This window comes from Leptodactylus fuscus, chromosome 11, assembly GCF_031893055.1.
Source record: "Leptodactylus fuscus isolate aLepFus1 chromosome 11, aLepFus1.hap2, whole genome shotgun sequence".
NCBI classification, from domain to species: Eukaryota; Metazoa; Chordata; class Amphibia; order Anura; family Leptodactylidae; genus Leptodactylus; species Leptodactylus fuscus.
In genome coordinates this window covers 44431854-44573358 of record NC_134275.1, presented here as the reverse complement: position 1 = coordinate 44573358, position 141505 = coordinate 44431854, and the positions used below count along the sequence as shown (strand labels likewise).

General features: G+C 44.7%; 10 protein-coding genes and 2 non-coding genes across 14 annotated transcripts; 9 read left to right on the top strand and 3 right to left on the bottom strand.

Moving 5' to 3' along the window:
• Nucleotides 1–9149: 9149 nt before the first annotated feature.
• Nucleotides 9150–20432, bottom strand: LOC142184688 (ficolin-1-like). Its single transcript, XM_075259743.1, has 9 exons — nucleotides 20330–20432; nucleotides 19961–20053; nucleotides 17294–17338; nucleotides 17006–17041; nucleotides 16854–16892; nucleotides 11648–11775; nucleotides 11148–11277; nucleotides 10228–10362; nucleotides 9150–9798 (listed from the first exon to the last, which is right to left on the bottom strand). Exons 1-9 carry the CDS (start codon nucleotides 20397–20399, stop codon nucleotides 9548–9550), a joined length of 927 nt encoding a protein of 308 aa, XP_075115844.1. The 5' UTR covers nucleotides 20400–20432; the 3' UTR covers nucleotides 9150–9547.
• Nucleotides 20433–42287: 21855 nt separating this feature from the next.
• On the top strand, nucleotides 42288–45787 carry LOC142184351 (ficolin-1-B-like). Its single transcript, XM_075259159.1, has 10 exons — nucleotides 42288–42366; nucleotides 42517–42630; nucleotides 42950–42994; nucleotides 43265–43318; nucleotides 43399–43434; nucleotides 43533–43556; nucleotides 44065–44189; nucleotides 44478–44607; nucleotides 45316–45450; nucleotides 45528–45787. The coding sequence occupies exons 1-10, from the start codon at nucleotides 42288–42290 to the stop codon at nucleotides 45785–45787; spliced, it is 1002 nt and encodes a 333-aa protein (XP_075115260.1).
• A 3929-nt stretch (nucleotides 45788–49716) lies between these two features.
• Nucleotides 49717–54625, top strand: LOC142184862 (ficolin-1-B-like). The gene is made up of 10 exons (XM_075259976.1): nucleotides 49717–49801; nucleotides 50635–50748; nucleotides 50923–50967; nucleotides 51040–51093; nucleotides 51625–51660; nucleotides 51890–51934; nucleotides 52435–52562; nucleotides 52864–52993; nucleotides 53382–53516; nucleotides 54363–54625. The coding sequence occupies exons 1-10, from the start codon at nucleotides 49717–49719 to the stop codon at nucleotides 54623–54625; spliced, it is 1035 nt and encodes a 344-aa protein (XP_075116077.1).
• Nucleotides 54626–66639: 12014 nt separating this feature from the next.
• Nucleotides 66640–74524, top strand: LOC142184938 (ficolin-1-B-like). The gene is made up of 8 exons (XM_075260090.1): nucleotides 66640–66721; nucleotides 67744–67857; nucleotides 70097–70150; nucleotides 70776–70820; nucleotides 71511–71638; nucleotides 72388–72517; nucleotides 73255–73389; nucleotides 74262–74524. The coding sequence occupies exons 1-8, from the start codon at nucleotides 66640–66642 to the stop codon at nucleotides 74522–74524; spliced, it is 951 nt and encodes a 316-aa protein (XP_075116191.1).
• A 6848-nt stretch (nucleotides 74525–81372) lies between these two features.
• RPL10 (ribosomal protein L10) lies at nucleotides 81373–86594 on the top strand. Its single transcript, XM_075260260.1, has 6 exons — nucleotides 81373–81524; nucleotides 83602–83660; nucleotides 85074–85181; nucleotides 85766–85904; nucleotides 86116–86278; nucleotides 86370–86594. Exons 1-6 carry the CDS (start codon nucleotides 81502–81504, stop codon nucleotides 86523–86525), a joined length of 648 nt encoding a protein of 215 aa, XP_075116361.1. The 5' UTR covers nucleotides 81373–81501; the 3' UTR covers nucleotides 86526–86594.
• Nucleotides 85565–85698, top strand: LOC142185782 (small nucleolar RNA SNORA70). The gene has a single exon (XR_012711957.1). It is a non-coding gene; the product is annotated as a small nucleolar RNA SNORA70 (small nucleolar RNA).
• Nucleotides 85935–86068, top strand: LOC142185783 (small nucleolar RNA SNORA70). Its single transcript, XR_012711958.1, has one exon. It is a non-coding gene; the product is annotated as a small nucleolar RNA SNORA70 (small nucleolar RNA).
• A 1383-nt stretch (nucleotides 86595–87977) lies between the features above and the next one.
• LOC142185412 (deoxyribonuclease-1-like) lies at nucleotides 87978–90865 on the bottom strand. Its single transcript, XM_075260839.1, has 8 exons — nucleotides 90425–90865; nucleotides 90048–90136; nucleotides 89530–89616; nucleotides 89125–89237; nucleotides 88928–89040; nucleotides 88587–88744; nucleotides 88372–88468; nucleotides 87978–88096 (listed from the first exon to the last, which is right to left on the bottom strand). The coding sequence occupies exons 1-8, from the start codon at nucleotides 90563–90565 to the stop codon at nucleotides 88022–88024; spliced, it is 873 nt and encodes a 290-aa protein (XP_075116940.1). The 5' UTR covers nucleotides 90566–90865; the 3' UTR covers nucleotides 87978–88021.
• A 1421-nt stretch (nucleotides 90866–92286) lies between these two features.
• Nucleotides 92287–99816, bottom strand: DNASE1L1 (deoxyribonuclease 1 like 1). Of its 2 annotated transcripts, none has more exons than XM_075259157.1 (9): nucleotides 99709–99816; nucleotides 97131–97283; nucleotides 96664–96752; nucleotides 96328–96408; nucleotides 95926–96038; nucleotides 95591–95703; nucleotides 94594–94751; nucleotides 93960–94050; nucleotides 92287–93492 (listed from the first exon to the last, which is right to left on the bottom strand). In XM_075259157.1, exons 2-9 carry the CDS (start codon nucleotides 97266–97268, stop codon nucleotides 93352–93354), a joined length of 924 nt encoding a protein of 307 aa, XP_075115258.1. In that variant the 5' UTR covers nucleotides 97269–97283; nucleotides 99709–99816; the 3' UTR covers nucleotides 92287–93351. The 2 variants fall into 2 exon arrangements, with proteins under 2 accessions (XP_075115258.1, XP_075115259.1); XM_075259158.1 differs by lacking the exon at nucleotides 99709–99816 and adding an exon at nucleotides 98564–98593.
• LOC142184358 (mitochondrial carnitine/acylcarnitine carrier protein-like) lies at nucleotides 97719–115737 on the top strand. Its single transcript, XM_075259169.1, has 9 exons — nucleotides 97719–97865; nucleotides 99721–99813; nucleotides 103543–103670; nucleotides 104376–104466; nucleotides 104660–104777; nucleotides 112576–112648; nucleotides 112802–112911; nucleotides 113798–113919; nucleotides 115236–115737. The coding sequence occupies exons 1-9, from the start codon at nucleotides 97755–97757 to the stop codon at nucleotides 115296–115298; spliced, it is 909 nt and encodes a 302-aa protein (XP_075115270.1). The 5' UTR covers nucleotides 97719–97754; the 3' UTR covers nucleotides 115299–115737.
• A 2993-nt stretch (nucleotides 115738–118730) lies between these two features.
• TAFAZZIN (tafazzin, phospholipid-lysophospholipid transacylase) lies at nucleotides 118731–125437 on the top strand. 2 transcript variants are annotated; one of them, XM_075260129.1, is made up of 11 exons: nucleotides 118731–118813; nucleotides 119892–120024; nucleotides 121893–122021; nucleotides 122231–122276; nucleotides 122365–122450; nucleotides 122880–122960; nucleotides 123106–123147; nucleotides 123229–123291; nucleotides 123480–123532; nucleotides 124173–124250; nucleotides 124874–125437. In XM_075260129.1, exons 2-11 carry the CDS (start codon nucleotides 119916–119918, stop codon nucleotides 124973–124975), a joined length of 789 nt encoding a protein of 262 aa, XP_075116230.1. In that variant the 5' UTR covers nucleotides 118731–118813; nucleotides 119892–119915; the 3' UTR covers nucleotides 124976–125437. The 2 variants fall into 2 exon arrangements, with proteins under 2 accessions (XP_075116230.1, XP_075116231.1); XM_075260130.1 differs by lacking the exon at nucleotides 118731–118813 and having other exon boundaries at nucleotides 119858–120024.
• Nucleotides 125438–130316: 4879 nt separating this feature from the next.
• On the top strand, nucleotides 130317–141228 carry ATP6AP1 (ATPase H+ transporting accessory protein 1). Its single transcript, XM_075260035.1, has 10 exons — nucleotides 130317–130452; nucleotides 132541–132667; nucleotides 132775–132849; nucleotides 133618–133811; nucleotides 134428–134468; nucleotides 135195–135280; nucleotides 136027–136268; nucleotides 137820–137855; nucleotides 137980–138223; nucleotides 140192–141228. The coding sequence occupies exons 1-10, from the start codon at nucleotides 130343–130345 to the stop codon at nucleotides 140399–140401; spliced, it is 1365 nt and encodes a 454-aa protein (XP_075116136.1). The 5' UTR covers nucleotides 130317–130342; the 3' UTR covers nucleotides 140402–141228.
• Nucleotides 141229–141505: the final 277 nt, after the last annotated feature.

The following is a 141505-nucleotide window of genomic DNA, read 5'->3' as shown; positions in this document are numbered from 1 at the left end:
AATATATTCTTTGAATTCCCAGTCAGACAATGGCACTGTATACCAGTAGTAAAAATTGTGGGTGCACGTAACCACAATATATTCTTTGAATTACCAGTCAGAAACTGGCACTATATGGCAGTAGCAAGAAATGAGGGTATTTATAACCCCAATATATTCTTTGAATTCCCAGTCAGACAATGGCACTGTATACCAGTAGTAAAAATTGTGGGTGCACGTAACCACAATATATTCTTTGAATTACCAGTCAGAAACTGGCACTATATGGCAGTAGCAAGAAATGAGGGTATTTATAACCCCAATATATTCTTTGAATTCCCAGTCAGACAATGGCACTGTATACCAGTAGTAAAAATTGTGGGTGCACGTAACCACAATATATTCTTTGAATTCCCAGTCAGAAACTGGCACTATATGGCAGTAGCAAGAAATGAGGGTATTTATAACCCCAATATATTCTTTGAATTCCCAGTCAGACAATGGCACTGTATACCAGTAGTAAAAATTGTGGGTGCACGTAACCCCAATATATTCTTTGAATTCCCAGTCAGACACTGGCACTATATGGCAGTAGCAAGAAATGAGGGTATTTGTATTCCCAATATATTCTTTGAATTCCCAGTCAGACAATGGCACTGTATACCAGTAGTAAAAATTGTGGGTGCACGTAACCCCAATATATTCTTTGAATTCCCAGTCAGACACTGGCACTATATGGCAGTAGCAAGAAATGAGGGTATTTGTATTCCCAATATATTCTTTGAATTCCCAGTCAGACAATGGCACTGTATACCAGTAGTAAAAATTGTGGGTGCACGTAACCCCAATATATTCTTTGAATTACCAGTCAGAAACTGGCACTATATGGCAGTAGCAAGAAATGAGGGTATTTGTATTCCCAATATATTCTTTGAATTCCCAGTCAGACAATGGCACTGTATACCAGTAGTAAAAATTGTGGGTGCACGTAACCACAATATATTCTTTGAATTACCAGTCAGAAACTGGCACTATATGGCAGTAGCAAGAAATGAGGGTATTTGTATTCCCAATATATTCTTTGAATTCCCAGTCAGACAATGGCACTGTATACCAGTAGTAAAAATTGTGGGTGCACGTAACCACAATATATTCTTTGAATTACCAGTCAGAAACTGGCACTATATGGCAGTAGCAAGAAATGAGGGTATTTGTATTCCCAATATATTCTTTGAATTCCCAGTCAGACAATGGCACTGTATACCAGTAGTAAAAATTGTGGGTGTATATAGCCCCAATTCTATTGCTAGGGGACTTGCAGGGTATTTCTGGGGTGAAGGTGGGGGGGCACACCGTTGGAACGGGTATCGGGGTATATATCGGGTATACGGGAATACACTGACAGTGTATTCCATTCAGGATCCTGGGAAAGCTGGGTTGCAGCGATTGAGCCCGTTAGTGCCACGTTACACTGACAAGCTTCTCCCTGGAATTTAGCTCTTATAAGAGCTGTTGGTTGTCTTCTCCTTCCTATCTAGCCTGTCCCTGCCTACCCAGAATCTAACTCCTAGCTAACTGGACGGAAACCTCCGTCCCCGGTGAATTGCAAGCTCAGAATGACGCGAAGCTGGGCGGCGCTGTTCTTTTAAATTAGAGGTCACATGTTTTCGGCAGCCAATGGGTTTTGCCTACTTTTTTCAACGTCACCGGTGTCGTAGTTCCTGTCCCACCTACCCTGCGCTGTTATTGGAGCAAAAAAGGCGCCAGGGAAGGTGGGAGGGGAATCGAGTAATGGCGCACTTTACCACGCGGTGTTCGATTCGATTCGAACATGCCGAACAGCCTAATATCCGATCGAACATGAGTTCGATAGAACACTGTTCGCTCATCTCTAGATACTACCTGAAGACATCTCAGTTAATACTACTTGGAGAAGTCTCCTTAGATAAATACACCCGAATAAGCCTTAGTAAATACTATGACCAGCAGAAACATTGATAGATGCTACTTGGGGAACATTCCCAGTATATGTCACTATCTAAATCTGCACTGCCAGGTTTCCGGTACTTATACTACAAAATGTACAATAGTCTTAAATCCTGTGAATTTTTCTACTTTTTTGACCCTCCATGAGAATTATGACTAAATTGACAATCCAGTATTAGACACCCACCTCTTTCTCCTGATAATCCAGGTTCTCCTTTAAATCCTTGGGTACCTGGAGCCCCAGATCACCCTAGAAGTACAGTCACCCGCTCTGTGCCCCCCTGTAAATTGTGAAAATATCTTAGCCCACATGATATATATATATATATATATATATATATATCAACAAATTTTAAAGTGTGATTCTGCATTTCCTGGACAAGTGTCTTCCAGAAGAAGGAGACATACAGGCAGACTGAGTTGCCCCATTGGCCACCCTCTTTCCCCATGTGAATACAGAGTGCTGATGGTTGCTACAGAAGGGATGAGGGATGTCATATAAGTGATCACAGCATTGTATATTCTATTTACCGTAACTAATAAATATGCTAAAATAAACCACAGTAATGGAGGCCACGCTAAATAAATCAAACTATGCAGACTAGGATTACTGTGTACAGAATGACTCATACTATAAAGTTATCACATTATTTAACTCCATTTATGACTTCCCATGAGATGGCCGTCACCAGCAGGGAGTGTGCCGGAGCCAGGGAAAGGTAAGTACCATAAGTATCAGTGTTTTTTTTGTATCCTCCCCGAGACCTGGGTCTCCAATTATTATATTCTGGGGTCTGAAAAGACCCCAGAGTATAATAATTGTTCATGGGGGTGTCCACAATGGCTGGGGCATAATAATACTGTGTGCAAGGGCCACTATGGCCCTTTATACAGTGCCATAATATGGTGCACTTTGCTCAGGGGCCCCTATGGGCAGTGGCGGAACCAGGCTTTGCGGGACCCTGGGCAATTGACTGTGGCGGGGCCCTACTTACAAAAACCCGAAATGTAGGTTTTTTCTGTCCGCTTGAAAAGTTGGACATCTTTAGGACAGGCACGGAGTGTAAAACAATGCACCCGATGTCCATTTAAAGGGGCTCTATCAGCAAAATTATGCTAATAGAGCCCCACACATGCGTGAATAGCCTTTAAAAAGGCTATTCAGGCACCGTAAATGTTATATTAACCCCCGGTCCCTTTTTTAAATAAAAGCATAAAAACATATATGCAAATCTTACCGAACGTGCATCGGGGGCGGTGATGCACGATGCCGCATCATCTTCAGGCACGCCTGCCTCTTCTGTCTTCTTGGAGTGATGCCCTCTGGTCCTGTCTCTTCTGCCAGCTTCCTATTGGTCTTCTTCCGGCTTGAGGTCTTCAAATCTCGCGCCTGCGTAGTAGCGCTTCCCTCCAGATCGCTACTGCGCAGGCTCACTCGCCATTTTACTTAATGGCAGTTCGCAAGCGTGCAGTGCGCTCGTGTAGTTCTACGGGGACTGGCAAGTGAGCCTGCGCAGTAGTGCTCCGGAGGGAAAAGCTACTACGCAGGCGCTGGATTTGAAGACAAGAAGACGGAAGAAGACACGGAACCAGAGGGCGTAACTACAAGAAGACAGAAGAGGCAGGCGTGCCCGAAGATGACGTAGCATCGTGCATCCCCGCCCATGGTGCACGTTTAGGTACGATTAGCATATATGTTTTAATGCTTTTATTTAAAAATGGAACCGGGGTTTAATATAACATTTACGGGGCCTGAATAGCCTTTTTAAAGGCTATTCACGCATATGTGGGGCTCTATTAGCATAATTTTGCTGATAGAGCCCCTTTAAATGAATGCAGAATGTCACGGACACAGCTAGTGTCCGCTGATAATGTCCGTGCAAGATTTTGAACGACATTAGCAGCGGACACTGACGGTAGTGTGAACGCCCCCTAAGATACTCCATGTGCCTCATATTAATAGCAATTAACCCTATCATGTCCTTCACATTAACCCCCTGTGTGCCTCACATAAGAGTTACTGATATGTGAGAGACATGGAGGTAATAATGACGTATCTTCATGATTAGTATCCCATATATCTCACACATCAGTAACCCTTATGGTGAAGTACACAGGGGGTTAATGTGAGGGACATGATGGGGTTAGTTGCTATTAATATGAGGCACATAGAGTTACCAAAACTACATGAATAACTCCAAATGCCTGACAGTAATAGGTATAGTAACCCCCTCCCCCCTCCAGCCTGTACCTGTGTGTTCTTTCTTTACTTTCACTTTGCTGAACCTCTCTCTTCTCCCTCTCATGTGAGCAGGATGCAGGATGGCAGGGTCCATCTTCTGTATAGCGATAAGCTCCGCCTCCTGGGCTCTCCTCACCCTCTCATTGGTTGACAGATGGCAGCCAGAGAAGGTGGGTGAGGAGTAGCTTCCTGAGAGCGCTGAGTGGAGCGTCCTCTATCAGAAGCTGCAGCTCCCTGCGCTGGCTGCTCTCTGTTAGCCGATGCTGCAGGTACACAGTGTGCTTCACACATATACTTCCTAATAGGGAAAGTATATGTCGGAAGCACACTGTGTACCTGCAGCATCGGCTAATAGAGAGCAGCCAGCACAGGGAGCTGCAGCTACTGATAGAGGACCGACAGGGGGCCCCTGCAAGTGCTGGGGCCCTCAGCAATTGCCCTGCTGACCGACCCAACCTGCATTTTGTTACGTCCGGGCTCGCCCGGCCCTGGATCCGCCCCTGCCTATGGGTCATTAATTATGTCCATAGTGGCCCCTGCGCAAACTATTATGCCTCATAGTGGTCACTGAACAAAGTATTATGCAGCATAATACTTTGTGCAGGGGCCACAATGGGGCATAATAGTTTGTGCAGGGGTTACTATGGGGCATAACAGTGTGTGCAGGAATGCGGGGGTGGGGTCGTCGGTCGGTCTGCCAGGGTTTTCAGGGGGGAGATCCGTTATTCCAGAGTTCACCCTAAAATTTTTTCCCAATTTAAGCACTGTATATAATATATGTATATATACTCCTCAACATTCAAATTTCAACACCAAGCAGTAAAAGTCTTGTAATTCTGGAAATCACAGAATGGACATGTTACTGATGCAAATACTAAAACAAAATGAAAGCAAACATTGCCCATGTGCTCTCCAGCCCAGTCTCCGGATATAACTTTGTATGAGACAAAAGCAGGACTTATTACTGAAGAGGACAGACCTCCATTGCCGTCTTGCTGTTCACCATGAGAGACTTTTAGAGTCGTGATGGGAGGTCAATGTAGCACCTGTAGCTGGACCTCTGGCTTGTAGCCCAATGTAGTGTAGATGCCTTCTGATGGTTTGCCGCCCTAGGCTTGGGATGTGACGTCCAATGTGACTTGCAGTACAGAACAGATGGCAACACTCCAGGTCAGAGATCTGTCCATACAGAGGTTCATCTCTGCAGAGCTGTTGCTGTCATTCCAGTTCATTGTTTTCCCAACCACTGAAACACATAACGTAACATAAACAACGCTGCCATCTTGGCCTTGGTGCGTATCGATCTGCCAGAGTGATAAACCAAGGTCTCTTAATTCCACGATTCTGTCCCTCTCAGTTTTTAACAAATAGATAAATCTGGAATGTGCAGGAGACATCGCACAATCATCCCAGACCGCTGAATCTGATTTTTAGGGTTTCATGTAGTTAAAAAAACTTTTGCTTTCAATTTGACCTTTAAGCCCCTCCCACATGCCACATATTAGATCTAGGGGCTTGAAAATCATTGATTCATGCTTGATCATTAGCATATCTTCAGACATGGCCTACTCCTCTAATTTATATAACCTTACATCTCGTCCTCCTTGTGTTGTAATTTCTATATGAGGAGTGTAGCTATCAGTCAATAAACAGTACGGCATTCAGAAACTTCAGAGAACAACCCTCTGACTACTACAGACATCTTACACCCTAAACTACCAGCTACATTGCCCCATATAGGTTAGTCACAGTGTCCCCATACGTGACAGCTACATTGCCCCATATAGGTTAGCCACAGTGTCCATATATATGCCAGCTACATTGCCCCATATAGGTTAGCCACAGTGTCCCTATATGTGCCAGCTACATTGCCCCATATAGGTTAGCCACAGTGTCCCTATATGTGCCAGCTACATTGCCCCATATAGGTTACAGTGTTTACATATGTGCCAGCTACATTGCCCTATATAGGTTAGTTACAGTGTTTACATATGTGCCAGCTACATTGCCCCATATAGGTTAGTTACAGTGTTTACATATGTGCCAGCTACATTGCCCCATATAGGTTAGTCTCAGTGTCACCATATGTGACAGCTACATTGCCCTATATAGGTTAGCCACAGTGTCCTCATATGTGCCAGCTACATTGCCCCATATAGGTTAGTCTCAGTGTCCCCATATGTGACAGCTACATTGCCCTATATAGGTTAGCCACAGTGTCCTCATATGTGCCAGCTACATTGCCCCATATAGGTTAGTCACAGTGTCCCCATATGTGACAGCTACATTGCCCCATATAGGTTAGCCACAGTGTCCCTATATGTGCCAGCCACATTGCCCCATATAGGTTAGTTACAGTGTTTACATATGTGCCAGCTACATTGCCCCATATAGGTTAGTCTCAGTGTCCCCATATGTGCCAGCTACATTGCCCCATATAGGTTAGCCACAGTGTCCCCACATGTGCCAGCTACATCGCCCCATATAGGTTAGTCACAGTGTCCCTATATGTGCCAGCTACATTGCCCCATATAGGTTAGTCTCAGTGTCCCCATATGTGACAGCTACATTGCCCTATATAGGTTAGCCACAGTGTCCTCATATGTGCCAGCTACATTGCCCACATAAGTGACAGCTATTATACATGTTTTTTTTCTGAAAATTTTGATTGTTCTGTGTCCTTCTCTCTTGGCTGCCTTCCCTCTCGTACTGGACTTTGTTCTGTGTCAACTTTAGGCTTCCCGTAAAGCCGGTGATTTCTCTTACATGATGTATATAGGTGAGGGACAGATTTCACAATGGGAATGTGATGTAATATCCAAGCCACTGTCTGGTGTCTATATAATATATACCTATCCACAAGGAAAGGGACTGTATTTGTCTCCTCAGCCTTGTTACTTGCAATGGTCTTGGATGGAATGAAGTATAATTTTGGAGTTTGCTATTTAGACACTTTTCCCTATAGAGACGCGTTCCCTTCAGTCACCTTCATTCATTCTCCACAGAATGTGGCCACTTCTTCTTTCATGATCCCCATATCATCTTATCTGATCTTCTTGTGTTAATAACGGTATCTGTATTCTGACTATCTAATGTGAATAGGAGACTCCTGACCTCCCCAGATCCATGATATTTGGCCGAATGTCCTGATCCTTCCGTTCTCCCTGGAGAAGTCTTACTCTACACTCCCCACTGAAAACACATAAATACTTGGCTGAACCCCGTGTGTGTGTCAGGACTCTCAGGAGTAGTAATGGTGTTCTGCCAGTAGGATAGATATTTCCTTCACATTGATGGTACCATGTCAGCAGGTCCTTTTAGTTGTCGTTTTGTCTTGTGTAGGACTATTTCAGTTTGTCACACGGTCAGACATAGACTGGCTTCGTCCTTCCTTCTGAGAACCATTCTATATTCTTTGTCTATTACGTTGACATGTTCTGAGACACTTTTAACTTGGTATGTGGTCAACATTGTTCTGCCATTTTAGCTGGTCCATCCAACACCAGAACAATACTCTATAAATAGAATCGAATTCTTCTAAATCAAGCATCCCCTGGTAATTGTGCACGCCTATAATTTAGGAAAAAAACTCTCTGCTGCCACCATATTTGATGTGTCGGGGAGAGTATTGCTGTGCTAAGCCTAATGGTAACTGATGCCACCTCCTTCATTTATTGGGGATTGGGGGTTAGGTGCTATCTTATGTCACAAAGCTTAGCCCCATCACTAAGACGGGTGGAGAGGGGGAGTACATATCTGCAGTTTTTTGTGGTGAGAATATAAATACTGTATGTTTTACTGTACTCTTGCTACTGTGTTTCCCCGAAAATAAGACAGTGTCTTATATTAAATTGTTGTCCTAAATATAGGACCTGTCTTATTTTCGGGGGATGTCTTATGACAACTGGCAGTCATGCCGGAACTTCCTTAGCGGAGCTTCAGCATAACTGCCTGTTGTAGTTAGTGTAGGGGAGGGGGGAAGGTATCATACTTACCTTTCCCATCTTCCTAGCAGCGCTGGTGCTGCTGTTCGTCCCGGCAGTGGTGGGCGGGGCTTAGCTAGGCTTGGAGGCGGGGCCTAGCAGCTCTTTCGTGGGCGGGGCTTAGCTATCCCCACTTCACTGACAAAGCAGCCGTGCTTTGTGCTCCGTGTGCACAGCAAAGCCGGCTGCTGCCTCTTCTGTATGCCGGCTGCTGCCTCTTCTGTATGCCGGCTGCTGCCTCTTCTGTATGCCGGCTGCTGCCTCTGGGATCAGCTGGGAGAGCTCATCCTACAGCAGCAGGGACAGTGGACACAACAGCAGAGGCAGCAGCCGGCTTTGCTGTGCACACGATTTTTGGGCATGCCTTATTTTCGGGAAAGGGGGGGGTGCCTTATATTAGGCAATTCAACAGAAACCCCCCGCATGCCTTACAGGGGGTGTCCTACTTTCGGGGAAACACGGTATGTGTTCTTTCTTGTAATAAATTACTGTATTATCCATGCTGCACGATGTAACACACTGAATTTCCCCATGGGATTATTAAATGAATATCTTATCTTATCTTTTATACTAAGAGGGTTCAGGTCAACCTTGTCCCAAAAAAGCGCCCCTTGTTTTCGGGGTCCCACAGTTTTATATGTATGACCTTGATGTCACTCTAAAGAGAATGTGTGTTATGTATACAGTGCTGCACCCCTCTAACATGGCTAATAAAGAGGGATCACATGGGCTAACATGTCATGGTGGAGGTCAGGTGATCTGAGTGTTGTTTGGTATTTCACATATTGCGTGTGCTCCCTCTTTTGCCCTCACAATGAGAGTGAAGTGGTGCAAGTGCTACCGAAGATGCCCTAATGTAATGCGAGCCCTGAGCGGGGCAATAATCCGAGAATAAAGATTTGGGCAATGGAGACATTTTTACTAATTATTATAACAAGAATAAAGCTTTTTGGTGATGAATTTATTTATTTTTTATTTTTTTTTTTTTTTGCAGAGAAAGACAATTGTCTGCGTAAAGAAGTGTCCATGGGTAAATCCATGAGTGTTCGGGTCTATCCCATAGATTGACTATCCAGATTTCTACAATAAAGAGCTTTTCCCTACAATTCACTGTAAATAAGATTTCCTTCCCAGACTCGGAAACTGCAAATTAATGTAAAACCCTTCCCAAAGTGATGTGTAACTAGGCAAATTATGACATTCAGGTTTCTAGAAAAGCTTGGTGACAACCCATGTAATAGCTACAATGATGGCCATAGTGGTTGTCAAGATTTTCTTCAATCAAATGGCTAAGAAAGAGCTTGACAGACATTTTAAGAACTTCACAAGAGGATGATTCGAGTTCTGAGTCTTTCCTTTACTCCAAAGCTCTCATCTTCATCTCAGATCTCCTGTAGGAGTAGTTATAACCCATTCCTGTCTGCCAGTTTATTCCATTGGCAAAGGAATCATGTTTCCCGGGAAGGTACAGTCCATTCAGGTTGGATACATGGCACCGATTATACCACCAGGCTCCTTTGTACGTATCCGCACAATTGCTATTATCAGCATCATTGTCTTGGTCCCGGGTGGAGAACATCATCCCATTATGGCTGGACAGAGAATCTCCTGCACCAGGATACAAGTATATTAAAGTAACCTCCAAGACTCATCTAGGATATAAGAATGTTATAGTGACATCTAAGGCTATTCTAGGATAGAAGTATATAATAGTGACATCCAGGACTAGTCCAAGATACAAGCATGTTATGGTAATGTGCAGGACTAGTCCAGGATACAAGTATATTATAGTGACCTCCAAGACTAGTCTAGGATGCAAGAATATTATAGTAACATCTACGACGAGTCCAGGACACAGGTATATTATATTGACATTAATGACTAGTCTAGGATACAAGAATATTATACTAATGGGCATGACTAGTCTAGGATAGAAGTATGTTATGGTGATGTCCAGGACTAGTCTAGGATACAGGTATATTATAGTGAAGTCCATCACTTGTCCACCACACAGATGTTAATTCCATTGATCCTTACCTGCATTACCACCAGTAAATCCTCCGAGTACCAACTTGTATTTCTCATTCTCTCCCATGATTTTAAAAGAGTCATATTTAGCAAAATAGTTTGCAAAATTGAAGTCCTGAAGGTCAACGCGAAGCTCCCATGTACCTGTGATGGAAGGTGAAATTTTATGATACATTCCTATATGTTTTAGAATTTGCCATACATTTGATACATCACATCTCACCACGTAGTCTGTTTTGGTCTTCAAGGCATAGTAAATTTTTATAACCGTAAATTTAGATTTCCCACCAATGAGGGCTTGTTATTTGTGGGCTGTTTTATATTTTAATTCCACCATTTTAAGGGAAATATATGTAAGGTGTTAGAACTATAATTCCAGAAATTTCTAGATTTTGCTTGTATAGGGCTTGACTCATATAAGTGACATGATAACTTAATTCTGCGTGTCAGAATAAGTAAACCAGAACCAAAGTCTCATAGTATTTTTTGCTTTACTATTTGTGCAGAATGAAAACTTTTTTTGTTGTTTTTTTTTGTTATTGTTTGTGGCTCCATATTCTTGAGCCATAATCTTCCATGTTTTCAGTAGAGCTTTGTGATTTCATAGTTGCCATTTTTGTTACATGTAATGATTTGATTGCAAATCTGATATTTTTTTAAGCATTTATGTAAGTGAAATACTTTTTAGTATTTTATCATCTGACTTGTTATGTCCATACCAGTTACGTGTACTTTGTTGTTTCTTTTTAGTTTTGCATATAATATATTAACTGTAATACAGATAAATGTTTTGATTTTTAACATTTTTTTTCACTTATTTTTTTTTATTAAAATGGAATCTGGCAGTAATTTTGAGCTTACAAAACAGTTGACAGAGCCAGGTAGGAGCTGGGGAGAGCTGGTAAAACATGTATTTGAATGTTGTTTACCTGATGAAGTAATGTTGTGAATATTGTCATTCCCCAGCCAGAACTCAGATAGGCGGTTGCCAAATCCTCTCTTGTAGGATGCCCAGTCACGTAAGAAATCGACTGAACCATCGGAACGTCTTTGGAAAACCTGCCAAGAAACCAATGCTGAAACCTGGACTACTGTATTTTACATTACTGGAAAATTGTAGCAAAGTTTGCCTGGTTTATGGATACCTGAATAATCATATGTGGAAGGCCTATCTTGGATTTGGACCGCCATTTTGTGAGTGGCAGAAACCATGTAAAGAATTATCTTTCTCACAAGAGGATGGTGGTGCAATTGTCAATAATTTGAGGGTCGACCACTGAAAGTTTATACATATAGGATGACTCCATTTAAGTTTCACTTGGAATTTTTAATTTCCACTATCTGTTCCTCTAATAATTCCTTTAAGTAGAAATGGTCAGTTTAACGTGTATGATATCCAAACAGACAAGAAAAGACAAGAAATACGTACAATCCAACCTCCCCCATCAGTGTCCATATCACACAGGACTCTCAGTGGATGCTTTCCATCAGGATATATAATGTACCAGTCAGTGAGGGTAAAACCTTTCTTCAGCAGTGTTTTACAGTCCCGAGCAGCTGTAAGACACAAGAATAAGGAAAAAGAAGCTTTGAAACCATAATATTATCTCCAGTGTGGGTTTTCAATAGACTTTAGGGAGTTTGGGATTTGATTTGGTAGTAGACCCAATGATAACTTCCTTGATACCTACATGTCTTCTCCACCACCTTGTCCATCTGTTCATCTCTACGTTGTCTACTACGGTATTTGGTTCTTCACTAGAGATGAGCGAACACTAAAATGTTCGAGGTTCGAAATTCGATTCGAACAGCCGCTCACTGTTCGAGTGTTCGAATGGGTTTCGAACCCCATTATAGTCTATGGGGAACATAAACTCGTTAAGGGGGAAACCCAAATTCGTGTCTGGAGGGTCACCAAGTCCACTATGACACCCCAGGAAATGATACCAACACCCTGGAATGACACTGGGACAGCAGGGGAAGCATGTCTGGGGGCATAAAAGTCACTTTATTTCATGGAAATCCCTGTCAGTTTGCGATTTTCGCAAGCTAACTTTTCCCCATAGAAATGCATTGGCCAGTGCTGATTGGCCAGAGTACGGAACTCGACCAATCAGCGCTGGCTCTGCTGGAGGAGGCGGAGTCTAAGATAGCTCCACACCAGTCTCCATTCAAGTCCGACCTTAGACTCCGCCTCCTCCGGCAGAGCCAGCGCTGATTGGCCGAAGGCTGGCCAATGCATTCCTATGCGAATGCAGACTTAGCAGTGCTGAGTCAGTTTTGCTCAACTACACATCTGATGCACACTCGGCACTGCTACATCAGATGTAGCAATCTGATGTAGCAGAGCCGAGGGTGCACTAGAACCCCTGTGCAAACTCAGTTCACGCTAATAGAATGCATTGGCCAGCGCTGATTGGCCAATGCATTCTATTAGCCCGATGAAGTAGAGCTGAATGTGTGTGCTAAGCACACACATTCAGCACTGCTTCATCAAGCCAATACAATGCATTAGCCAGTGCTGATTGGCCAGAGTACGGAATTCGGCCAATCAGCGCTGGCTCTGCTGGAGGAGGCGGAGTCTAAGATCGCTCCACACCAGTCTCCATTCAGGTCCGACCTTAGACTCCGCCTCCTCCGGCAGAGCCAGCGCTGATTGGCCGAAGGCTGGCCAATGCATTCCTATGCGAATGCAGACTTAGCAGTGCTGAGTCAGTTTTGCTCAACTACACATCTGATGCACACTCGGCACTGCTACATCAGATGTAGCAATCTGATGTAGCAGAGCCGAGGGTGCACTAGAACCCCTGTGCAAACTCAGTTCACGCTAATAGAATGCATTGGCCAGCGCTGATTGGCCAATGCATTCTATTAGCCCGATGAAGTAGAGCTGAATGTGTGTGCTAAGCACACACATTCAGCACTGCTTCATCAAGCCAATACAATGCATTAGCCAGTGCTGATTGGCCAGAGTACGGAATTCGGCCAATCAGCGCTGGCCAATGCATTCTATTAGCCCGATGAAGTAGAGCTGAATGTGTGTGCTAAGCACACACATTCAGCACTGCTTCATCAAGCCAATACAATGCATTAGCCAGTGCTGATTGGCCAGAGTACGGAATTCGGCCAATCAGCGCTGGCTCTGCTGGAGGAGGCGGAGTCTAAGGTCGGACCTGAATGGAGACTGGTGTGGAGCGATCTTAGACTCCGCCTCCTCCAGCAGAGCCAGCGCTGATTGGCCGAATTCCGTACTCTGGCCAATCAGCACTGGCTAATGCATTGTATTGGCGTGATGAAGCAGTGCTGAATGTGTGTGCTTAGCACACACATTCAGCTCTACTTCATCGGGCTAATAGAATGCATTGGCCAGCGCTGATTGGCCGAATTCCGTACTCTGGCCAATCAGTGCTGGCCAATGCATTCTATTAGCTTGATGAAGCAGAGTGTGCACAAGGGTTCAAGCGCACCCTCGGCTCTGATGTAGCAGAGCCGAGGCTGCACAAGGGTTCAAGCGCACCCTCGGCTCTGATGTAGGAGAGCCGAGGGTGCACTTGAACCCTTGTGCAGCCTCGGCTCTGCTACATCAGAGCCGAGGGTGCGCTTGAACCCTTGTGCACACTCTGCTTCATCAAGCTAATAGAATGCATTGGCCAGCGCTGATTGGCCAATGTATTCTATTAGCCTGATGAAGTAGAGCTGAATGTGTGTGCTAAGCACACACATTCAGCTCTACTTCATCGGGCTAATAGAATGCATTGGCCAGCGCTGATTGGCCAGAGTACGGAACTCGACCAATCAGCGCTGGCTCTGCTGGAGGAGGCGGAGTCTAAGATCGCTCCACACCAGTCTCCATTCAGGTCCGACCTTAGACTCCGCCTCCTCCAGCAGAGCCAGCGCTGATTGGCCGAATTCCGTACTCTGGCCAATCAGCACTGGCTAATGCATTGTATTGGCGTGATGAAGCAGTGCTGAATGTGTGTGCTTAGCACACACATTCAGCTCTACTTCATCGGGCTAATAGAATGCATTGGCCAATCAGCGCTGGCCAATGCATTCTATTAGCGTGAACTGAGTTTGCACAGGGGTTCTAGTGCACCCTCGGCTCTGCTACATCAGATTGCTACATCTGATGTAGCAGTGCCGAGTGTGCATCAGATGTGTAGTTGAGCAAAACTGACTCAGCACTGCTAAGTCTCTGCATTCGCATAGGAATGCATTGGCCAGCCTTCGGCCAATCAGCGCTGGCTCTGCCGGAGGAGGCGGAGTCTAAGGTCGGACCTGAATGGAGACTGGTGTGGAGTGATCTTAGACTCCGCCTCCTCCAGCAGAGCCAGCGCTGATTGGTTGAGTTCCGTACTCTGGCCAATCAGCGCTGGCCAATGCATTCTATTAGCCCGATGAAGTAGAGCTGAATGTGTGTGCTTAGCACACACATTCAGCTCTACTTCATCAGGCTAATAGAATACATTGGCCAATCAGCGCTGGCCAATGCATTCTATTAGCTTGATGAAGCAGAGTGTGCACAAGGGTTCAAGCGCACCCTCGGCTCTGATGTAGCAGAGCTGAGGGTGCACAAGGGTTCAAGTGCACCCTCGGCTCTCCTACATCAGAGCCGAGGGTGCGCTTGAACCCTTGTGCAGCCTCGGCTCTGCTACATCAGAGCCGAGGGTGCGCTTGAACCCTTGTGCACACTCTGCTTTATCAAGCTAATAGAATGCATTGGCCAGCACTGATTGGCCAGAGTACGGAATTCGGCCAATCAGCGCTGGCCAATGCATCCCTATGGGAAAAAGTTTATCTCACAAAAATCACAATTACACACCCGATAGAGCCCCAAAAAGTTATTTTTAATAACATTCCCCCCTAAATAAAGGTTATCCCTAGCTATCCCTGCCTGTACAGCTATCCCTGTCTCATAGTCACAAAGTTCACATTCTCATATGACCCGGATTTGAAATCCACTATTCGTCTAAAATGGAGGTCACCTGATTTCGGCAGCCAATGACTTTTTCCAATTTTTTTCAATGCCCCCAGTGTCGTAGTTCCTGTCCCACCTCCCCTGCGCTGTTATTGGTGCAAAAAAGGCGCCAGGGAAGGTGGGAGGGGAATCGAATTTTGGCGCACTTTACCACGTGGTGTTCGATTCGATTCGAACATGGCGAACACCCTGATATCCGATCGAACATGTGTTCGATAGAACACTGTTCGCTCATCTCTATTCTTCACTAATTTACAGACAGCAGTTTATCTAGAACTTCCAATGTTCACAACTTTCTCTATTTCTAGCACATTCTCACCATTAAAACTTCTTCTCTGCCTTTTCCCTCCCTGGAGATCATACCAAGAAGGAACACTCAGTCACTAGTTATGTCTGAAGGAACACTCATCTACTAAATACTACAATAACAAGTCTTCTCCATAAATATAGGAAAATCCACAAAGACAAGAATAAGAAAACATCACAAAAGTACCAAATTTATCTTTTATCAAAAATCAGTTCAAAACAAAAAAATAAGTCCTTTGCTTCTAGGCAGTGGCGTAACTACCGCAGAGGCAGTGGAGGCAGCTGTCACAGGGCCCGGGCCATTAGGGGGCCCGGTGACAGCCGCTACCGCTGCGGTTTTTTTTCAATAGGCTGTTACGGGCCCTATTCACTTGCCGATCCTGGCTGGGCCGGGATCGGCAAGTGACACCGCGGGCCCCACAAAGGCTATCATTATACTCGGGGGTCTTTGCAGACCCCCGAGTATAATGATCGGCGGACCGGAGAGGTAAGGGAACATAACAAACTGTTACTTACCTCTCCGCGATCCTGCCAGGCCTCCATCCTACTTTGTCTGACGTCTCTGACGTCACATGAACCCGGCATGCTTCCCGGGTCATGTGACATCCGACGTCATTAAAGAAGGACGTGAGCGCGGGCGACAGCATAGGAGCCGGGAGACAGGTAAGCAACAGTGTTTTATTTTAATGTTCTTATTCCCCGGGTCTCCGATTATTATACTCTGGGGTCTGAAAAGACCCCAGAGTATAATAATTGTTTATGGGTGTCCACAGAGGGACATAATACTGTGTGCAGGGGCCACTATTGGGGTTAATACTGTGTGCAGGGGCCACTAAGGGACATAATACTGTGTGCAGGGGCCACTATTGGGGTTAATACTGTGTGCAGGGGCCACTATTGGGGTTAATACTGTGTGCAGGGGCCACTATTGGGGTTAATACTGTGTGCAGGGGCCACTATTGGGGTTAATACTGTGTGCAGGGGCCACTATGGGGGTTAATACTGTGTGCAGGGGTCACTATGGGGGATAATACTGTGTGCAGGGGTCACTATGGGGGATAATACTGTGTGCAGGGGCCAGTAAGGGACATAATACTATGTGCAGGGGCCACTATGGGGGTTAATACTGTGTGCAGGGGTCACTATGGGGGATAATACTGTGTGCAGGGGCCACTAAGGGACATAATACTGTGTGGTGGGCTTACTAAGGGACATAATAGAGTGCGGAGGAGGGGGTCGTTCAAGGTCTTCAGCGTCAGTTGGGATGGGGGGGCCCCATGTCAAAAGTTCGCCACGGGGCCCCGCCATTCCTAGTTACGCCACTGCTTCTAGGTGTAGGAACCTCACTCACCGTACGCCACTTCTGGAGCACCTGGATCTCCCTTATCTCCTGTGTACAAGACAACAGAAAAGATTGTAGAAGTTTCTCATAGTCTGACATTGGTTACATCACACACAGACATCAATGAAATTGGACAAATATATCAGAATCTATCACTTTACCTTTTGGTCCCTGAGGCCCTGGAATACCTGGATCTCCTGCAATGGAACGGAAATAATAAATGACATGGCCTAGGTCTGCACATGATGTAAATAGTATAAGTATGATGAGGTTAATAGTAACAGATGAAGAGGAAAATATACCAGAGGAAACCATCAAAATGGAAATGAGTGAATGAGAACCTAGAACTGAAGTCAATGTCTCTTGTTATAAAAGCCATTATAGTAGTTGGTATGGTGAGGTCCTTCTAGGAGGATGATATGCACTTATCTATTCCTTCTGATACTAACCTTTTATCCCCGGGACCCCTGGCTTTCCAGTAATTCCTGCAGGACCTGAAAAAAATATATTGTAAAAAAAAATATCAGTAGTGATATTTTATTATGAGAGATTGCAAAAGGGTCTTTTCAGTAAGGTCCAATCATAGGCCTCAGAGATACCACCAGGTGCATGAACTGGACCTCCATTTGTTATACTCTGGTGTCTGAGGAGAACCTTGTGAGGTTTTCTCATCTCTGTCAGTAAGTAGTTTGTGGTTTTGAATAATTGATTAAATCTGTACTGACACCGATTGTAGCTGCCAACTAGGGTTGAGTCGATCGTGAGATTTCAGGATCGTTTTTAAAATCCGATTTCCAATCATTTTCCATTCAAACCCGATCTCGATCCCAATTCTGATCCCAATGCAAGTCAATGGGATTTTTTAGACTCCACGCTGTGTAGTGATTAAAAAATCCCCAGCTACTTAAGTCCCCTCTGCTGTCCACTTACTTGCACAGAAGCGCTGCTGCTGCCAATCCACGCTGTTCTCGATCCTCTTCTTTCTACTGCGCATGTCTGCAGAGCACCGTATGTGCCCCCGCCTCCCAACCTAGTGTTACTGATGCTGGGAGTAGGCAGGGCTTTTTGTGGCTTAGGAGAGTGTGGGATGGTACAGTACCCGCCCACACTCTCCTAAGCCACAAGCCTCGCCTTCTTCCTAGGTCTGTAACACTAACCTGGGAGCTAGGGGCGGGCACGGACCAAGAAGAGGCGAGAAGAGAACAGATGGGGAGCGGCAGAGGCAGCGGATCTGTGCAGGTAAGTGGACTTATCTATCGACTCTTCAGCTTCATCCCTGCTTTATCATATACTCAGATGTAGATCTCAGATGTAGCAGAGCTGATGAGTATACGGTAAAGCAGGGACGAAGAAGAAGAGTAGATGGACAAGTCAATGTACAATAATGCAGATATAGTCGAGTCGAGGATACGGCACAGCAGAGAGGAAACAGAAGAGTAGATACCAGCTACTCTTCTGTTTCCTCCCTGCTATGCCGTAGGAATGAATGGACACAGCCAGCGGGCAGGGGGTTAAGCGGCCGGACGCCGGCACAGGTTGCGTGCCGGCGGCATCCATTCATTCCTAGCATTGTTAACTTTTCCCACAATGCTTGTCCAGTAGCAAAGCATTGTGGGAAATAACTTCCAACCTCAATCCTGCCTAAAACGATCCCGATCGCTCAACCCCACTGTCAACTCTTTACATGCTGCAGTTAAATGCAACTGCGCCATCTAAAGTGCGTAGTAGCCATCGGCAACACCATCTTTAACCGACTACCGCCTCCAGAACTTCATCGGCGGTGATGATCGGTTGCTATTTAAGGCTCCCAGGGTTGTCATTACATCAGTTCTATTACATGCTGCCACAGGCAGCATGTAAAAGAAGTCAAGGGATTTTGCTATTCACTACAATACACTGTGAGCAATCAGACCCCCAAGAATTTAAGGTCCCTAGGGGGCCTGATGATAAAAGTAAAAACATAAAAAGTTTTTAAAAATATTTAAAGAAACACACAAAACTTGAAATCTCCCCCTTTCACTGGATCCCATATAAAAGTAAATAAAGAAATGTAAATATAAACACATTAGGTGTCCCTGCGCTCCAAAATGACTGAACTATAAAAATCTAAAAAAAAAAAAAAAATTCATTTTTTTTCCATTTCCACCTCATTCTGATTTTTTTCCAGCTTCACAGTACATTGTATAGGTTATTGAATGGTGCTATTACAAAATACAATTTGTCCTGCAAATAATAAGCCGTCATGTGACTCATAAAGACACCTCAGTAGACAGTCTATGGAGAATTCCTAAATACAACTTGGTGAAGTTTGAGTAAATATTATCTGGAAAATTCTTAACTAATATTACCTGAACATGTCTTGGCAAATACTATTCAGAAAAGTCACTACCTTCTGAGATCTTTACAGTCACCACCTGAAAAGTCTCAGTAGATAACATTACACAGGGATGCTTCAATAGATACTACTTGTAGAAGTTTTTGTAAAGCTACCTGGAAAAAAGTCTCAGAAGTTGCCATTAGAAAAAGTCTCCACACTTACTGTCTGGAGAGACTTTGGAAAATATTAATCTAAAAAAATGTTAGAAGATGCTACTTGGAGAAGTCTCAGTAAAGACTTAGGGAGAGTTCACATGGAGTAACGTGCCGCAAAATAACGCGGCGTATACGATCCAGGCACCCATTGAAATCAATGGGAGCTTTTACGGTGTGCAAAGTCTCACACGCCGTATACGTACCACATCACTCGGCACGTTACTCCGTGTGAATGCACCCTTATACATACTACCCAAAGAAGTCTCAGTGATCTTAGATACTGACCAAGGAAGTCTCAGTGAATACTATCTGGGAGATTCTTCTTCAGATAACACCATCAAGACAGGTCTCAGTAGGTAAATGCTTCCTGATGAAATTTTGGGAAACACTACCAGGAGCAGAAACTCTACTCGATGCTTCCTGGGGTTGATTTCTTGATATATTTCCTGATCTATATCAGCACTGACAACATTCCTGCCCTAGAACTACAACATATACAATAGACGGAACAAATTTTGTAATCTTTGATATTTCTTATCCCTGTTTTAGTACTTGTTAGTCCCCCCAGTATTAAAGGCACTGACCTCTCTCTCCTTGGGGTCCAGGGTCTCCCTTTTCTCCTTTGGCACCTGGAGCCCCAGGACATCCTCGAAGAATGGTCAGCTGGTCAATGCCACCTGAAGAGTACAAAGCATCTTAGTCTGTTGTTTTTTTTAAATATATATTACTATAGACATGGACTTAGACTTTCTTTGCAGTATTATCCTTCATACTGTACATTCCGAGGATATCTAGCAAGAAAGATTCTGTTTCCTATCTGTATAATAAAGTATTTGTGACAAAAGGTTTCCATTAAATACATCCATTAATCTTGACTATCTCTGGAATATACACAGAACAATCCAAAAAGATATTGTATTTTCTGGTCTCTTGACCCAAGAGCTGTGACCTACCTGGACATGTGTCTTCTGCATTGCTAAAAGTTATGATAAAGAAAAAGATTGTGAGTATTGAGGAGACCATCTCCGCTCAATCCTTGAGATCTCTACCTGGCCCTGAATCTGGTCTGTTCATAGGAAGAGTAATTCTCCCTATTTATACACTGATACCATCTTATTTGAATAACATCTTAGGGTGTAATTCTGTATGGTTACCCTCCAAAACTGGAGTCGTCATCTGGCAACTGGAGGAAGAATGTCTACAATGAAGACAAATATTAATGTTCTGAATAAAAGCTGTAGCAATTAAAATGTTATCTGTTCTTCAAATCAACTGTTGGCAGATGGCAAACAGTGAGGAGTGACCACAGTGCTGTACTCAGACCCATGGAGGCTATTAGTGGGTCCAAACAGGGTTGTGGCATGTGCCAACTCTGAGGGCAATAGAGAGGAGTTAAAGGACACCTGGTTGTGTGATGTACACCTGAGAGAACAAAGATTTGGGGAAAAAAATGGATGATTGGAGCCCAATAGAAAGAATTGTACCAGTGTGAAGTAGCATCATTGCTTTTGACATCACCCTTCTTCTATTTGTGGAGTGATGTGTCTCAGGATAAGTCCAAATAGATGGACTACGTGTACGAAATAACTATCGGTCGTCTTTGTGGTGATAATAATGGCCCGTGTGAGTGATAGATGGTTGTTAGTGTGAAAGATGGAGTGTACATGGAGTTGCAGAAGCTTCTTACCAGCCAGAGTGATCATCAGCCTGCAACCGCTATTATGTTTATTGTGCCCTTGTAAAGAGAACTGTAACCATAAAGCTTATGTGTCTCTGTATGTGCAGTCTACAATTCATTCTTAAAGGGGTTGTCCCACAATAACCACTTGTCTCCTTTGCACAGCGTAACATTTACAAGTATAGGGCAGTCTTATTCACTGTTTAAATGGAGCAACAGTCGCAAATGTGCATGGCCGCCCCTTTCAAAGTATTTGGCATTGAGTAACATAGCCTTCCGATAGAGACTAATTCAAACATATACAGTCCTATGAAAAAGTTTGGGCACCCCTATTAATCTTAATCATTTTTAGTTCTAAACATTTTGGTGTTTGCAACAGCCATTTCAGTTTGATATATCTAATAACTGATGAACACAGTAATATTTCAAGATTGAAATGAGGTTTATTGTACTAACAGAAAATGTACAATATGCATTAATCCAAAATTTGACCGGTGCAAAAGTATGGGCACCTCAACAGAAAAGTGACATTAATATTTAGTAGATCCTCCCTTTGCAAAGATAACAGCCTCTAGTCGCTTCCTGTAGCTTTTCATCAGTTCCTGGATCCTGGATGAAGGTATTTTGGACCATTCCTCTTTACAAAACAATTCAAGTTCAGTTAAGTTTGATGGTCGCCGAGCATGGACTGCCTGCTCTCAAATGATCTGAAAATAAAGATTGTTCAACATAGTTGTTCAGGGGAAGGATACAAAAAGTTGTCTCAGAGATTTAACCTGTCAGTTTCCACTGTGAGGAACATAGTAAGGAAATGGAAGACCACAGGGACAGTTCTTGTTAAGCCCAGAAGTGGCAGGCCAAGAAAAATATCAGAAAGGCAGAGAAGAAGAATGGTGAGAACAGTCAAGGACAATCCACAGACCACCTCCAAAGAGCTGCAGCATCATCTTGCTGCAGATGGTGTCACTGTGCATCGGTCAACAATACAGCACACTTTGCACAAGGAGAAGCTGTATTGGAGAGTGATGAGAAAGAAGCCGTTTCTGCAAGTACGCAACAAACAGAGTCACCTGAGGTATGCAAAAGCACATTTGGACAAGCCAGCTTCATTTTGGAAGAAGGTCCTATGGACTGATGAAACAAAGATTGAGTTGTTTGGTCATACAAAAAGGCATTATGCATGGTGTCCAAAAAAAACAGCATTCCAAGAAAAACACTTGCTACTCACTGTAAAATTTGGTGGAGGTTCCATCATGCTTTGGGGTTGTGTGGCCAATGCCGGCACCGGGAATCTTGTTAAAGTTGAGGGTCGCATGGATTCCACTCAGTATCAGCAGATTCTTGAGAATAATGTTCAAAAATCAGTGACGAAGTTGAAGTTACGACGGGGATGGATATTTCAGCAAGACAATGATCCAAAACACCGCTCCAAATCGACTCAGGCATTCATGCAGAGGAACAATTACAATGTTCTGGAATGGCCATCCCAGTCCCCAGACCTGAATATCATTGAACATCTGTGGGATGATTTGAAGCGGGCTGTCCATGCTCGGCGACCATCAAACTTAACTAAACTTGAATTGTTTTGTAAAGAGGAATGGTCCAAAATACCTTCATCCAGGATCCAGGAACTGACTAAAAGCTACAGGAAGCGACTAGAGGCTGTTATCTTTGCAAAAGGAGGATCTACTAAATATTAATGTCACTTTTCTGTTGAGGTGCCCATACTTTTGCACCGGTCAAATTTTGGTTTAATGCATATTGCACATTTTCTGTTAGTACAATAAACCTCATTTCAATCCTGAAATATTACTGTGTCCATCAGTTATTAGATATATCAAACTGAAATGGCTGTTGCAAACACCAAAATATTTAGAACTAAAAATGATTAAGATTAATAGGGGTGCCCAAACTTTTTCATAGGACTGTAAGTACAGCCATAACTTCATTTGAATGGGGGACATAGGGACTATTTTCTCATGGTTGTTGGGGGTCCCAGCAATCATATAACTATCACCTATGCTGTGTGGAGGTAATAAGCTGATATTGTTGGGTAGCCCCTTTAGGCTAGACTGAACTTTGGCTTTGTTTGCTGACAATGGGACAATGGAACTAGTCAGCGTAAGCCTAGCATGATGGATTCTGAATCAGTCACAGAATCCGTGAGAAGGTCTACCAGGATTCTTCAGGGTCCTAGAGACCGGCTGTATTTGAGCCTTTATCGAGACCAAACCAAAATCCCCTTCCCCTCTACTAAACCCCTTGTGTGTGATCTTCACATAAATACGGACCAAGTTACCTTTGAATGGGTGCGGTCGGCCACAGCTTTATTAAATATATATAATCTGACATAAGCAGTAACCCCTGTTCCCCTCCTCCTCAGCGAACGTTGTGGTGCGTGCCCCCCGGTGGGGCACGTCGTTGGTACTCTACATCGCTCAGAAAGGGGGCCAAGGTCCTGCTATTATGCCTGCTGTGACAACAATTTTAATGCAAATATATATTTACAGCATGTCATTTGCTAACAGAAAGAAGAACAAACAAAACTTTTATCTGCACGGTACATAGTTACATAGTCAATGAGGTTGGATAAGGACATTATTCCCTACAAACGCTACAGTGTTGATCCAGAGGAAGGCGAAAAACCCCATGAGGCTCATGCCAATTTGCCCTATTTCAGGGGGAAAATTCCTTCCAGACTCCAAATCTGGCAGTCAGTATGAAAAACCCTGGATCAACGTGTCCTTAAAAATTCTAGAGTCCATAACCTGTTATATTTTACTCTTCAAGAAAGGCATCCAAGGAAAGAGGGGTACAATCATAAATGAAAAGAAAATGACTTAGCGGCTCGGTTTAGGTGTGGGTGGGTGGGGGGTTGCTTTGTCAGCTCTGGCCGGGATTCAAAAGGAAGTTTCCCGCCCAGCGCTGCCCTGGATAATCCTGTGGGCGGCCCCGCCCCCCTCCCCGGGCCACCAATGAATGGGAAAATCCCCCCTTGAGGGGAAGGGCATAGGTCACACGGCCGCTCAATATCCGGCTGGCTTATACAGCCAGCTGGCTTGCATAAAAAGAAATGTCTGTCACTGTCTCCTATTGAAAACAATGGGAAGCAAACATCAGATTCTCCAAATTCTGTTATGTGAACAAACCCTGAATAGAATAAAAACTTGAACTCTATGTGAAATCTATATTAAAAGAGTTATTGGGGGAAAATAGATAACAGCTAAGAGTGTTCTAGAGTAGAAAAGCAGTCTTACTCACCTCTTCCTCTCCCTGTCATTACAGCCCCCCCAGTGCTCTCTACTGGTCTCTGTTTCCATAAATCCTGCACTGACCACTCCATGTGCCATGATAACTGGCCTCGGTGGTCATGTGCAATAGTCAGTAGACCCAGTCTGCAGTGTTGAGGTCACTGACTGACTACAGCATGTGATTGGTTGAGGAAGCCACTTGAAGTGGTCATCGTTGGACATCATCGATGGGGTACCAGAAACAGAGACCAACAGAGAGCACCAGAGCGTTACTGTTAGCTTTTTTTCTGAAAAACTCCTTTAAACTATGAGTTGTCCCCTATCCAGTATTATAGACACTGACCGTCTCCAGTTGGTGGAATTTCTCCTAGAGTAATGGTCAAATGCTGCTGCTCTGTGCCATCTGTAAATTCAGAAACATCTCAGTCTCGATAGATTGATATATTTTGGCTTCATACTGTATATACAGTGTCGGACTGGGGTGTCTAGGGCCCACCAGTGGAATTATTTCTAGGGGCCCACCATCAGGATCCCTGCAAACCAGCGATACCAAGACAGGGCAGTTGAAGGTAATAACATATCAGGAGCCATGCTGCTCACCCGCCATACGATGTGCAACACTGCACTACCTAAACTTATTGCCACATACTGTATGGAAAGTGAACAGCGTGGCTCCTAGAAATGTTACCATTACCTATAGCCGTGCTGTCCTGGAAGAGCTGATCTGCAGAGGTCCAGGCTGTTGTGTCATCACAGATGTAATATTGATGGTCTATCCCAAGGACAGACCATCAATATTACAAAGATGGATAAACCCTTTAAAGATTTGTCCAGGAATTGGAGCAACCCATGTGCTGGGAGGGAGGTGTAAAATAAAAAATAAAATAAAAAGCGCCTTCACCTGTTTCTGTTGCTCCGTTGTCCGCTACCAGTGTCCATTCAGTCTCGCGCCGGTGCCTCCATGCTGGGAGTCCTGCACCTCATGGGACAACTGAAACCAATTAGGTCTCATTTCTGGAAATCCTGTATCTAACAGACACAGGCGGGGACAACGGAGTGCTGGGGACAAAAGCTCAATGAAAAACACTGTGGAAAAAAATATATTGAGATTCACTGCAATTTTTTCCCACAATGTTTTTTTAGCTGCATCTCGCTGTTGCACCTAATCCTTAAAGAAGACCTTTCACCATCTGGGGCACATGAGGTTTAATACACCGCTAGAAAGCCAAGAGTGCCCTGAATTCAGCGCACTATTGGCTTTCACGTTCTGTGCCAGTACCGTAGATCTTCATCGTCAGAAGTGCATTATGACAGTCAGTCAGGAACGCCCTTCCTCACGGTAGCGTCTATAGCGCTGTACTGTGAGAGGGGTCGTTGCTTACCAGCCAGCGATGACGCTGAGCGCCTATAGCGCTCTCACAGTACAGCACTATAGGCGCTGCTGTGAGGAAGGGCGTCCGGACTGACTGTCAGAAACGCCTTTCTGACAGTGAAGAGCTACGGACCGATAGCTCCTCACCAGGGGCATAGAATGGGAAAGCTGAAAGTGCGCTGAAATCATCACACTGTCAGCTCTCTAGCAGTGTATTAAACCGCACCTGCCCCAGGAGGTGAGAGCTCCTCTTTACCATCTCAATATACTGCACACCACACTATAAGGATAAGGCCTAACACAGCGTCCCACAGCAAAAAAACGCTGCGGGAAAACCCCCGGCGCCAACACATCAGTTTTTCCTGCAGCGCTTTTTGCAGAATCTCCACAGAGGTTTCCGTTTCCGCGCTCGTTTTGTACACGACACAGGACTGGGAGCAGAAAGCTTCATCCACTGTATAGTTGTGTGGCAGATTCACTGCAGCTCAGCTCCCACTGACTTCAATAAGTGCCGAGATGCAGAGAAGGTGACGGCTGATATACAGTGGACAGAGCTTTCTGCTCCTGGCCCCGTATTGTGTACAGGACTGGTACCAGAAGTGGCTCCATACAGCTGATCGGTCTGAGGCCTGGGTGTGGGCCCCCTACAGATCAGGCATTTATAGCCTATTCTGACGATAAACCATAGAAAATTATGCCTGGACAACCCCTTTAATTTTCCCCCCAAATGCCCCACACTTTAAAGAGGTTGTCCAGCATAATTTATTTATTTTTGTTTATAATTAGTCCTGGGAGGTGAAAAACAAAGTACACATAAAAAAAACCCCGCACTCATCTGTTCCCAGTGCTCCGGTCCTGCAGTTCTGCTGGTAGTTACATGCCGGACTGGACCGCACTGGGAGACACTGGGACAGGCAGACTTCCCCCTGCACACTCCGATCTGCAGTGTGCTTAAAAAAATAGAAAGTGTTTTTAAGGGCTCGTTCACATCTGCGCCTGGGGTCTCTGCCCTGCAGGCATTTTTCAAACCCATTCAAATGAATGGGTTTGAAAAGTGTGCGTCCGTAAGCTCCTGTGAGCGTTTTGTGCTCACCGCGGCGAAACATTTTTTTTTTTAACCAGACACAGAGTTGGACATGCAGGACTTTGTGTCTGGTTTAAAAAAAAAAAACGGTTTTGCTGCAGAGAACATAAAACACTCACCGGCACTCACGGCCGGACTCGAACCGATAGGTTTCCGTCTTCTACATGCAGAAGATGGAAACCTCAGAATGGAGACCAGACGCTGGTGTGAACCCAGCGTTAACTGTGTTTTGCTCAGTAGGGCCTAATCCTTAGTGGCCCCTGCACACAGTATTATCCCCCATAGTGGCCCCTGCACACAGTATTATGCCCCATAGTGGCCTCTGTACACAGTATTATGCCCCATAGTGGCCCGTGCACACAGTATTATGCCCCATAGTGGCCCCTGCACACAGTATTATGCCCCATAGTGGCCCCTGCACACAGTATTATACCCCATAGTGGCCCCTGCACACAGTATTATGTCCCATAGTGGCCCCTGCACACAGTATTATGCCCCATAGTGGCCCCTGCACACAGTATTATGCCCCATAGTGGCCCCTGCACACAGTATTATACCCCATAGTGGCCCCTGCACACAGTATTATGCCCCATAGTGGCCCCTGCACACAGTATTATGCCCCATAGTGACCCCTGCACACAGTATTATACCCCACAGTGGCCCCTGCACACAGTAGTATTCCCCATAGTGGCCCCTGCACACAGTAGTATTCCCCATAGTGGCCCCTGCACACAGTATTATTCCCCATAGTGGCCCCTGCACACAGTATTATCCCCCATAGTGGCCCCTGCACACAGTATTATCCCCCATAGTGGCCCCTGCACACAGTATTATGCTCCATAGTGGCCCCTGCACACAGTATTATTCCCCATAGTGGCCCCTGCACACAGTATTATGCTCCATAGTGGCCCCTGCACACAGTATTATGCCCCTTAATGGCCCCTGCACACAGTATTATGTCCCATAGTGGCCCCTGCACACAGTATTATGCCCCTTAATGGCCCCTGCACACAGTATTATGCCCCTTAATGGCCCCTGCACACAGTATTATGTCCCATAGTGGCCCCTGCACACAGTATTATGCCCCATAGTGGCCCCTGCACACAGTATTATGCCCCATAGTGGTCCCTGCACACAGTATTATGCCCCATAGTGGCCCCTGCACACAGTATTATGCCCCATAGTGGCCCCTGCATACTGTATTATTCCCCACAGTGGACTTCCCGAAAAGGGAAGATGTGAACCAGGCCTAATACATATAACATACATTTACACACATACATTCATATACATACACACACACCTATCTACAAATATACAGGACTCACACAGTATATCAGACACTTTACACAAATATACACACATTAAATATACATATTTTACCCAAAAAATGTACTTACATTTGGCTGTGTCCTGTCTGTCCTGTCTGGCTGTGGTGAAAGCTCTGTTTACAGCAGCCGGCAGACGTCCCCCTGCACACTACGATCTGTGTGGGGGAGGGGCAGCACAGCTCCTGCTAGTGACGGCAGTGTGCAGTGCAGGGAGCAGAGACACACACTCCCAGCGATTGGTACAGGGGCCCATTTTGGCACGGTCAGGATCCCGATCGGGCCCCTGAAGATTCCGATCGGGCCCCTGACAAGTGCATTTAGATAAAATTAATAGTCAGGCTCGGGGGCCCACCGGGGAATCCCCCGGTGCTCCGGCGGGCCAGTCCGACCCTGTGTATATAGTGATGTGTGGTGCAATATATAACAAAAACATTCTGTAAAATATATGTTACATCATACATTTTCCATGAATTGAAATATCTTAAAAATCTCTGTTTTCATAGACACTCAATAATAACTCACACAGAGGGGATTTTTTGGTCTCTTGACCCCCAGAACAATGACCTACCTGAACATGTTTCTTGAGCATCACTAAAAGTAATGACCAGGAAAAGGACCGTGAATAGTGAGGACACCATCTTAGCTTCAGGCTGGAGATCTCTATCTAGCCCTGGATCTGATCTGTCATAGGACAAGCTCTGTATTTATGTGCTGATATCATCTTATAGAGTAATTCTATATGGTTACCCTTCAAAAATCAAGCCATCTCCTTGCATTGAAGGAGAACGTCTACATCTTAGTGTCTATCAAGCCAAATATCACCTGCCAAGGGAAAGATATCACAATTGCAGCCACCAGGATCTTAGATCAAGACATCCTAAATTGGAATTGAAGCGATAAAAAAATATTATCAGATAATCTGCACTTAACCTTAGAGGCTGGCACTTGTATCATCCAAACCTTCTACTTCTTATTGTGTTATTATCTGAGAAATGTCTCCTTCCCCTATATGGAGGGTGAAATACAGAGGTGGATTCCTTAACCTTCTTTTAATTTGGACATGTTCAGATATGCAAATCCTGGATGGCCAACTTTTCAAAACAATATGGCTTAGTGATACTTTGTTATCAGTGGAGATGAGCAAATCAGTTTGGATGGTGCTAGATTTAACCCAAATTTTCCAAAAGGTCCAGGTTCGAATCAAACCCAAAAATGTAGGGTATCCCGTGAACTGGATGTGAAATTAAATTACTGAGGGAAATTTTCACACAATGGCATAACTAAGGTCTGCAAACTTTTGCCTGGGTTATGGGTTCTGCAATGATATCTCAGATACTTGAAATGACCTAAAGTGTCCAGACCTGGCTCCAGACATTACTTTCTCTTTCATAACCTGAAGAAGTTTTTGAGCAACAATTTCCTGATGATAATGAGCCAAAGAGGTGATATCAGCAAAGACAAGTCTTCTATTCTGAAAAAAAACAACATTTTAATGATAGGATCCCTTTAAGTCCTTCACCTGGTGCCCAGTTTAAACTGGGGGAAACTAGAGGGGGACATTAAACAGTGGGGGTAGTTGGAGGTGGACAATAAATTAATGGCAGCTGGAGCAGGACATTAAACTGGGGGCATCTAGAGGGGGGGCATTAAACGGGCAGCTGGAAGGGGGACACTAAACCATAGGGGTAGCTGGAGGGAGACATTAAACTGGGGACAACTAGAGGCGGACAAGTCCCCCTCCAGCTACTCCGAAGGATTAATGTCTTCCAGTGACCCCCATTATTTATTGTCCCCCTCCAGGTGTCCCCAGTTTAATGTCCCCTTAATATCCCCCCCAGTTTAAGTGCTGCCTTCATTTACCTCGAGTTTAATATCCCCCCTCCATCTCTGCCCTCAGTTTCATATACACCTTCCATTTCTTCCACCAGTTTCATGTTGCCCCTTAATCTGCCACCAGTTTAATGTCCTCCTCAATCTGCTTCCCCCCTTTCATCTGCCCCTAGTTTCATGTTCCCCCTCAATTTGTCCTTAAAGATTAAGATAAAAAACACTGATACTCATTTTTCCTCGTTCCCCTGCCACTCTGTCTGCAGTCTCAGTTACAGAGCTGTAGGCGCGATGTGAGTGACATCATAACATCATGCATACAGCTACAGTGGCCGGAACTCAGCGGTGAAGCAGGAGCTGTCTGCTAACAGTTCCTGCTTCATTGACCAGTGTATTCAACTCATCTCCGTCTTCCAGATGCAGATGAGTTGAAACCGGGACCTACCTCCTGCCGACCGGGACACAACCCAGAATCCGGGACGGTTGGGATGTGTGCTTCAGGTCTCTAGAAGGTGGGAGAAGCTTAGAGGTTGCTAGGGGTCACCAAGATTTAGCCAGTGAGTTACTTCTTGTGTTAGTCAGACATAGAAGAGGGAAGAAGCTTATGAAAGACCACCACCAGCTCTTCAGGTTAGTTAGTGGCAGTAAGGCCTAATGCACATGACCGAGTGTAGGCCGAGGCTCTCCCAAAGAGGCATCTGAGGCTTCTTTCCATTTTCAGTGAATAAAGAGGAGGTTCTATTCTGCTTCTTGTCATTGTAACAGAATGGGATAATAGCCCCCATAAAAGTGAGTGCATCACAGGAAGTATATGGATAACACCGAGTACATTCTGCTGCAAACACAGCCCCTCCTAGATGGTACATTAGCACACATGCTATTTTTTATATATATCATATATGTGCTAAATCCAATACCAATATATGGCAAAAATTACTAAAAACATTCATTTATTGATATGCATTAAAATAATTTTATTTTAATGCATATCAATAAATGAATGTTTTTAGTAATTTTTAGTGTTGGAATAAGTGAGGTTCCCCTGGATTGATTCGTTGTATAGATTGGAACCAAATACCTACTATGGCAGGCTTTCTATATAATAGAATTAATGCAGAAGCATTGTTAGACGAGACCAATTCAGTTTTTCGGAAAACGAACTATCCCTATAAACGAACTTACTAAGGCTTATCGCAATTATATTACTTAGAAGTAATGTCTTACCAAATAAAAGACTGAGGTCTAGCCCCCTTATGAAGAAATGGGAGAAGGAGCTAACTGAGAGTTCTTTATGTCTTATGAGACTTCTGGTTGAGGAGCAACAAAACAACTTAGAAAAATCTTCTGCTGAACTAGATGAGTTAATTGAGGCAGCAAAAAGATTCTCGAAGGAACCTGACTTTGAGAAAAAGGAGAGAACTCTTCAAAATAACATTGAACAAATCACTGCTTTAATTAAAACCAGAAATAATTACCATTTTCAGCGAGACCTTGCAGATTTCAGGGATAATAAGGCATATGAACATCTGACTATTGAGAAAGAGAGAAAAGAAATATCCTCATCTGAGTATGAAACTTCAGACAATGAGAGACCCAGAAGACCAGGAAATAGAAACAACAGAGGAAAAGGTTAGGGTAGAGGTACTGGAGGACAACGTCGAAATCAGAGTAGTAATAGGACATCTTAGAAATCTGACAGTACTCCAAATACAGAGGGATCTGATTTTTTTAGGTCAGGGATCCCCCATTACGAAATATCTGTTGAGAGGGAGAACCAAACTGGCATAAGTAAAAATCTGGATTTTTCAACTAAGGGAGCTATTGTAACATCTTGGAAGGACATCCAATCTGATGCTGGGATAAGACACAAGTCACAAGTTTTTTTAAAAAAAAGAAAATGTGATGAATGGGATGTTGAAATTGAGGATCTACTGGGGCTTGAGGTATTGGAGGATCTATATGGGGAGGGACAAGGGGAGGAAGTCCCCAAGGCATATACAAACCTTCGCCTTAAGAGTACAAAATCTCCCCCCATATTTGACATGTGTGAAGATATTCTAAATCACGATGACTTTTACAGGATTATAGATCAAGATCCTACTGATATCTTTGTCAGGGAGCTGGGTGTGATTCTCTCTCAGGCTTTAGAAGCCGGTCTAATCACCAAGAGCGAACATCAATTTAAGGCACCAACTAAGCCACAAGTGGCCAACTTTTATGGATTGCCGAAAATGCATAAGGGGGTGGACCCACTGAAGGGGCGTCCAATAGTCTCGGGCATGGGAAGTGTGACCCAAAATATCAGCACGTATGTGGATGTCATACTTAGGCCATTCGTGCTGGCGTTACCTTCCTATGTCCGGGACACCATGAACTTCCTAAGGCAATTAGAAGACCTTGTCCTACCCCCTGGCAATAAGTGGCTAGCTTGGATGTGGAGGCTTTGTACAGCTCCATACCCCACGAATTGAGAGTAGAAGCATATTTGGAGTTTTTCCAGCATTGCCAGTCTTCTAGAATCTTTTGGTGGCTATGTTGGCTGCGATGCGACCATATATTCAAAGTGGATTTTCTCGTTGATAACCAAGATTTTGGGAACCAGGGTTTATTTCCTAGCACATATAAGGCCTGATAGTGTTATATGGCAGAAGACAGTTCTGTAGGATGGATGAATTCTTTCTAATACTAAACCTAATATGCCCAGTTTAGGAGTAATGAGCGTCATCACTATATGTAGGGTTGACATTAGAGAGTTTATTGAGTTTCATAATGGCTTTATTAGCGGCTAATCCCAGAAGATATGTAGAATGGTGCCTATGTGACCACAGTTTCTCCAGCAGTATAGTGAAGGGGTTGGGTATATTTTTGACAGGACATAGGGAGTGAAATATAATTTGTATAAGACCTTATAGTACAGTTCATAGTGATTTACACAAGAAGTTGCTTTCAGAACTATTTTTTAGGATTTTAGCCAAATTTTTTCACCAAAATTTTTTTAAGTCACAGTGCCATTTTAAGATTTGAGATTGGGATTCTTTGGATAGATGGGGTGAATACTGAGTAGAAGATGCCAATGTCTTTTAAAGATTTCAATTGGTCATTTACTTATAGGCAAATGTTTAATGGCAGGTATAGTGTCTGTGTTGGAAAGTTTTCAGTGTTTAAAACTGCTTTTTCTATGTCAATCCATCTGTTATTGCTTGGACTTTGCCACTATGATGTAATTTGATATAGAATAGTGGCTAAATGATATTGTTTGATGTTGGGTATTCTAAAACCTCCCTTGTGTTTGGGTTGAGTCATGTGTCTGAGAGCAATAAGGATTTTTCTCCTATGTGGATATCAAATTTCTACAAAACCAACTCACTCTATCATCCATAGGTGTCTCTATGTGTAACCCCAGCAGGTAACGGGCCATATTTGCTTATTGGCTCATGGTTACCTGCGCTTTCCCTCCTGCATCCCATAACATGGGCTAGATAGAAACTTTTATCTCCTGCCTGCTGTCCCCAAGCCCTGATACCTTCTGCTGGTGTCTATCCTAATGGGCTAAAGGACACATAAGAATGCAAGCCCCGGCCCATGTGATGTCTGGAATGCTACCAGGTAGACCCGAAGCCTTCTGGAGCCCAGGAGAGGTAAGTATAACAGTGTTTTTTATGTTCCCTCAACTCTCCTAGCACTACAATCATTATACTTGGAGGTCTGAAAAGACCCCCGAGTATAATGATAGCAGTGTTTGTGGGGTTTTCAGGAGCGTGGCCATACTAACCGATGGTTGTAACAGTGTCCCACGTGTCCACAGTAATAGAAAGAAATACCAGTCAGCTGTAGCATCTTCACACATCAGCAATTGACGCCAGAAATCATCTCCTTGAACGAAGAAGTCCGCATTTCCATGTAGGTTTCTCTTCCATGCCGCATGTTGAGCCATGCTGTCCTAGCTGGGGGGATGGTAACAGGCACATGTGGAAACCAGCTGAACCAGGTCTTGAGTCCATGCTTTACAATGAAAACAAAAGGAACAAAAAACTCCACAGGGTCTTCCATTCGATTTATAGTTGCTAAATTCATAGTGCTAGATTGCTTGGTTACCGGATTCTTGAAGATATAGAGAAAAAGAGTGAAAAAGGAAAGAAAAAGTTTGCTCCCAGCTTGGAGCACTGCATCAAAGGCAGCCAGCCTCTCAGGGGTCCCGAATCTGGTCTGTAAATAGCAGAGTAAATTTCCTTATTTATACACTGATACCATCTTATTTGAGTAACAAAAGATAGAAAAAATGCCCAGGGCACTCACCAAACAACGGGTTCTTTAAAAGCAGAAGGCTTTATTTAATCTTTTTAAAAACATCCAGTGCATAAGGATAGAGTAGATGGTATAACAAACAGATCAAGCGACCAGGGCCGGCGTCAGCGCACGGCATAGTCGGGCAAGTGCCGGGGCCCACAGAACCTCTGGGGGCCCCCCGGAACTTGCCTGTCAAGATTTCAGCTCATCGGCGTCCATCCGCCGATGAACTGGAATACATACGCGATGCAGGAGCTGTGAGATCAGCTCCTACTTTAAAGCTCCGGCCCGGCTTGCGTGTGTAGGCGCGATGACGTCATCACGCATACACACGCAAGCCGGGCCGCAGCTAAGCAGGAGCTGAACTCACAGCTCCTGCATCGCGTATGTGACTGGAGAGAGGAGCGTCGGGGGATCGATGGAAGGTGAGTGATGGAAGGTGAGTATAAGTGTTTGTTTTGTATTAAATATAAAGGTGGAACATAATGAAGGGGGCCCATGAAACTGGGGGGCAAATGAAGGGGAGGGGGGGAACGGCATGACACTGGGGAAGATGAAGGTGGTGGGGAGAGAACGGCATGAAACTGGGGACAGAGATGGAGGGGGCCCAATGAAACTGGGGGGCAAATGAAGGGGAGGGGGGAACAGCATGACACTGGGGCAGATGGGGGGGTGGAACAGCATGACACTGGGGCAGAGACGGGGGACATGAAACTGTGGGCAGATGAAGGGGGGGAACGTGATGAAACTGGGGACAGAGATGGAGGGGGGGACATGAAACTGGGGGCAAAGGAAGGGTGTATATGAAACTGGGGGAGAGATGGAGGGGGGGCATATAATTTACGGGTGACTGTAGGAGGATTGTACTGTGTGGGAGCACATGATAAATGAATGAGAATGGGTGGAATCAACAAAAGTGGGTGGAGCCAAATTTGCTGCGGCGCGCAAAGCGCGCCGCACATTTTGCTCCTCTGTCTTCTCTTTAAAAATTGGGAGGTATGGCATTGGTGACGCCACACTCCTGCATGACGTCACTTGCTTCATCTGCGACGCACAGTGTCTCGACTCCCCCGCCTCCTTTACAAGGGGGCCCACTGAGGCTCTGTCGCCCAAGGGCCCATAAAAACCTGGAGCCGGCCCTGCAAGCGACGATCGTTTCATGCAGTAAGCATTTCATCAGGCTTGCTTATTTGAATGACATCTTATATAGTAATTTTATGTGGTTACGCTCCAAAAATAAAGCCATCTCCTGGCAATTGAAGAACGTCTACATCTTAGTGTCCATCAAACCAAATATCTGCTGCCAAGGGAAGGATTTCACAACAGCAGCCACCAGGATCTAGATCAAGACATTCTGAATAGGAAATGAAGCGAGAAAAATATCATCAGATAATCTGCACTTAACCTCAGAGACTGACAGATGTATCATCAAACCTTCTACTTATTATTGTGTTATTATCTGAGAAATGTCTCCTTCCCCTGTATGGAGGGTGAACTACAGAGGGGGATTCCTTAAAGGGGTTGTCCAGGATAAACTGATAATTAACCCCTAAACTAAACTCCCTCCCCCCAACTAACTTCTAATTTACATGAATTTATAAAAATGTATAATTACCCATATCCCATGCAACCGCTACAAAGACACTTTCTGATAATCTGGTGACGTTCCATATCACCGCTTCTGAAACGAAACGTCACCATCACTCTTTCCCCTCCCCATCCTCATCGATACTTACCAAGCCTTCCTGTGTCTAGGGAACAGCTCCTACCCCTCCTCCTGTCTTCTAACAGTGGGCCGAATAGCTTAGCCCAAGACAAGGAGAGAGTGAGAGGGGCTAGCAACAAGCTGGATTGCTAGTCAGTGAGTGGGAGGGTTTTGTAACGGAGTGAGACAGGAGGAGCGGGGATGAGTGAAAGGGAGTGCAGCAGCTACACAGGAAGTTGCACAGCAGGAAGTTACACCAAGTAAACAAAGAGAGAATGCAGCAGCTGCCAAAAACACCCAGAAATCACTCCAATAACTGCTAAAGGTATATGGGGGAATTTATTAACTAGTAGCACTAAAAGACCTTTATTAAAAAAAAAAAAAAAAAAAGATTTTTAACCTTCCTTTTTCAGAGATGTTCAGATATGTAAACCCCCAGATAGCCAACTTTTCAAAACAACATGACTTAGTGATTACTCTGAGATGAGCAAATCAGTTTGGATAGAACTAGATTGTAGCCAAATTTTTGAAAAGCTCCGGGTTTGACCCAAACCCAAAAATTTAGGGGTTCGTAACCAGTGAATTGGATGTGAAATTAAATCACCAAGCAAAAGTTCTTCCCAGTTGCTTAACTAAAGTCCTGTGGGCCCCAGTGCAAACTTTTGTCTAGGGCCCCCTTTCTCTTGTGCGCTTAAGGGTGCTGCAGCAGTATCTCAAATACTTGAAATGGCCTGAGGTGTCTAGACCCGGCTCCAGTCATTACTTTCTCTTTCTTAACCAGCAGAAATTTCTGGGCAATGATTTCCTGATGATAAAGAGTCAAAGAGGAGAAAACAGCAGAGAGAAGTATCCTACTATTCTGAGGGCATCTGATCACTGGAGATCAGGTGGAATAAATGTCCGGAAGTTGAGGGGGATCATATTGAAAAGTAGAAAGTACAATTTCCTCAGAAAATATTGTTTTGATATCCAGTTAGATAAGTTACTAAACACCCCTCGCATGTAATGGTGCATTCATATGGAGGAAAATGGTGCTGAATTTGGTGTGGAATCCACGTCAGATTCAGCGCTGAAAAAAAGCCTGCCATCACTCTTCCCCCTAGCAGAAAAAAAGAACTCATTGAAGTCAATGGGAGGCTTTTTTTTTCAGCGCTGAATCTGAAGCGGAGACCACACCAAATTCAGCACCATGTTCCTCCGTGTGAATGCACCCTAAGCAGAACAGGCTTCTGCTTCAGTTTTCTAGAAGGTGGGAGGAGCTTAGAAGTTGCTGAGGGTCACCAAGATGTAGCCAGTGAGTTACTTTCTGTACTAGTGAGATGTAGTCCAGCCATAGAAGAGGGAAGAAGACCACCACCAGCTCTTCCGAGGAGTGCTGGCTGAAGATGGATGTGGCAGCACCCAGCGTTTTGCAGAGGACCTGTCTCCTCCACAGTCCATCTTTTAACAATAGCAACAGCTGGCTTCACTACCGTACCTATGCTGTCCGAGCCCCTGCCTCTCGGCACTTGCATCATGACAGCAGGTAGGAGAAACTTCTATCTCCTGCCCACTGTCCCCAAGCCCTGATATCTTCTGCTGGTGTCTATCCTAGTGGGCTAAAGGACACATAAGAACGCGAGCCCCGGCGCACGTAATGTCAAGGATGCCACCAAGTAGGCACAAAGCCTATGTTCCCTCAACTCTTCTAGCCCTCCGATCATTATATTGAAGGTTTATACTTATAGGATGACTCCATTTCAATTTCTCTTGGGGTTTTATTTTCCACTATCTGTTGCTTTAATAATTCCTTTAAGTAGCAATGGTCAATTTAAAGTGTATGAAGTGTGACATAAATTTTCTGGTCTCTTGACCTACCTGGACATGTGCTTCTGCATTACTAAAACTTATGACCAGGAAAAAGATTGTGAGAATTAAGGAGACCATCTCAGCTCAAGCTGTGAGATCTCTACCTGGCCCCGAATCTGGTCTGTAAATAGCAGAGTAAATTTCCTTATTTATACACTGATACCATCTTATTTGAGTAACATCTTATATAGTAATTCTATATGGTTACCCTCCAAAAATAAAGCCATCTCTTGGCAATTGAAGGAGAACATCTACATCTTAGTGTCCATCAAACCAAATATCTGCTGCCAAGGGAAAGATTTCACAATAGCAACCACCAAGATCTTAGATCAAGACATTCTGAATAGGAAATGAAGCGAGAAAAATATCATCGGATAATCTGCACTTAACTTAAGAGGCTGACAGGTGTATTATCGAACCTTCTACTTATTATTGTGTTATTATCTGAGAAATGTCTCCTTCCCCTGTATGGAGGGTGAACTACAGAGGGGGATTCCTTAAAAGGGTTGTCCAAGATAAACTGATAATTAATACCTAAACTAAACTGCCTCCCCCCAACTAACTTCTAATTTACATCAATTAAAAAATGTATAATTACCCATATCCCTTGCACTACTTACCAAGCCTTCCTGTGTCCAGGGAACACGTCCTCCCCTCTTCCTGTCGTCTAACAGTGGGCGGAATAGCTTATCTAGAAGACGGGGAGAGTGGGAGGGGCTAGTAATGAGCAGGATCGCTAGTCAGTGAGTGGGTTGGTTTTGTAACAGAGTGAGAGAGGAGGAGGGAGGCTGAGTGAGAGGGAGTTAGTGCAGCAGCTACATAGGAAGTTGCACAGCAGGAAGGTAACAGCATGTAAACAAAGGGACAGAATGCAGCAGCTGCCAGAGACGCCCAGAAATCACTCCAATAACTGCTAAAGGTACAGTACAGACCAAAAGTTTGGACACACCTTATGATTCAAAGAGTTTTCTGTATTTTCATGACTATGAAAATTGTAGATTCACACTGAAGGCATCAAAACTATAAATTGACACATGTGGAATTATATACTTAACAAAAAAGTGTGAAACAACTGAAAACATGTCTTATAGTCTAGGTTCCTAATTCAAAGTAGCCACCTTTTGCTTTGATTCCTGCTTTGCACACTCTTGACATTCTCTTGATGAGCTTCAAGAGGTAGTCACCTGACATGGTCTTCTAACAGTCTTGAAGGAATTCCCAGAGATGCTTAGCACTTGTTGGCCCTTTTTCCTTCACTCTGCGGTCCAGCTCACCCCAAACCATCTCGATTGGGTTCAGATCTGGTGACTGTGGAGGTCATCTGGCGTAGCACCCCATCACTCTCCTTCTTGGTCAGATAGCCCTTACACAGCCTGGAGGTGTGTTTGGGGTCATTGTCCTGTTGAAAAATAAATGATGGCCCAACTAAACACAAACTGGATGGAATAGCATGCCGCTGCAAGATGCTGTGGTAGCCATGCTGGCCTTCAGTGTCATGAAAATACAGAAAACTCTTTGAATGAGAAGGTGTGTCCAAACTGTTGGTCTGTACTGTATATGGAGGGATTTATTAAAGGGGCTCTATCATTAGATTTTCCATTTTTTAGATAAACATAAGCCTGAATAACCTTTAAAAAGGCTATTCAGGTGCTGCTAATCTTTTTCCAACCCCCCCTTTTTTCTGAATTAACATTAAAATGTATTTGTAAATTATTCCTACCATGCATGTTAGGGGCGTCCGTGCACCCCCCGCGTCATAGCTTGTTCACACCCTCCTCTCTTCTTTGACTTCCTCCTCCTTGCAATTCACCGCCTCTAGCCCAGCGGTTTTGATCGAAATCTCACGCTACTGTGTACGCTCCAGTGCCATTTTCCTGTAGAGAACATCGTGACTGTACTGCGCATGCACAGCACGCTCGCGTAGTTCTCAGGGGAACTGAGCAGTTCTCTACACAAAAATGGCGCTGGAGCGTGCACTACTATGCATGCGCAAGATTTCGATCAAAACTTTCAAATTCATCACCAATGAACTGAATGGGAAATTGTTATATTCTAGGGCTTCTTCAGACACCAGAATATAATATAACCCCGGCATACTTGTGGTTTCTGGTGCATCCTCTAGACCAGTGATGGTGGACTTTTTAGAGAATAAATGCCCAAACTGCAACCCAAAATCCAATAAATTATCATATAAATTTCCTGTACCAGATTCCACGTTAATGAATGTTTAAAGTGACAGTGCGAGTGCTATAGGTTCGCCAACATGACTCTAGATCCTCTGTTAGCCTAAAGAGTGAAGTTAGCACACCCCATGTGACCCAATCACAGGCCTCAGTGGTTACCCCGGAATGTATGACATCATCCAGAAGGCCAGAAGAGGACCCAGAGGAAACATCGGACGCTGTAAGGCTGCCCACAACAGATGATGGAAGGTGAGTATAACTGGTTATTATTTTTCCACACTGTACCACACATTGTAATGGATCCAAAAGTAGAACAATTGTTGTGTGGAAAGTTGAAAATATTGCGGAAGAGTCTTCAATTCATTTGGAAGGGTCCTGTCAGACATACGCGGGGTTCACAGCAGCGTCTGGTCTCCGTCACCTGTCAGGCCGAGTCCGGCCATGAGCATCGGTGAGCGTTTTATGCTCTCCGTGGCGAAAACATTTTTTTTAAACCGGACATAGAGTACTGCATGTCCGACTGTGTCCGTTTAAAAAAAAACGGTTTCGCCGCAGAGAGCATAAAACGCTCACCGCCGCTCAAATGAATGGGTATGAAAGAGTCCTGCAGCTTTCCGTCGAGCCCGAACGAGCACATATTTGTATTGCAAATATTTATAAGTTAATAATTTAATACTATGCAAACTATTAATGTTAGATTGCATGTGACATGTGTTACATACACGTCCGCCATATGACAAATATCTGTCATTCCATCTCTCGTAAAGAAAAGAATTCCTCAACCATGAATCCTTTATGTACATGTTCTCAAAAGTCTATACCAATTTGGTCCTTCTGTGCTCGTGTATATAAGCCAAGTATGATATTATCTGGGAAAGTCAAATACACTACAACCCTGATCATCAAATAGTTTTATAAAAGGTTTTCTTGGCAGGAGGTTATATGGGTTGGTTGCCTGGAAGTCCCACTGAAGATTATGGTCATTAGGTAACCTGCTCTAGGATTCCTCCATAGTTGCCAAGGGATCCAAATATGACATCATCGGGCCTTTGTCTGTAGAGTTCCCCTTTAATCACTGACCCTGGATCTGTCTCTGACTTTTCTCTTGAAATTTCCTGTGGACTGCCCCTGGTACATGTAGTTTTTCAGTTCTGAATTTGGCTTGCTGTGGACTTTGCTTCTCCTGCTGTCCTCCTGCTGTCTACTAGTTGCTGACCCGTCTGGCTGTGGACTATGCTTCTGCCTTTGCTACATCGGTCTGTCATTGTGAGAGTACCAAGGGTCAGATCAACCTGTAGATTGACTGCAGGAAAGGCAATAGCATCTTGTGAGGTTATACGGTGAAGAACAGATGATCTTTTAGACTGTAGAAACCTGGTGTAGTACGGTTATTCAAGTTGTACCTTAGAGGATCCACCACTGTAACCATTATCGTAACATTCTAAGCATCCATGAGTAGAGATGAGCGAATAGTATTCAATCGAATATTAGTATTCGATCGAATACCTCCCCTGCATAGTTATTGGTGTACTCGGTCGAATACCACACAGGATAAATTCGATTCCCCTCCCACCTTCCCTGGCACTTTTTTTTACACCAATAACTATCGATGGAATATACTCACTCATCTCTATCCATGAGTCCTTACCATAATAAGAGTGAACGTAATAAAAAATTGAAGGTCCAACGTGTCTTGAAAATGTATCTTTCACTTTATTAAATGGCACATGGCCACATTAAAAGGCATCCCACAGACATAGATGGTATAGAACAAAAAATTAAAAACTAGCACTAGGTCTGACTGACGCGTTTCGAAAGCATAGCTTTCTTAGTCATAGTATCTACAGAGAGTCCCACACTCTTCATTTTTAAAGAATGCAGTTCCTCTGGATAGATGGACCCCTGTACAGATTGAGGGTTGTGCACGTTACACAGCTGGAATGTGGCCAACACTTATTTCACGACATGATTTTGCGATACTCTTTCACAACTTGATCTGCCATGATATGTGTCCGCCCAGTGGTTGTGTTGTTGATTGCAGGCTGTCAAGGGTTTGGCTAGCATGTCGCAATATTCTATTGAACTGGTTTCATGGGAAATGGACTCTTTACGCAAAATTCTAGATAAGTCAAGTGTGGACATATCTGTAAATAGGGAAATATTTGTTTTGGAGATGCCGTTACCTGGTGTGTTATGTGACCTTCTGGTTCATTGGGCGCTATTACATAGCAAATATTTTACAGAGATGGACAACCTCTCAATGACATCCTGACTCAGCTGTGAGTAGTGCGGAGAAACAGAACACAGCTCAGTAGATGGACTGTAAGGGGGCAGCAGCAGCAGCTATGAGGACCTTTGTCTGGATCACGCTCTATTCTCTGCTGGGGTACGCCGCTGATGTCTACTGTGACAACATGTGTTCAGGTAAGGTCATCAATAAGACTTTTCTATTAATATAGGATGATGAAAGGGGTGGAGCTATGACAACCTCTCTTTATGTTATTTCAAAAACAACAGTTGTCATGCCGATGTTTAGATACTTCTCATAGGTCTTCATCTTTTTGTTTGGTCTAGATGTAACAGTCCTTGCAGACAGATGGAAAAATAGTGTGGACCTTCTGAAAGGATGTCCAGGCATAAATGGGGTAGCAGGACCAGAGGGAGTACAAGGACTACATGGACCAATGGGTAAGTTTTTTTCAGATGCGGAACTAAATCATATCATATATACATAAGGCAAGTACATATGGGTATGTGCAAATATGAGGTGACCACCACCCAGAAATGACCTGAAAATGGGATAACCATCTGAAACAAGAGTGCCAATATGAGAAGGACATCAGGGAATTGGTGGTCTTCTCAAAGAAGCTTCACGCTCATCATCTTTATCTTTTAGAAGTTGACTTGGCAGACAAGATATGGTGGCACCATGATTGGCATGATGTTGCCTTGCAGCCCTGCGGTTTTGGGTTTGTCTCAAATTATCTTGTCCATTTATTTATCACAGGAGATCCTGGGAGTCAAGGATTTTCTGGCATCTATGGTGAAAAGGGTAAGTGAAACTGGAATTATAACCCCCTACCACTTGTCAAGGGAGTTGGGCCATGTACATGGTTCAGCCATTGCAGGTCACATGTTTGAGTGTGCAAGGCTCAGAATATGAAATTGTGGGGTATTTGGGGGTTGGTGGCCAATTCAGACCACTGAAGGTGCACATTACAGAGGGGTGATATGGTGGCCTCCATCAGTACTCTCCACTTTACCATGTTCTCACTATAACCAATATCGAAAGCAATTCATTTCACCGATCATTCTTCTTTAGGAGCCATAGGTGAAAGTGGAAGTCCTGGAGAAAAAGGGCTGCCCGGGAAACAAGGTAATGTCTACCAGATAGAGAAACATCTAACCTCATGTCTACTGGATTTACCTGAAATAGAAATTCTTGTGTTTTATTAGGAGAAACGGGTGAGAAAGGGCCACTGGGGGCCAAAGGTAAGAAGCCGAATATATGCTGAGATGTAAACTATAGTAACTGACATATATGGCAGACCATATATTTACTGCATGTATTTTATGTCTGGTCTTCACAGGAGAAAGAGGTGACCCTGCAGAAGGTGAAAGACAGTATTTATCTATCTATCTATCTATCTATCTATCTATCTATCTATCTATCTATCTGTCTGTCTGTCTGTCTGTCTGTCTGTCTATCTATCTATCTATCTCATATTTATCTATCTACCTCATATCTATCTATTTATCATATTTATCTATCTCTTATCTATCTATCTATCTATCTCCTATCTATCTATCTATCTATCTATCTATCTATCTATCTATGTCATATCTATCTGTCTCATTATCTACAAAAAACAGTTGTACAGAGCAGTACCAGAAAATGAACTGACCCGGTCAGTGGGTGCACGTTCCATTATCTATCTATCTATCTATCTATCTATCTATCTATCTATCTATCTATCTGTCTCATTATCTATCATTTAGATATTACATGCATTAGATATTAATATTGCAGCCTTACTACTAAGTCACTACCAGTACTAATATGTCGCTCACTTATACATGACCGATTCATCATAGATAAAGATGTTTTCTGTTCTGTCTTAGGTCCAAGGAACTGTAGAGACCTTCAAGATCTAGGAGTGACCCTTACAGGCTGGTATTACATCTATCCAGGTGGAAAGCCTTTGAGAGTCATGTGTGATATGGAGACTGATGGAGGAGGATGGATTGTAAGTATCGAACAATACAAGAAGACTAGATGGGGTCATCATGGACCCTCAATGACAAAATAAAGGAATCTTCAGGCAACTTTATCAGAGAATACAACACAAGGGTGACCCCCTAGGTTGTCCCTATGCTTGTGTCCTCATATGTCAGGTTATACACAGCATTGAAGCAGAGCTGCAGTGTAAAGCAGGGGGCTCCATTATCAGTGTCATAGACTTCTGGAGGGTCTGTGCTATCACTAAAGACTACTAGATATCATACACCTGTATCATTCATGTCATGTCTTGCAGGTCTTCCAGAGGCGCTGGGATGGGTCTGTAGATTTTCTTCGCGACTGGAACACCTACAAGCAAGGATTTGGGAATCAGTGGAGTGAATTTTGGCTGGGAAATGAAAACATCCATTTATTGACCTCCACAGGTAGAGCTCCACTTGTGATGGCTGTATTTATACCGTATATGGTGTATCTCAGAGATATAGGAAGGGCCAGGGCTATACGAGCATGAAGGATAGATATTTGAGGTTAAACCAGAGACCTTCGGAGATCTTATTTATGGTAGTGAAGTCCAGGAGATGCCCTGATGAAAGAAGAGAGATTGACGGTACCACTGCCATAATACCACCCCAAAACACACCTATATAATGTCTAAATAATACCGCCATGTAATGTTAAATATCAATTCTATATAGTGCTCACAAAATACTGCCATATAGTAATTACAATATACTGTACAGTGTGTGGGATAACCTACATTGTTTGGAAGGTGAGAGATGGAATATAATACTACCATAATAGTCCCCTATGTAGTGTCTAAGTAATACCTTCATGTACTGCCAAATAAAAGTACTACATACTACTCAGACAATACTTTCATGTTGTAACTACAATATACCATGTATATGTCACCCTGGTATTATCTTAGAAGGAGTGAGACCCATAAAAGTCATTACCATTACACCCCCAGATGTAACTCTGCCCTGTACACATTGGCATAATGTCTATACACCCACTTGATGATTTTTCCAACCCTGACTCTTTTAGTCCTAGGCCAAGGACGTGACATCACACGGATACTGACTTTGTCATTGCTGAATTTTTTTTGACTCCTTGCCCATGTGAACCCTCAGGTAACCTCCAGCTCCGGGTCGACTTAGAAGACTTTAATAACAATCGAACGTACGCCACGTACAGCGACTTCCGATTAGATGGAGAATCGGAGAAGTATACCTTACATTTGGGAAAGTTCACCGGTGGCACTGCAGGTAATACCCAGAAACAGATCTCGAGAAGTTCTCCACTTCTTACATGGCTAAAAGTCTTCCTTGTCTTCTCTTCACAGGGGATTCTCTGAGTCTGCACAGAAACAAGAAGTTTTCTACCATTGACAACGATAATGATTCCAGCAAGCGCGTCAGCTGTGCGGAGTTTTACTCCGCGGCCTGGTGGCATACGGCTTGCTTTGATTCCTCCTTGAATGGGATATACCTACAGGGAGAGCACAGTGAAAAGGGAGGCATCGCTTGGTCCACCTTTAAGGGTATCCAGTACTCACTGAAGTTCTCTGAAATGAAGTTCCGTCCAGATATTAATGAAGAATAGTGAAGTCCATTTTATGAGATACCGCAATGAAGACCAAGTCCAGCTTCAGATGGCTATGCTTTATGGCACAACACCATAACTTCTTCTGAGTTACTGATCTGTGGGATGTCTGGGTGATATAGTCATACGGACAATAAACTGTGGTCTCAATATATGTGTCTGCAGATTTAGATGACTACATTTTAGAGTTAAAAATAAAATATGTTCTCCATAGGGAACATGCAGAAGGTTTAAAGGGGATCCTTAGGGGTACAAAAAAAATAGTGCCTGTCCATTGGTTGTTTGTATGTAACTAGGCAGATTTACCATTCAGGAGACTGAGAAAGCTGGGTGACATCCTGCAAGGGCTCTGAGGTTGACATTGTACTGCAGAAATCACTAAGCATTGGCTGAATGGGATATTATATGCACAAACAAAGCGAATACCACAAAAGCTGAATCATATTTCACTATATCTCTGATTTCCATGTCCAGTGAGATCTAAAGGTTGAAATAAATTCCATTTTTCTGTATAATCCAAGAGTGAAGAGTGTGTTATTGATATGAATTACAAATGCAAATCTTACACTGATCCTGCATTATACTCCAGAGCTCTTCTCACTATTCTGCTGGAACAGTCACTGTGTACATACATTACATTACTTATCCTGTACTGATCCTGAGTTACATCCTGTATTATACTCCAGAGCTGCACTCACTATTCTGCTGGTACAGTCACTGTGTACATACATTACATTACTTATCCTGTACTGATCCTGAGTTACATCCTGTATTATACTCCAGAGCTGCGCTCACTATTCTGCTGGTACAGTCACTGTGTACATACATTACATTACTTATCCTGTACTGATCCTGAGTTACATCCTGTACTATACTCCAGAGCTGCACTCACTATTCTGCTGGTACAGTCACTGTCTACATATATTACATTACTTATCCTGTACTGATCCTGAGTTATATCCTGTATTATATTCCAGAGCTGCGCTCACTATTCTGCTGGTACATTCACTGTGTACATACATTTCATTACTTATCCTGTACTGATCCTGAGTTACATCCTGTATTATATTCCAGAGCTGCGCTCACTATTCTGCTGGTACATTCACTGTGTACATACATTTCATTACTTATCCTGTACTGATCCTGAGTTACATCCTGTATTATACTCCAGAGCTGCACTCACTATTCTGCTGGTACAGTCACTGTGTACATACATTTCATTACTTATCCTGTACTGATCCTGAGTTACATCCTGTATTATATTCCAGAGCTGCGCTCACTATTCTGCTGAAACAGTCACTGTGTACATACATTACATTACTTATCCTGTACTGATCCTGAGTTACATCCTGTATTATACTCCAGAGCTGCGCTCACTATTCTGCTGGAACAGTCACTGTGTACATACATTACATTACTTATCCTGTACTGATCTTGAGTTACATCCTGTATTATACTCCAGAGCTGCACTCACTATTCTGCTGGTACAGTCACTGTGTACATACATTACATTACTTATCCTGTACTGATCCTGAGTTACATCCTGTACTATACTCCAGAGCTGCACTCACTATTCTCCTGGTACAGTCACTGTGTACATACATTATATTACTTATCCTGTACTGATCCTGAGTTATATCCTGTATTATACTCCAGAGCTGCACTCACTATTCTGCTGGTGCAGTCACTGTGTACATACATTACATTATTTATCCTGTACTGATCCTGAGTTACATCCCGTATTATACTCCAGAGCTGCACTCACTATTCTGCTGGTGCAGTCACTGTGTACATACATTACATTACTTATACTGTACTTATCCTGAGTTACATCCTGTATTATACTCCAGAGCTGCACTCACAATTCTGCTGGTGCAGTCACTGTGTACATACATTACATTACTTATCCTGAGTTACATCCTGTATTATACTCCAGAGCTGCACTCACTATTCTGCTGGTACAGTCACTGTCTACATACATTACATTACTTATCCTGAGTTACATCCTGTATTATACTCCAGAGCTGCGCTCACTATTCTGCTGGTACAGTCACTGTGTATATACATTACATTACTTATCCTGTACTGATCCTGAGTTACATCCTGTATTATACTCCAGAGCTGCACTCACAATTCTGCTGGTGCAGGCACTGTGTACATACATTACATTACTTATCCTGAGTTACATCCTGTATTATACTCCAGAGCTGCACTCACAATTCTGCTGGTACAGTCACTGTGTACATACATTACATTACTTATCCTGTACTTATCCTGAGTTACATCCTGTATTATACTCCAGAGCTGCACTCACAATTCTGCTGGTACAGTCACTGTGTACATACATTACATTACTTATCCTGTACTGATCCTGAGTTACATCCTGTTTTATACTCCAGAGCTGCACTCACTATTCTGCTGGTGCAGTCACTGTGTGCCTACATTACATTACTTATCCTGTACTGATCCTGAGTTACATCCTGTATTATACTCCAGAGCTGCGCTCACTATTCTGCTGGTACAGTCACTGTGTACATACATTACATTACTTATCCTGTACTGATCCTGAGCTACATCTTGTATTATACTCCAGAGTTGCACACACTATTCTGGCTAGAGGACTGGTCTAGGGTCTGATTTATTCAGGGGGTCTGGTTCATCGCCTGTATTACTATAGAGGTCTGGTCTGGGAACTGTATTTATTTAGGGGGTCTGGTGTCTGTATAAGTTTAGGAGGTCTGGTTCAGGGACTTTATTATTCTAGGGGTCTGGTCTTGGTTCTGTATTACTCTAGCGGTTTGGTCTAGGGTCCATATTAGTTTAGGGGGTCTGGTTTAGGTCTGTATTACTCTAGGGGGTCTGATCTGGGTTCTGTAGTTTTTATGGGGTCTGGTTGGGGGTCTGTATTAATCTAGGGGTAAAGTGTTTGTATTTATTAGGGTATCTGGCATGGGTGACATCTGCATTTCTGGAGCCTATGGTCTTGATGTTCTAAATGGCCTAGTGTATGTCTGTATGTAAAGTGGTATCAGTTATTTAGGATTCTGGTCAGGGTCTTTTAGGAGGTTGTATTGGCAGTTCTGGTCTGAGATTTTGTATTATAGTCAGGTCAGATCTGAGGTCTGTATTTGTCTAGGGTGGTCTGAGGGATGATACTTAAGGGGGTTTGTATTCATTTAGGGATCTTCAGTATCCATCCCCCATCCATCATGAATATAGGGATCCCTGAATACCCCATGTAAATGGTACAGTAGTGTATATACATGAACCCTACTCTGATCTCCATCAGTCCTACAGACGTCATGCGGCACACTACTACTTCAGTAACATAGTGGATTCAGGTCCCTCATTCTAGTGATCGATGTGGGGCACAGTGGTGGGAACCCCAATGATCGGGCACTTAACTCTTTTCTGTAGATAGGGAGTAAGTATCTTCTATGGGAAACCCCGAAAGGCTCATTGAAGAGGCACCAACACCACTTTCCCATGGGGTGACTTGGGGCATGAATCACTTCCTCTAAACCCTTAATACTCACTTTTTGGGTCAGTTTGTGTGAACCTTTGCACCACTGAGGTTCGGCTTCATAGTGATTTCTGTATCAGTTTAGAGAAGCCGCAGGTAATAGGTGACCTATTAATATTACTTCTGGGGAAATTCAGGAAAAACCTCCATAATCCAAAACATTGATACGGTTACTATGTAAAGGCAAAAGTGCAAAGACACAACCCTCACCCGGGCTGTGCAAATACATTAGAAATGGCCATTGTTGACATCTCACAATAGAGCTTTCACTTTAATTTGGAAAGGGTCATCAGGGGGTCAGCGAATCGGCCAGACATTGTGTAATATGTGCTGGATATTGGGACACTCACTCTGTAGGGATAAATAAGATCTGCAAGTATTGGTGGATGGGAGACAGAGAGCAGCGATGAGAGTGTTAGCACAAGTCACACTGTGCGTCCTGAGCGGGATTGTCATCGTGTCCGGGCAGAATGAGGAGAGCTTATGTCCAGGTAAGAGGAATATTATATGAAATGTAGAACATGTAAGGTTTCATCAGATGTGATAGATAGATAGATAGATAGATAGATAGATAGACAGATAGATGATAGATAGATAGATAGATAGATAGATAGATAGATAGATAGATAGATATGAGACAAAGGTATATAATATATATGAGATCAATAGATACCAAGACAAATAGATAAAATTCAAAGAATAGGGCAACACTTCAAAAACATCATGACCACCGGGTGATAACCCAGTGGACCCCATTATAGTCTATGGGGTCCGCAGTTTTCGGCGGGTAACCGCTTTTTAAGTGGATTGGGTCTCAATTTTTCGGTTCCCCAAGTGGACCTGAAGAACAGAAACCTGAACACAGGTGTGAACCTAGACTAACTGTGATCTACAACTGGTTATCAGTACATTTTGTGGTGCTGCCATATTTTCTTTATTATATTGTGAGACGATCAGAGCCGGATCTTAACTCTGGACTTTATTTTTTGCTTGTATAAATAGATAGGAGACTGATAGATAAATAGATAGATAGATAGATAATTATTACTATAATTATTTTTATTACTACTGCTATTATTATCATTTTTATTACTATTACTTTTACTATTTTTATTACTATTATTAGCACTACTATTATTTTTATTACATTTATTATTAGCAGTATTACTATTATTATCACTATTATTATTCTTATTACTGTTATTATTGTTATTGTTATTACCACTATTATTATTTGCATTACATTATTATTATTATTATTATTAATATTATTATTATTATATTATTTTCTAGCTATTATTAATCTCCTCTTTACTCTCTATAGAAGTTAAGATCTTAGAGGTCGGCGATTCTAAGCAGCTGACTATTCTGCAAGGATGTCCTGGATCTCCGGGCACGCCAGGTCCACGTGGTCCACCAGGACTCAATGGCCCCAAAGGTATCCTGATACTGGTACATACATATTACCCTAAGTATATTTCTGTCTGCTGTGCTGGTGTATAGTAGTGCACTATAGGACCCTATAGTGATATACGGCAATATAAGTTTATAGTACGGGCGGCTGCACATTTACCACAGCAATCGTTTCTAATGTGGTTTCTGTTGTATTTAGGGGCGACTGGGCCCCCTGGATTAACAGGACTCCCGGGACAGAAAGGTAAGAAGAAATTAATCCATTACTGCCCCGATTTTGGTTCAATATGTCTAATGATTTATATTTTACTCTTAGGTGAAAAGGGGGAAGCTGGTAATTCTGGGCTTCCCGGACCCCAAGGAGAAGAAGGTAATGAAAACGTATTTCAATTTGTGTACATTAATACATTCCCATCCAGGCTCAACATGACCATACTGTGGATCTCGTGTAACGCTCCACTTGTCAGACTACTACAGCTCCCAGTGTGAATGAGAGATGCAGAGTCCCCTCCTGTAAACAAATTGACAGCATTTTCTCTATACTGTGCCTAGGGACAAGGCTGTCAGTCAGTGCCGTGAGAGCAGGATGCTAAGAATACTGAGGACAGTGCTGGAGTCGGGGTCTCTATCAGAGTGTAGTTATAGGGGTGCAAAAATAGTCACTAATATGCCCTGGACCCAGAGGGAGCCCCAAAGGTACATGAAAAAAAAAAAAAAAAAACAGACCACGTTGGTAGGGGTCACATTACAGATTTTGGTATTGGGGCTGAAGATCTCCAGGTTAGACCTCTGGTCCCTGTCCCTTCTTTATGCTGGATTGGGAACCCTAAACCCCCTATAAGTAATTTAAGAGTCAGAGTGTGTACCCCGTAGTTCTTATTTCTACTTCTTTTTTGGGCAGGACCAAAAGGAAACCCAGGAGAACCAGGAGAACCAGGTAAAGATATGGGGGCCTATGTATGATGGGAACTGCTGGTTAAATAAAGTTCTTGAAACATATTTTTATAGATTTGAGAATAAATTTAGTGTGGGAAAGCAATGATGAAATAGTTCTGTGTCTTTGCTACCTTGGGATTAAGCGCTTCCAAGTAAGAAGAAGTAGGATAAAATTCTATGATGGCGGCAATGAAATTTATGGTTAACAAGTGGTTTCACACTTCCTCCAGGAGTGAAGGGCGACCAGGGTGTCTCGTGTCCAAAGGAATTTTCTGGTAAGTACCTGTTACAAGAAGTATTTCTTTTTGTGAAGACCACCAAGTTGGTAATGACTCCCACAAGAAATGATATGCAAATGATCTCTCATCCAGTAGAAAGAAAAGCTGACACTCTAGCGCCACCTACTGGATAGTTACACTATAAGTCAATGCCCGACCCCAATCACCATAACTTAGGATGTAGGCCAACCCAGAGTTTTATACATCATTAAAAAAACACCCATCTGCCGACAGCTGTTTCGGGGTTCTTGCTCCTCATCAGTGCAGAATACCAACCCACTTGCTATTAGGGAGTCTAGTTAGCATATCAGGTATCAAAACTAACTGCACTGATTTCTCAGGAATGCTGGGGACTAGAGAGAAAATTCCAACAGCCAGAATCAGTGGAGGAAGAATGGGGGGCTACTAGATGATGCAAAGAGCTGTAGTTTGTGGAGGGTGGTGAAAGTGTCTCTTTAAGTCTGAGTGTAATATATATCTGCTCATCTATTGTATAGGTGCCAGGAGCTGTAAGGAGTTAAAGGACATCGGCTTTCATATGACTGGATGGTATACCATATACCCTGAGGGCAGGAGACCCCTGGCTGTTCTGTGTGACATGGATACAGATGGGGGAGGCTGGATTGTAAGTTATTCATATTCTGCCTTTATTATATTTGGCAGCCACAAGACTTCAAAGAACCTGCCTACGTGTATTATAAGGGACCAAACCAGGGACCACGATACTTCTCAGCAATGCCCCTTATTGGCAGAATGTCTGTCCAAAGTAGAACAGTCCGCCATCACCACCGCTGCCACCACCACCTCTACTCCTCTTTCCCTCACTTCTGTCTCCACATTATTGTGCTTGAACCATTTCTATGATCAAACATTATCATACCACATCTCGCCTTCCCATCTACTTGACCTACTGCATGTTCTCCCAGGTGTTCCAGAGACGTGTTGATGGTTCAGTGAACTTTAATCGTGATTGGAACAGCTACCAGGTGGGGTTCGGTAGTCAGCTGAGTGAATTTTGGCTTGGAAATGAACATCTTCATCGCCTCACGAGCTCAGGTAACTAATAAACCATTAGACGAAGAAGGATAAGCTCACGATTTTTTTTTTGGACATCAGCCATGGGTTGTCAGAAAACCACTGGAGATCCATTGTATAGTACAAAGTCTGAGCACCTCTCCAAAACAGAAGAATTCCTTTCAAGGAACCTTGAAGATTTAGAGGAAATATATTGGTGTCCCTTAGGCAAGCCACCTGCACCACCATTAGCTGATCACAATGGCCACCAAGTACAAAGGTGGTGTGGAGTCTACCAAAGTTACTGGTGGCCCTCTTCTCTCTCGTGGCTCTCCTATCTAGAGGATGCTCCAAATAAAAAGATCTGGGTGGGGAAGGAGCAAATTAAAAAATTGAAGGAATTCAGCACAATGGAAATTATTTCTTGCAGGATCGTATCAACTCCGCTTTGACTTACAAGACTTTGAAGGCAACCGAACCTATGCCACATACAGTAATTTCAAGATTGAGCCAGAGTCTGACCAATATATCCTACGCTATGGTTCTTTCACTGGAGGAACAGCAGGTAAAAACAACTATCAACCCCTTCATATTCACTTTGCTAGAGATTTACTTAAATGGGATCTACTGCATCTTGGCCTCTGTGGCCACACATGGTCATCTCTCTATTCACTTGTCATAAACACATGAGGATATCCCTTTAATAGATCTGCTTGTAATACTCTTGGTAAACAGATTGATATTTGGAATATAATTGGTCATCAAGATTTGGTCTGTAAACCATCAAACAGCCTTCGGTTATGGTTGCTTGCCACTATAGATCAATTGTAGGGTAAGAGTTGAATTTATGGTGTCCCACCTAGTACCCCTTCAATGAGCCAGAATCTTTCAGTATGAGCCGCTTCCATTGGTGCACTAAAACTGTCATGAAAGTTTTTCCAACTCACCAGCTGCCGAAGAGAAAATGCCAAGCTGGTTGTGACATTTCCAGCAGTCACATCTGCTAGCCAGGAGTGCCTGGTGTGGGACCCAACCCTCTTATCTTCTCTCTAGACACCCTGAGCTGGTCTGTTCTGTGATATCCATCCATCTTCTCCTAAAAATAACCAAAGGTGTCCATAAACATTGTATAACAGTGTCCATACACATTGTATAATAATTGACCAACCCCACCAATAGTCGCAGGACTTGCCGACTAGCAAACATGTGGGGGTCTATTGACTTCCCTGAAGGCAGACGTTGGAGAAAAGTAGGATTGAGTATGTTGGATTTCAGCATGTTGTCTCTTTGTTCCCGCAGTAGATAAGCCACTGGCAGAGGTGTTAGGAGATTATGAATAGGTTTATGGGGAAGAAAGAATATTTGGTGTCCTGGATTGGTGCGTAAATTGTCTTCCCTGATTGTTTTCTAGGTGACTCACTAGTAACACAGAAGGATCAAGCCTTCTCCACCAAAGACCAGAACAACGACAAGTCCAATAGAGCCGGACAAAGCTGTGCCGAATACTTCAAAGGAGGCTGGTGGTTTGAGTCCTGCCATTTCTCCCACCTGAATGGGGAATACCTGAAGGGCAAACACTCCACCAAAGGCAAAGGGATCATCTGGTACAGTTTTAGAGGCAATTTTTACTCCCTGAGGTCCACAGAAATTAAGTTTCGTCCTATTAAAAAATAGATAAAATGTGGAGTCAGATCTCTGTTTGTGCCTTGGTTAGTTGTAGTTACCAGAACCATTATGTGCGCGAGACATTTACAGTCCTATAGAGATATAGTGAAGCATCACCAATCAGAAGACTTCTTGAGAAAAATGTGTCAGGCCTCATCTTGGTTAAGATTTGGTTAAATTAAAACAAATGTAATATAATAGTGCAAAATGTGAGAAAATCTCCTGCCGCAATCCACAACACGACCACTGGGTGGCCAGACATAGACAAGTATGGGAATGACAGAGCGGCCACACATGACAAAGTATCGCAAAATCATATTTTTGTGTTTTTTAAACTTATCATCTCATGCCGAGATACAGTATGCTGAGCGTGGAGGAAAAGTAAGCAAGGACACATCTGTATATGCACTGGTCGGCCCTTCCTCTTCTGTGAACCAGAATACATTGTAGGATTCCCAATAAATATTATAAATGGAGTGTTTGGTGCAATTTTTTACTTCAGACCAGAATAATGGGCTTAAATGCAACAAAAATGACATCACGCCCTCTAGTGGCCCATAAATCCTACAGAGATTGATCTGTGTAGAAATACGTCACCTACCAATTCACATTATATAGCGTTTGGCAAACTTACCAGTTTCCGTAGGGTCTAGTCAGTTAGGCATTTGCACAGACAGACATATACTAAGCTGCATATAATGGAAAATGGTGGAGAATAAATGCATTTCTTTGTAGAGAATAGCTCCTATAGAAACTGGCAACTGCATAGTGTATATATCATACCAGTGGCGTAACTAGGAATGGCGGGGGCCCGTGGCGAACTTTTGACATGCCCCCCCAATCGACACCGACGTCGAAGACCTCGACCAACACCCTCCTCCGCACTCTATTATGTCCCTTAGTAAGTCCTGCACACAGTATTACGTCCCATAGTGGCCCCTGCACACGGTATTATGTCCATTAGTGTCCCCTGCACACAGTATTATGTCCCTTAGTAAGTCCTGCACACAGTATTATCCCCCATAGTGTCCCCTGCACACAGTATTATGTCCCTTAGTGGCCCCTGCACACAGTATTATCCGAAATAGTGTCCCCTGCACACAGTATTATGTCCCTTAGTGGCCCCTGCACACAGTATTATGTCCCTTAGTGGCCCCTGCACACAGTATTATCCGAAATAGTGTCCCCTGCACACAGTATTATGTCCCTTAGTGGCCCCTGCACACAGTATTATGTCCCTTAGTGGCCCCTGCACACAGTATTATCCCCCATATTGGCCCCTGCACACAGTATTATACTCTATAGTGGACACCCATAAACAATTATTATACTCTGGGGTCTTTTCAGACCCCAGAGTATAATAATTGGAGACCCAGGGGAATAAAAACATAAAAAATTACTGTTTCTTACCTGTCCCCGGCTCCTACGCTGTCTTCTCTGCTGGCATCCTTCTGAAATGACGTCAGACGTCATATGACCCGGGACGCAGGCTGGGTTCATGTGACATCAGAGACGTCAGAAAGGAGGCCTGGCAGGATTGTGGAGAGGTAAGTAACACTGTTTGTTACGTTCCCTTACCTCTCCCGATCCGCCGATCATTATACTCGGGGGTCTGCAAAGACCCCCGAGTATAATGATAGCATTTGTGGGGCCTGCGGTGTCACTTTCCGATCCTAGCCCAGCCATGATCGGCAAGTGAATAGGGGCCGTAACGGCCTGATTAAAAAAAAACAAAAAAACGCCGCGGTAGCGGCTGTCACCGGGCCCCCTAATGGCCTGGGCCCTGTGGCAGCCGCCTCCACTGCCTCTATGGTAGTTATGCCCCTGCTCGAGGCGGTCGCCTCACCTCACCTCATTAGAGGTGCAGTGCTGAGACTAGATACAGGACAGGATGAGGACTGATACACCTAGAATAGAGAAGCCTAGAAGATTAGATCTAATTCTGATAAGAGAGTTTATATATCTGGTTTGGAGTTTTAAATGATAAAATTCTTCGCCTACACTTTCATGTATCACTGACTACAGATATAAATGTGAGGTTCTTAGCGCACAATTTGGTGAAATGTGCGAGCCCATCTGCCACGTCAAGGCGACCTCATTCAGATGGGTCCCTACACTAAGACTTTATTTATATAATAAATCCTGTACTCCCCCTATAGACAAAACCCTAGGAGACGGTAACATTCTTAGAGACAGCACTGTAACAGTGAGTTTAGAAGAAGGTTATCTCCTGCCCCATATATAAAGTGTTAGTATAGGGACCCATCATAATAAAGCCACTAAGTGGTTGATGGGCTCTATATACACATACTGTATATAGAGATTGTTATTTCTGTAATATACATACACATATAGACACATACTATATAAGCATAACTACTTGACTCAGCAACTTAATTTGACATTTAACATATTACACATTAAATTAAATGCTATGTTTCACATTTACAGTTGTTACAGTTGAGTTATTGTTTCTACATCTATATATAAAAGGTGGGACTGCACAGTCCATTAGGATGGGTGAAGGACAAACAGTAGGGTGGGGATGCACAGAACAGGTGAGGGACACATAATGGGGTGGTGGTGCATAGCCCCTTAGCGAGGAGGGGGGTAGGGATAGAAGAACCCGTTAGGATAGGTGAGTAACAAACAGTAGGATGGGGTCACAAAGCCACAAACAGTAGGGTAAGTGGCATAAAGTAGGATGAGGCCATAAAACCCCTTTGGACAGGTGGGACAGTTGAGATATACATAAAAGGGTGGGACCACAGAGCCCCATAGGATGGGTGAAAGGCAAATAATTGGGTGGGGCTGCATGGCCCCTCAGAATGGCTAAGGGACAAACAGTAGGGTGGGGCCGCTGAAGCCCTTAGGATGGGTAAGGGGCACACAGTAGGTTGAGGCTGCACAGCGCCTTAGCAGGGGTAGGGGGGGGGGGGGGCAGTAGAACCCTGTCCTCTTCAAGATGTCTTCCTCAAGTGACACAGCCTGCTTCTGATTTAGAACGTTCTATTCACTTATGTGTTGTCATGGGTCTTGTGATGTCATGGGTCTTGTGATGTCATGGGTCATGTGTTTTCCTTTCAGCATTCCAGCCAAGTTGAATATGGCAGTAGGCTAGGAATGCAGGCTGTGGATATTTTTATTGCAATTAATATTTCATATCTTTTCTCTTTAATATTTTATGATATATTATTAGTTGTAGCCTTACAGAGGAGATCATTTCTTCCACATATAAGTGTCTAATCTGCTCCTTTCGAGAAGATCTCTTTAGATGACTCCTATCAGTAAAGTTCCCTTAAAACAAACCACCTATGTCCACCTATATATACAGTCCTATGAAAAAGTTTGGGCACCCCTATTAATCTTAATCATTTTTTGTTCTAAATATTTTGGTGTTTGCAACAGCCATTTCAGTTTGATATATCTAATAACTGATGGACACAGTAATATTTCAGGATTGAAATGAGGTTTATTGTACTAACAGAAAATGTGCAATATGCATTAAACCAAAATTTGACCGGTGCAAAAGTATGGGCACCCTTATCATTTTATTGATTTGAATTCCCCTAACTACTTTTTACTGACTTACTGAAGCACAAAATTGGTTTTGTAACCGCAGTGAGCTTTGAACTTCATAGCCAGATGTATCCAATCATAAGAAAAGTTATTTAAGGTGGCCAATTGCAAGTTGATCTCCTATTTGAATCTCCTCTGAAGAGTGGCATCATGGGCTACTCAAAACAACTCTCAAATGATCTGAAAACAAAGATTGTTCAACATAGTTGTTCAGGGGAAGGATACAAAAAGTTGTCTCAGAGATTTAACCTGTCAGTTTCCACTGTGAGGAACATAGTAAGGAAATGGAAGACCACAGGGACAGTTCTTGTTAAGCCCAGAAGTGGCAGGCCAAGAAAAATATCAGAAAGGCAGAGAAGAAGAATGGTGAGAACAGTCAAGGACAATCCACAGACCACCTCCAAAGAGCTGCAGCATCATCTTGCTGCAGATGGTGTCACTGTGCATCGGTCAACTATACAGCGCACTTTGCACAAATAGAAGCTGTATGGGAGAGTGATGAGAAAGAAGCCGTTTCTGCACGTACGCCACAAATAGAGTTGCCTGAGGTATGAAAAAGCACATTTGGACAAGGCAGCTTCATTTTGGAAACAAAAATTGAGTTGTTTGGTTATAAAAAAAGGCGTTATGCATGGCGTCCAAAAAGAAACAGCATTCCAAGAAAAACACTTGCTACCCACTGTAAAATTTGGTGGAGGTTCCATCATGCTTTGGGGCTGTGTGGCCAATACCGGCATCGGGAATCTTGTTAAAGTTGAGAGTCGCATGGATTCCACTCAGTATCAGCAGATTCTTGAGAATAATGTTCAAGAATCAGTGACGAAGTTGAAGTTACGCCGGGGATGGAGATTTCAGCAAGACAATGATCCAAAACACCGCTCCAAATCCTCAGGCATTCATGCAGAGGAACAATTACAATGTTCTGGAATGGCCATCCCAGTCCCCAGACCTGAATATCATTGAACATCTGTGGGATGATTTGAAGCGGGCTGTCCATGCTCGGCGACCATCTAACTTAACTGAACTTGAATTGTTTGTCCAAAATACCTTTATCCAGGATCCAGGAACTGATTAAAAGCTACAGGAAGCGACTAGAGGCTGTTATCTTTGCAAAAGGAGGATCTACTAAATATTAATGTCACTTTTCTGTTGAGGTGCCCATACTTTTGCACCGGTCAAATTTTGGTTTAATGCATATTGCACATTTTCTGTTAGTACAATAAACCTCATTTCAATCCTGAAATATTACTGTGTCCATCAGTTATTAGATATATCAAACTGAAATGGCTGTTGCAAATACCAAAATATTTAGAACTAAAAATGATTAAGATTAATAGGGGTGCCCAAACTTTTTCATAGGACTGTATGTGTATGCCTTAAGGCTAAGGCCCCATGGGCCAGTAATGCAGCACTAAAGCGCTGTGGGAACAGGTGCAGCGTGAATGCATCGCGGTTCTTCCCGCAGCACTACGAACAGAAAGTTCACAGAGTTTTCCTTCGCGGACTTTCTGTTACAATTATATCTATGAGGAAGCCGCTGGTGTTTCTGTAGATATAATTGACATGCTGCGATTTTCAAAACCGCAACAGTTTTTGAAATCGCAGCCTGTCTGCGCTGCGATTTTTTCCACAAAGTGGGCATGGGATTCGCATGAATCCCATCCACTTTGCAAGTACTGTAAAACTCGGGCAAATCGCGGCGTTTTCGGCTCTTGGGGCCCCGGCCTAAAAGTAAACATCTGTGTCGTCCTACATACAGTATATAAATTCTGGATACACAGATATAGCATGCATGCTTAGCAGTGTCAGCCATGAATGATTTCCTGAATGATTAACTGTGCCAGTGGTTCTCAACCTGAAGTAGACATAACCCAGGGGTACACACCTAGAAGAGTTTTAAGTGATAAAATTCTTTGCCTACACTTTCATGTATCACTGACTACAGATATAAATGTGAGGTTCTTAGCGCACAATTTGGTGAAATGTGCGAGCCCATCTGCCACGTCAAAGCGACTTCATTCAGATGGGTCCCTACACTAAGACTTTATTTATATAATAAATCCTGTACTCCCCCTATAGACAAAACCCTAGGAGACGGTAACATTCTTAGAGACAGCACTGTAACAGTGAGTTTAGAAGAAGGTTATCTCCTGCCCCATATATAAAGTGTTAGTATAGGGACCCATCATAATAAAGCCACTAAGTGGTTGATGGGCTCTATATACACATACTGTATATAGAGATTGTTATTACGATAATATACATACACATATATACACATACTATATACTGTAAGCATAACTACTTGACTCAGCAACTTAATTTTACTTTTAACAAATTACACATTAAATTAAATGCTATGTTTCACATTTAGAGTTGTTACAGTTGAGTTATTGTTTCTACATCTATATATAAAAGAAGGGACTGCACAGTCCATTAGGATTGGTGAAGGACAAACAGTAGGGTGGGATGCACATAACAGGTGAGGGACACACAATGGGGTGGTGGTGCATAGCCCCTTAGCGAGGAGGGGGGTAGGGATAGAAGAACCCGTTAGGATAGGTGAGTAACAAACAGTAGGATGGGGTCACAAAGCCACAAACAGTAGGGTAAGTGGCATAAAGTAGGATGAGGCCATAAAACCCCTTTGGACAGGTGGGACAGTTGAGATATACATAAAAGGGTGGGATCACAGAGCCTCATAGGATGGGTGAAAGGCAAGTAATAGGATGGGGCTGCATGGCCCCTTAGAATGGATAAGGGACAAACAGTAGGGTGGGGCCGCTGAAGCCCTTAGGATGGGTAAGGGGCACACAGTAGGTTGAGGCTGCACAGCACCTTAGCAGGGAAAGGGTAGCAGTAGAACCCTGTAGGATGGGTGAGTAACAAACAGTAGGGTGGGGTCACACAGCCACTTAGGACAAGGGAAGGACAAACAGTAGGGTGAGGGGCATACAGTAGCATGTGGCCATAAAACTCCTTAGGACAGACAAGGGATACACAGTAGAGTGGGGATGCACAATGCCTTATGAGGTAAGAAGGACAAACAGTGAGGTAGGGCCACACAACCCCTTAGGATGAGTGAGGGACAAACAATAGGATGGGTCCACAGGACAGTAGAAATCATACACCATAATACCATGCAAAGACAGATAAAACCAATATTACTGCCATACAGTCACCATATAGTGGTCAGATACCAGTTCTACACAGTGAATATACAAGCGAATACAGCATTGTTCAGACACAGACCCTTTCCTTCTCCATACCAGCTTATACCACCATGACAACTCCTGATCCTTGCATGGTTTTCCTTTGCTAGTAGGGGAGAGGTAGAAAGGTGAAGAATTCCACCATAAGGGAGTGTGGTACTTAGAGGACTACGGTGCTGTCTATGAGTCGGGGGTAGGAAGGCAGAGAATGCTGCTGCCATTTGGAGAAAGTGGAAAATGTAACTAGCAATGCAGAAATAGGTGGGCAAGGGGAGAAAACGTCTGCCAATGGGGAGTAGGGGGAGAGACATTCTGAGGTTTAGAAGCTTCCCAGGAGTAATGACCCCGGTGCCTGAACTCATTGGGATCTTTTCAGGTTGTAGGCCCCTTGTGGGTCTCCTTTCTATGAAGTGACTTGGCCGGGGGCTGCAGGGCATTCAAGAGTTCAAAAAATTCTAACTTTTCAGGGACAATCTGTCAAGTGTAGTTGGGGCGGGATTTTTGGAGGGGTATATAACCCATAGATGGGAAAATCACATTACATTATGTAGTCTGGAAGCAGGAACACCCTCCCTGTGCAGTGGCAGCACAGCAACAGCAGTTGGGCAGAAGTCCGTGCCCACGGAAAGAGGTCGTAGGAGTCCACACGCCCAGTGGCATCCAGATGAAGATTGAGAAAACAGTGTTTATGAAAAAGTTAATGGGCATGGATGGTATTATTTCTTCATATTGGTCTATTGTTTAATAAAAAGCTGTGGCCATCTCCACATAACCAAAGCCAATGTTTCTGTATTCATTCTAAGATCTTTGCAGTGGGAGAGGTTTTTGGTTTTACGGTGCAGTTTGTGTCCATCAGGTTTCTCATCCACTTCTGGGAAAGTTGAGTCTCCTCTCCAGCTCTTGGTGTATACTGGGATAGCAGGAGGATGAAGTCTCCCTAAGTTGATAAACAGATGGATTCTTCAGAGGGGCATAAACTATAGGGGACTACAATGTGACCCCTACCCCCTTGCCCCATCTTTAAGAGCCATGGGTTTGGTGACTGTCCAATAGATTCACCCCATGCACCCCCTTATTAAAGGGATCCTATCATTCACACACTATTTCTTCTAGGTACCACGTCGGAATAGCCTTAAGAAAGGCTATTCTTCTCCTACCTTTCGTTGTCTTCTCCGTACCGCTGTTCGCCTACAATCCCGGTTCTTTTCGGTATGTAAATGAGCTCTCTTGCAGCACTGGGGGCGGGCCCAAGCACTCAAACAGCACTAGGGCGTCCCAAATGCTGCTAGAGAACTCACCTCCATCTTCGTCAGAAAAGTCCTCTTCAGCCTCTTCTTCCGGTGGTGGCTTGTAACTTCTAGGCCTCAGACCTTGGGCAGAGCAGACTGCCCACAGGCCACGAGAAGATGGCCGTTTACACAGTATTGTAAGCGGCCATTTTCTCGTGGCCTGTGGGCATGTGCAGTCTGCTCTGCCCAAGGCCCGAGGCCTAGAAGTTACAAGCCATCGCCGGAAGAAGAAGCTGAAGAGGAATTTCCTGACAAAGATGGAGGCGGTGCTGGAGAGAGTTCTCTCGCAGCATTGGAGAAGCCCCCAGTGCTGTTTGAGCTCTGGAGCCCGCCGCCAGTGCTGCGAGAGAGCTCATTTGCATACCGACAAGAACCGGGATTGTAGGCGAACTGCGGCACGGAGAAGACAACAAAAGGTAGGAGACGAACAGCCTTTTTTAAGGCGATTCTGACGTGGTACTTAGAAAAAATAGTGTCTGAATGACAGGATCACTTTAAGACATATCCACTTTAGCAGATGGAAAAAAATCCCCTTATTTGACCCCCAAATAGTATGACACTTTTTTTTTGATCCCCACACACACACACACACACACACACACACACACACACACAGTATATGACCCCCATTTTATGGCCCACACACAGTATGACACACACACTAACTAACTATAGGACCGCCAAATCTGCAGCAAATGTAGTGAACGTACAATAAGAATCAGAGCTGGGAACCAGATACCACCCTACCCCCACACAAAGTATATATATATATATATATATATATATATATATATGACACCCCCGCCATTTTTTTTAATTTTTTTACACACACACCCCCACCACTAGGTTTAGGACCCAATCTCTTACACGCACCCACTCTATGATTAATGGCTCTGCCCTTTATTTGAATATTGTATTATCATATTTTTTTTCTATTTTGTAGGTAAATGAGAATTGGGACAGACATTTTTTTTATTTTTTGTCACATAAAATTTCACTGAAATTCTTTTGTTTTGGTGGATAAAGATGCTACCGGGTAGAGCGAGTCCCATGATGTATGATCCAGTCCCTGTGGATACTCAATGTCCTTTACCATCTGCCTTATCCATATAAACCCCCTGTATGTGCCTGGGATCTATAAAGTTGTTATAGGAGGGGGAATAGGTTGATGACCTGTGGGCTTCCTCCACCAAGGTGACGTCATCTGCTCCACCTTACCCCATGCCCTGGCTATGAAGGGCACCTGGATCTCACTGTGTCTAATATGTGGACACCACCAAGGTGTATGCTGTTTGCTGATTTGGGCACTATATGGCAGTATTACATAGACACTATAGGGCGGTATTACAAGGACTCAATATGTGGCGCTGTGCTATATACTATATCTTGGGAAAAGAAAACCTGACAAACGTCTGTTAAGCAGACGCCATCCTGGCTGTCACATCCACCCTTAGCTTAGCTGCTGCCTCCATTTACGGAGGGGGGGGGGTGAATCTGAAATGTGCAGGTGTAAGGCGACCTACTCTGGTGACACTCACCTGTGGTTTACTCATTTTACTTCATTTTAGGCCAAGGCCCCACGTTCCGGTAATGCAGCATTTTGTGTTATGGATTCTGCTGCAATTTGTTTGAGCCAAAGTTAGGAGTGGATTTAACCCACTCCTAATTTTGGATTCCAACCCGCTCTTGGATTTGGTTATAAAAAAAACAAAACATCAATCTGCAACAAAAAATACTGCAATTCTGCAACATGGCGACTTAGCATTAACCCCTTCCTGACATCCTTCATAAATCATCTTGTTTCCCTAGTTTTGAACTAAAACTGAAGAAACCTATAAATCACCTGAGTCTATAAACATATAGAAACATTTTTCTCATACGGCTTTTTTTTCACCGTTTCATCTTCCATAAAAATTATTTATAGTCTATGGGGTCCGTGTGCTTTCACTGTACAGCGCTTGCAATTGCGTTTGGTATTGCGTTTTGGGGGTCCCAATGCAGATGTGAACAAGGGGTTAGTAGTTGGCCCAGGTCACAGGTGGGAGGTTGCCAAAAGGGGGATGGATTAGGGTTCGCATCAAAATTGGTCTCTTAGATCAGATACCTGGAGATACACCCAGTCTTCTAATCTATTCATATCCTTTTGCCAGTCTCAAAGGCCAGTCTCTTAGTAAGAGGTCTGTTTCTTTAAATTATTCCCTTTTATTTTGTATACTGTTTTGCTTATCTGTATGTCTTTTTGTTACATCTTTTTTTCTTTGGTAACTATAAGCACTATACTTTGTGTGTATATTAGATCTTACATTTTAATAAGATTGTCCTTGGCTCTAAAACGTCCCCACAATCCTAAAGAGGGAAAATATCAATCAGCTTTGTTATCTTTTGTATGCCAATGGTGCCAAAGGGTGCAAGTGTGAGTGATCTGGGTATACCAATCGGGGTTGGTGGATGTGCAGATGTTGGGGGTCACTTCACTCCTTTGTAGTGCTATAGGTGTGTGTGGAATTGAGTATGGAAGCACGGAGTCCTACTTTTACATATGTTTGTGTGGCGGGGGGTTGTTCAGATCCTTATAATCAGGAATTCCCTTCTGTAGCTCTGATCCCTATGTTCAGCTTTTCCTCATCTGTATTTATCACACTTATGAATGGTAAGGTGGTAATGGTAATGGTGAGGTGTTATGTTATCGGTATACACGGCTGGAATCGGGTAGCCAGATGGAATAAGCCAGGAGCACATAGGCATTGAAGAGTAATAGTCCGGGGTGCAGCGTGAAGTATAGATCACAAGGGTAATACAGGATGGAGTAGAAACAGTCTGGGAAAGACAGTTCTGAGGAGCGGGAGACTGGAACAAGTCACAATATTCGAGCAAAGGCTGTACGGTCTCATGGGTGTAAATAGGTCCAAATAGAAAACCAGATGGCTTCACATTGGTAGAGATCGGTCATCTTTGTTAAAGGGATTCTACCATTAAAAATCTTTTTTCTGTGGCTAACACGTCGGAATAGCCTTTAGAAAGGCTATTTGACTCTTACCTTTAGATGGGATCTCCGCCGCGCCGTTCCTTAGTAATATCGTTTTTTACCGGTATGTAAATTATTTCTCTGGCAGCGATGGGGGCGGGCCCCAGCGCTGAAAATGCGATGAGGGCATCTCCACCGCTGCCCGAGAACAGGATCCTGCGCCGCCTCTATCTTCTGCTGGATCCTTCCCTTCTTTCTTCATCTTTCTTCTGACGCCTGCGCAGTTGGCTCTGCCACTGAGACACTAGTAGAGCCGACTGCGCATGCGCGCAATTGCAACCTCGGAACTATGGCCGCGCATGCGCAGTCGGCTCTACTAGTGTCAGAGCCGACAGAGGTGAAGCCGCCGAAGAAAGAAGGGGAGGATCCAGCAGAAGATAGAGGCGGCGCAGGATCCTGTTCTCAGGCAGCGGTGGGGACGCCCTCATCGCATTTTCAGCGCTGGGGCCTGCCGCCATCGCTGCCAGAGAACTAGTTTACATACCGGTAAAAACCAGTATTACTAAGGAACGGCGCAACGGAGATCCCATCTAAAGGTAAGAGACGAATAGCCTTTCTAAAGGCTATTCCGACATGTTAGCCACAGAAAAAAAGATTGGTGAGGAGTGGAAGTGCAACACAATAGTTCAGAGTGAGAAACAGCGGCCACTGGTGGTAGAACAGCAAACTACACCAAGATTCTGACAACATGATTTTAGAAGGATCATGTGCTTTACAGGAATATTAAGGTTTATACAGTACAAAGTGCAGTAGACTAAGAAAGGCTGACAAACATAAAAAAACAAATATAATGCTAGTAAAATATTGTCCTCATTACCAGAGTTTATCTTTAACTAAACATTAAGTGTAAGTGGTCACTGGTTAGTTTCATAAACTCTGCTATACCTGAATGTAAGAGGAGCATCCAAAGAAGCAGCCATGATCTTCTCACCACAAGTCATACTGTGCCTCCTCCTTGGTACAATCCTAATCTACAGCCAGGCACAAGACACCTGCCCAGGTAAGTGACACTCACATTTTTGCTTTGGTGACGCCTGATGCTGGGTTCACACCAGCGTTCAATCTCCGTTCTTAGGTTTCCATCTTTTGCATGCAGAAGATGGAAACCTGTCAAACCGGGTTCGGCCGTGTGTTTTTTTAAAACCGGACACAAAGTCCTGCATGTCTGACTCTGTGTCCGGTTAAAAAAAACTGTTTCACCACGGAGAGCATAAAACGCTCACCGGCGCTCACGGCCGGTCACTTTTCAAACCGATTCAAATGAATGGGTTTGAGAAATGCCTGCAGGTTTCCGTCTCCTGTCCAGTTTCGGGCAGGAAACGGAAACCTGTAGAACGGAGACCGGGCGCAGATGTGAACGAGCCCTCTAGAACAAGGGTAGGGAACGTACGGCTCTCCAGCTGTTGCAAAACTACAACTCCCAGCATGCATACTTGCTCTGCTGTTCTTGGAACTCCCATGGAAGTGAATGGAGCATGATGGGAGTTGTAGTTTCACAGCAGCTGGAGAGCCGAAGGTTCCCTACCCCTGCTCTAGAACTAATTCTACATCTGATGGGTTCAATATGACACAACTCATGTCAGACAGTCCTGAGATTTTTTTGTAGTTTTGAACTAAGATTTATTGGTGCTGCCTGCCAACATCTCTAGGAAATAGACCATAGCACCCTTCAGAATTGGGAGTCTTCTACTGGGCCATTATTGAGGTAGAGCCTGGGCCCACTGGAGACTTCTCTAGTACAAAGGTTCTGCTTCTCCTAAATCCACCTAAGAGTATAAGCGACACCAAGTATATAATATGACATTGCAGGGTTCATGAGACGCTGACACCAACACAGCGAGTCCCCACTTGACCAACACATCAGTAAAGCAATTACATTGTCTATCCTGAATAGTAACTACCTACTAAACAGTAAAAGATCGTATCCACCATGTTTAAAGATCCAAGATCCACCATAATAGTACGGCGGATGTCAGGAAGGGGCTAAAGGGATATTGACAAGTCTTGCTTTTTATCTGACAGATGTGAAACTGATGGGTGTTGGAGAATCAGACAAGTTGGCTATCCTAAGAGGATGCCCAGGGAACCCTGGACATCCGGGACTGCAGGGACCTCCAGGACCTCATGGACATAAAGGTATAAGAAGCCAACTAACTCCCAGTTGCGGGTACCCATGTGTCATGTGGGCCAACACCCCAATATATATACAGACAATTCAAAGATAATAGGAACCAGTAGACGTCTAATAATGAAATGGTCTGGCTAGTACGCCATACACTAAACCTTTATACCCTTCTAGCCCCCTCACAGATTTATAGAACTTTCAGAAGTTGAGATAGTTGTCTGTGTTGTGTGAATGTCTTATCGTAACTGGTTTGGACATGACCTTACACCTTTCTATCAAACAAGGCTTCAAAATGTAACTCTTTCCAACAGATAAATAGAAATATAGCCTTTGTATTTTGTAAAGTTTGTCAGTCAGGGCCAGCGCCAGCACCCAGCAAACCCTGGTAGATGCTTGAGCCCAGAGTGCCTGGTGGGGCCACATGGGTTTGGCCATGAGTACTTCCAGCAATACAGATGAAAGCATTCATTGCACTAACAGAGCCGAGCAGTAAGTGGAAGTAAAATCCGCAGATTTTACTTTCACTTACCGCTCGTAACTATTTGGACCATCGACCCTTCCCTGTTTCAGCACTGATATCTCTTCCCATAAAACAGGGAGAGGGGTAAAGCATAAGGGGGCACTGTACTGTATAGGGCAGGGGTCCTCACACTTTTTAAACAGGGGGCTAGTTCACTGTCCATCAGACTATTGGAGGGCCGAAATATAGTTTAAAAAAAACTACGAACAAATTCCTCCCCACTCAGTATTAAAAACTCCACAGTAGCCTACCTCCCCAAACAGTATTAAATGCTCCACAGTAGCCCCCTCCCCACACAGTATTAAATGCTCCACATTAGCCCCCCTCCCCACACAGTATTAAATGCTCCACAGTAGCCCCCCTCCCCACACAGTATTAAATGCTCAACAGTAGCCCCCTCCTCACACAATATTAAATACTCCACAGTAGCCCCCCTCTGCGTGCCCTCTCTGGAACATGTGCCATAGGTTCGCCATCATGGTCCTAGGTGCTTCCCTACCGGCGGGCGGGCCGGAAAAACGTCCTCGGCGGGCTGCAGTTTGAGGACCCATCGTATAGGGATTAGGGGATATTAGATGAGGGCATAAAGCAGTATGATACAATATGGGACCATTATACTGGGGAATAAAGGGTGTACTGTACTGTACGGGGCCATAAAGGACCATTATATTGGGGTATTGTACTGCATAGGGACATAAGGGGCCAATATGTGGGGGGAATAAGAGGTTACTCTTTGGGTGTATAAGACACCATTATATGGGTGTATTGTACTATATGTGGGCATAAGGGGGTCATTGTACAGTATGAGGAATAAAGTGGCAATTATATGGGGGGATTTTACAATGTGAGGTCATAGTGGGTATGGGTCAGAATGAAGACATAAGGAGGACATACTGTGTGGCATAAGGGGAACATTAAACTTTATGGGGTGTGAGGGTGTTAAACTAGAGGGCACTGGAGAGCAACCCAAGAACAGGGATGAAAAGAACCTTGACCACACCCATACCTGGGAGCCCAACTCCAGAGAGAATTCTGCTGGTAACCTGAAGGATCAGGTGTATCATGGACCAGTTGGAGACAGACTGGTGGTTTGTCCCAGGAAGAATGGATTCCAGAAAGGCCCCAACTCCAGAGAGACTGCACACAGCAGGGGAGTGCTGCTGGTGACCTACAGGAGCAGGTGGATCGTTGACCAGTTGGAGACGGACTGGTGGTTTGTCCCAGGAGAACTGGATTCCAGATGGGACTTGGTTAAGCTCAGTGTGAGCTAGACTGCTGAGAAGAAAACTCAGTAAAGTAGCTTTCCCTCAATAGATTAGTCAGAGTTCGAGAAGTGAGATATTGCCCTGTGTGTGGGCTGGTTTGTTATTTTTGCTCCTGTTATCACTTACAAGCTGAATAAAGCCATTTCTTCTGGATTGCTGTTACCTGATATCCTGTTTATTTGGCACCCAGCGCCACCAACACCTCAGATAAGTCCAGGAAACCACTACCCTTGATGCTAAACTACCCCCAATTGTCACAGGGAGCATAAAGGACCATTATACATGTGGGGGCACAACAATTATAGCTGTAAACTTCACCCACGGTTTTAAATCTTTGCGAAGCAAAGATCAAACGTTACAAAAGACCAAAACACCACTTTGATAATAATAGAGACCCCATTTGCCTTAAGGTGGAAAAAGATTCTTGCCTGACCTAATTTTACTGACATATTCCTTTGGTTCTAGGTGATAAAGGAGATCCTGGGCAAATGGGAAAACTGGGACCAGCTGGAGAGAAAGGTAATGTGGGGGTGCAGGGAACATTGTGGCTTGAGCCACTATACCAGACACAACCTATGCTGTTACACACTTGTTATGGTGCCACCTTGTGTTCATTTGATTCCTTCTGAGTACATCCCCCTAATATGCCCAATGCCGGTGGTCACACATGCTCAGTTACTTAGTCCAACAACCCAGATCCTCGTGTACACACATAGCAGAGCAATCCAGCAAATGTTTAGCCAGTAAGGATCAGTGCACTAGAAGCAGTTTCTTCTCTCCAGCACTGAACATGTTAGATGGATATTTTGTTAGGGAATCGGTAGAACACTGGGGGGCGCCATAACAGGTTTGTAACAGGAGTATCTATGCACATACCTACATCAAAATACTGCTGCATTAGACAATAAAGTATAGAATAATACAGATATATTGTTCAATTCGTGATATTGGTAACTGTATTGGTCATTTAATACCCAGTGTGGATTATTGGCATGGACATGGGTATTAACTATGTGTTTTCTGTTCGTAGCAGCTGGATGGGCAAGACATCACATCTCTCTTGTATAAAGACCTAAGACATAGTTATTACACCAGTAAACCATGTACATGAATAACATCACAGTCCCTTGCTGTCCTTCTTTAGGAAGTAAAGGAGAAAAAGGCGACTCATACAGTCCGGTATATGGAGGTAAGAGACAGTTATTACATCCATTCATTTACCAGGTGGAAAAACTAGGCTTTGTAACCTATCTTACTTCCTTTTAGAAAGCTCTAAAGTTCTCCCTAGCAATACTCTATGTAAGTGTTTGGAGGGAAAATCCATCCTGTATTCGCCATTATGTACAGGTACAGCAGCTTCCAGGAGAGGACGGAAGGAAACTTCCAAATAGCTGTAGCTTCAGTTTTATAGTACCTAAAAATTGTTTCTGGTATCATATGAAAGCTGAAAGTATCAGCTTTCTTATGGAACCAAAACTGCATAGAAAAATCAGCTAGTAATACAATCATGGTACCAATTAAAAGATTGAAAGAGGAGACTATCGGCTATCAGCTATTTGAAATGACCTCACCACCCCTGGAAACTGCTAAATCTGTATGTAGTGGCAATACACAGTGAATACGGGAAGGATTCTCCCTGACAACATTGATTTATAGAATCACTAGAGAGAACTTTAGAGCCTGGTTAAAAGAAAGTAAAATAGGTTAATAAACTATATTCCAAAAATGTTCACCAAACACCCACTGCCCCTGGTAAAAAGTGGAATGGTACTTAGAATTTAATCATAAAGTAAAAGGCATTTCATAGACCTTTAAAATTAAAAGGCAATATATAGAGTTTCGGAAAAACAGATATAAGTATAACATATCTATATTGTAGGTGCCAAGGACTGTAAGGAGCTGAAAGACCAAGGCACAGTGTTTAGTGGTTGGTACACAATATACCCAGATGGTGTGAAACCCTTGATGGTGCTATGTGACATGGTAACAGATGGAGGAGGTTGGATTGTAAGTTTCAAATAAGTATTGCGCCTTCAGATAACTTTATTGATTTCTTTGTGACTTCAATAAACAGTTGTGTAGTCATTTAGAGATTAGTGGCTCTAGAAAAGGGCACTAATGCAAAATTTTTGAAAGTCGGAAAGAAATCACAAGTGGGGAAGAAAACCAGGGATTAAAAATCAAGAAGGTATTATATGCAATGACACAAGATGAAGAGACTGTGATGTAGGAAGGAAAAGAAGGGGTCCATGTGTTAGGCTACCAACAGGAGGAAGCGTGCCAAAAATAGGTAAGAATATAATCAAGGTCGCACTTATGCAATTCGACGGCTACAAACCTTTGGGAAATTGACATTTCAGAGCTGAGGAATCTATCCCGTTTGGATTCAGCTGTGAACTAAATACTGAACTTTCAATACTTTTGGACAGGTCAACCATGTCTACCTGGAAAGTAGCATAGAAATAAAAAAACAGCCAAAGTGTAGTTAGGCACTAAATTGGGGGTCGACGGCACCTCCTGAGAACTTTAGAAATAAATACTATTGCTACAATATAAGATTAAAGGGGTTTCTAGAGGTTTGTATTGATCGCCTCTCTTTACGATCAGGTAACATGTGGACTGGGGTGGGAACAATGGAAAATCCTGGAAAACCCTTTGATGCAATGTTTTGATTCCTATCGGCTATGTTAACCCCAATTCTGAGAAAATTGCAGTATCAGGATATGAAGAGTAATAAATCCACCTTTTCCTTCCAGGTCTTTCAGAGACGTGTTGATGGTTCGGTAGACTTTTACCAGGACTGGGAAACCTACAAAAGAGGATTTGGTAGTCAACTCAGTGAGTTCTGGTTGGGAAATGAGAATATTCACCAGCTGACATCCAACGGTAAAGACAAAGTGCTAGTATGGTCATGATACCCATTAACCAGTTTGACTTTGGGCCACTCACAAGAGCGTTGTCTAAGCAATCATCCTGGGGCTTCTACTCTCCTTGTGCGCATGCACCTCTCCCGCACTCACAATAGGTTATCAGTCCATCCAGGCGCTCATTCACTCACTGCTCTGTGTCCAGATGGAGTCTCAGAGGCAGGGGAGAGATAAATGCCCTACAGAAGTCCCTGTTATGCTGTAAGGGTAAGTTCACACAGGGATTTTTGGACGGGATTTTGACGCGGAGGCCACCTCAAAATCCGGTCAAAAAAACGGCTAGCCGCGACTCGATGTCGGTGTAGTGCACCGGTATCCAGTCGCGGCATTTCACTCCAGATTAGGCCCAAATGAATGGGCCTAGCCGAGAGGGGAGTGTCGCACCACGGACGCCACAGCGGATATGCACAGCAAGAATGATCATGTCTACCTAGTAGCGGAAAAAAGAAGCAAGTCAATGGGAGCCTATATTGGCAGTGGATTTTGAGGCGGATTCCGCGTTAAAATCCTCTGCCAAAAAACTCTGTGTGAGTTTACCCTAAGGAGTCCTGGCAGCTTGGTTGGGGCACTACCTGCATTACCAGTCCCGAGCAAATCATGATATTGAGTCATTTGCCCATTAAAAGTATTGAAAGAGAACTATACAATCCTAGTCCACTGAGTCACCACATCACCTCCTAAAATCTTATCTCATAGGTAACTTTATGCTCCGTGTGGATCTAGAAGACTTTGACAATAATCAGACCTACGCCACATATTCGGAATTCAGTATTAATGGAGAAGATGACCTCTACAGGTTGAAGTTTCATAGTTTCATAGAAGGTACCGCAGGTAAGAGAGGCTGGTGTTTATTTATTTGGTATCTTTATCTTATCTACTGTAGCCATAGTGAGAAAAGTCAAAGAAAATTGGGCATCTCTCTGTGTCCAAAATGGAATCACACTTAAAACTGGAAGAAAAGGCCAAAAATGACTTTGTGTTATCAAACCTTCCAGGGTCGGACTGCCCAGCGGACCCCCACTGCTTTTTCTAATAGGCAGTGTAAGTGCGGTAAGGCCCGTATCCACTTACCTCTCCCCCCGGCTCCTGGCCAGGGCCAGGGACCAGATGCCCTCAATACATGCAGAGGGGACATCATGCTGGTACACCACATGCTCTTGAGATGTGCAGAGGAGATGTCATGCCAGTACATCAGATGCTCTCAAGTCGTGCAGAGGAGATGTCATGCCAGTACATCAGATGCTCTCAAGTCGTGCAGAGGAGAAGTCAGGCCAGTACATCAGATGCATGAAGCTCAGAGAACATTTAACACTAGTTTACACCAATCATGTCACAAAAAATCAGAGTGATGTGGATTATTAGGCTACGGCTTCATGGTGACATTGGTTGCATGACAGCAAGTCTGACCGTTACAGATATAGCCAAATTGTAGACAAGTCGCAGTCACACAGTTTTAGTTTTTTTGTGGCAACAGACAATCATTGGATGCAATTGTCAGGTCACATAGACCTAGCCTTAAAATTGCACAAAAAGTTTCTATAGGTTGCCATTCAATTGTTACGTTTAGTGCATCAGGTTATTGGTTACACCTCTGCTAACAGACCAGGCAGATTGCCCAGCACTCTCTAAGTGCACCATAAAAATAGCAGTAAAGAATATTTGGTCTCCTAATTTATTTTTATTTATTTATTTTTTTTTTATAGGAAATTCACTAGACCAACACAGGGATGAAGCCTTCTCCACCAGAGATAGGAAAAATGACAAGACTACTGAAAATTTCATGCCCTGTGCTGATTTCTTCAAAGGAGCCTGGTGGTTTAATAACTGCCATCAGAGCCACCTGAATGGGCAATACTTGAGAGGCAAACACTCAAAACAATGGTTTGGGGTCGCCTGGCACACTTTCAGAGATACATATTATTCTTTAAAGTCTTCGGAAATGAAGTTTCGTCCTGTGACAAAATAGATAGGTCGTAGTGTGAACGTTACAGCCCGATTCCTGCTTGTGTCTGGATTAGTGAACATGTAAGAGAGGTTCACTATGTAAGGACTTACCATTGCCCCCAAGACTATGGGGGGGAAGCTGAAGATGTACAATGTAGGATAATAAAGTGTTAGGCTCCTACCCTCTACATGATATACTGGATATGACAGATGGATGCCAATAAATTGTATGACAAAAGAAAAAAGTTCAGGGCACTCCCCACCAGCGTCTTTACAATCAGAAAGTCTTTATTCCTGCATCATTAAAAATGTGCATGGATAGGGAGGACTGTAGCACTAGATGAATAAGCAACGACCGTTTCGTGTTGTATACACTTCTTCAGGCTTGCTACAAGTGTACTGGTATGCCTCTAGCCTTTTAGCCTAACACTAGCCAATAGTCATCCAAATGACACATATGCACAGCTAAAAACAATGATTATCTAGCACACAAACACTTTAACCATTTCGTGACGTAACCGTGACAATGTAGCAGATATAATATATACAAAAAGACGAGGAAAGAATACACACAAAGAAGGTAGAATACATCTATATAAATCATCAGAGTGTTCATGATAGACCTTCATTTACTTGATCATATCACAGGACTTGTATAAACATCGCGTCCGGGTTTTCTAATAGTATGAGATCCGAAACTAGAAAAATATAACTTGAAACAGACACAGGTCAACTTACGGTAATCATGGTAAATTATTAGCAAACGATAAGTTATACATTACTTCAATTATGGTTTGTACTTTAGTTTAGTCCTGGTATAGCGGTCAGTGGATGACGAGACAGTATTTAGTCCTGGTATAGCGGTCAGTGGGTGACGTGACAGTATTTAGTCCTGGTATAGCGGTCAGTGGGTGACGTGACAGTATTTAGTCCTGGTATAGTAGTTTGCGGGTGACATGACAGTATTTAGTCCTGGTATAGCGGTCAGCGGGTAACGTGACAGTATGTAGTCCTGGTATAGCAGTCAGCGGGTGACATGACAGTATTTAGTCCTGGTATAGTGGTCAGTGGGTGATGTGACAGTATTTAGTCCTGGTATAGAGGTCAGCGGGTGACATGACAGTATTTAGTCCTGGTATAGTGGTCAGTGGGTGATGTGACAGTATTTAGTCCTGGTATAGTGGTCAGTGGGTGATGTGACAGTATTTAGTCCTGGTACAGCGGTCAGAGGGTGACGTGACAGTATTTAGTCCTGGTATAGTGGTCAGTGGGTGATGTGACAGTATTTAGTCCTGGTACAGCGGTCAGCGGGTGACGTGACAGTATTTAGTCCTGGAATAGCGGTCAGAGGATGACATGACAGTATTTATTCCTGGTATAGTGGTCAGAGGGTGACGTGACAGTATTTATTCCTGGTATAGTAGTTTGCGGGTGAAGTGACAGTGTTTAGTCCTGGTATAGAGGTCAGCGGGTGATGTGACAGTATTTAGTCCTGGTATAGTGCTCAGTGGGTGATGTGAGAGTATTTAGTCCTGGTATAGTGGTCAGTGGGTGATGTGACAGTATTTAGTCCTGGTATAGTAGTTTGCGGGTGACATGACAGTATTTAGTCCTGGTATAGTGGTCAGTGGGTGATGTGACAGTATTTAGTCCTGGTATAGTAGTTTGCGGGTGACATGACAGTATTTAGTCCTGGTATAGCGGTCAGCGGGTAACGTGACAGTATTTAGTCCTGGTATAGCAGTCAGCGGGTGACGTGACAGTATTTAGTCCTGGTATAGCGGTCAGTGGGTGATGTGACAGTATTTAGTCCTGGTATAGTGGTCAGTGGGTGATGTGACAGTATTTAGTCCTGGTATAGTAGTCAGTGGGTGACGTGACAGTATTTAGTCCTGGTATAGTAGTTTGCGGGTGATGTGACAGTATTTAGTCCTGGTATAGTGGTCAGTGGGTGATGTGACAGTATTTAGTCCTGGTATAGTGGTCAGTGGCTGACGTGACAGTATTTAGTCCTGGTATAGTGGTCAGTGGGTGACGTGACAGTATTTAGTCCTGGTATAGCGGTCAGTGGGTGATGTGACAGTATTTAGTCCTGGTATAGCGGTCAGTGAGTGACGTGACAGTATTTAGTCCTGCTATAGTAGTTTGCGGGTGATGTGACAGTATTTAGTCCTGGTATAGTAGTTTGCGGGTGACGTGAGGGGAGAGGGGAGAATCTGCAAATAAAAGGAGGTGGTTGTATTCTTCATATGGGGAATGGAGTAACTCTGATAGTAGTGAAGATGTCGGAGCTATGAGGGGAACATTATACAGTAAAAACAGCTATTTGTGGATTATACTATGAGGGCAGAGGGGAAAGTGGCTTACGAAACAGTATTTAGTCCTGGTATTGCAGTCATCGGGTGATGTGACAGTATTTAGTCCTTATGTAGTGGTCAGTGGGTGACATGACATTATTTAGTCCTGGTATAGCGGTCAGTGGGTGATGTGACAGTATTTAAGCCTGGAATAACAGTCAGTGGGTGACGTTACAGTATTTAGTCCTTATGTAGTGGTCAGTGGGTGATGTGACAGTATTTAGTCCTTATGTAGTGGTCAGTGGGTGATGTGACAGTATTTAGTCCTGGCATAGTGGTCAGTGGGTGATGTGACAGTATTTAGTCCTGGTATAGCAGTCAGCGGGTGACATGACAGTATTTATTCCTGGTATAGTGGTCAGTGGGTGACGTGACAGTATTTAATCCTGGTATAGTAGTCAGTGGGTGACGTGACAGTATTTAGTCCTGGTATAGCGGTCAGTGGGTGACGTGACAGTATTTAATCCTAGTATAGCGGTCAGTGACTGATGTGACAGGATTTAGTCTTGGTATAGCGGTCAGTGGGTGATGTGACGTATTATTATTATTATTATTATTATGTGACAGTATTTAGTCCAGGTATAGCAGTCAGCGGGTGATGTGACAGTATTTTGTTCTGGTATAGCAGTCAGTGGGTGATGTGACAGTATTTAGTCCTGGTATAGCGGTCAGTGGGTGATGTGAAAGTATTTAATCCTAGTATAGCGGTCAGTGGCTGATGTGACAGTATTTAGTCTTGGTATAGCGGTCAGTGGGTGTTGTGACGTATTATTATTATTATTATTATTATTATGTGACAGTATTTAGTCCTGGTATAGCAGTCAGCGGTGACGTGACAGTATTTTGTTCTGGTATAGCGGCATAGCTCCCAACCGTCCCGCATTTAGTGGGAAAGTCCCGCTTTTATACTCCGGTCCCGTGCAGCTCCCTGCATGTCCCTTTAGTGTTTTACTTAAAGAGGACCTTTCATCAGATCGGGCACATGCAGTTTTATATACTGCTGGAAAGCTGACAGTGCGCTGAATTCAGCGCACTATCGGCTTTCCCGATCTGTGCCCGGTGTAAAGCGCTATCGGTCCCGGTACCGTAGCGCTTTAGTGTCAGAAGGGCGTTTCTGACAGTTAGCCAGGAATGTCCTTCTGCCTCGCGGCGCCTATCGCGCTGTACTGTGGAGCGGGGAGGAACGCCCCCTCCCTCTCCTGATAATACTCGTCTATGGACGAGCACTGTGAGCAGAGGGAGGGGGCGTTCCTCCCCGCTCACACAGCACAGCGCAATAGGCGCCGCGAGGCAGAAGGACGTTCCTGGCTAACTGTCAGAAACGCCCTTCTGACACTAAAGCGCTACGGTACCGGGACCGATAGCGCTTTACACATGCTGTTCTCTCCTCCTTCATCTGCCCCAGTGTCATGCTGTTCTCCCCCCCTTCATCTGCCCCAGTGTCATGCCATTCTCCCTCCCCCTCATTTGCCCCAGTGTCATGCTGTTCTCTCTCCCTTCATCTGCCCCAGTGTCATGCTGTTCTCCCCCCCTTCATCTGCGTCAGTGTCATGCTGTTCTCTCCCCCTTTATCTGCCCCAGTGTCATGCCGTTCTCCCCCCTCCCCCTTCATCTGCCCCCAGTTTCATGGCCCCCCTATATTATGTTCCATTTTAATGTTTAACACAAAAAAAAAACACACTCTCCTTCCCTCGCTCCCCCGCCGCTCTCTCCGCAGTCTCACTCATACACATATTGTAGGCGCGATGTGACGTCATCACATCGCGGCTACAAATGTCGGAGCGCAGCATTAAAGCAGGAGCTGAACTTTGACAGCTCCTGCTTTAAACGCCTATGTATTCAGCTCATCGCCGCGCCGCGGGGCCCCGCTGTGCGGGGGCCCCAGGTGGTTGCCCAGCTCTGGATCCGCCCCTGTGTAATACCACCCATTTATGAGGACATGACTGGTCTAGGTATAGGACACATATAGGACCTGCTCCATAATTTGCAGCTCTTCAATGTGGCCCTAACACACAGCCGCAAAAACAATGGCCATGTGTACTGGGCCCATTGAAATATAATAGTACATACTTTTATCCACAATTGAGGATGACGCTAGGTTCACACCTGCGTTCGGGTCTCCGTTCTGTGGTTTCCGTCTTCTGCATGCAAGAAGACGGAAACCACAGACCGGGTCCGGCCGTGAGCGTTTTATGCTCTCCGCCGCGAAACGTTTTTTTTAATCCGGACACAGAGTACTGCATATATCAACTCTGTGTCCGGATTTAAAAAAACGATTTCGCGGCAGAGAGAATAAAACACTCACTGCCGCTCACGGCCGGACAGCTTTCTCACCCATTCAAATGAAAGAGTCCTGCAAGTTTCCGTCTCCTGTCTCTGTTTTATGCAGGGAACAGAAACCTGCAGAATGGAGACCGGGCGCAGATGTGAACGAGCCCTAAAAAGTACAGTCATGTGCATTACAGCTTAGATACTCCATGTGCCTCATATTAATAGCAGTTAACCCCATCATGTCCTTCCCATTAACCCCCTGTGTGCCTCATATAAGAGTTACTGATATTTGAGAGACATGGAGGTAATAATGAAGTATCCTCATGATTAGTACCCCCATATATCTCACACATCAGTAACCCTTATGGTGAAGTACATAGGGGGTTAATGTGAGGGACATGATGGGGTTAACTGCTATTAATATGAGGCACATGGAGTTACTAAAACTAAATGAATAACTCCAAATGCCTGACATTAATAGGCATAGTTAGTGTAACCCCCCTCCAGCCTGTACCTGTGTGTTCCTTCTTTACTTTCAGTTTGCTGAAGCTTCCTCTTCTCCCTCTCAGGTGTGCAGGATGGCAGGGATCTTCTGTAGAGCGATAAGCTCCGCCTCCTGGGCTCTCCTCACCCTCTCATTGGTTGACAGAGGGCAGCCAGAGAAGGGGGGTGAGGAGGAGCGTCCTGACAGCGCTGAGTGGAGCTTCCTGGATCAATAGCTGTAGCTCCCTGCGCTGGCTGCTCTCTGTTAGCCACTGCTGCAGTGCTGGGGCCCTCGGCAATTGCCCTGCCGACCGACCCAACCTGCATTTTGTTAGGTGCGGGCACTGCCGCGGGGCCCCGCTAGGCGCGGGGCCCCGGGCGGTTGCCCGGCTCGCCCGGCCCTGGATCCGCCCCTGGATGGAGGGGGGAGATGAAACTGGGGACAGATGGAGAGGGGAGATGAAACTGGGGACAGATGGAGGGGGGAGATGAAACTGGGGACAGATGGAGGGGGACATGAAACTGGGAGCAGATGAAGGGGGAAATGAAACTGGGGGCAGATGGAGGGGGATATGAAACTGGAAGAGAAATGGTGGGGGAAGATGAAACTGGAGGTAGATGATGGGGGCACTTAAACTGAAGGACATTAAACTGGGGACAACTGGAGGGGGCATTGAATCGTGGGAGTAGATGAAGGGGGAAGTGTCTGCCTCTAGTTGCCCCCAGTTTAATGTCCCCCTCTAGCTGTCCAAGTTTAATGTCCCCCTCTAGCTGTCCAAGTTTAATGACCCCCTCTAGTTGCCCTCAGTTTAATGTCCCATTTCAGTTGCCATTAATTTATTGCCCCCCTCCAACTACCCCCACTGTTAATGTCCCCCTCCAGTTGCTCCAGTTTCATGTCCCCTCTAGTTTCCCCCAGTTTAAACTGGGGCACCAGGAGAGGGACCTAATTCTATGGGGCAGTTTGAAGGGAACATTATAATATGGGGGCATATAATCTACGGGTGACTGTAGGAGGATACTGTGTGGGGGAACATGAAAAATGAATGAGAATGGGTGGAGGCAACATAAAAGTGGGCGGAGCTAAATTTGCTGCAGTGCGCTATGTACGCCGCACAGTTTGTCTCTCTTTCTGTTCTTCAGAAGTTGGGTGATATGCATGTTACTGAACGTGGTGACTTACGGCTATTTTTTAAAAAAATATCATCAGATTCACCTTCACATTAGATTAGTTTTAAAATTGAAATATTTGTTTTAATTTGAATGCGTTTTATTGCTCTCATTAGAACAGTCATTTACAAGTAAGTTTGACCTCAGAAACAGGATAAGACTCCTATGGCTGCTATCATTGTGATTTTTAAAATGTGGTAAAGTTAAAAATTTTAGGGGGCGCTAAAAAAATAATTGATTCTCAAAGTGGGCGGTAGTGGAAATAAGTTTGAGAACCTCTGGTCTAGTCCTAGGCTAAACAACAAGCCACAGAGTAAGGCTAGTTAATAAACTGTTACCTCATGATGACAGAGTCATTTCTAAGATGTTTAAAAAGCTTTCTACACAGGTGTCCCTTTCTCAGGTAACATGTTCCTGTAGACCTTACGTGGCTTTTCAGTGAGATTTGGTCTCTGGAAAGATGGCCGCCACAGGACATTAGTCACTAGAGCACACACGTTCCATTCCGTTCATTCTCTCCGAACAGACGTCAACGTCACGTTGGAGGCGGGGCAGATATATAAAGGAGTGCGCAGGCGCATCGGCTTCCTCTTTGGCTTCGGCGAGGTGAGTGAGATGGCGGCTGCTGCGGGGGCTCGTGCCCGGTCGGTCCCGGTTACCGATGGTTCCGCTCACTTCTTGTCTTTCTCTTTGTCTCCTGTAGGTAATAGCCGCCATCATGGGCCGCAGACCCGCCCGTTGGTAAGTGGTCTGTGGGAATGCGCCGCCGCCATGTGCCGGGCTTAGGCCTGGCCCCGCGTGTGGCAGGGAGGGATGAGGCCTGTGATCTGTAGTCTTATATGTGGGGTTTATATACTGATCTTCACTCTGGGGTCTCTGCCTGCTACTCTGCCTCACACTTACTGTCAGGGCAGGCTGGGAATTGTAGTTGTGTCACAGGCGGGAGCTCCAGGTTAGAGATGTGGCGTTAGTGTGGGTTATGGCTGCCCCGTCCTGTATTTCATGGCTCTGGTGATGATATGGGGTGAGCTGATCCCATATCCGCCTTCTTGGCTGTACCGTAATCTGTATTTATCACCGATCCATCAAGTGTCTGATCCCTGCTCACTAGTACGGGGGTCGTAGATCTTCTATATACATAGTGTGGTGGTCATATAGCGCACCACTGCTGCATTCAGAGTCTATTGTGTAGGGTTTCTGTATATCCCTGAGTACGGTCACATGGGGAGCACATAGTGATTAGTGGGGGTTCTAGTGATCAGGTGTATTGATTAGTCATAGTGTAAAGGGGCAGCCCTTAAAGAGGACCTTTCGCCACTTTTGGGCACATGCAGTGTTATATACTGCCAGAAAGCCGACAGTGCGCTGAATTCAGCGCACTGTCGGCTTTCCCGATCTGTGCCCGGTGTAAAGAGCTTACGGTGCCGGTACCGTAGTGCTCTATGGTCAGAAGGGCGTTTCTGACCATTAGCCAGAGACGTCCTTCTGCCTCGCGGCGCCAATCGCGCTGTGCTGTGGAGCGGGGAGGAACTCCCCCCTCCCGCTCCTGATAATGCTCGTCTATGGACGAGCTGTGTGAGCAGAGGGAGGGGGCGTTCCTCCCCGCTCCACAGCACTGCGCGATTGGCGCCGCGAGGCAGAAGGACGTCTCTGGCTAATGGTCAGAAACGCCCTTCTGACCATAGAGCACTACGGTACCGGCACCGTAAGCTCTTTACACTGGGCACTGTCGGCTTTCTGGCAGTATATAACACTGCATGTGCCCAAAAGTGGTGAAAGGTCCTCTTTAAAGGGGTTTCCTCTCATTGGCAGCTGATGACTGTAGGCCATGAGCACCCTGCAGCTAGTCTTTAGGGCTGCTGGTAGTCAGACCCGTAGTCCTCATATTTATGCTCTAGGCTAAAGATAGGCAGGTAATAGCAAGCAGACTGGCTCTTTAAGGGCATGTTCACACGCAGGCGTTTGGTACTGACTGTAAAGCAGATCTATATTCTGTGTGGCATTTTCAGTGATAAGCGTCTTGCTTGTAATTCCTACAGATTTTGTGGCTGGTTCAGTCACCGTATCTGTGGGTACAAGCTATCTTGTCCCTGACACAGTTGGGATAATATACATTTTATTTATATTCTGCAAACCCACGACAGAGCCAGGTTACACAGCATTGGGATCTCCCATTCTTCTCCAAATTCTGTTGTGTGAACATGTCCTAAGTATGGTAGACACCCAGTGAAGGGGTTAACTTAGGTGGGCAATGCCTTTAAAGGAACTTAGGTGGGAATGAGATCTTGATCGATTCTGATCTGGGGGTCCGTTGACCCTGCTGTGAATGTAGCAGTGGATGCAGAATATCTCCACCCCCCCCCCCCCCTCTCCTTGCTTTACTTGCTTTACTTTATTCTTTTCAATGGCAGTGTCAGAAGTGGCCAAAGTGAGGGGGTGCGTTCTGCATCCAGTACTACATTCAGGACTTTTAAGACCCCAGGTCACAGGATTGGTAGTTTGTGGTTCCTGTACAGAGCAGGTAGTGAGTGTTGTGGACATGGAAGTCATAGACCCTGCTAAAAGAGTAATTCCCCTATACATGTCATTATGGGTTAGACATGAGCTAAAATAGATACAGATCTGTAATGTCAGCGTGGGGCTGGTAGAGGCTGTCGTGGTGCCAGTCTGCACATCTATGGTAGGGGACTTGACCATGCAGTGCTGTCCCTCTGGAGTCTTGTGAATATTGTGCAGGTTTGACATTAGGACAGACGTCCCCTCCTTGTATGCCCGTGTTACCTGCTGGTTGTGTATTAACATCACCTTTTGTGTTTAGTTACAGATACTGCAAAAACAAGCCCTACCCAAAATCCCGTTTCTGTAGAGGTGTCCCAGGTGAGTGCACAGGACAGGCCATGGTTTGTGTATTTCCTGGTACAGCTATTCTGTTTGGTGCAGGGCAAAAGGGGCAATGTGTGACCTTGGGGTGCAGGTAATGAGGGTCACTGACTGCTCTGCAGATCCTGCACTAGGTATAACATGACATTAGCTTTAGGCTGAGTCACATCTGTGTAGGCCTCTGTATCAGAGGAGCTGTGCAGGGTGTCAAAGGACAGGACAAGAGTCCTATTAGACCCAGTTCACATGTGCCTTTGGGGAGTCTACTTGGAGACCCCCTCCCCCCACGAACAGAAATCTAGCCACATTAAAAAGTTACCGAAGGACATCCATAGACTATAATGGGGGTCCATGTGGTTTCCATACGAATAATGCGGAGAGAAAAGTGCGGCTTGCAGAACATTTTTCTCTGCATATTTCATGCGAATGGGGGAATGGAATGGCCAGAACGCAGATGTGAACTGGGTCTTACGTGTCACTGCCAGAATCTTATAGATCTAGTGCTGCGTTTGTTTGGTGCAGATCCATAAGTGTTTTCTCTGGAACAGAAACTCCTTTAAATCTAAACATTTTATAGACTTTTTTCAACCATCTTGGTGGTGACATTTTTTCCTTGATCAGTCAATAGATACAGAATGCTGGAACTTTCTATGGTCTGGGGTTCAGAGACCCAGCCATGATGTTCTTATTGTGATCAGGATATCTTCTGGTTCATGTAGTGCCCCCTCCAGATAACCTACGGACAAGGATGTCATGGCTCGGTTTTTGACAAGTCCCAGACCATAGAAAGTTCCTGTATTCATGGTTATATCCATTGGTAACCGATCAGACCAAGATATTTCCACTAAGATCGTTGGTTTATAAAACTGCAAAAAAATGAATTCATTTTTGCAAAAATGTTTTACTTTTGTCGACATATAAACACTTGGGGTGTCCAGGGTGGGTGTAAAAGAAAAAAAATCCCTCTTCCAATTTCCCACATGCTGGGGATCCAGCACCAGAATCTGTGCGGCTCCTAGGTCTCGGCAGTCACATCAGTGGCCTCAGCAGGCTCTGGTACGTTCTAGTCTCTCCAGATTGGTTTTGGTGGTCACATGAGCCTCACAGCTTCTGGTGCAGGAGCCCTATCATATGCAAGGAGTCAGACTGGACTTGGGGACAGGTATCATTGTCCCCACGCCATCTCCCCCAACACCCTACAGACTGCTCCAAATCATGGACAACCCCTGTAAGACACTTCAGTCTTCCTGTTTGAAGTCCCAATCTACACTATAACAAGTTGGTCAGCGTCCATAAGTCACTACACTCAATGTCACATCTGATCTGGGTTATTTCAGTTTGTGGGTTGGCTCTTTGTCTGAACCAGTTGTCACTTCTGCCTCATCTCAAGCTTGTCCTTATCTCTCCTAGATCCTAAAATCAGGATCTTCGACTTGGGTCGTAAGAAGGCCAAGGTGGACGAGTTCCCACTATGTGGTCACATGGTCTCCGATGAATACGAGCAGCTGTCATCAGAAGGTAAGTGGACTCCAGTCTGTACTGTTCCTTTAAGGGAGTGGCTCCTACGTAGTTGGGTTATGCTAGAATTCAATGTCTGACCAAGTTTGTAGAGTGTCTGTGGCTTGTATGACTACTTCAAAGGTACAGTCACACACTGGAAGCTTGCATGTGGCTGATATTCAGCTGCCCACAGTTGCTGCAGTGCCAGGCCAACGCTCTTACATCAGGGATCACCAACTTTTAGCATCCTGGTTGTGTAACTACAAATCCCAGCAGTTCCAGTCACTTGTTTGAATTGGGAACAGCTGAGGTGCTGATCTCTGCCTTACATAGTGGCCCAGACTTTCATTGCACCAGATTCCTTGGAATTTTAACCTATGTCTTGCCACAACTCCTTGGATTTGCAGCTAATTAAGCCGACCAGCTTGTGCCGTGATCGCAAGGTGGTGTGCAATGGCTGCATACAGTAACCTCCTTGGTTGTGTATGTGCTTTGTCTTTCATACAAAGTGCTCTAAGGGACCTTGGAGACACAATCACTGGTCTTGGCTCTGATTTGAGTTGGACTTGACCTGAGAAATAACATGTACCTTCTCTCCTCAGCTCTTGAGGCTGCCCGTATCTGCGCCAACAAGTACATGGTGAAGAGCTGTGGCAAGGACGGTTTCCACATCAGAGTGCGCCTCCACCCATTCCATGTCATCCGCATCAACAAAATGTTATCCTGTGCCGGGGCTGATAGGTAACCTTTAGTCCGCTTCGTAGACTGAGCTTGCAGTTAATTAAGCCGACCAGCTTCTGCTGCCATCAGAGGGTGGTGTGCAATGGCTGCATACAGAGACCTCCCTGGCTGTGTACGCACCCGGCACTCCATGCTGGGTGCTCTAAGGGGCCTTGGAGACAGTAGCCATATACTATGCTGTATGGTATCTAATGCACATGACTCCCCACAGGCTCCAGACTGGTATGCGTGGTGCTTTCGGGAAACCCCAAGGCACAGTGGCCAGAGTCCACATTGGACAGGTGATCATGTCCATCCGTACCAAGACCTCCAACAAGGAGCACGTGGTGGAAGCTCTGCGTAGAGCTAAGTTCAAGTTCCCTGGCCGTCAGAAGGTAAAGCGGGTGCTATTGCTTGCACAAGGGTGGGAGCTCACTACTTGTCTAGTAAAACATTTGGCTGATCCTCCTATTGTTCCCTCCTCAGATCCACATTTCCAAGAAGTGGGGATTCACAAAGTTCAACGCAGAGAACTTTGAGGCCATGGTCGCTGAGAAGCGTTTGATTCCCGATGGCTGTGGTGTGAAGTACATCCCTAACAGGGGTCCCCTGGATAAATGGAGAGCACTGCATGCTGTCTAAGGAGGCTGCACTTTTAACTGGTCCTGGTTCTTTTGAGATCTTGTATCAATAAAGTTCTAAGTACAGTAAGCACGTGGTCCTTGTGTCATTGCTATTAGTCAGATGTATTTTAGCTGGTTTGTAGACTGGCTTGTTATGGTGTTACTAAAGGGTATGTTAGAACAGTGGAGTCTGTAGCCGGGGGTACGTGGAACTTCTGTCCTGTGACCAAAGATTGCCATGTTGTGGCCACAACTCCTTCAGCCATGTCAGTGATTGCTCGCACAATGACCTGGAAGATGCTCGAACTGTGACTTCTAGCCAAATATTGAGCAGTGGCAGCATGCTTGGACTCACAATGCAACTTCGCTTGCATTAAAGGAGTCACAGGGTGGCATGGAGATCTTTGGTCAGGAATTAGGACTGCAGCCTGTGCATGTTCAGCCTTACACTTAACCATACTGTTCTGTGAATGTCACAAGTGTCAGGAATGTGCCTGTAGTCAGCTCACCATTCACTGGTCTGACATAGAGGGCGGCTGGTATTAGTAGTTCTACCTTCTATACCTTATAAAAACAATGATCTGTCTTATCATGGCAAGAAATAAATCTAATTGTGCTTGGGATAGCTACAGCTCACAAGGCTAGAATGCAGTGCAGATGCTGTTGGGGCCTACGTTATCCCGTTCACTGCAGAGTCGCAGTAGTCATGGAGTAGCTGAAATTTCCACTATACCATGTACGTGTGCTAGAAGCCTGTTCACTGCCATTGGTGCGATACAGCTGACAGGTGTGAGCACCTAATATGTGAGGCCTCTTAGGTGGTGGAGATGGGGAAAGTGACCAATGATATTTGGGAGATGAGCTGCTATCAGATGAGTCTCGCCCTTTGGCTGAGCATCCATGTGTATGGAGGGAAACCAGAGATGATGAGAAAAAAAAAATTCTGACACTGCCACATGTCACTGGTTCCTGTAAACAGTCATATGTACTATACATTGCCTATATTCTCTGGTTTGAAGCCCATCATAGTGGTCTGACAATTGGAGACTCTGGATCCTTGTGGCTTAGTCCCATGCTGCAAATACCACAGGGGCCATAGGAGATCCAGACCAAAATCGGTTCAGGAAATATGGATAGTCTGGATTGTAGTTGTCGGGGGGGGGGGGGGTCTTCCAATTGGGGCTCAGTCATGAAGTGTGATTACTGTGTAGCGCCCCCTACCTGTGCAGGCCTGTATAGCCTATTATAAAGTGCTGCAGTTAGGACAGTTTGTGGATGTAATACCCTACAGTGCTGCCATATTACAGCTGTGTGGCTAAGGCCTGAATATCCAGGCAGCACAGGCCATGACTGAATGGATTTGTACAAACCAACACCCCGTCTAAGATCAGTTCTGTAAGGAGCAGACACGATGCATATACACCTTTATATGAGCAACCTTTCCCCTGATAAACCTGTACAAGATGCAGCGGCCATAATAAATCCTTTATTAGAGTCATCGTATAGAAGCAATGATCACAGCTCCCGCTCCATCCGAGGATCAGGCCGCAGATTCACCTCTACTGGATAATGGTCGCTGACCTCCAGAGCCTGCACCAGAATAGGCAAGGTTAAAGGGGTTGTCTGGTGGGGCCATGCATTATCTACTCTTTTAGGCCCCATTCAGACAGCATTGTGTGGATGTATTTTGGCTGTACATTCTATCTTAGCCTGGACTAGAAGCATCATGGGGGGATCTATGATTCTGTAAGTGGGGGTCATTAGGTGGACAGGATGGTATTTGTTGCCATTAAACAGATGTTAACATGGGGATGTGTTATGCCTGTCTGAATAAGACCTGTAAGGGTATGTTCACGTGTTCTCACCTCCTCCTCAGATAGTCCAAGTTTTCTTTTGAAATTGAAGGGTTTTGCAGATCCCGGTACAATCCCTTTAAGAAGTTCTGCCCCGTGTACCACAATTCTTGGCAAATCATATAAGAAAAAAACAAAAACCAGTATTAATATTCTCCAGAAGGTGGAAGAGAGTGCAAAGAATATATGTACGCTTTTTATGGGTTGCCCCTCAGACCTGGCCTTACCGGTCATAGGCGCAGTGCGTCTTCTGGTTCACCGTTGTGTCATCTTTATCGCCAATCAGCCAGTGGAATGTGTCGCTGCTCCGGCGCTGAATGTTCCGCCATTCCTCGGCTGTGACATAGCCACATGCAGCGTTGAGGTCGCCGAGGAGCATGAGACTCTGAGAAAAGTCAGGACAAATAATATGGTATTAACGTCTAAACATCCAGCTGAAATTTCAGGGGGGATATAAGACATGCCGGGAGAGGTGACAACCTGTGTCGTCCCCTGTACTGGAGTTGGTTAGTATGTGTATACATAGTCTTCGTGTGTTGGGGACTTCTGACTCTCATTTTGGACCCACCTCCATTTTCCATTGGCTCTTCACCTGCAGCATGACATGTAAGAGTTTGTTGATCTCACTGGCTGCCCTGGTCGGACACGTGTGGTGAGACATCAGGGCAAAATCCTTAACAACTGTAAAAAGTAACACCATGTTACAAGAGGTCCGCGGCTCCAGTACTGTATGTAGCATAGATATATATCTCAGGAGAGTCAGACCTGTGGTTGGCGAGTGAAAGCGGACAGCGAAGGGTTCTCTTGCAAAGGCTTCTGGGTGGTCCGGATGGTCGTCCACGTACTGGTACCAGTCCAGCACCTTCACCGTGTCTGCTCTGACAGGTCATAGAAATGATAACACTCCATATATAATCCATAATAGTACCCATAGGTCAGATAGATGGAGATGAGAGGAAAAGAGAGATGGCTCCATATAAGATAAGATAGATAGGAGACAGGTAGATAGATATGAGAGAGAGATAGATGAGAGGTATAGATGTAGCAATAATGTCATAAGATATCACACTCTAACAGTTTACAGAGATGAAAAATAGAAAGCGATCGACATGACAAAGATAGATAGAGAGATATGAAAGACAGAGAGAGAGAGAGAATCTACCTCTGTACCTGTAGATAAAGACATACTGCTCCTTGTAGCTGTTCTTCCCCAGTCTCTTACTTTCCAGGTGCTGGTAGTGATGGGCACCATCAAATCTACAAAAGCAGAGAGCTATTCAGCAGATATGTAGTAGGTGTACACCATACTTACTGTATATATAAGGAGCGCTCACATACATAACTTTTGTATCAGACTTTGTACATATATGAATAGTCCCATGTGTGTGTACACGAGGGATGACACTATCCCCCACCCTTATATGACTTGTAGTCGGCAGTTTTCCCCTCTGCAGGCTCCATGTATAGTGTCAGTTCTCCCTGAGCTGGAGTTTCTTCTCTCCACTACAGATACTATAGATTTGTGTAGAGTTTGCCTTCAGGTTATTCAGCATATAAGCCTCTTACACAGTGTGACTAGTTACCAGGACTCATCAGTATATGTAATATGTCATGGGCTCGGACACATATGCACATCAGAAAAATGGAACAATAACTCTCATCATCTACTCTGGTTGGTTTATGGTTACCTGTTCAGCTCATTCACAAGAGCAGGAATGGCTTCTCCCTTGGAGTCTCTCACCTCCTGGATGACACTAATATCACAGCGAGAAAGAATCTATAGTGAGAGGAGAAGGGTATGAGATAGATGGATAGATAGATGATAGATAGATAGATAGATAGATAGATAGATAGATAGATAGATAGATAGATAGATACGTAGTAGAGATAACCTGAACCTCTGTAATAGGTTAAACTGTTGCAGGGTCCATTTTTTGTTGTCTTCTATAACAAGATATCACACTGCAACCGTTTATAGAGGTGAGAGATAGAAAGAAATAGATATGACATAGATAGATAGATAGATAGATAGATAGATAGATAGATAGATAGATAGATGAACCACCTTCACCAGCGCTCCCATGATCTTCTTGTTGGACGCTTTGGCTTCTCCAAAACTCTTGATATTAAATGCACAGATCTTGAAGGCTGTGGAGACCTGCAGGGCCAGCAGTAAGAGCAGCGCCACCATGTAGGGGTTCATCATGTCACTGACGATACAGTAAAGCTCTCATATAGGTTAGGAGCATATAGTTACCAGGCAGGGCGGTGTATCCTTATATAATGGGAATCACCCAATTCTTCATCACAAGCTTATCACAATGTTCCCAATAGGCAGAAGGTCCGTCACATGGGGGCCATTGAGAAGGGGTGAAGTACAAAATCTAGGAGGTCACCTGTGGGGGCTTGAAGGATGACAAGAAGACAAGTATCCGAGTCTATGGAGGTGATAGTAGAAGATCCACAGGGCAAAAAGGTTCACAGCAACTCAAGAGCCTTAGGTAATGGGTGCGGAAAGTGGAGACCCAAGGAGAGGAGACCCAACAAGCCCAGAGCTGCAGCCTCTCACATCCGGCCAGGCAGTATTATAAGTGACACACAATGTGGAGGACATGGCTGCTGTGTCAGTGCTCGGTCAGCAGGGCCCGGCTCTGGAACACAACAGAATGGACAAATGGTCAGCTGCTGGACAAAGCACCCCCGACCTGTGACCACCCTCCTCACTACACTGTGCTAGATTTTATATATCTTAATATTTATTTGATATAATATCACCTTTTTATAACACTTTTATTTATTTTTCATAACTTTTGTATATTTTTTCTATTACTTATTTTAGTTCACTTTATATTTTTATATTTATTTGAAATTATATAAAACTTTTTCATATCTTATATATTTTTTATATTATTTTATATTATATATTTTTATTATTTGTGTATTATAGATTACATTTTATACATGGTTAATATTTTTTGTATTTTCCATATGTTCCTATCACATTTTTATATATCTTAATATTTTTTAATTTTAGATATCTTAATAATTTAATTTTTATATTACTTTTTATATTATTTTATATCACTTTTTTATATAATATATTTTTATAATTTGTGTTTACCGTAATTTGTTTTAGATATATATATATATATATATTATATATATTATATTTTAGAGATTTTTAGAATTTGAAATATTTTTAAATTATTAGTTTGCTGCTCTTATTTTATATAGTCTCAAATATCACCAGCAGCCATATCACTGTATAGTTAGGCCTATGTGTCATACAGGAGCCTGGGAAAGCTGTGTGACAATCCCAATAGAAGCTGGAATGGAATCACTCAGCTTTCCCAGATTTAGATATAACAATTGAGCTGACCTGATTCAGCTCACCTAAAATGTCTATTGTAGTAAATACTTGGAACTTTGTATTGCGCTGTTTCTCTGCTGTTCCCCCTGGAAATACACGACAACTAACAACTGACAACTGGTATTTATGTCGTTGCACACTACGTGTACGTCCACATCCTTTTGGCAAGAGAAATGTTGGTTATCAATTTACTCATATATTTCCAAGAGGAACAGCAGAGGAGTGGCATAATACAAAGTAACAAAAACCATGCTCCAGTAGGCTTTAGTATTTACTAACATGTCAGAAGAGGTGATGCCACCTAATGGAGGAGCCTAGGAATTTATACAAAATGGTGTCTACTATTTGGGGGGGGGGGGGCATCAAGAGGTAAAAAGAATATAATGTCAAATTTAGGGTCAAATTTTGGTTCCCCGCGACTGAAGCCAAACAACTATGGGGCCATAACCTTGAATCTGGACGAACAACAATATAAAATAGTGAGACACAACATATATAGTAGAAAATATTTATTGCTGCACATTGTCACTGTATACATCGCCACAGTACATGCCTGATGTCATGGGTGTACATATATGTGACATAGGAGTCTGCCCTGATCTGAAAAGTTTGTATTCTGATGCCCCGATCACACGTTAGAATAGTGAACACAAAAAGGTACAAAAATTGGTATAAATACAATGATCAATCTGCCTATTGTGGGTCACTTTATAGAACATTGCATTCTATGTTCCTGCCAGCAGAGGGCATTAGATCACATTGGCACATCGCCCTCTAGTGGCACAGTAATGTCACGTAGCAGAAGTCATTCTCAGGATTGTTTAGGTGGGACAAAAGTAATGATATAGGATTTTCCAGGATATTGATTCCCTGTCCTTAAAATAGGTCATTAATATCATATATGCAGTGGCCTGACACCAAGGCCCCCACAGATCAGCTGAGAGAAGGGGCTACTGTGTTGTGGCCTCTTTACTGCTTATCAAGAACAGCGCCATAAATTGTATAGTGGCTGTGCTGGGTATTGGGGACTGAACTGCATCATGACCAATGGGCATGATGTCACCAGCCTAGGAATTAGGAAATAGCTCACCCAAGCTCCTCAGTGGGTGTCCCAGGTGGAAAACTTTGCCAATCTAATATTGATGGTCTGTCTCAAGGAGAAACTATAGTCCCAGAATTCCCCTTTAAGGTAACTATCCCTGAGAGGTAATGCCTGACAGAAGAGGCGTCAGGGAGGTAGAGATGGCAGAGCTTAAAAATATCATCTGTATGACAAATATACACCCCAGGGAAAGAGTCAGGGGTGACTAATACCAACTATCACCAGTAAGCAAGATGGGGCGCAACAGGAGGTAGACATGTAAGTAAAAGTCAGGCACAAGACAAGAGTCACAAGGGGAGACAGCCAGGCAGTCCAGATATACAGTCTGACATAGGACTATGAGAATCCTATAGGAAGCTACCCTGTAAGTCAATGCCCGATCCATTATGTACATCTGTATACATATACGCTCCTTTCACAGTGATCGTCATGGCCCATGATGGTGTCTGGGGCCAGCCCAGTACACAGGCTGCTACAAGGGGGGTCCATTATAGGGACCCAAGCAAGTGATGCGAGGCTGTCACTGCTGGCCTAAGGCGAGAACCTTAAACCACAGGAGGCTGAGAGCAATGAGAGACAAGGATGGAAGAAGAGTCCGACTGCAACCAAGAACCAGGTCAAGATCCAGCTCCACAGGGTAATGGTCACTGACTTTCAGGGCCTAGAAGTATAGAGGAAAGAAAGGGTTAACGAGGAGAAAAACCATTGTCATCAATATACGATAGATAGATAGATAGATAGATAGATAGATAGATAGATAGATCGATAGGAGATAGATAGATAGATAGATAGATAGATATGAGATAGATAGATAGATAGATAGATAGATAGATAGATAGATAGATAGATAGATAGGAGATAGATCGATAGGAGATAGATCGATAGGAGATAGATAGATAGATAGATAGATAGATAGATAGATAGATAGATATGAGATAGATAGATAGATAGATAGATAGATAGATAGATAGGAGATAGATCGATAGGAGATAGATAGATAGATAGATAGATAGATAGATAGATAGATAGATATGAAATAGATAGATAGATAGATAGATAGATAGATAGATAGATAGATAGAGAGATAGAGGCTCATGACAAGACACTGCCCCCTCCGCCCCCTCCTACCTCTTCCTCGCTCATTTGTAGCTCCTTTGTGAAGTTGTAAATTCCAGCTGACTTCACCAAACCTGTCAATTCCTGCCCATAAACCAGAATCCTAAAAGAGACACAGTCATTTAAGAATGGTTCCTTAAAGGGCTCACCATTGTATCCCTTTTTGTTAAAGGGGTCACCTGAAGATCAGCCAATCATTAGGTGCTGTACTGCTGGGATCTGCTATGGTTAGGAAAACATTACAGGAAGTAATCATTTCCCCTGCAACACCTTCCCCGGGAAAATAAAGCATTACATTACAGCATTAAAGGGATTTTCCAGAACTTTTTAACTGATGATCTATCCTTAGGATATGTCATCAATATCTGTTTATCAATAGCTGTTCATGTCACATTCATCATTCACATGATACAGCCACATCTCAGTCCTATTCAAGTGAATGGGGCTGAACTGCAATACCAAGCACAATCACTGTATAATGTACTGTATAGCGCTGTGCTTGGTACACATTAGCCATCCCTCGACCACATACTGATGACTTATCCTAAGGCCCAATCATTAGTATATAAACCTCAGAATAATCCCTTTATGAGCACTATTCGCTTCTAAATAATATGATATTGTAGAGTGTATATGAGCCCCTGACCTGTCGTATGGGCAGCTCGTGCTCTCTTTCACTGTGGTGTCGGTGCTGTCATTGATCAGCCATTGGACATCTGAGTCCTTGTAGAGCCGGAGAGACTTCATCTTCTTCTTGGACAGGTATTTGCAGCCGGCGTTAAAGTCGCCCATTAAAATAACGTTCTGTGGAGAATCGATAGAAAGATAAACAGTGGAGAGAGACAACATGGCTGACGTAGGGGATGTTACTCTCTGACCTCATACATTACAAGGACACTCCGTGAGGTCAGCACTGTTTGCACTTTTGAACCCATGTCGTTTCCTAAGCAGTGGACCCAGGAATGGTAGGGGTATCCTATATGGATGACATATACCAGGGGTATCCTGGTCATAGGATATGGCATGGTGGTGTGAAGGGTGGGAGCACAGCTCTGGGGGAACACACTGCATTATGCAGGAGAAGCACAGAATCGGAGACCATGTTTATCCTGTAACCACCATAGACTATGGACAATTTGGGCACAGTGCCCCCTTTTGGCAAGCATGGGATTCATGGCTGGGTGCTGATAGGGTGAAAGAGGGAGCCCCCACCTTCTATCAACCTCTTAGATATTAGGGTGACTAAGACTGCCGATCCCTACGCCAGTCTTAATAAAGTCCCTGAGTGACGTGTACCTGAATTATGAAGAGACCCCAGCCCATGGTCAGTGGGGAGTGATGCAAAGAACAAGGAATGGGGCACATCTTTAGCAAAGAAAAGGGCCATGCGTTAAAGGTGCATCACAATTACACCCATCTATTCCGGAAAATTGGCACAGATGGGTTAATAAATTCCCTCCTTTGTGACGTAGCATCTAATGGGTTAAGCAGCTGAGATCAGAGATCAGTCTTCAATGCAGACCCCTAAAGGGTTAAAGTACGGACAACCCCTAACAGGGCATAGTAACGTCCCCCCTTTACTAGTCAGTGTAGATAGCCACTAAAATAATCGTAGCAGGCGCACCCTAGTGGCAGTAACATACCTTACATCTCCAGCGTCTCTTGACATCCGTGTACACGTCATATAAAGCCTCCAGTTCAATCCCGGCTTTCTCTGGTTCTGTGTGCTGCGGGATTATAACCAGATCCTGCAGAGCTACAGAGATATTAACCATTAACTTTCCAGCCCTAAAACTATGGTAGCAATGAGCAACCACCTAGAGGTAGTCATGTGTATTACATCGCTGTCAGGGATCTACCACCAATCCAATTAATATATACTAATATGAGCCTATAGTTTGACGGTGAGGACGCTGACCACACAACATAGTCACATGACCTCACATTTTGTCAGCCCTGCTCACTTCTGACCACTGACCTGCCGACTCCAGAGCAAAGCGAATGACGTACGGTTCCCGAGCAAACACATCAGGCGCCGCTGGATCATTATCTTCATACTTGTACTGATCTTTCACGCTGATCTTAAAAGACCTACAAGGGGTTAAGAATGTCACAGAGATATCAGGAGGACATCGGAAGTTGACTCAAGCCAAATCCACTAAAACCTAAATTTAGATGTGACTGCTGAAACCGCCTCCACCCAATTCCAGGGGTCCCGGATCTGTGTCGTCCATTTCCAGGGTCTCCCCTATTTTATGGTAATATATATGACAAGTACAGCAGGATCAGACTACGTAGAGTTTGTTTGTTGTCTGTTACCATGGAGACGCGCCGTGCCTGGCACCTGTATGTATGGTGACAATGTGACGGCAGCACTCACTTGTATATGAAGACATATTGTTCTGTGTAGGACTTTCGGCCGAGGGACGGACTGCTCACTGCCAAGAAGGTGGCCTCTGGTCTGTGAGGAAAAAGACGAGGTTAACACCATTACTAGACAACTACAAAAACATAGCTTTCCTCCTGCAACAGCGCCACATCTGTCCATGAGCAGTGGATGGTACTGCAGCTCAGCTTCATTCAATGGAACTGAATTGCAATACCACATACAACCTATGGACAGGGGTGGTGCTGTTTGTGGAAAAATGCAGCTATGGTTTTTTGTTTTTTTTTTGTTTTTTTTTTAACTCTATACAACCCATATACTCTTGCTCACCTGTTGAGGGCTGCCATGAGTTTGGACACCACGTTTCCTTTAGGATCGTGGACTTCCTGGAGCAGAGAGATGTCACATCGCTGTACGATCTGTACATATATAACAGAGGAATCAAGAGCAATGTCGTCAAACATCTCTAAGGGTAAGTTCACACAGGAGATGGAACTGCCGTGGTACCCACCATGCCAAATCCACTGCAGAAAGTTTTCCTACTCTTATTCACTTCAATGGGAGGCTCAGACAGACCCACTGAAGATCAAGCAGGAGCCTTCTGATTTTTTTGGGTAGAGGAAAATGAAGCATTTACCTTCCCCGGAAATGAATGGTAGGCGGCAAATTCCGCCATGTGAACTTACCCTAACACGAGTCGTCTCCACCCCCTTTCTACTACATCTGCCAAATCTTGTCTGTGCATATATCTCAAATCCGAGACTGTGTCAGTCTTCGGATTGTGTTTCCCTCCTTACCTTGACCACAATGTTAAAGATATCCTCACTGGCCACCTTTTTCTCCCCCAGGTGCTGAGCATTAAAGGCGCAGATCCTGAAGGGCCGTACGCAGGGCGATAAGATGAGGAGGACGAGGAGGTGGAAAAAGCTGTACATGATTCTCTAGCGCCCCTATAAGACACAGATTAGAACTGAGAACTGCTGCTGTTCTGTCCCTGTCTGTGGGTCAGGTTTTCTTTCCATGACTTGAACGTTTCAGGACAGGGTGTTACAGACAGTGGGTTACACAGTAACACGTATTACGCTACTTCATTCATAGACTTTAACCTACCTGGCAAGAGCTCTGCATGACAGTGCTAGCAAATAACAGGGCACCGCTGACCCCGCTGCAGGCGACACCTCTCCTACTATATACCCCATCATCTCTCTATCCTCTGCTTCCTTATACTCCCTGTATTCACTGACGTTCCTCCATTCACACAAGTGGACTCCTGTGCACACATATTGCACACTATCAGCATCTTACACGGTTGGTGTGGTGTCTCCAGGGTGCACGCTTATCTTCAATCCCACCTCGTGTCATCTCCCACACCCAGGGGCAGACACCTCTCATAGACACAGGAGCCTGCTGGAGTCACATACATGTCCTCAGAGAATGGAGGTCACCTGCTGGCTTATGTCAAGTACTTTGTGTCCGGAGGTATGGGCGGCGTGTGCCTCACCCTGGCCGGACAACCCATGGACACTGTCAAGGTAAGTGATGAGTTTAAGCTGGGCTTGCCTATAACCAATATGGTTGCCTGAAGGGGGGGAAGGGGGGGTCATCCTGCTGTGGTAATGTGAGGTCCTACTTAGTCATCAATATGGGGATGGGGGCAATGGGGCAAATTTGCAGGTCATGACTCTGGTAAACGCTCTATTCTTCTCTGAGTGAGAGGAATGACATGCATCCTCGACCTGCCGCACCATTCATATGGGGATATGGGACCCCTTTTCTTCACACGGTGTTGGTACCACTGGTTAGACCATCACCAAACAGGCATTTAACACCTATTCTGTGGCTGTAAACTTGGCCCAATCCCTTTAAGACAGCCATTTTTACAAACTATAGAACTACTGGTTAGTCAGAGTCACCCAATGTACAATCCTTGCTCTCTTTGTTGCTCGTCCTGTTCAAGGATTAGAAAAAAATGTTTGCTTTATTTCAAAATCAGCGCCACACCTGCCCACAGTTTGTGTGTGGTATTGCAGCTTAACCCTATTTATAGCATTGAAGTTGAGCTGTAGTACTAGACACAACCTATGGATAGGTGTGGCGCTGTTTTTGAATTGTGGACAATCTCATAAAATTTTATACGGAATTCATTGTAAAGCTCTAAACCATAGTAGGTGCAAAGACCCCAAGGATCTATGTCCACTTACCCTGACCTTATGAGAGAGACAGTACTTACCACTTTACTGCTTTTGCTGAAGTATTCTCATCAGATATACGGAGCACAGACGGGTTTATGTATTATCTGCACTCTCAGATCTGGGAGTGTCTTCAGACTAATGACAAAATGTATTATCAGTCACTAGCATGTGGCTGCCCACTGGTGACCATGGTGCACAAGGCTTAAAGCAGTATACACATCTTATAAAGTGGTGACATATTGCTAGGACATATGGTGGGGGTCCGACCTGTGAGACCCCCACAAAACCAGACAGTAAAGGGGATTCACTGCCGATTCAGTACTAAGGCCCTGTTATAGTCTACCCCGCTCTGCACTGGCCTGGCCTTTTCTGAACTGGACTGCACATCCTAAGCAAATGGGTGGTCAGGAGATCACTGCGGCTGTCAGTGAATAGGAATATCCCTGTGTACATCCAGGTTCAGACCTAATACTTTACACGGCTGAGGGTTTGCTACAATTGTATACATTCTGGATAATCCTCTGGTTCACATCTGTGTTCGGTATTCTATTCGGGGATTCCGCTTAGGGACGGAATACCATGCGCATTGACAAACGGTGAGCTTATGGAAGTACACGGACCCCATAGACTATAATGGGGTCCGTGTGTTTTCGGTGTGGTGTCTGCACGAGTCATGTGGAGAGGAAAGTAGTTCATGAAGTTCTTTTCTCTCTGCATGTGTCGTGCGGACACCGCGCGGAAAAAACACGGACCCCATTATAGTCTATGGGGTCCGTGTACTTTCATAAAGTCATCACTTGTCAATGCGTTTGGTATTCCGTCCCCAAGCGGACTCCCCGAACAGAATACCAAATGCAGATGTAAATCAGGCCTAGCAGTCAGCAGCTAAGCTGATACATTGTGACAAACTACAAGCTCTATGTTACTATTGATGGCAGCCATACTCATAAACTTAACATTATGTCAGGAAGTTACCATATTTGCATTTACAGAACTATGCAAAAGTTTTAGGCAGGTGAACAAAAATGCTTCAAAATAAGAATGCGTTCAGACATAGAAGGGTTAATAGTTCATTCTTGTGAATGAGGAAAAGAGAAACTTAACTTTTGCACAATACTGCATATCAGATGTGATGTGATATCACCAGTGTGTGGGGCAGGCTATACGTGTAATACCGTAATACCTGTGTCTCCAGGTGAATCTACAAATCCAGGCCCGACCTGTAGAAGGACAGAGGCTCCAGTATAACAACACGGTGGACTGCTTCCGAAAGATTGTCTCCCAACAGGTGACTATGAGCGACTCCAGCTGACCACAAGGTTACCTAGGAAGAGCGAGCACAGCATGTCTATACTAACACTACTATACACACTGCGACTGCTTTCTGCTTTCTTTATGTGTCTTTGCAGGCACTGATGTTTTTGTGCAGCAAATCGTCAAAGGGTTTTTCCAGCCCCAAACGGATTTTTCATAGTGATGACCTATCCATAGGGTAGGTTATCAGTATGTGATCTGCTGGGGTCTGACACCAGGACCCCGCACAGATCAGCTGATGCAGCAACCACCTGGAGGCTGCTAGAATGGATGATCTGTGTGGGGTCCCATGTAATAATCATGGTGAAGCAACTCTCAACAGGGAAACCCAAGGGATGGTACAGGTACAGGTACACCACCCACAGGGTCATATTAATAACAATTTAAAGGGATTTTCCAGGCTTAAATGATTGATGACATCACAACAACCATCTAGCATTGTTAAAAGTCCATCCTTTAACTAGTAAGCCATTACAATTCATGTACACAAACAGAAACCTATAGCGTGTATGCATTGTGGCCTTCAGGTCTGAACTGTGTAAACCAGCGATCCCCAGGGGTGCCCTGCATGGATTCTATAGGTTTGTGCTAGTCTGTTTGTGTACATGGATTGTAATGGCTTACTAATAAAATGATGGACTTTTAACAATGCTGGACTGGCAGCTGTGTTCACACTATGCATCAAAGGCCGGATCACGTGCATACTGTCAGGTGAGCTGACCTCTGCTTTACTTCTAATAGGACAGGTCACCAATCCACACCAGGGACTCCAGAAGATGTCTGAAGCTTCTACCTTACAGACCATGTGGCATCACATTCATTGGTCACCTAGGTTAGCAATTGATAAGCCTAGAAAACTTCTTTAAGAGGGGGCAACACGGTGGCTCAGTGGTTAGCACTGCAGCCTTGCAGCGCTGGAGCCCTGGATTCAAATCCTGCCAGAGACAACATCTGCAAGGAGTTTGTATGTTCTCCCGGTGTTTGCGTAGATTTCCTCCCATACTACAAAGACATACTGATAGGGAAAAAATGTACATATGGGGCTCACAATCTACATTAAAAAAAAACAAAAAAAAAACCTTCTTTAAGAGGAATATTCTGATACTTGATGTGCATTAACATATGTATGTGAAGTATCGAAGCATAAACCTACCCCTCAAAGAGATTAAATAGGGGTCTGACTTCTGTGACCCTCGCTGATACGGAGATGGCACAGAAACTGCAGCATGACCCCATTCAAGTAGATGGGCCAAGAGGAGTCCCAGCGCACGATTTTCCTTAACTAGGAAGGTTATTTTGGTGCTGACTTACAGGCTGTAATTTTACACATGACTATAATGTATGGAAACTCTGAGCCTGACTATTGACTACGACAACCCAGAAGAGAGGGGCAATTGTCCTGTCCTAAATCCACACACCCAAGGAGGAGCAGGTGGCACCAAGTGGCACCAAGTGACACCCCAGAGCAGCTGTGCTGCCCACGTACTGTACATGCACATGCACGGTGTAGACACTGATCCTGTCCATGTCTCTTGCCATAGATATGTGACCACATAATGGACAGCAGACGATAACTGCTGTATACCTTATATCTACTGCAAGAGGAAATCCAGCAAAAAGTATATTCTGACAAGTCACAGGAAGATGTCATAAGATTCGTGAAGTCCCTGACCACAGAGCAGCACTGATCTCCTGAGTCACTCTATAGGGCCCCCTGAATCCTTCAGTTGTCCCTCTTATCCTGGGCAGAGGTGTCATCTGACTGCACCCTATACATGTGCGTGCACTTATCTGAGACAGGGGGGTAACACAGAAGACCCTGCAATACATGCAGAGAAGAATGACCCTGCAGGCATCACACAGAGTGCTGTATACAGCGATGTACTAGAATACACAGCCGCACACATCAGTACTAAGGAGATATGAATAAGACTGTGTCGCTCACTTCCTGCACCTTACCTCAGTATCCCCGACCCGGCTCTGCTCCTTCTGCAGCTATATGTGACTCACCAAGGAGTGAAATAGGAACGCGCACCCCCTCATCCTAGGCTGGAGTCAGATACTCAGCTGTGACTCTGGGCGGGATCTGGTGAAGGAGAAAGAAGGACGGATGTCAGTTCCCTTTCAAAACAAAACACTCAGTGTATGGATATAACAATGTAATCCATAATCCCATGTACAGGCCTCATGCGGGGAGACAGGCGGACCACATATAGGGCAGAGATCCCATTCTGTAGATCCTGATTTCTTTCTGGGGCCAGGAAAGATTGGAGACAATCAATATAGCTAGCACCAATATTGCTAACACGCAGCTTTCCCAGGAATCCAAACCTGCTGATATACATGTCTGGCGTCCACATGGCCACATCAGTATCCGATATATTGCATCACTGGAAACCACATTATGTTCACACTGTGGAATTGGGAGAGTCTTCCTTGGCTTTCCGCTGCAGGTTTGCTCACAGATTACCCTCAGACACAATGGGGTTACTCAAAGTTAGTCTCGGACATGTAAATCTGCGGGAATCTGTGGGGAGATAAAGTGGGACACTTCAATGTCCTAAAAAAAAGCACTGATCACTCGTTCAATTTGGAGGCGAATTTGAGACAGAATGTGGCTCAAATATCAGTGGTAATTTCCTCTGTGTGAACAGCCCCTTAGGGTATGTTCACACATGTGGGATTTAATCCAGCAATCTTCAGCAGCTGTGAAACTACAACTCCCAGCATGCTCCATTCACCTCCATTGGAATTTCAAGAGTAGCAGAGCAAGCATGCATGCTGGGAGTTGTAGTCTCACAACAGCTGGAGTACCAGAGGTTACTGATACCTGTACTAAGGACTCGCCTGACACAAATCTGGGGCTGATACTCATGGACAGTCTGAACTGCTGCAGATTCACATTTGCTGCATTGTCATCTGTACAGTAAATTCATCAAGTGTGGACATGGCTTTAGAGAGGTTCTCTGGGATTGGGGTCCTGGTATTTGGCGTCCAGCTAAACTTCTCAATCTTGGCATGGCTGAGTTCAATGACACCAAGGCATCAGCAGGATGTATGGAGAACCTCTTCTCTTATGGCCCTTTCCTTAAGGCTAAGTTCACACGGAGTTTTTTGGTCAGGGTTTTGGCAGAAATCCGCCTCCAAACCCTGAACCAAAAAACGCCTCACCATTCAAAGTATACAAAACGCTTCTGAGTCTTTTCCGCTAGCGGCAAAAAAGAAGCGAGATGTTCATTCTTTTTTGAAACCCGAGCGTTTTCCAGCTCGCGGCTTTAATGCAAGTCAATGTGAGCTGGTTTTTCCTGGTTTTTGAGAAACCTGAAGCGGAACCTGAAGCGTTTTTGGCAAAAATCTGATCAGGAAACGCTAGGTGTTTTTTTTAAATATACTTCATGACCACACCCCAAGAGGAAACGGATCAGGAAACTCCTTGAAAAACGCCTCAAAAAACGCTTCAGGAAACGCTTCAAATGGCAAAAAACACCTCAGGAAACACTCACGCGTTTTCCGGTCCGGTTTTGACAATACCAAAACCCTGACCAAAAAACTCTGTGTGAACTTACCCTAATACTACGCACTAATACAGTACCTGCCCACAGGTGTGACTAGACCTTGAATAGTAGGCAAGTTTGCCCCATGCCTAGCCTATGTATGACGAAGTCATGTCCAATCCTCATGAATTGAGTTTCTTCTTCTTCAGGGATTATGGGGTCTCTATAAAGGGATGGGAGCCCCTCTGGCTGGAGTCACCCCGATAATGGCAATGACGTTTTTCGGCTTCAGTCTGGGGAAGAAGCTCCAACAAAATGAACCACGTGACAAACTGCGGTGAGATAATAGATATTTCTATCTGACCACACATTAACCCATTATACAACAGGATCTGAAAACAAAACATGACCCTGCCCCTAGTCAACGAAACCTGAAAATTACCAGTAGCCCAAAGACTCAGAGTCGCCCTCTCATATTCAATTATTAAAAATTCCTTTCACCTATTTTACTTAAAACAATGTCTGGGTAAGTTGGGTAACAACCACTATGGCTGCCAGGGTTATCACCCAACTTTCTTAGACTCCTGAGCTTTGAGCAAGTTATACAGTGATATGGTACATTACCAGATCTTATATTGTACTATAAATAGGCAACCCTGCCATTCAGAAGCCTGAGAAAGCTATGGCAGAACCAATATGGTTGCCATTACAGTCGTCACATGGGTTGCCACCAGACTTTCCTAGACTCCTGAATCCTAAGCAACAAGTTTATGCAATGCTATAGGAGTCACTAATGTGCCATAGATAGGACCCCATGTCCATCAGAAGACTAAAAAAGCTGGGTGACAACATATATACAGCCCTAACACAAGCTGCCACCCAACTTTCCTAAACTACAAAACCCTAAACAGTCCACAGCGATATGAGAGTTGCCACTCAGAAGACTGGGAAAGCTAGGTGACATCCTATACAGCCATACAGGATATATATCTGCTATGTGTAACTTTTTCACTTTATGTTTTTTCCATTGTGACCGATCCAGACCGCACCAGATGTTCTCGGCAGGAATGTTGGCCGGACTGTTTGCCGCCATAATTGTAGTACCCGCTGAAAGGATCAAGTGCTTGCTGCAGGTAATATACAATCTCTTGCCCTGATCAGACGTGTGCGAGCTGCAGCTCCTCGGCTGCTGGGAAACTACAACTCCCAGCATGCCCCGACAGTCTGCTGGGAATTGTAGTTTCGCAACAGCTGAGAAGTTACAGGTCAGTTGTGTGATAGAACATACCTTACATCGGTCACATCTCCCATTGTTCTCCTTTTAAGGCTCAGGCAAATAGTCCAAGGAAGAGATTTTTGGGGCCCATGGATTGTGCTGGACAGCTTTTTCGAGAACAGGGTATCCAGAGCTTGTACAGGGGTACAGTCCTTACCCTTCTGAGAGGTAACTACCACAGCTTCATATCTGAGTAACAGATCTGCCTCTTAAAGGGCTTGTCTAGATACCAACCTTAGAACTTGCCTATTTAGCATCATGAGACAATACAAAATACTGAACCTCAATGGTCCTGGCAATGACAATGGGGCTGAATCTCTTCACCCAAGAGGGAAACCAGAAGCAGGCGCAGTGCTGCAGCCAATCCATTCCCAAAGGTTGAACCCCCACTTATTATACAGCGATGGTATGTCCTGGTGATATGCCATCACTTTATCAGATGGGAATGCCCCTTTAACTGAATACTAGGACTGATACCACAATCCAAGCAACCCCTTTAAGCCGCTTTGTGCACTTACTGGTTAGGCACCAAGCCACCTGCCATGAATAGACGGCTTTATATTCTCTCATATACCTGTCTCTACTTGTTATAAAGAGAAGAGCATGGCTTCTTCTAGCTGGCAGAGTGGGTGGTTGTCTGTTTTCCAATTTTGGGGGAGGGAGGAGGGGGTAAATAGCATAAAGTAAGCCACACCATGAATAAGAAATGTCATTTATTTTAAATATGATTTTTATTGAAAAGAAGAAAACTTTTACAAAATAATAAAAAAGCAATTACAAACATAAGAAGAATCGGCATGAGTCCAAGCAGTAGAATAGGAATTATAAGCTGGAACTTCGGGCTGCAACCTAAATACATGGATGACACCAACATGACCAAACATACAAAGACCAAAGGACCAGATATACAGACGCTACGGAGACACCAATTCGACGAGAAGACAGGAAAGGAATGAAAAGGGGAACACAACCAAAAGGGAACAGGAAAGAAACAAGAAAAAGAGAAATAGGGGAGACAGAATAGGAACAGAAAAGAACAAGAAAACCAAACAGTAACATAAACAACATAACCACATACCTGAATACAATACCAAAGAAACATAAAATACATCCGAAAAATAAAATTAAATAAAATAAAATAAAGCCACCTGGGATAACAACATAGTGGGTAAATAGTGATCAAGGGGTCCCCATGGGGGCGGCCTGAGGCCGAGGAGAAAGAACACCCTTATTAGACTCCACATAGGAAATCCAGAGAGACCACTGGGATCGAAACTTGGCGTAAGTATGGTTTTTGTTGGACAACAGGCGTTCCAAGGTACATGCCAAGTTCACATGGTGAAATAGCTCAGCTAAGGTCAAACAAAGAGCGGACTTCCACTGGCGAGCTATCATGGCCCGAGCTGCGAGCACGATCTGACCCAGGATGACCTGCATCTCCGAGGGAAAACTACCAACGTCTAAGAAACAAAGGGCAAGACCAGGAGAAGGACTGATATCAAAACCAGCTATGGCGGACATGAAATGAAATACCGCTATCCAGAAAGTTCGAACCGGTGGGCAGTCCCACCACAAATGCAAGAATGAACCCACTTGACCGCATCCCCTCCAGCAGAGTCTGGAACAAGAAGGATCAATATGCGCCATTTGGGTCGGAGTCCTATACCACCTCAGCATAATTTTCAAAGCCGTTTCCCAATGTGCTGCCCCTTTAGATACACGTTTAACAAACCCAGCTGCCGTATACCAGTCCGACAGAGGGATGGTTCTGGCAAGATCCGCTTCCCAACGGAGCAGGTGAAAAGGCTTGACCCGCTCCGGGGGGGACAGAGAAAAAGCCATAAAACACAGACAACCCACCTCTAACAGGCGAGGACCTATTCCACAGTTTTAAGGCTAGCCTGGGAAAGGTCAATCTAGAGGGCTCGTAGGATTGAAAAAAGTGACGCAACTGTAAATATTTAAAGAAGTCTGTTCTAGGGAGCCGGAACTCTTCCTGTAACATGGAGAACGACTTAAACCCGTCATCAGAGTACAGATGGGCCACTTTATAGAGGCCCCTAGAGACCCATCCACGGAGTCGCAGCTGGGGGAGAAAAGAGGTTAAATATAATATGGGTAGCTTCGACAAAGGGACCAGGTCTTCCCTGGAGGTATATGACAAAAAATAACGCCAAGCAGACACTGAGGCCCTAATACTCAGTAAGGGAGGGGAAGTGATCGGCGGACTCGAATCCTTAGGGTGTAAAATACTCATAAGCGGGGCATCCAGAAGGCTTTCCTCAATTTCGGCCCAGCGCCATTTAGAAGTCTCATCCCACCCGACCTTAAGTTGATCTAGGATAGACGCCATATAATATTTTTTAACATCTGGGACACCCGCACCCCCATGGGACCAAGGGCGTGTCATCACCTTAAGTCGGACCCTGGATCTCTTACCCTCCCAAATATAGGTGGAAAGGATAGACTGAAGCTTAGTAAAATATGAGTCAGGGAGGGGGATAGCGACTGTACGAAATATATACAAGATTAGAGGTAACACCATCATTTTGACAATAGCAATTCTGCTAGCCCAAGACAACATCGGCTGTGAGAAAGAGGCAAGAAGGGAAGTAACTTTGGTCAGAAGGGGAGTGTAATTGGCAGAGAACAGGTCAGAGCTAGAGGCCGTCAGGGAGATGCCAAGATAAGCTATACGGGAGTCATTCCATTGGTAGGGGAATTGAGAACTGAGATCCCGTCTCAACGAGGGGGAGATGATAACAGGCAATATCTGTGATTTGGAGGAATTTACCTTATAATAAGAAACTTTACCAAATTCCTTGAGAACCTCCGTAGCAGCACTCAAGGAGGGACCAGGGGAAGTCAGGGCCAGTATAACATCATCAGCATATAGGACGATTTTATGCTGTTGGCGACCCACAGTAATACCCTCAATATTTTCCGCCGACCGAATGGACTCCGCCAGGGGTTCCATCACCAGCGCAAAGATAATAGGGGAAAGAGGACAACCCTGGCGGGTACCATTCGAGATCCGAAAGGGTTCAGACAAGAAGCCCGTTGAGAGCACACGAGCCGACGGGTGGGAGTACAGAGCTAGAATAGCAGATTTAAAGACTGGCCCCATACCAAACTTATCCAAGAGGCTGTCCAAGTAATCCCAGTGGACCCTATCAAAAGCCTTCTCAGCATCCAAAGCTAGAAGCAAAGAAGGCGTACCATCTTTTTCGGCTTTTTGAATAAGGTCTATGAACCTCCGTGTGCCATCTGGAGCCTGCCTACCGAATACAAAACCTACCTGGTCAGGACTAACTAACTGGGGCAGAAGGAGGAGCAACCGCTCAGCAAGGATTTTAGCATACAATTTGATATCTGTATTCAGAAGGGAAATAGGTCTAAAATTAGCCGGGGCAGTGGGAGATTTGCCGGGTTTAGGGATGGTCACTATAGTGGCCGACAACATTTCTTCCGGAAAAGATTGTTCCTCCGCCGCCTTCCTGAACACAGCTAAAAGATGAGGAGATAGAATATCTGCGTATTTCTTGTAATAAATCCCTGAGAAGCCGTCAGGGCCAGGAGACTTTAGTGGCTTCAATGAGGCTATAGCTTCCGTAACCTCAAGCAAGGTGATAGGCGAGGCCAGGGAGACAGATTGTGCAGGGGAAAGGCGGGGCAGGGCCACAGAGTCTAGGAATCTATCTATGTCCTCCTTAGACGGCTGGTATGTCTGGGGATCATCCCTAAGGTTGTACAGAGACTTATAATATAAGCGAAACTGTTCTGCAATGAGGCGGGGGTCAATTACTTTAGCACCCGAATCATCCACGAGGTGAGCAATACGGGTTTTGGGGCGTGACTGTTTGATCTTTCTGGCTAAAAAGGCACTAGCCCTACTGTTATGTACATAGGCCTGACATTGAAAACGTTTAAAAGCTAAGTCCTGTTGGCAAGCCAGAAGGCCCTGCAATCGGAGTTGACATTGCCTAATCTCCGCAGAGACAATGGGGGTAGGATTAAGCTTATTAATTGCGGAGAGGGAGGATAGGGAGCGAAGTGCAGCATCTATGTCTTTAGATCGTTCCTTTTTGGCCCTCGCGCACGCCTGAATAAGCATCCCTCGCATATATGCCTTATGGGCATTCCAGAGCACATGAGGGTCTGACACGGAGGGGGAATTGAGGGAAAAATATTCCCTCAGGGCTTCACGAAGGTGCTCACCATAGGAGGGATGATCTAAGATATACTCATTCAGGCGCCATTGGGTAGGCATAGCAGTGGAGAATTTCTCATGTAAGGAGAGAGACACCGGAGCATGATCAGTCCAAGTGATCAGCCCAATATCAGTAGATTCCGCCTGCATCAGCCCAATTTTATCAGTAAGGAAAAAATCAATACGGGAATAGGAAGAGGACGAAGAAGAGAAATAACTATAATCTCGTTCCCCGCCATGTTGACAACGCCAGACGTCATAAAGGCCCTGGTCAATCAAAGAAGAGGATAATATAGGGGAACGTCTCTTGGGGTTGGAAGAGTCCAGAGAGTTATCTACTAAGCAGTTAAAATCCCCACCAATAATCAACATACCAGTAGCAAAAGTTCGGATCTTGGAGAGCACAGATTTCCAATATTGCGCCTGGGAACGATTCGGGAGATAGACAGTCACCAAAGTGTATTTAACATTATTAATATGGCAATCAAGCCCCAAAAACCTACCCCCGGGATCAACCAAAGTGGAGTCAAGGGAAAAAGCTACAGAGTCCCGCACAGCAATAAGAACACCCTTACGCTTAGCATTGCAAGAAGCTTGATATATATGAGGAAAAGAAGGGTTAGAGAACTTAGGGCTTTTATCAGCACAGAAATGAGTCTCCTGGAGAAAAAGCACGTCACAGCGAAGGCGACGGGCCTCCCTCCAGACAGAGCTTCGCTTACAGGGACTATTCAGACCCCTAACATTAAGTGAAGATATACGGAGTACCATAGTAACAAACTAAAGAAAATTGGCGGAAGACCCAGGTGGCTACACACAAAATAACAAGGATGCAGAAAGTATGTATGAACAGGCATAATAACCATATGACATTCCAGGTATGAGATAAGAACAAAGAATGCAAACAAAATGGCATAGTGTCAAAAAACACCGAATAACCAAAAGTAAACAGCTGGGGGGGGGGAGGGGGAACAGGTCAGTAACACTCAGTGAGAGTGAGTATTAGGAAGGCACACAGGTCACCTAAATCAAACAATATAAACAAATCAATGTTGGGCAAGGCGAGTCAGTCCGCCGAAGCGGAGAAAGAGTTCACTTACGACCGCCCACCACAGTCCATTCTTTAGTAAGATGGGAGGGCCGCACTGAGGATTCAGGAGCAGATGAATGAGAGTCAGCAGGGGCAAGCTTCCATTTACGGAGGAGGGACATGCCCGCCTCCACATCAGGGACCGAATGGAAAACCCCATTGCGGGGAATCAGCAGTTTGGTAGGAAAGCCCCAACGATACCGCACGCCCCGTTCTCTGAGGATCTTGGTGATGGGAGCCAGCTCACGTCTGGCCTGCATAGTAGCTGCGGATAAATCGGGGAACAAGGAAATGGATGCAAACGGAGCTGGTAATGTACCACATTTCCTGGCTTCCGCAAGAATCGAATCCTTAACTTGGTAGAAATGGACCCTCGTTAGAACATCTCTTGGGACATCTACAGGAGCAGAGTTCGCTTTTGGAATACAATGAGTTCGATCCAGAGTGAGCTCCAGATCAGTAAGCTGTGGTAGAATTTTCTTAAAGAGACGTTGAACAAAGGCCACCAAGTCCTCCGATGCCACATCCTCAGGGACACCACGAATCTTAATGTTATTGCGCCTAGACCGGTCCTCAGCGTCAGCAGCCTTAATTTTGAGCCATCTGACCTCCGCCTCAAGGGTGTTATGGGCGTCAACCAATTCATTGTGAGCAGATGAAAATTCTTCCATCTTATTTTCAAGATGGTCAGTCCGCTCTCCCAAAGCATCGATATCCTGTCGCAATTTGCCCACCGCAGAGGAGACAGTCTTGTTAATCCCCGCCTGCAGGAGAACGAGCATCCCTTTCAAAGTATCACACGTAACAGGGTCTGAGGAAGCCGGGAAGTCAGAGATATCTGAGTGAGCAAAATCAGAGAGAACACCAGAGGCCGGTAGGACCTCAGCGACTCGTTTACACACCGGCTCTTTACCAGAAGGAGAACTCTGAGGGGACACAGCAAAACTTCTCTTACCACCATCGGCCAGTACGGGGGGACGCTCAGCTGCAGGGGAACCCTCCACAGGCAAAGAGTCCATCAATTCAGACCGTGGAGGCGACTTCGCTGGGGAGCGGGAGCCTGACGGCGAGGAAGGCAAAGAGTGCGAAACGGTGCTTGAGAAAAAGTCAGAAAGCTTCCTGGGGGTTTTGGAAGAGGATGGTTTCTTTCAAGGCATAATAGCAACAGCAGGAAAGGTCAGATACGCAACTGAGGATATCAGGATAGAAGAGCAAAGTGATGTGACCGGTACAAAATTTGCAGAGCAGCGCCGCAGATCACACAGCAGCAAGATCCGGAAAGAACGTGGGGGTTGAGCAGCAGGAAGCCCAACAATCAGCTGAGAGCCGCCAGAGGTGACACTGTTGGTGGTTTAATCAAGCATGTTTAAAGAAGTGGCATGCAGAGGAGACTCACAGGCAAATGCAGTTCCATGGGAGCCCAGTGTGAGGAGCCCCCCCCTGATGTTGGAGTAGGGGCTCAGCACTCACAAAGGGCTCAACCAAAAAGGCAGGGTATAAGCCAGGTGATACACAAAGTCCAGCCTAGGGGAGAGGAGAGGAGCCCCCCCTGATGGTGGTGTAGGGGCTCAGCACTCTCCTGGACTCCCCAAGCAGTAGCAGCAAACAGTCACTTACTTATAATTTCAGGGCCAGAGAAAGCAATGGCAGGCAGTGGTGCAAGGAGCAGGGGGAGAGCACAGTATGTCCTCAACACAGGTGTACAGGCAGCAGGAAGTCCACAGCAGGTGGGAGCAGGCAGTGCAGCAATTAAAGCAGTCCAGGGTAGGAGAAACACCGCAGGGTCCACATAAAATGGCCGCCGTCTCACATCCGGCTATAGGCCGCAGGCTACACGTCGGCTTCCACTAGCGCAGGAGGACCGGAGAAGCACAGCTAACCAGTGCCCCACAGCTGGACGGGCTCCGCTCACCACCAGGGAGGAACCGGAGGAAGGAGGACGGGACCCGACCGCCGCACAGCACGAGGATGAAAAAGGCCCGGACACCAAGATGGCGGCGCGCTTCGGAGCGGTGAGTAGGCCGCAGGCCGCAAGGAGTCCGCCGGAGTTCTCAGGGAGGGAAAATGGTCCAGCAAAACAGTCTCCAGGGGTCTGGGGAAGACCACAAAGTGCCACTGACCCAAGGCAGGTAAGGTAGGTAGGGATGCCGAGGAGATTCGGACAGGATCACTGGGAGCTCCAGCAAACACGTCCGCACTCCTAGCCGGCTAGCCACGCCCCCCGAATAAGAAATGTCATTGCTGCATTAGCTATGGTGGTAACATCAAGTGCACAGCTACCACACTACCAGGCATAACAGCTGAGGGGCCACCTCCTCCCTGACCTAATGAGGTATATGAGGATATGATTGTTAATGGTCCCATGGTTTTCCCTCCACCAACCACAAGCAGGCGTAATTTCAATTGCTCATGGCCGACATAACGCAGTAGCGGAGCTTCATTATCAGGTCCGACATCGCCTAGCCAGAGAATGACCTGACCTGATCTACTCCTTACATTGACAATTGATTTTTAAGAGACACCATGTAATGCTTTATTTCTGGCGCTGCAGGAGAAGTGACCTCTTGCTGAGGGATCACCCTGTGATCATGTTAGTTTTGGAAGGCTCTGTCCTCTTTAATAAATGGAATTGCAATATCCCTCTAATGCTTGACTTTAACCCTTAGATATTCCAGCAACTGGCATGTATTTTATGAGCTATGAATGGATGAAGGAGAAGATGACACCACATGGGGGAAGGTAAGCGATGAGATTATCAATACCGTATAGGATGGTATGGTCATATATTTGATCATATACGTGGTATACATGGGAAATAGTCATTGTGGGGTCCTATAGTGAGAACAGTATGGATGCTTCTGTGCTATACCTCATCATTCTCTTCCTCCACAGCGTCCGTGACCTCAGTGCTGCCCGGATTCTGCTCGCTGGAGGGGTGGCGGGCATGTGCAACTGGGTAGTAGCTATTCCTATGGATGTGCTTAAGTCTCGGTTCCAGACAGGTGAATAGACTCAGTCCATGTTGTTCTTTGATGAACCCCTCCCCAATATGTCCGCCATTATGACCACCACTTTGATATTTTAATCATTGTTTAATGGGGTTTTTCAGGAGTTACAGATTGATGACCGATCCTTAAGATAGGTTATCAATATCTCATTGGAGGGGTTCTGATATCAGGGACCCCCATATCTCAGTTGCTCGGAGGGGCAGCTGTGTTCTGGCCAACGGCGGATTCTGCTTCACAAGCCAGTGACATGTGGTCAGCTTGGAGTTCAGGCCCCTTCAAGTAAAAGGGGCTGAGCTGCAATACCAAGCACAACCACTATACAATGTATGGTGCTGTGTCTGACAAGCTGATCGGTGGCGGCCTGAGTGGTGGACAACCACAGCCCGATATTGATGAACAATCCTAAGGGTAGGTCATCAATATGTAACTCATGGAAAACCCTTTTAAATAAAATTCTGAAAATGTCTTATATACTTTGTTCAGTCTCTCTCCATTTCGAAGAACTCTACTTGCTGGGACCATTCCCCTGTAAATCCAGAGGCCTTCACCTCCTGTATAATTTTATCCAGTCTAGACAATCCTCTGTGAGCTGAACATATCTCCAGCATAAATCTCTGTCACGTCCTGATGGTTCGCTACAATGTATCAGCGCAAGAACAATGTATACATCTGCCATCTAGGCTGCTTTGTGAACTGCTTAAACTTGATACAACTGTAACAAACCCTCAGCTGCAACATATATGAGGTCTACACAGGCCACAGACTTTTACATTCACAGATAGCAAGCAGAGATCTTGAAAAGGATGAAGAATTGAAAAAAAAGCAGCATCTTGTGTCCGTCCATGTGCACTAACCCTCTGATCTTACCGTCTTATTCCAGCTCCTAATAACCAGTATAGAGGTGTCCAGGATGTATTCAGGGAAATCCTACGAGATGAGGGACCCCGGGGTCTGTATAAGGGCTTCACAGCGGCCATGTTACGAGCCTTTCCTGCCAACGCAGTAAGTGCAGAATCTGAAAGACACAAAGGGCTTAGTACGGTAGTAGTATAATAATATAGAACAATTCCTGTAACTCCTGTATTCCAAGTATTGTACTAGTAAACCAGGAGGCTCAGGAGTAACACAACTAAAATATTAAGAAAAAATGCAATGCTATAGTCTATGGCAGTGATGGCGAACCTATGGCACGCGTGCCAGAGAGGGCACGCAGAGCCCTCCATGCTGGCACGCGTGCGGTCGCCCGGATCGCTCACCAACAGGGAATCCGGTACAGGATTCCCCGTTGATGAGCGATCACTGCCTTCAGTTGTATGTGCAAATGCACATACAGCTGAAAGCTGTCAGGGTAGGCCGCGGATCGCGCGACCGCGGCCTACACTGGCTGCAGAGTTTGACCTCTGCCCCGACGCGGGCGCGATGACGTCATCAGCGCCGCCAGTGACAAGAAGGTGGATGCCGGCGGCTCTTCAGGGGTGAGTATGAGAGTGGCTCACTGTGTATATGATGTTGGGGGGAGCGCTTATAATACTTGGTGGGGTGTATGATACTGGGGGGGAGTGTATAATACTGGGGGGAGTGTATAATACTGGGGGGAGTGTATAATACTGGGGGGAGTGTATAATACTGAGGGGGCTTATAATACTGGGGGGAGTGTATAATACTGGGGTGGCTTATAATACTGGGGGGTGTACTAAAAAGCATATAATACTGGGGGGGGGGCTATTTATAAGCACACAATACTGTGTGTGGATGCCACTGTGGAGCATATAATCCTGTGGGGGGGGGGACACCTACTGCGGAGCATATAACACTGGGGGGCTACTGTGGTACTGTGGAGAATATAATATTGTGTGGTGGGCCCACTGCAGAGCATATAATACTGTCTGGGGTCCCCTCACTATTTATATCACACAGTATTTGTTTTATAGCAGACGTGATATTAGTACAGGATGTAAGAATATTACACGGTAATTATAAAACAGATCCTGTGCGATGTAAATAGTGAAAATTAATTGTTCAAAGTACCAAATGCCGAGACCTTTACATTTCAGTACAACGTTGTTTGTATTATTGAAAGCTCTGTAAAGCCCCACATGACTGTAATTTTTGGTCAGTAACTGTCCGCAATTGTGGATCCGCATAGTATTAAGTCTATATTGTCGTGTTGGCACTCCGCGAAAATTTTGTGGGTTTTGGGTTGCAGTTTGGGCACTCGGTCTCTAAAAGGTTCGCCATCACTGGTCTATGGGGTAGCAGTACACGGCGACATACTGCTGGTCCTTGCCCAATTTTTTCTGAATTCTCTTTTCTTTCAGGCCTGTTTCCTTGGATTTGAGGCTTCTATGAAGTTTCTACACTGGCTGATCCCAGATGTGTGACACTCTGGTACTGTCCACGACTGTATGGCACCCCAACACATGTGCAGTGACCCCCCAAAAAAATAACACGAAAGCTAAGAACATGTAGCATCCCAAAGACTAGAGCTTGAAGACACGAAGTAAGCCAAGACCAAGGATCTATAAATGTGCAACACCCCCAAAAACTAACAGCAGCAGAGCTCTATGGAAGAGCACCCTGGAAACCCAAGACTAAAGCTTTATGAATGTGCTGCACCCCAAGAATTCCAGACACCAGAGGTGGAAGAATATGCAGGACCCCAAGAAAACCCATGACAAAAGCTAAAATGTACAGAACCCCTAAAAGCCTTAGACCAAAGCTGTATGAATGTGCAACCCCCCAAGAAGCCCAAGATAAGAGCTCTATGAATGGGCAGCACCAAGAGGAACCTAAGACTAAAGCTCTACAATATACTGCACCCAGAGAAACCTCAACAATGTAGTACAGGACCCCAAGAGATCCAAGAGCTCTATATGGTTGTGCAACACCCTCAAGATACCTCAAGACCCGATAATGTGCGGTTCACAATTATAAAGGACTTTTTTTTTTTTGTAATAAAATCCTTTAGCAGTTTCGCTGTGCTCTATACAATACATACAAGTCCAGTGTGGAGTGGTGCTCTATGGGGCTGTCCATGCGCCCCTGGGGCCCCTTCATTGTCACAGACCACCTGCTGGGCAGGAAACTGCATCTAGTTCTATACAAGGCCATGACGCTGTTGTAGTAGTAGGATTTGGTCCATCCTCAAACCTCACCTTATTGTCTAAAGGGAATATTCAGGCTGGGAAGACAATGAAATGAACCCAAGTCTCCATTTATCTTATAGTAGCAGCCCTTATAACTTTCAATCAATGGGAAAGATGCCTTTAGGGTAGGGGTACTCAGCTGGGGGAGCACGGTCCCCAGATGTCCAGTCCTTTGCCTCTTGCTGCTGCACAATGAGTGGCCAGGAAAAAGACCGATCCCTTCCGATCCCTGCTGCAGCTACTGTAATACATCAATGTGAAAGGGACAGCGGTCCAGATGTCAGTCTTTCTCTGACCGCCGTCAGTGTCATTATACAGGAGGGAATATCCTAAGGGCCTGTTACACTATGGGGACACTGTACTGTGAGGGGGCACTATGGGGGGATTTATTGTGTTTGGAGGCATTACACTGCGTGGGGACGCAAATGTATCATCATACTATGTGGGAGCCTGAAAAGGGTATAATACTTTATGGGGTGGCACAAACATGGCTTCATACTATATGGGGGCACTAAGGCGCATTATATTGTGTGGGGGAACCAATGGCGTATCATAGTATATGGAGGCAATATACTGTACTGCGTGGTGACATTAAGTGTACACTTAGTGTATAGGTGTACACTAATACAGTGTGGGGGCACAATAGGACTGGGTGGGTCAAAAAGGGGCATCGCAGGACTGGGCGAAGTTGGAGGCATGTTTAAGACATGTAAATACTGGACACAAACAGCAATTGTTCAGCCCGGACTTTCACCTGATGGCGGACCCTAGTCAGTGGATCTTTACTAAATGTAGTTGAGTCTCCCTGCTATAGGGTGTTGCTTTCAATCAGAATTGCCATAAGATATGATGCATACATTAAATACAATAGTGCCTGATGCAGATATCCTGCCTTATACAAAAATGTGTGCAATCAGGAAACCGTGTACAAACAGGAAAGCGTGTGCAACAGGCATATCCCATGCACATCATTATACATCAAATAGCATTTCCCAAAAGAAGTGGAATTATTTTTAACCCTATATAATCTCCAAATGGCTTTCACTGTGCCGCAGTATGCTGAACCATTTGGCCGGGAGCATAAAGCGGCCATTGCACTAAAGTGGCGCTGGGTCTTCTTCATTCTTAGGATTGCAGGGTCCCAGTGGTCAAGCTAAGCTGTCAGATATACTGTAGATCAGTAGTTCTTAATTTTGTTTGAGGTACCGAACCCACCAGTTTCATATGCACACCAAACCCTTCTTTAGTGATAAATCAAATATTATTTTTTTCCAAATTCAAGACAAAGGTATATGTTTTTTTTACTGGTACACAAAATGAACCGTGCATAGTGTCTAGGGTTCAATCTAACCCTGGTTAAGAACCACTGCTGTAGATTAAAGGGGTTGTGCAGACTTTAGAGCCCCACATATGTGTGAATAGCCTTTAAAAAGGCTATTCAGGCACTGTAAATGTTACATTAAACTACACCCCCCTGTTTTAAAATAATACCCTAAAAAAGAATGTGATCTACTTACGCATCGTGCACGCTGGGCGGGCATTCAGGGTGTGTCTTCTTCTTCATCCACACCTCCTCTTCCTCCGGCGCTCGCTAACTGACATTGATTAAAAAAAACCGGCCTGGGCGCATGCGCAGTAGCCGTAGTAGAAGCCACATGCTACTGCGCATGCGCCCAGGCCATTCTAGGATAGGTCATCAGTATCAGGTAAGTCGTGGTCAGACACCTGGACCCTGTCCTGATCTGGTGCGTTTCGGCTGGTATACTAGGTATATGGCCAGAATCAGCTCTGTTCCTATTCCAGTGAATGCTAGTGAGGCTACAGATCCAGACACCACAGTAGTCCATACACTATATACAGCTTAGGGTCTGTGTAGTGGTGGCGCAAACAAAGTATGCAAATTTTTTGGTTGTGCGACATGATGTTGTGCAGCCAAAGTCTCCATGTTGTTCTAAATAACAAGACAGATAGATGAAATACATTGCCTATTGCAGCCGATTCACATTGTGCATTTTATATACTGATGTGGAGTAGAAGACATCACAACTGGTGTCCCCTCTGGTGCCGTGGTCATCAGATCCAGGGGTAGCGGTGCTCAAGTTATCAGATAACCTATAATAAGTGGTATACATGAATATACGGAGAGTAGACACATGAAGTAACATGACAGATCATACACATACAACAGTTCAGGTCAAGTCCAGGCCTAGTCCTATCAGAACCTCCATGTATTCGGACAACATAGCAGGGTGGCTGCCCCTCGAGAACCTCCAGTGTAAAGCTGGAAATGGCGGCTTGGTACAATCCTGTATTACGTAGTCGCCCACTAATCTGAATGTACGCCATGTTCTTGTACCGTACGTTGTCTTGTGCCCATTCTGTATATTTGTCACATGTTGAATTCTTTCCTATGGTGTCGACATTGATAAATCTCCCCTCGTGTTTACTATAATGATCCATTGTAACAAACCCTCAGCTGTGTTGACAGGACTAGGTCAGGACCGGTATTCAGCCTCTGAATGCAAACAGGCAGTGTCCTCATTCACTGACAGCAAGGAGAGACTTAGATGAAACAATAAGTATGTCAGCCCTTGGATACCCGGGCCTACTGAAGGTGAGGGAAATGGAGGCCGCCATGTTGTGGGCTGGAGCTCCATCTAGTGAGCACTGACGAGGCTGCAGGACGACAGAGGAAACTAGGGAAGGACTCCTCCAGAGACCCCGCTGAATGAAGCCTCTGCCTCCTCCAGGTGAGTGGGGTCCATCCAAGATGGCGGCCCCCAGAACTTCCACACACCCCGGGCCCCCTCTCCCAGCTCGGCCCCGGCGTTGGCGGCGATTTCCCTCCGCCGGCACATCACCGAACGAGGGGGAGCTGAAGGGAAAAGTCGGATGTCTTTAGCGGATAGTGGGCACGGAACTTGCCGGTCACGCTGGTCTAGGCCGAAGCCCCGAGCTTTCCTGATAAGCTTATCCGGAGATGATGAAAGGCAGGCGCGGGATGTGAAATTACTGAGCGCTTGGTACTAAAGGCCGAAAGTGGGAGTTTAGCCGTTGTGGGCCATTGTATGTGTGCTGGGACCGATCACCCTGCATTACTGAGCCATCTGTATAATACCAGCATCTAAATTCTATCTGATTCTGGGAAAGTTGGGTGCCAAATCTTAAGGCCCCTTTACAGCCCTTGCAGGGTTCATACCTGGCTTTCTCGCAGTATATATGATTGCCTTTCAGAAGACTGAGAGAGCAGGGTGCCAGCCCCTGTGGCAGCCATTTTGATTTTACTCTAGCTTTCTAAGGTTTTGTTCAGATGGTGCAGTCAACTTGCTGTTTTGTGTTTCTTTTATCACCGTACTGGTGAAACCAAAGAAATTACCACAATTTTTGCCAAAACATAGTAGTTTGAGGCGGTTTTGCAGTAATTGTGGTAAAATCTGTAACCTTGGGCCCTATGCCTATGTATGACTCAGGACTTCATTCCTGAATTCAGGCCGGAGACCCCCTGCATTGTAGTGATCGCTGATACTAGGAGTCCCCGCCACCCTGCGGATCCACTGTCCTGTACTGTATAAAGCATAGGACAGTAGAGCCGTGGGGAGACAATAGATCACTATGACTCAGAGAATTCGGCTTTTGGGCAAGGTACGGACCAGATTTTCCGATCTAGATCAGACCCTTAAAGCCCTGTCTGATCAAGGACAGAATAGCGAGTACAGTGATTTAGTCTCAGTATTGTGAGTGTATATGTGCCCAACTATGAAATATTCTGCAGTATTAGTCCAGATTCCATCCACATCATTATATTCTTCTCTCCTGTTGCTCTTACAGATCTTTTCTGATATATGGTGGAAGATGCCGCTGGTGGTGAGCTGGCCGTTCCCTGTCAAGTCGCACTTAATTCGGCAAGTTACTAGTACGATCATTACGGGGCTGGTTGGCACGTACAGCTGGATATGGACCAGTAAGTATTTCTCGTTCTCACAGAAATTACCAATCCCAGCAAAATCTTCAGATGGGCCTGAATGGTCGACCATGTAATACATACTGTAGGTTGTGCAGAGTCTGCCAGGGTAGCCCAATGCTCTGGTTAAAGAGGACCTTTCATCAGATCGGGCACATGCACCGTTCCTCCCCGCTCCACAGTACAGCGCAATAGGCGCTGCTGGGCAGAAGGGCGTCCCTGGCTAAGTGTCAGAAACACCCTTCTGACTATAAAGCGCTATGGTACCGGGACCGATAGCGCTTTACACCGGGCACAGATCGGGAAAGCCGACAATGCGCTGAATTCAGTGCACTGTCAGCTTTCCAGCAGTATATAAAACTGCCTGTGCCCCAGACCATGAAAGGTCCTCTTTAAAGATCACAGTCACTGTCTAGGGTCCTAAACAAGACTCTGTATAACTTTCATGTTCCTTAGAGCCCCATTTACATGCTTTGTGGGTTTTGGCCGACAGGACTTGTGACCAATGAAAAAATAAGACCATGCTCTATTTTTTTTCATGGTTTTTCCTCTAGTGTTCATTTTTCATGGAGCTGATTCCCATAGAGGTGAATGGGTTAATGAAAACACAGACCTATTAAACACACAGCCTTGAGTCGCTTAGCCATGTGAATAGGGCTGTAATAGGTGGTTGTAGAAATGGGCTAGGTTTAAGCATTCTGAGAATAAGCAGCTGGGTTGGTTTCATCAAAGATATATTAGGCTGGGCTTACACTATCACTTAAGCTGCCTAGGCTCTAGCCGCTATTCTTAACCCACATGCACACTTGGTTCGGGGAGAGGAATGAGAAGCAGCCAGACTCTCCCAGGAAGGATTGGACATGTGGAATTTTTTGCTCGATCCTTTTCACCTATCATCTGAGTTCGACCAACTTTCATCTACAGTATAGCTACCTTAGAGATTTTCCCACTAACAGCACTTACCCTTATTCATAGGATAGCGGATAAGAGTCTGATCTCTGAGGTCACAACAATCACAAGAACATGGGTAACTGAGTGTCCTGTGTGAATGTAGCAGTAGTGCACCTGGGCGACCACCAGTCCATTCACCTCTATGGAACTGACAGAGATAGTGGAGAACAGAGCACTCTTAGCCCCACAGAAGCGGATGGAACAGGATCACACATGCACAATACTGCTCCATTCACACAGGGGACTCAGGGATCCCATTTCTTGTGATCATTGTGGGTCCTAGAGGTTGGACCCCAGCGCTCAGATACTCATCCCCAATCTACAGGATTAGAGATACTGTAAGTGTTTCATGTGAGAACACCCCCTTTAAGCCTAAGCTATATTGGATATCTGTGTTCAGATATCCCTTTAATCCAAGCAAGAGAGAATGACTTGATCAAGCAGTGGGTGATCTAACTGTGTGGGCCCCAATGTATGTGAATTTCTGACAATACGACATCTCAGTGTCCTAGTATGATACTTATAAGGGCTCGTTCACACGGGCCAAGAGGGGGCGGATTATGACGCCGAATCCACCTCAGAATCTGCCCCCTCACAACAGAGGTCTATGTAGACTGCTAGCTTCCTTTTTTCCATGAGTGGTATGTTCCGGCTCACGGAAAAAAGAAGCGAGCTGCCCTTTCTTCAGGCAGATTCCGCAGCTGAGTCAGCCCCGGCGTCCGCCTCGCAATAGCACCCTCCGGACTAGGCCCATTCATTTGGGCCTACACCGAAGTGGGAAGCCACGACAGTCGTTGCAGGTGCATTTTGGTCCTATTCTGGCGCAGCTTCCCACATCAGAATTAGGACCAAAATGCGCGGTCCCATGCCCTGTGTGAATGAAGCCTAATGACTGAACCTGCTGCTTGTTATTACAGAGTACATGAATAGTCTGCGGGTGCACAACAAGGAGGTTTTATATGAGCTGATCGAGAGGCGTCATCCGAACACTCCGCTTATCACCATCTCCAACCACCAGTCCTGTATGGACGATCCTCACCTGTGGGGTAAGGCACCTTGCCATAGGGGACATTATGCATACATGACTCTGGCACCCATGGACACCAATAAGAGGAGAGCTGGCACAGACTTTGGGCATGCTTCCAGTAAACCTGGTCTGAAGCCAAGGGCTCTTCATCTGTTGCAAACCTATATGCTAGGAATTGCTGGGAAGCCACAGGGCAACAGGTCCATTTTTTTTCTTCCTGTTTTCCAGGTATTCTGAAGTTTCGGCACCTGTGGAACTTGGGTACGATGAGATGGTGAGTGTTCTCTCAATGTATTAACAAAGCAGAGAGATGACTGTACATATTATATCTGCTCACTGCCATGTTTGTGCCCCCTTTATAGGACTCCCACTGCTGCGGATATATGTTTTACAAAAGAGGTACACTCCTGGTTCTTTAGTATGGGCAAGTGCGTGCCAGTGTGCCGAGGTAAGTACTAGTGACCCATGTGACAGATATGTAATATAGATTTAGAGGTCTGGAGGATGTCAATGTATATATACATATGCTGATGTTTGCTAGCCTCATGAAGACCAAAGGACTATTACTTGATGCATACTCGAAAAGGGCAGGGGAATGGGTTTTCCCACTATTCATTCTGGGTGTGCGACCACTGGGATACCATGTGATTGTCAAAACGGTGCTGCATATGAATGGAGTGGTGATATACTAACATGGCCACTGATACATTCTGCTCTAAGAGTTTGCTGGAGAACATCAGATTTAGATTTAGACCATCCTATTTAGGAGAATCTGCCAACAAGAATCCAGTCTGTGTTAATGTGCAACATCCATTGTCATGAGATGAACCCTATACGATGGGACACATTGGCTGATCTGTATACCTTCCCTTTCCAGGTGATGGAGTATATCAGAAAGGAATGGACTTCATCTTGGAGCGGCTGAATAATGGAGAATGGGTGCACATGTTTCCTGAAGGTAATGACCCCCATGCTGATCTGTATACATGGATACGGACATATTAGAAGCAGCTAAACCCTCCTGCAGACACTGACTATGGTGATCCTGAGCTACTAGTGTCAGGCTGCTGCTGTATTCTCATAAAGCTTTTGTTTCCCTTCAGGAAAGGTCAACATGACCCAAGATTTTATGAGACTGAAGTGGGGTGAGTGCTAACAGCAGAATATAGCAATAGAACTGGGTCAGGTAGATATTGTATAGATACTAATCCCTGCCCCCTCTCTAGGTATTGGCCGTTTAATAGCAGAATGTACATTGAATCCTATTATCCTTCCTCTCTGGCATGTCGGTGAGTGTATACCCTTATTCTCCTTTTTGTAGCATACGTTCATTATTTTACAGGACTGCCTGTAATATAGTCCAGGTCATAATTCAAAGATCTGGTTTTTTGTCAGTGGAAACAGTCAGCAAGTTTATCTATAGACACAGGTTTCCAATATAGAATATAGAATGATTTTTGTATATCTTATGTTCCAGGAATGAACGATGTACTTCCCAATGATCCTCCATATGTGCCGCGATGGGGACAGGTAGGTGTCTGTCTATACTGTAAGTGATGTGCTATATATCATTCTCTGTGTGACTATTGTTTCTTCAATGGGTAGTAGTCAGATTGTAGTATCAGATATTATATATGGAGAGAGAATCTAATCTACTAGTGAAGGCCACCTACTATCACAGCTCCTAGGGACAAGGTCCTAGCTCATATAAATTGTAAGCTCCTAGGGACAGGGACCACTCTCCAATAGTTTGTAATTTCTTAGGGATCTCTTTCTCATAACTTGTAAGCTTCTAGGGACATATCTCTCTAGCATAGATTGGAAGCTGATAGAGACAGGGACCTCTTTTTTGCTCTTTATCTGTCTCATAGTTTGTAAGCTCTCTGGTTTAGATACCTACAAATTGCATAGAATGACCTATATAATGCATAGCTGCACGGATCAGACACATCTCTTGTGTCTGCAATGAATTCTCTTGATACAACGATCAAACCTGATCGCAGCAAGGTTAATCCTTATAACTGATGACCGGGGCGTCCACCACTATGCAGACAGTTGAGGGCTAGTTAACATTCCCCAGTGTTGTCTCTTGTAACCAGCAGTTGTGTTGGCTGTAGCCTACTCTCCAAAATTGTCATTCACTCACTCCATGTCTTCTTCATTCCCGCAGAAAATCACTGTGGTGGTTGGGAGCCCGTTCAGCATTGCGTCAGTGGTGGAGAAGCTGAGAGCGGAGCACAGAACGCCTGTAAGAACCTGATAGTTACCACTGACCTTTATCAGATTCACTTGTGCTGGCTCCTTGGCCAAGGACATCTTGTAATCTTAGTGTATAATGTAGGCAAATTATTACCTGACCTTGTGTACCCAGTGCATGTACATTTCGGCAGCCACTATTAATGAGGAGGATGGATCATGAAAAATATACAGTATTTGTAATTCACTGCATTAAAAATGATAGTGTGAAATTATGATATTTATGTGCGTAGTATTGCGCCACCTGTTGTTCAAAATGTATGTCAGTGTGCTTGTCCACCTAATGAACTGAGGGCTGGTGAATACACATACTCATGGCAGCCAATAAAATGAACTGTCTGGCTGCCAAAGGTGGAAGGAGACTGGGAATATATTTTGGACATTACTTATTGTAAGCAAAGGGAGAAGGAAAAAAGATGGTGTAATGTCCAATTATTTGCGACTTGAGTCATGGTTGCAGGACCCTTGGGGTTGCACTGTGACTCCATTCGTGAAAGAGTTTCAGGGTGATATGTTGATCTTTGGGCGCACAATGGGAGGCAAAATCTGCATGTATCCCTAGCCTTATTCCAAGGATTATTGCTATAAATAAACTCCTATGTCTTGCCTTTGCAGGTGGAGATGAGGAAAGCGATCACAGACTACATCCAGGAGGAATTTCGCCAGCTGAAGTCCCAGGCGGAGAATCTGCACCAAAGTTTTACAGAGCAGAGGTGACAAAGAGTCACCCAAGAGTAGACCCATGACTGCGTCCACTCACCAGATGCCTTCCTATGTTCAGAATCCATCCACAGTGCTTGGCCAGTAAAGAGTCGGGGGTGGGTGATGTCACCCCATCAGGTTATTATGTACATTCATTTACATTGGCGCCTGCGCCATAATCTGCTGCTAGATAACATGAAGGTTACTACATGAAGTTATATGATTTACTCCATGGCGCATGGCTCCGTAGCTGCACAGTGAGGAAATAGGCTTACTAGGGCCTATATCCATTGACCTGTGCTGGATTTTAACCATTTTTAAGCTGGATTTTAGAGTTGCGAGAAGGGGTCTGCGCCCTTAGCACTGCACGTTCCATTCCTGGAGTCTTCCTTTCTGTGCTGCCTTTTATTTATTGTAATGAAATGGGTCCTATGTGGGCTGCAGGAATGCACCTTGGCTACCAGACCGTTTTATACTGTTGACTTTTCTGTAGCTGTCTTTCCAATAAAGATTACTTTTCTTTTTCCATCTCTTTTCTGATAGAAATTCCAGCACCCACTGTTAACTTGAGCTAGAGAAGCTATTTGGGGGAATGTAAATGCATGACACCAAATATTACATGACATGGTGGAGTCTTTCAGTATATCGTAGAAAATATAGCATGGTAGTGACAGTCACATAACATTTACTATTAATTCACTCCTATGGGAATGAATGTCAGCCCCATAGTGTAGAATTGAGTGGTCACATATATTTCTCCTTTTAAAGGGGATTTCAGTCCTAATTGATGACCTGCCCTTAGGATAGGTCCTTAGTTAAGGATTGTTAGGGGTCCAAGATATGGGGCCACCACAGATCAGCTGTTTGAAGAGGCTGCATTGTTGTAGGTGGGCGCTATGACCTCTTCACTACTTCCCAGGCACAGTGCCAAATATTGTATAGTGGCAGTGCTTGTTATCACTTGAATGGGACTGAGCTGCAATCTGGCCATGTGGTCAATGAACTTGATGTCAAATGGCCTTTGAATAGGAAGCGGTGCTCAGAGAGTGTGGCTGCCACTTCACACAGCCAATCCATGTGTTGTTGGATCCCCATGGATCTTCATTTGAGGACCTATCTTCAGTATAGGTCGACAAAAAAAAAAAAAGTTGCAGAAAACCCCTTTAGGAATGAGTGGATTGTGAATGGGCTGATTATTTAAAGGGGTTTTCCTGAGATTTTTTTTTTTTTTTTTACTGACTGATCAGCTTAGGATATGTCTTTGATATCAGATCAGTGGGGGGGGGGGTCCGATGTCTAGTGTCCTTGTCAATCAGATGATGCCCTGGCGAGTACTGCAGCCTGTTTAGTACAGCACTCGTGCCAGGTATTATGGTTCAGTCCATTTTGCCTAAATTGAGGTTAGTTGCACAAGAACCACATGAAATCACTTTTTTGGCAGGGGTGTTGGACCCTCACCAATCTAATGACCTATCCTAAGGGCCATCAATACAAAAAAAAAATTTGATGGGGCAACATGGTGGCTCAGTGGTTAGCACTGCAGCCTTTCAGCGCTGGAGTCCTGGGTTCGAATCCCACCAGGAGCAACATCTGCAAGGAGTTTGTATGTTCTCCCCATGCTTGCTTGGATTTCCTCCCATTCTACAAAGACATACTGACAGGGGGAAAAAAAGAACCCTATATGGGGCTCACAATCTACATTTAAAGGGATCCTATCTTTCAAAGACATTTTTTTCTAACGAACACGTCGGAATAGCCTTAAGAAATGCTATTCTCCTACCTTTCATTGTCTTCTACGCGCTGCCGTTTGCTTGAAATTCCGTTTTTTTCGGTATGTAAATGAGTTTCCTTGCAGCACTGGGGGTGGCCCCAATTCTGCCAGAGAAATCTCCAGCATCGCCTCCATCTTCTTCTGGAATGAGGTCTTCTTCCGGTGGTGTCTTTTAACTTCTAGGCCTAGGGCAAGCCGACTGCGCATGCCCGCCGGCCACAAGAAAATGGCTGCTTCCAATACTGTGTAATGCGAAGTACAGCCATTATATATCTTGGTAAGGGGCAGTTCGGTGTCCGGTTTGTGCATTCTGTCAGTTTTCCGTCTTCAGTCCCGGAAAAACTGGATAGGAGACGGAAACCTGGTGGGCAGTTTTAAAACCCACTCACTTGAAAGGGGTTGTAAAGGTGACCGCCCGTGTCCATCTTCGGCCTGTCCGCAGGGAAACCGTTTTTCTTCAGCCGGATGCAAAGTCCTGCATGTCCCTTTTTTATACTGATGTCCTATCTTCAGAATTGGCTAGAAATATCTCATGGTTGGAGTCTGACACCTGGCACCCCCACCAATGAGATGTTCTGATCTGCTGCAGGAACTATACAGTGGATGGAGCTGCAGTACTCTGGTGTGGCACTACACAGTGGATGGCGCCATCTGCTTACTTTCCTGGAGTATGCCAACATATATTTCAGAGCCAGAAATCCAAGGCTTTACCTTCAGGTTCCTGCCCAGGATTGGCTGTGCTTTGTGGCATCCGCATTCATTGCCACTCACTGGATCTAGTCCTTATCATTTCCATGCTGAAACTGAAAAACAGTGATACACGCTCCTCCTCAGGAAAACAGGAGTCAGAGTCACCACCGGACTTGATCTGACAGAACTTTTATTACAGGAATTACTAGGATAACGCATTTCGGGGTATCACGCACCACGGAGGGTGCACGGCTTCCTCATATCCAAACAGTAAACGGACTACAAACAAATAAAAACAATATCTCTATATAAAAACTATATCAGAATAATCAGTAAGCTAAAAACAATAAAACTAAGTTTTTCCTATAAAATCTAATACACTATATCCAATAAATAATATAAAATGAAACATCCCCAATCCAGGGCATATTACGGTATAAATATATGTAAATATGTTATGTGCTTAAAGTGCATACTGTGCAAATGTGGTATCAAAGAATCAAATCAAATACATTCATATAAAACATATAAGGCAGACAAATACATTTCCAACAGGTTTTGGGTCTAAATTAAGATTAAGACTATTATATAAATACACAGATGCATATAACAGTGTCATTATGTAAAAGCACAGAGCAAAACATTTAGGTGCAAATATCTTGAAACCATCTATATAACAGTTTAGAACATTGTTAGTGACTAGGGTCCTTAAAGAGGACCTTTCACCATTTTGCCCACAGGCAGTTCTATATACTGCCGGGAAGCTGAGTTCAGCGCACTGTCGGCTTTCCCGATCTGGGCCCGGTGTGAAGAGCTTACGGTCCGGTACCGTAGCTCTTCTATGGTCAGAAGGGCGTTTCTGACAGTTAGCCAGAGACGTCCTTCTTCACAGCACAGCCAATCGCGCTGTAGAGTGTGAGCCGGGAGGAACTCCCCCTCTCTCTGCTCACACAGCTCATCCATAGACGAGTATTATCAGGGAGGGAGGGGGGAGTTCCTCCCCGCTCCACAATACAGCGCGATTGGCTGTGCTGTGAAGAAGGACGTCTCTGGCTAACTGTCAGAAACGCCCTTCTGACCATAGAAGAGCTACGGTACCGGACTGTAAGCTCTTCACACCGGACCCAGATCGGGAAAGCCGACTGTCAGCTTCCCGGCAGTATATAGAACTGCCTGTGGGCAAAATGGTGAAAGGTCCTCTTTAATGGAAAAACAAAAGGCTGTGACTTTATAGTAAATGCTGTATGTAATAATATGGTGATAACAAAGGCTTGTCATAAAAGAAGCAGCCCAACCTAAGTCCTGAAAGCTACAAGAGATCATCAACACTGAACCTTACCCTTCGTTCACATCTGCGTTCAGTATTCTGTTCGGGGAGTCCGCATGGGGACCCCCCGAATGGAATACTGAACGCAACTGCAAGTGGTGTGCAGTGAAAGCATACGGACCACATATACAAAAATGCCAAATTAGTATCCCTGCGCTATGCTGACGAGGTCCAAAAGACCGAAACAGCGCTGTCCATAGCTGGCAATCTGTTCCTTTTGGAATAGAAATACTAATTTGGCAATAAACTGCATCATGTCAGTAGGCTTATTAACTGAGTCATGGATGATGTTAAGGAGGCTACCCCTAGAGGGCAGCATACAGAGTGCACTGTTCTCCTAATTACATCCTGGAGAATAGATTTGCATATTTTTTCCCAGAATCCCTAGCAGAGCAGGAATGACTTGTAAGTCTCCATACGCCTATGTAAATTATATTTTTTAGCGTTTTTGTCCATCTGAAAGTGAGGGTTGGATATTATAGTAATATTTTACACTAGCGTCGCTTCTCCATTGTTCAAATCTGTTGGGGGTTCTGCTAGCTTTTTTTTCCACTAGCGGAATTTTCCGCTAGTGGAAAATTCCGCTAGTGGAAAAAAGAAAGCTAGCAGCACCCATTGAAATCAATGGGAGGCTTTTTTTTTCCAGCGTGGAAAATTCCACACCAAATTCCTCCCCATTTTCCTCCGTGTGAATGGATCCTTGGTGGGATCCTTAACAGACCCTATTACAATCAATGAATTCGGCGGAGCTCTGTCCGTAACCACTGTGTTAGTGGGATCCTTAACAGACCCTATGATAGTCAATGGATTCGGCGGGGCTCTGTGTGTAACCACTGTGTTATGGTAGTATCCGCCTCTCAATCACAGACCCAGCTGAGGGAAAAGCGGCACCATCCGGCTAGGACTACACCCCACGGTGGCCACAACTAAACATTGCCATATTGCCCTGCGACTCCTTCAGTAATATAAGTGAATGGAGTTTTATCACTAGTAGTGTGCATCAACTGTGAATTCTAGAAGGTCACTAGAGGTCACGGCACACTAGGGGTCGCAATACAATGCCATTTACTAACATTAATGAAGAAGTCGCAGGGTGACCCAGTGACCTTTGGTTGTGCTATAGAGGCGTAGTGTATCCCTAGTCTTGTAGTAGATCATAGGGGGGGGTTCACACACCCACCTTCAGTCTGTGGTACAAGCCTCATATATCCTGCTATAGACATGTAGAGGGTCCCATTAGGGACTAGTTAGAGGGGCATACTGTAATATACATATCACATGACATATATAATATATACCTTACACAAACACACAGGCTGCACCTGCATCTTTATTATAGAGCACAGTACATAGACTATTATACATCACTGAGCATGCGCCTATGTGAGGGGGGGCTGAGGCTCTGCGGCGCATGCGTCCTGTAAAGCCTAAACGTGTCCTGTCACTCATTCCTACTGTTCAATCAGATTTCAGGACGCTTCTCCCGCCTTCCTGCCGCTCCCTGATTGACATTATCGGCAGCCAATGGAATTAGCCTATGTCACCTGATCGGCGCTGGTCATGTGATTGTCTTCCCTGTATCAGCGGCAGGAAGATGGCGGCTGGGTCGTTCTTCGTTCCTCTCTCCGTCCTCCTTGTCCTGGGGGTGCCATGGCGAGCTGCTTCCTCCCAGCAGGTGCCTGTCCTCCTGTGGTCCAGCGAGAGGTGAGGGATGTTGTGTTTGTCATTCAAGAGGTTTATTACGTGATCCTGCAGGATCCTTCATCGATGTGTCGTGTGATGACGTCATTGTGTCATAGCTGTACAAGTGAAGCTTTGATGTCACTGCAGTGCCGCATATTTAGAACATGAAGCCATGATGTCATCACATTGCAGTGTAGTCAGTGTGAGGTGTCAGGGTGTCATTACAGTGTAGAGCAGTCACTTCAGGGTGTCATGATGTCATCATAGTGCATTGTAATGAATATTGGTTGTCATGATGTCGTCACACTGTGGGGCTTTCACTACAGGGTGCCATGATGTCATTACAGTGCACAGGGCTCTGACTACAAGGTGTGATGATGTCATCTTAGTGCATTGTAGTGGGTATTGATTGTTTTGATGTTGTCACAATGCAGGATGCTCACTGCAGGGGGTTATCATGTCAGCGCAGGTCAGGGCCCTGGCTAGAAGGTGTTGTGTTGTCAGTGCGGGTCAGGTGCTCTGGTTATATGGTGTTGTGATGTCAGTGCGGGTCAGGTGCTCTGGTTATATGGTGTTGTGATGTCAGGGCCCTGGCTAGAAGGTGTTGTGATGTCAGTCCGGGTCAGGTGCTCTGGTTATATGGTGTTGTGATGTCAGGGCCCTGGCTAGAAGGTGTTGTGATGTCAGATGCTCTGACTATAGGGTGTTGTGATGTCAGGGCCCTGGCTAGAAGGTGTTGTGATGTCAGTCCGGGTCAGGTGCTCTCATTTATAAGGTGGTGCGATGTCAGGGCCCTGGCTAGAGGGTGTTGTGATGTCAGTGCGGGTCAGGTGCTCTGGTTATATGGTGTTGTGATGTCAGGGCCCTGGCTAGAAGGTGTTGTGATGTCAGATGCTCTGACTATAGGGTGTTGTGATGTCAGTGCGGGTCAGGGCCCTGGTTATATGGTGTTGTGATGTCAGTGCGGGTCAGGTGCTCTGGTTATATGGTGTTGTGATGTCAGGGCCCTGGCTAGAAGGTGTTGTGATGTCAGATGCTCTGACTATAGGGTGTTGTGATGTCAGGGCCCTGGCTAGAAGGTGTTGTGATGTCAGTCCGGGTCAGGTGCTCTCATTTATAAGGTGGTGCGATGTCAGGGCCCTGGCTAGAGGGTGTTGTGATGTCAGTGCGGGTCAGGTGCTCTGGTTATATGGTGTTGTGATGTCAGCACAGGTCAGGGCCCTGGCTAGAAGGTGTTATGAATGTAGAATGAGTCTATGGCTACACACTGACAATATTGCAGTACATGTAGTATTTTTTATTTTATTTTGCGCTGTGCTCCCCCCTTCCCCCACTAGCAGACACTGTGAGGACATCTTGACCTGTGACCCCGCACGCTGCAGTCTATTCCATGTGTCCTCTACCGCAGCGCCCAGTTCTCCTTTCCACTTCCTCATTATCCTTCCTGGAAACATTATATACAGGACCTGGTGACCGGAGGAGTTGTCTGCAGACTGATGTACTAATGCTGTGGTCTCCAACCTGCCGCTTGCCCACTGTTGTGGAACTACAACTCCCACGATGGCCGCACCACCAAAAGCAATGCAGAACAGCTGAATGATAACTTCTGCATCTGATGTAGTGGGCAGCCTTGTTGGTTCTCACCCAGCTTTCCCAGGGATAGATCTATCTAAGAAATGATTGTCTTTGTACGATCACATTATCTTCAAACTAAATAATTCCTTTTTCTGAATGTACTGCTCCTATATTGAGGTGACAAGCCCAATGCCTGAGGCTGTACTACTGAGAGAACCTAATGACTACACATCCCCTTATGTCAGTGGTTTGTCATTAGAATCTCTTAGTAGTGCAGCCTCATGTCTTGGGCCTGTAACTTATAGCATATTAAGACAGTAAGTGTGGTGTATTATAGGTAGAATACATGGTTCCTAATCTGCAGCTTCCTGGGGAATAAACTCCCCTCCACTGCTTATGAATGAACCATTGTCTACACGTAGCCCCATCATGTGAGTCCGGCCATGTGATTATCCTGAAGACTGTGTAATTACAATCCTTATGTTATTACCGTCCTCCAGTCTATAGTGTTATTTAATTTGTACTCTCCGACAGCTCCCTGTGGTCATCGCAGCCCAGCACATACGCCGGTCATGTGACAACCGATCTCCAGTTGGGCCAGTACCTGGATGCGGCTCTCAGCAATGGCCCCAGGAATGTCCTGCTCTTCCTCCAGGAGAAGGTAATATATTCTGCCCCTAAGTAACCCTGAGTGCAGTCCTCCCCCTGCATCACCTCCTCCCCCATCCCAGGCGTTGTGATTCTAACATGTCTCTGTGATCCTTCCAGTTGAGCATTGAAGACTTCACGGCATTTGGAGGAGTTTATGGGAACAAACAAGACAGCGCTTTCCCAAATCTGGAGGTAAGATGTGACCTGCTCCTTACAGCAGAATGTTAATCTTGTGCTGCTAAAAGCAGGGAAGCCCTTAAAGGGGGTTTCCAGGACTTATAGAATGATCATGTGTCACTAGGATAGGTCATCAGTATGTGATCAGTGGGGTCGGATACCTGGTACCTCACCAGAACGGATGGTGGAAGAGGGTGCAGCAGTCTAGTGAGTGATGCAGCCTCTTCACTGAATACCAAGCAAAGCGCTGTAAACGGTATAGTGGCCGTGTGTGGTATTGCAGCTCAGCCCCATTCATTTAAATGGGACTGACCTGTATGCTATGTGACAGATGAACATGACCTCATATCTCTTCAAACACCTGATCGCTGGGTTCCCAGATGTCAGACCCTCAGTATCACATATTGATGACTTACCTTAAGGATAGGTCATTCATATAGAAAACCCCTTTAGAGTAGAACCTAAACAAAAAAGTGCACATTTAACATTTCTTCATTTCCCCATAGCCTTAAAGGGATCTTCCTGTGTTGGAGCATACAACCAAGGTTTTGTTGCATGTTCTATCCTTTATTAATGATTTGTTATACTGAATAACATGCAGATGCATTCATTTCAATGGCCTCATGACCACGGCCATATATACTTACAGAACTGTATGGGGGTCATAAATAGAGCTCTGGGTATTGTAGGCAGCGCTGTATATATTCCCATAGGTCCCCTTCATAGGCCATGCATACATGTTCTTACAGCTCCTCTCACATTAGACAATGGCTTGTTTTGCAGAACATCATGGAGTCGTCACCGTCGTCCTTGGTGCTGCCTGCTGTGGACTGGTATGCTGCCAACATCCTGCCAACCTACTTAAAGGAGAAGCTTGGTGTGAGCCCCCTACATGTGGATCAGTCAACGCTATTAGAGCTGAGGCTGAATGAGAGTATCCCATCACTGCTGATTGTCAGGCTGCCCTACGTCAACAGGTGACTGATTTGGAATTCTCTATATACATGTATTGGCATTACAGGGGCCTCTCATCTCTGCTCCATGCCTGCCGTGACCGATCCCGGTTATTTTATTACCTAATGGATTCAGGCATAGCTTGGGCATCCTTACAAATACTTACTGCCACACGATTACACACACTGGACTAGGGGCTGCCATGTTGGTATTAGTCTTGGCAGCACCCCTAGTGTTTGCATTGTGCATTAGCAGGGCAGGTTTATATGTGTTTTGGGAATTATACCACTCCCAAAACACACATAGTTATTAGAGATGAGCGAGTACTGTTCGGATCAGCCGATCCGAACAGCACGCACCATAGAAATGAATGGATGCACCTGGTACTTCCGCTTTGACGGTGGCCGGCCGCTTAACCCCCCGCGTGTCGGCTACGTCCATTCATTTCTATGCGAGCGTGCTGTTCGGATCGGCTGATCTGAACAGTACTCGCTCATCTCTAATAGTTATAGCTATACTATATGTTGCCACCATCTCTTTGCAATGTGGCACCTGGAGACTCCTGTACACACAGTACTCTAGGCAATGGACAAGCCATTTTATAGTGACTGACACCATTTTTTTTTTTTTTTCCTTTAGTGCTGGGTCGATGGCAGCTAAAGACGTTCTTAGAGCAAACGGTGAGTAAAGTCCTGGTATAGGAATACATGGATACAAGTCCTGGCCACAATGGCGGGGTTACAGAAACAACCACACATGCCTGTGCTGCATTGTTGTTATACAGTATATCCCATAGATGTAAATGTGAGCTACAATGTTTCTGTAACCAGGGAGGAATTGGGACTTAAAGGGATTGTCCAGAATCCAGATGATAATTGATACTCATAACCTAGAGATAAATCCTAAGTATTAGAGCCATTGGGGTCTAACACTTGGTCCCCTTCCTGATCAGGTGTTTTGGCCACCAAAGCCATATACTAATCATATACCAAGCAACCCTGCTTCTATTCAAGTGAAGACACTATATGGACTGAAGTTTGTATACAGAGCTCTGTACACTGTAGCGGTGGTGCCCAGAACTGCAGTCCTACTATCATTCACTTGAATAGGAACAGGGCTGCATCCAGACGCGTACCGTATGACAGCCGAAACACTAGGATTCAGACCCCGACTGATCTGATGCTGATAAACCTATCCTATGGATAAATCATCAGTATCAATTACCTTCAGGTCCTAAACAACCCCTTTAGGGACTTGGCATAGAGCGGCCGAGTCCAGAAACCCCACCACCTCAGCAGGTTGCAGACATGGATATTCTAATCTCAGCCAGGATACCCCTTTAATCCGGCATCGGCATGATAGTCTGGATATTTGGTGATTTTTGATGATTTTTCTTCTCTTTGCAGATGAAGTGATCGGACAGGTGCTGAGTACTCTGAAGTCAGAGGGTGTCCCTTACACCGCCCTCCTCACAGCCCTTTGGCCATCCCGGGTAAGTGGAGTTGCAGTTCTGGTGGATGACACTATCCAGTTATTTTTCATATCCTCCTGAGGCTCAGTGCACATTGTATATTCAGAAAGCAAAAAAGACATGGCCCGCACGTCCCAATCTGATACATTGATCTAGTGCTTCTCAGCAAATTCTACAATATAGAACATGAGGTATTTAGTATACGTATTGATCAAGGTGTATAAGCCCACGAGCCACTTCACGGCGACCTCTTTATAGTGGGTCCCTACTCTACTGGGTGCGTCGCTGCACATTGTATTTGGGATACACATCTGCGCCCTTCTTCCACATACACTCTTCTTTTTGCCCTGAACAGGTCAGTTGGGATCTATAGTGATACTTGGTATATACTGTGTGAATTTTAACCTCCGATTTCCATTAATAACCTTAGGTCTACTAGTCTCTTGGGGCCTGTTCACCCTGCTACTAAGGGTTCTTTGTCAGCAGTACCTGCAGATTGGTGGTGAGAATACCACCATGTTTACAATGAAGGCAATGGGCCAAAGTTTTCCAGTATAACCAGAGAGCATGACATAAGTGTGAACAGAGTCTTATACTAGACAGGGTTGTAGTGTGACTTTCACTGATGGCAGCCATTACTGGACCACCTAGCTTTCTCTAGACTATTTGGGGTCTATCTGAAGACTTCACTGTCCACCTTCCCTCCGCTCCACTTCATTGCTTTTTGTTTAGGGCTTTAAAAAAAAAAAATGTTTTCTTTCTTTTAGGTAAACCGGGACAATGATCTTGTAGTGGGCAGCTTTGGGCGTCAGCTCCTGGCGACGGCCACACCAACACCCACGTATCCTCCTTTATCATTTAACATGACCCAGAGTGTTCCTTGTATCCTGTTCTGGGCCTCAAACATCACAGTGTTCATGGGAGGTCAGGACCTGGACCTCACTAATGAGACGTTTAGGACAAGCTCCAGCATCACAAAAGACTCTTTCTGCAATACAACTAATGCCATGTGAGTGAGACCATTGCCGAAACTGTATGCCCCAAGAAGGGGGCTTCATTATCTTTTGTACTGGTGTATTCAAATATGATTTTTAATAAGGGAAATACTGTATAATGAAAGACTCAATTAAAAGAAAAAGTAGAAATGTTTATTATACTTGGCTTCAGGGAAGAAAATAGTTCAAATCAGTCTGTGGAGCCCCGTCCACCTTCTTGTGGCCCAGAAGTAGAAAATCAGCAATCTCTGGGCTCCACCATAATGTTCCAGTGATGAGCTCCTAACTAATTTTCATGTCGTTATCTTTATACCCATTGTTAGCGGGGGAAAGCAGTGGTCTCACTGCACAACTGCTATCAACTAACTTTCCTTAGCTAAACACAAATGACCCTGAGGTATCTGGTACCAAGGAAAAATCATGAGCAAATAAGATTCTAGCAAATACAGCAAATTGTATTACCCACAACCCCCCTAATACATATACATATATTATACACACACAGTAACGAGGTTATAGAGACATGTTATCTATGATTAAAATGATAGCTAAGCCAAAGATACATGGATAGTATGCATACCTACCCGCATAAGACAGCCACATAGATGTATATACTGAATAACATATGTGTATATAAGCCGTATTACACTGAAATGAGACATAAAACTTGAATTCCTCTTACACCTGAAAGGAGTTTAACACAGCAGAAATTTTCCTAGCTGAAAAATTTGAAGCAGAATTTTTCTGCTTGGCCAAATTCCATGTCAAATTTGCACCTGCTCGGTGATATTTTCTGCCTCCCATGCACATCAGTGGGAGTTATTAGACCAAATCAAGCATGGTGCTTTATTATTATTAATAAATATATACATTTTATTTATTTTCTTCCCACTAGCTGAGCCGCAATACCAAGTACAGCCACTGTATATTGTACGGTGCTCTGCTTGGTTTTGTATGAAGAGGTCACAGCGCTAATTTAAACAGCTGACATGTGGGCCACCTACCGATCATCAGTTGGTGACCCATCCTAGGGGTTGCCTGGAATACCCTTTTTAAGTATCCTGGCCCCTCAGCTGCTAAACCCTTCCTTCTACTCGTTAGTTGTCACATTCCCCCTGTTTTTCTTGGATTGTCTGGCCTTATAGGCAGATGCTTATCGCAGACCTTAGTTAGGCCCCTAACTGTCATCTCAAGCCAGCAGTGCTCTGTACTCACATTGTGGGGTGCCGCTGGACTCACAGAAGAATCCCCTCCCTCTGTGTAAATCCCATTGACTGGAGCATCTAAGGAGTTGATCAGCGGAGACCAGTTTTGTCTGACCCTGGGTGACAGTTACCACTTTTATGCAGAGAATGTGTAGTGACAGCTTTAGGTATTGCACTTCAATGGGAGAGCGCTGCAGTACCTGAACTTGCCACTACACATCCTGCAGCGCTGTCCTTGAATAGATGACCTGTGTTGATCCCAGCTATCTGACCCCGCAAGTTTTATGTTGATGTTGTATCTTGTCAGTAACAGACATGGACAGTCCCTTTAACACTTATTACGTGTTTGTTTTTTTTCAGGCTGGTGCTCAATTACAACAACGACTTAAAAATAGCGTAAGTACCGGCACCTCTGATGTCATCCTCCTCGCAGTGATGTCACTTTTTTTTTTTTTTTGGGGGGGGGGGGGGGGGGGGGTTGCCCACATGTCATCTTTATCATCTTTTGTAATCTTTGCAGCTTCATAATGGAATACCGTCGGTATCCGGTGTCTGCACGAGACTGGTTCACTCTGAACCGCGTGGAGATTTTTAACGGCACAGTAAACGCCACGTTCCTGGCACCTCAAGTGAGCGCTCCCAGTAACTACTCATACCACTGTGAGTTTGTCAGCAGTCTGCCATTACATGGACCTCTCCTGGTCCAGAACACCTCCAAAACCTCCCCCACCGCTAACTGGCGCCTAACCATCACTGATTTCCAGGTAAGTGAAGATTTCACTAGTACGCTGATGGTAAAAATCTGTGTGTGGGTGGGGGGCTGGCTGACACCTGGGACCCTCATGGAATAGCTGTGTGAAGCAGAATTGCTACATCCACTTCAGTTACGTGGCCAGTGAACGTGAGACTAGCTCATGGTCATAACGAATGGAAAACCCCTTTAAATTGTAACTCAGGATAAGTAATGTATGTACACAGTGACTGTACCAGTAGAATAGTGAGTGCAGCTCTGGAGTATAATACAGGATGTAACACAGGATCAGTACAGGATAAGTAATGTAATGTATGTACACAGTGACTGCACCAGTAGAATAGTGAGTGCAGCTCTGGAGTATAATACAGGATGTAAATCAGGATCAGTACAGAAGTAATATATGTACACAGTGACTGTACCAGCAGAATAGTGAGCGCAGCTCTGGAGTATAATACAGGATGTAACTCAGGATCAGTACAGGATAAGTAATGTATGTACACAGTGACTGTACCAGCAGAATAGTGAGCGCAGCTCTGGAGTATAATACAGGATGTAACTTAGGATCAGTACAGGATAAGTAATGTAATATACCGTATTTTTCGGACTATAAGACGCATAGGTTTTAGAGGAGGAAAATAGGGAAAAAAAATTTTGAAGCAAAAACTGGTAAAATATTTAATATATGGGAGTTGTAGTTTTGCAACAGCTGCAAGGCCACATTGACAGGTGACCCTGCAGCTGTACGGGGATGCATAGAGTGGTTTTTTTTTTGCGGGGCCAGAAGTACTTTTTCCCATTTTGGGGAATATCAAATATTTCTTAGATCACCTTTTATTGAAAAAAAAAAACGGTGGTTTATGATATATGATTTTCTACTTTTCTATATATATTCTAGGGACAGGAGGTGATTTAGAACTTTTATTTATTTCATATTTTTATTTATTTTTTTAAAAAAAAATTTAAATTTTTTTTTTACTATTTTATTCCCCCCGGGGGCTTGAACCTGCGGTCGCTTGATTGCAAGTCCCATAGACGGCAATACAACTGTATTGCCGTCTATGGGACATTCTGTCTATTAGTATTACGGCTGGTCATAGAGACCAGCCGCAATACTAATACAGCAGTGACAGGCCTGGGAGCCTCATTAGGCTCCCGGCTGTCACCCGAACAGGTCGGCTCCTGCGATATCGCCGCGCAGGAGCCGGCCTGCAACTTTACAGGTACGGGGCCGGTGGGGAGAAGGGGCCACCGATACTGACCTGGCATCCGCTGTACTAGAGAGGCGGATGCCGGGGAGGGATAGACGCCATCACAGGTGCCGGGGCCTGAGACATCGCTGCCCTGCCCTGCATGAAGCCAGCGGCGGGGGGACGGAGGAGCGGAATAGCAGCATCACTCCTCCCGCTGCTGGCTTCATGCAGGGCAGAGGAGCGCAGCGATGTTGCAGGCCCCGGCACCTGTAATGGCGTCTCTCACTTGCCGGCTTCCGCCTCTCTATTACAGCGGATGCCAGGCGCCACATTCGGACTATAAGACGCACCCTTCTTTTCCCCCCAAATTTGGGGGGAAAAAAGTGCGTCTTATAGTCCGAAAAATACGGTATGTACACAGTGACTGCACCAGCAGAATAGTGAGCGCAGCTCTGGAGTATAATACAGGATGTAACTCAGGATCAGTACAGGATAAGTAATGTAATCTATGTACACAGTGACTGTACCAGCAGAATAGTGAGTACAGCTCTGGAGTATAATACAGGATGTAACTCGGGATCAGTAAAGGATAAGTAATGTAATGTATGTACATAGTGACTGTACCAGCAGAATAGTGAGTACGGCTCTGGAGTATAATACAGGATGTAACTCAGGATCAGTACAGGATACGTAATGTAATGTATGTACACAGTGACTGTACCAGCAGAATAGTAAGTACAGCTCTGTTTGTGCACATATATTAATATTTAACTCCACTTTCTCCTCAGATCCAGGCTTTCAATGTGACTGGCATGAGCTTTTCTTACGCCAGTGACTGTGCAGGATTCTTCTCTCCGGGTATCTGGATGGGTCTCGTGACTACTCTGCTTTTTGTCTTCATTCTGACCTATGGACTGCATATGGTGATGAGTCTGAAGACCATGGATCGCTTTGACGACCCGAAGGGACCATCCATCTCTGTACCCCAGACCGAGTGATCCTCCCTTAATCTATCCTTCTGAATTGTCATCTCCTTCCACGTGTCCAGGTCCTACTACATTCCACTTAGAAGAAAAAATTTTTTTTTTCCCAACCTCATCTTCTGTCTATAAGTGCCCATGTGTGTGAGAAGTTAGGTGATCTTTGTGATGTGACTGACTGGTTTTCCATGCACTGTCTATAGAGTTATGAGGTGTGATAGATCTCATACCTCACTGCAGTTCATAGTAAGGATAAGAGACTTCCCAAAACTTTTTTTTTCTTTTTTTTTTTAATTTCTTGTTTACTTCCTTCTAAAGGTATTAGGGTTTGAAGGGTTATTAATCCTGTCATTTATAGACCTGCATAAAGACCTAAGGCTGGGGTTACTGTTAACTCTGCTATATTCCCCATCTGTTAGATACTGGTACGCCGGGCACAGCTCCAACAGAGCATTACTTGAAAGCCTTGGCAGATCTTCATACACTCACACGGTCACAAGATGTCACAACATGGTGATGCAGGCGGAAAATATCTGCACTCTTGCCGTCATCCCCTATGTGCCCAGCAGGGGGAGCTACAAGGATGTATAAACTCTCTAGGATGTGTATATAATAATACCAGGAAATGCTATTTATTTGTGTTAATGTGGTGGGATTATTCCAGCATAGGCAGGGGTGCAGCTGATGCTGGGACATGTAGTATGTGATTCTGTGCACTGCTAGGCAGGTACCTGCCCGTTGTGATGTAATCCATGAAACTGAATGGGATCCGTGCGCCTCTGCTCTGTAACTATTCACTGTATAATTTATGAGAAATGAAATAAATCTTCCTGTGGTTGTGATTATTGCATTGTCTGTTCTACACATGTAGCAGAGAGGAGTTTTCCATTTGGTACAGACTGTTATATATTGTAAGATATTTTAAATAGGATTTTCCAATAAATCCGCTCCTCAATGTTCATGTCAATTTTGAAAAAACAATTATTAAAAATGTTATATATTTGAAATCGCTCACCCCCAGTTTACATATAAAAATAGTTGAATGTTACCATGGCCGAAAAGAAGAAAAATATTGTAGCGTAAAAATGGATGGAAACGGCCAAATTGCTCCCCCCCCCCTTC

Excerpts from the sequence above, each read along its gene's own strand:
- LOC142184688 (XM_075259743.1), bottom strand. The coding sequence starts at position 20,399 with ATGGTCTCCTCAATACTCACAATCTTTTTCTTTATCATAACTTTTAGC. Across the intron at positions 11,278-11,647 it reads CTGATGGGGGAGGTTGGATT|GTTTTCCAAAGACGTTCCGA; the intron begins GTACGTATTTCT and ends GTTTCTTGGCAG. Across the intron at positions 10,363-11,147 it reads TCACAACATTACTTCATCAG|GTACATGGGAGCTTCGCGTT; the intron begins GTAAACAACATT and ends CTTCCATCACAG.
- LOC142184351 (XM_075259159.1), top strand. The coding sequence starts at position 42,288 with ATGAGGACCTTTGTCTGGATCACGCTCTATTCTCTGCTGGGGTACGCC. Across the intron at positions 42,631-42,949 it reads AGGACTACATGGACCAATGG|GAGATCCTGGGAGTCAAGGA; the intron begins GTAAGTTTTTTT and ends TATTTATCACAG. Across the intron at positions 44,190-44,477 it reads CTGATGGAGGAGGATGGATT|GTCTTCCAGAGGCGCTGGGA; the intron begins GTAAGTATCGAA and ends CATGTCTTGCAG.
- LOC142184862 (XM_075259976.1), top strand. The coding sequence starts at position 49,717 with ATGAGAGTGTTAGCACAAGTCACACTGTGCGTCCTGAGCGGGATTGTC. Across the intron at positions 50,749-50,922 it reads AGGACTCAATGGCCCCAAAG|GGGCGACTGGGCCCCCTGGA; the intron begins GTATCCTGATAC and ends TGTTGTATTTAG. Across the intron at positions 51,661-51,889 it reads AGGAGAACCAGGAGAACCAG|GAGTGAAGGGCGACCAGGGT; the intron begins GTAAAGATATGG and ends CACTTCCTCCAG.
- LOC142184938 (XM_075260090.1), top strand. The coding sequence starts at position 66,640 with ATGATCTTCTCACCACAAGTCATACTGTGCCTCCTCCTTGGTACAATC. Across the intron at positions 67,858-70,096 it reads AGGACCTCATGGACATAAAG|GTGATAAAGGAGATCCTGGG; the intron begins GTATAAGAAGCC and ends CTTTGGTTCTAG. Across the intron at positions 72,518-73,254 it reads TCACCAGCTGACATCCAACG|GTAACTTTATGCTCCGTGTG; the intron begins GTAAAGACAAAG and ends CTTATCTCATAG.
- RPL10 (XM_075260260.1), top strand. The coding sequence starts at position 81,502 with ATGGGCCGCAGACCCGCCCGTTG. Across the intron at positions 81,525-83,601 it reads GGCCGCAGACCCGCCCGTTG|TTACAGATACTGCAAAAACA; the intron begins GTAAGTGGTCTG and ends TTTTGTGTTTAG. Across the intron at positions 86,279-86,369 it reads AGTTCCCTGGCCGTCAGAAG|ATCCACATTTCCAAGAAGTG; the intron begins GTAAAGCGGGTG and ends TTCCCTCCTCAG.
- LOC142185412 (XM_075260839.1), bottom strand. The coding sequence starts at position 90,565 with ATGATGAACCCCTACATGGTGGCGCTGCTCTTACTGCTGGCCCTGCAG. Across the intron at positions 89,617-90,047 it reads CTTGTGAATGAGCTGAACAG|ATTTGATGGTGCCCATCACT; the intron begins GTAACCATAAAC and ends CTGCTTTTGTAG. Across the intron at positions 88,469-88,586 it reads ACGCACTGCGCCTATGACCG|AATTGTGGTACACGGGGCAG; the intron begins GTAAGGCCAGGT and ends TGATTTGCCAAG.
- DNASE1L1 (XM_075259157.1), bottom strand. The coding sequence starts at position 97,268 with ATGTACAGCTTTTTCCACCTCCTCGTCCTCCTCATCTTATCGCCCTGC. Across the intron at positions 96,409-96,663 it reads CTCATGGCAGCCCTCAACAG|ACCAGAGGCCACCTTCTTGG; the intron begins GTGAGCAAGAGT and ends TTTTCCTCACAG. Across the intron at positions 96,039-96,327 it reads CAATATGTCTTCATATACAA|GTCTTTTAAGATCAGCGTGA; the intron begins GTGAGTGCTGCC and ends AACCCCTTGTAG.
- LOC142184358 (XM_075259169.1), top strand. The coding sequence starts at position 97,755 with ATGTCCTCAGAGAATGGAGGTCACCTGCTGGCTTATGTCAAGTACTTT. Across the intron at positions 103,671-104,375 it reads GAACCACGTGACAAACTGCG|ACCGCACCAGATGTTCTCGG; the intron begins GTGAGATAATAG and ends TGACCGATCCAG. Across the intron at positions 112,912-113,797 it reads TAAGTCTCGGTTCCAGACAG|CTCCTAATAACCAGTATAGA; the intron begins GTGAATAGACTC and ends GTCTTATTCCAG.
- TAFAZZIN (XM_075260129.1), top strand. The coding sequence starts at position 119,916 with ATGCCGCTGGTGGTGAGCTGGCCGTTCCCTGTCAAGTCGCACTTAATT. Across the intron at positions 122,022-122,230 it reads GGACGATCCTCACCTGTGGG|GTATTCTGAAGTTTCGGCAC; the intron begins GTAAGGCACCTT and ends CCTGTTTTCCAG. Across the intron at positions 123,533-124,172 it reads ATGTGCCGCGATGGGGACAG|AAAATCACTGTGGTGGTTGG; the intron begins GTAGGTGTCTGT and ends TCATTCCCGCAG.
- ATP6AP1 (XM_075260035.1), top strand. The coding sequence starts at position 130,343 with ATGGCGGCTGGGTCGTTCTTCGTTCCTCTCTCCGTCCTCCTTGTCCTG. Across the intron at positions 136,269-137,819 it reads TGCAATACAACTAATGCCAT|GCTGGTGCTCAATTACAACA; the intron begins GTGAGTGAGACC and ends GTTTTTTTTCAG. Across the intron at positions 137,856-137,979 it reads AACAACGACTTAAAAATAGC|CTTCATAATGGAATACCGTC; the intron begins GTAAGTACCGGC and ends TAATCTTTGCAG.